This window comes from Alnus glutinosa, chromosome 8 (assembly GCF_958979055.1).
Source record: "Alnus glutinosa chromosome 8, dhAlnGlut1.1, whole genome shotgun sequence".
Taxonomy (NCBI): domain Eukaryota; kingdom Viridiplantae; phylum Streptophyta; class Magnoliopsida; order Fagales; family Betulaceae; genus Alnus; species Alnus glutinosa.
In genome coordinates, this window is record NC_084893.1 from 2,912,347 (window position 1) to 3,053,004 (window position 140,658).

The 140,658-nt window shown below is 35.4% G+C and overlaps 14 protein-coding genes, 3 non-coding genes and 1 pseudogene across 26 annotated transcripts; 9 read left to right on the forward strand and 9 right to left on the reverse strand.

The window, feature by feature from the left end:
- Nucleotides 1-7,129: 7,129 nt before the first annotated feature.
- LOC133875881 (NAC domain-containing protein 100-like) lies at nt 7,130-8,890 on the reverse strand. The gene is made up of 3 exons (XM_062314143.1): nt 8,430-8,890; nt 8,034-8,311; nt 7,130-7,905 (listed from the first exon to the last, which is right to left on the reverse strand). Exons 1-3 carry the CDS (start codon nt 8,614-8,616, stop codon nt 7,297-7,299), a joined length of 1,074 nt encoding a protein of 357 aa, XP_062170127.1. The 5' UTR covers nt 8,617-8,890; the 3' UTR covers nt 7,130-7,296.
- An 11,072-nt stretch (nt 8,891-19,962) lies between these two features.
- On the forward strand, nt 19,963-21,747 carry LOC133875434 (pentatricopeptide repeat-containing protein At1g59720, chloroplastic/mitochondrial-like). The gene has a single exon (XM_062313569.1). The coding sequence runs from the start codon at nt 20,016-20,018 to the stop codon at nt 21,579-21,581; it is 1,566 nt and encodes a 521-aa protein (XP_062169553.1). The 5' UTR covers nt 19,963-20,015; the 3' UTR covers nt 21,582-21,747.
- Nucleotides 21,663-25,680, reverse strand: LOC133875436 (2-hydroxy-palmitic acid dioxygenase mpo1). The gene is made up of 4 exons (XM_062313570.1): nt 25,105-25,680; nt 22,171-22,233; nt 22,017-22,088; nt 21,663-21,926 (listed from the first exon to the last, which is right to left on the reverse strand). Exons 1-4 carry the CDS (start codon nt 25,453-25,455, stop codon nt 21,810-21,812), a joined length of 603 nt encoding a protein of 200 aa, XP_062169554.1. The 5' UTR covers nt 25,456-25,680; the 3' UTR covers nt 21,663-21,809.
- A 3,470-nt stretch (nt 25,681-29,150) lies between these two features.
- Nucleotides 29,151-30,593, forward strand: LOC133875776 (photosynthetic NDH subunit of subcomplex B 4, chloroplastic). Its single transcript, XM_062314009.1, has 6 exons — nt 29,151-29,335; nt 29,417-29,461; nt 29,535-29,694; nt 30,006-30,061; nt 30,146-30,217; nt 30,290-30,593. The coding sequence occupies exons 1-6, from the start codon at nt 29,240-29,242 to the stop codon at nt 30,416-30,418; spliced, it is 558 nt and encodes a 185-aa protein (XP_062169993.1). The 5' UTR covers nt 29,151-29,239; the 3' UTR covers nt 30,419-30,593.
- Nucleotides 30,594-33,883: 3,290 nt separating this feature from the next.
- Nucleotides 33,884-39,642, forward strand: LOC133875261 (agamous-like MADS-box protein AGL65). 5 transcript variants are annotated; one of them, XM_062313327.1, is made up of 12 exons: nt 33,884-34,119; nt 34,823-35,008; nt 35,232-35,291; nt 35,393-35,411; nt 35,537-35,601; nt 35,695-35,710; nt 35,806-35,867; nt 36,820-36,916; nt 37,870-37,917; nt 38,033-38,154; nt 38,308-38,691; nt 39,055-39,642. In XM_062313327.1, the coding sequence occupies exons 1-12, from the start codon at nt 34,109-34,111 to the stop codon at nt 39,086-39,088; spliced, it is 1,104 nt and encodes a 367-aa protein (XP_062169311.1). In that variant the 5' UTR covers nt 33,884-34,108; the 3' UTR covers nt 39,089-39,642. The 5 variants fall into 5 exon arrangements, with proteins under 5 accessions (XP_062169311.1, XP_062169313.1, XP_062169310.1 ...); XM_062313329.1 differs by having other exon boundaries at nt 33,886-34,119; nt 34,816-35,008; nt 38,027-38,154; XM_062313326.1 differs by having other exon boundaries at nt 33,886-34,119; nt 38,027-38,154.
- On the reverse strand, nt 39,444-41,297 carry LOC133875262 (chlorophyll a-b binding protein P4, chloroplastic). The gene is made up of 3 exons (XM_062313331.1): nt 41,018-41,297; nt 40,040-40,455; nt 39,444-39,769 (listed from the first exon to the last, which is right to left on the reverse strand). The coding sequence occupies exons 1-3, from the start codon at nt 41,221-41,223 to the stop codon at nt 39,633-39,635; spliced, it is 759 nt and encodes a 252-aa protein (XP_062169315.1). The 5' UTR covers nt 41,224-41,297; the 3' UTR covers nt 39,444-39,632.
- A 1,393-nt stretch (nt 41,298-42,690) lies between these two features.
- LOC133875562 (expansin-A1-like) lies at nt 42,691-44,779 on the reverse strand. Its single transcript, XM_062313732.1, has 4 exons — nt 44,633-44,779; nt 44,379-44,515; nt 43,984-44,296; nt 42,691-43,604 (listed from the first exon to the last, which is right to left on the reverse strand). Exons 2-4 carry the CDS (start codon nt 44,506-44,508, stop codon nt 43,298-43,300), a joined length of 750 nt encoding a protein of 249 aa, XP_062169716.1. The 5' UTR covers nt 44,509-44,515; nt 44,633-44,779; the 3' UTR covers nt 42,691-43,297.
- Nucleotides 44,780-53,856: 9,077 nt separating this feature from the next.
- Nucleotides 53,857-53,926, forward strand: LOC133876605 (small nucleolar RNA Z267). Its single transcript, XR_009901593.1, has one exon. It is a non-coding gene; the product is annotated as a small nucleolar RNA Z267 (small nucleolar RNA).
- Nucleotides 53,927-54,352: 426 nt separating this feature from the next.
- Nucleotides 54,353-54,438, forward strand: LOC133876609 (small nucleolar RNA R44/J54/Z268 family). Its single transcript, XR_009901597.1, has one exon. It is a non-coding gene; the product is annotated as a small nucleolar RNA R44/J54/Z268 family (small nucleolar RNA).
- Nucleotides 54,439-55,096: 658 nt separating this feature from the next.
- LOC133876611 (small nucleolar RNA R44/J54/Z268 family) lies at nt 55,097-55,178 on the forward strand. The gene has a single exon (XR_009901598.1). It is a non-coding gene; the product is annotated as a small nucleolar RNA R44/J54/Z268 family (small nucleolar RNA).
- A 4,395-nt stretch (nt 55,179-59,573) lies between these two features.
- LOC133876402 (isochorismate synthase 2, chloroplastic-like) lies at nt 59,574-68,493 on the forward strand. Of its 3 annotated transcripts, XR_009901529.1 has the most exons (17): nt 59,574-59,729; nt 59,866-60,054; nt 61,769-62,016; nt 62,370-62,487; nt 62,589-62,705; nt 62,795-62,941; nt 63,109-63,183; nt 63,269-63,337; nt 64,041-64,159; nt 64,307-64,364; nt 64,944-65,054; nt 65,278-65,362; nt 65,992-66,089; nt 66,412-66,504; nt 66,611-66,684; nt 66,814-67,042; nt 68,102-68,493. XR_009901529.1 is itself a non-coding variant. In XM_062314680.1 (16 exons), exons 1-15 carry the CDS (start codon nt 59,607-59,609, stop codon nt 66,665-66,667), a joined length of 1,707 nt encoding a protein of 568 aa, XP_062170664.1. In that variant the 5' UTR covers nt 59,574-59,606; the 3' UTR covers nt 66,668-66,684; nt 68,102-68,493. The 3 variants fall into 3 exon arrangements, 2 of the variants coding, with proteins under 2 accessions (XP_062170664.1, XP_062170665.1); XM_062314680.1 differs by lacking the exon at nt 66,814-67,042; XM_062314681.1 differs by lacking the exon at nt 66,814-67,042 and having other exon boundaries at nt 65,995-66,089.
- Nucleotides 67,786-71,312, reverse strand: LOC133876403 (pectate lyase-like; annotated as a pseudogene).
- A 1,609-nt stretch (nt 71,313-72,921) lies between these two features.
- Nucleotides 72,922-74,703, reverse strand: LOC133875995 (thioredoxin-like 1-2, chloroplastic). Of its 2 annotated transcripts, XM_062314291.1 has the most exons (4): nt 74,174-74,694; nt 73,895-74,077; nt 73,596-73,760; nt 72,922-73,492 (listed from the first exon to the last, which is right to left on the reverse strand). In XM_062314291.1, the coding sequence occupies exons 1-4, from the start codon at nt 74,420-74,422 to the stop codon at nt 73,247-73,249; spliced, it is 843 nt and encodes a 280-aa protein (XP_062170275.1). In that variant the 5' UTR covers nt 74,423-74,694; the 3' UTR covers nt 72,922-73,246. The 2 variants fall into 2 exon arrangements, with proteins under 2 accessions (XP_062170275.1, XP_062170276.1); XM_062314292.1 differs by lacking the exon at nt 73,596-73,760 and having other exon boundaries at nt 74,174-74,703.
- Nucleotides 74,704-84,978: 10,275 nt separating this feature from the next.
- Nucleotides 84,979-91,979, reverse strand: LOC133875594 (uncharacterized). The gene is made up of 4 exons (XM_062313769.1): nt 91,724-91,979; nt 90,734-90,972; nt 89,125-89,273; nt 84,979-85,402 (listed from the first exon to the last, which is right to left on the reverse strand). The coding sequence occupies exons 1-4, from the start codon at nt 91,900-91,902 to the stop codon at nt 85,154-85,156; spliced, it is 816 nt and encodes a 271-aa protein (XP_062169753.1). The 5' UTR covers nt 91,903-91,979; the 3' UTR covers nt 84,979-85,153.
- Nucleotides 91,980-101,844: 9,865 nt separating this feature from the next.
- LOC133875629 (probable calcium-binding protein CML47) lies at nt 101,845-103,737 on the reverse strand. Its single transcript, XM_062313825.1, has one exon. The coding sequence runs from the start codon at nt 103,535-103,537 to the stop codon at nt 102,884-102,886; it is 654 nt and encodes a 217-aa protein (XP_062169809.1). The 5' UTR covers nt 103,538-103,737; the 3' UTR covers nt 101,845-102,883.
- A 9,727-nt stretch (nt 103,738-113,464) lies between these two features.
- Nucleotides 113,465-118,501, forward strand: LOC133874608 (uncharacterized). 2 transcript variants are annotated; one of them, XR_009901332.1, is made up of 5 exons: nt 113,465-113,951; nt 115,747-115,785; nt 117,616-117,787; nt 117,959-118,043; nt 118,145-118,208. XR_009901332.1 is itself a non-coding variant. In XM_062312471.1 (4 exons), exons 1-4 carry the CDS (start codon nt 113,550-113,552, stop codon nt 118,225-118,227), a joined length of 609 nt encoding a protein of 202 aa, XP_062168455.1. In that variant the 5' UTR covers nt 113,465-113,549; the 3' UTR covers nt 118,228-118,501. The 2 variants fall into 2 exon arrangements, 1 of the variants encoding a protein (XP_062168455.1); XM_062312471.1 differs by lacking the exon at nt 117,616-117,787 and having other exon boundaries at nt 118,145-118,501.
- A 4,552-nt stretch (nt 118,502-123,053) lies between these two features.
- Nucleotides 123,054-126,354, reverse strand: LOC133875113 (cyclic dof factor 3). Of its 2 annotated transcripts, none has more exons than XM_062313117.1 (2): nt 126,012-126,354; nt 123,054-124,771 (listed from the first exon to the last, which is right to left on the reverse strand). In XM_062313117.1, exons 1-2 carry the CDS (start codon nt 126,267-126,269, stop codon nt 123,518-123,520), a joined length of 1,512 nt encoding a protein of 503 aa, XP_062169101.1. In that variant the 5' UTR covers nt 126,270-126,354; the 3' UTR covers nt 123,054-123,517. The 2 variants fall into 2 exon arrangements, with proteins under 2 accessions (XP_062169101.1, XP_062169102.1); XM_062313118.1 differs by having other exon boundaries at nt 125,923-126,063.
- A 12,121-nt stretch (nt 126,355-138,475) lies between these two features.
- Nucleotides 138,476-139,477, forward strand: LOC133874622 (uncharacterized). The gene is made up of 3 exons (XM_062312491.1): nt 138,476-138,765; nt 138,849-138,907; nt 139,019-139,477. The coding sequence occupies exons 1-3, from the start codon at nt 138,669-138,671 to the stop codon at nt 139,160-139,162; spliced, it is 300 nt and encodes a 99-aa protein (XP_062168475.1). The 5' UTR covers nt 138,476-138,668; the 3' UTR covers nt 139,163-139,477.
- The last annotated feature ends 1,181 nt before the right edge of the window (nt 139,478-140,658 follow it).

Consider the following 140,658-nt stretch of genomic DNA (forward strand, 5'->3'; position numbering starts at 1 on the left):
GGAAAATAATTGGGAATCTATATGGAAAGGTAGGCATTTTTTTTTTTTGACATGTCCACACAATAAGAAGAGATGAGATTCGAACTAGTGACCTCTGCTTCATGAGCCATGGTCTTCAACCGATTAAACTACCCTTTGAGAACCTCTAAAGGCATGTTAGGTAAGGATTTACGACAATATGTTATCTAAATTGTTAGACAACTTATATGAAATCTACGTGTTCGAATATGTGGTTGAACATTTTAAAACTGCATATCCAATATAGGTTGTCAATTTGAACAACAAATATGACACTGTCTATATAAGAGACACCTGCCTGAATAAATTTCAAACAACCTATCCCACAACTCCAAGATATATTAGATGAAACCTATATGTGAGACCCACGTACATAAATCACATCTCATATATCTTGATAGTAGATAATTGTAAAATAAGAATTGTCCATCAATCACTTCCCAAAATTTATTTAGACATAGGTTGGTAGGTTTGAAGTAATTGTTCTCTCTCTCTCTCCGTGTGAAAGGTTCTAGAGACAGGGAGAGAACTTTGAAGCTTGTTTTGCCGGGGGGGTCGAAGGCTTCACGTCTCCCCCTCCTGGTGCTGGTCTTTCCCTAGCCTTCACGGGCTAGGGTGGTTTTTTGTCATCCCACTAGTCTCCAGTGGTGGATGTCTTGTTCTCCCAACCTTAGGGTTGTAGAGCTGTGGTCCCTCTCGGACTTTGATCCGGTGATGCTGGTATTTTCTTATGTTGTTTTGTTTTTGTTGTTGTTGGTGCAAACATGAAGATTCCCAAGCTCTGGCCTGTGGGTATGGCGGATGTCGGTGGGTATTCGGTGAAGGTGTGCTTTTTTTCTATATCTGTAGCCTTGGCTGGGTGTTCGTCGACATGAGCTTTTCTTTCGTGGTCGCCGGCCTCTTCTAGTTTCGGTCGTCACTCGACGGAACTGTGTGGTTCTTTCCTGCGCGGCGCTTGGCCAGCACGCGCCGGGGAGTGTCCTCCCTGGGTTAGCGCGTGAGGGTCACAGTTTGCTTTTTCGGCTTCGTTTCGTGTCGATCTGGTCTTCTGGAGGTCGTTCGATGGCGGGAAGGGTTCCCAGAGTCTGTGCGTGCTCAACATGCCCTGAGCTCCGGTCGCAGTTCTCATGGTGTTGGTTTTTTGGTTTTTTTTTTTCCTGTTTGAATTTGTAAATTCTTGTATCTTTGCTCATAGTCTACTTTTTTGTAGCTGTTTTAAGCCAGGATTTTCCTGACTTAGTGGATGAAGTTTCTTCAACTTTATTCACTACCTTGGCCTACAGGCACTGTTGTAGCCTTCTGGCGGTGGTTCTCAGTTTCTTTGCTCCTGTATTGGTTCTAAGGCTTTTGCCTCCTTGTAATCTCCTTTGGGATTTCGTTTCATCAATAAAGGTTCCGGAGCTTTGTTCAAAAAAAAATTTATTTAGACATAAAGAACCTTCGGTTCCTCAGCAACCTGTGATGCTGTTAGTTTGGAGTATTTTTTTGTCTTCCTTCCACACGAGCAGATATAGATGGATAAAGGGCCCACTCTACGTCAAGAACACGTGGCGCGCCGTGGATGGTGAGAAGGTCGCATTAAGGGGACCATATCATGACGACAGAGAAACCCGAACCGCGTGATGAGTAGCGCGGGAATTGGGGTGGACCCCACCGGCTTACGTGTGGACCGTTAAAAAGCAGCCTAACCCCCTCTCCTGGGTCTGACCTCATCGTTGCGGAACACACCGCGCCAGACAATCTCGTTAGAGGTCAGGTGGGGGTGGGCCTCCATCACGTAGGTTTCGGGATACCAAATTACATAAAACACCCTATGCATTTTTCGATTTTCCCCCATTTTTCAAAAGAAAAATGCTGCCCACTATCCACTTTTTTTTTTCCTCCTAAAGAAAAGGCAGATTTCTTTCTTTTTTTTTCTTTTTTTTTTTTTATAAAAAAATTCAAAACTGCTTTATATTTATGTCACATTAATCGGTTCTTATTATTATTTTTAAAATACAAAAGATAAAAATGCTTTATCAAACACTCCCGTTATTATACATTCGAGTAAAACTTGGGAACACTTTTTTTCCGAATAAAAAAGTTTTTGTGGGGACCACTCATTGCAATGGTTTTCACTTCCATTTATTGCGAGGAAAAATTGATTTTTTTACGACTCTTTTGTACAACTTTCACACAATTAAGACACATTAATATGACTCATGCATATGATACAAGAGTCATACCAATATATCTTGGTTGTGTGAAAGTCTTTTTGTTTTGAAAGGCGATTGTGTGAAAGTTGTATAAAAGAAGTTGTACAAGAATCACCAAACTTTTTTTATAGGGATGAAAAGTTTCCAAGCATTACTCTTTGAATTATGTTGTCCTTCTCCCATTATACTATGCTGAAGTGGCATGCTCAATTAATTTTTGGATTTGCTTTTATTTTTACTTAAGATTGATTGAAAGACAAATTGAGTATGTCATGTCAGCGAAGTATACTGAAAAAATGACAGTTGAATACAAAATAGCATTTCTCTTCCGAAAAGTCTTCAAGGGGTAACTCAATCGGCTGGGGACCACGTCTCATGAAGCGAATGTCACTAGTTCGAATTCCTCCCCCCCTCGTGTAGACATGTCAAAAAAAAAAAAAAAAATCTCTTCCAAAAAGATAAAATATGATATAATTTTTATGGGACCCACCTGCCCTAACAAGTTAATAGGTTGCTTGAAAACTGTTTAAATTGGTGGATCCCATAAAAATTATCTTATATTTAACAATTCAAATAGCAAAATTGTTCAAAATCTCTATCTTCTATTTCCTAACTGCTAGAATGTCTAGGTTCGTTTCAATCAAATTGATCATGGTTCAATCTTCTATTTCAGAAACATCAGATAATTATATGCTCATATAGAGTTTCAGGGGTAATCTAAGTGGATTATTATAATTTTAATGATTTGTATTATAACTTTTAATATAAATCTCTTACGAGACAACGTGACATTTATTCATTTGTTATTAAAATGTAGACGGTTACATGTTATTTGAAATTAAACTTATTACGCTCACAAATTGAAGAGTTTGTCCATGTGGAACTTATTTTATGTTTGCAACTAAAATGTAAGCTGTCGTGTGACAATCCACGTGAAACTGATTTTTATAAAATGTAAATTATCACGTAAATTTGTAAGGAATCATAAAAAATTGGTTTATTAATTTGGTTTAAATTTATTAATAAAAAATATTAAAACTAATATATTTAATTAAAAAAAAAAAGGTGGCTGCCGGAGGGGGTGGCTCGCGGCCACCCCAGCCTAAGGGTGGCCATGCGACCACCCTAGATTTTTCCAAGGGTGGCCGAGCGGCCACCTCAGGTCCTGCACGGCCACCCCGATAAAACCTAGGGTGGCTGCGCGGCCACCCCCTCCACCTAAGGGGGTGGCTGCGCGGCCACTCCCTCCACCTAAGGGGGTGGCAGCCACCCCTTTTGGCAGCACCCACTTTTCCTTTTTTTTTTTTTTTTTGGTTTAAGTTAAGGGCATTTAGGTCATTTTTTAAATTGAGTGAGGGTATTAAAGTATTTTCACGAGTTAGGTTGACAGAAATAAAAAAAAATAAAAAAAACATGTAATTGTGGTAGTTGAATGCTCTTTTTTGGTCTAATTGGTAGTTCATGATAGCATCGCACATTTTTTAGTAGTTCATGGAGGCATAACGCATTTTTTAGTAGTTCATAAGAAGAAAATGCAATTATCCCTATTTTTAATTATTATTTATATGTTGAGCTTTTTCCTCTTAAGAATTGTTTTTAGGCAGAAAAAGAAGAAGGTATATACTCCTATTTGACTATAATCCCAAATCAATAAAGATAAATCATTCCTCAACGACTATAACCAAGTTGAATGGCCAGTGGCCACACTCTTATGGGTTGTATATTTAATAAAATAAAAAATTAATCAGAATATTTTCATGGTCAATACATTTTTGTTATGGCATGAAATCCCTCCGAGACAGTTTCACTTTGTGATCATTTTCTGTCAGGAAAACACTAGATACACAAACCAAGTAGCAAGAATCATGTATCAATTGAGTGATGACTCGGACAACCGATCTTATGGTATTAACCAAGCAAGTCGAACATGACAGGCAATATAGTCAGCACATTTTGAGTTTTATAATTATAGTATGAGAAATGCTTAGAAACTATATTTTTATTCTACAATTATCTCACAATGTTGACAGTTCAAACTAATTATTGAATCAACTCATGTTAAAAACAATTAAATAAAATTTAAAAGTCGATTGGAACCATCACAATAATATTATAGGATAAAAATATAATATACAAGTTTATTCTTTAAAGTATGGGTTGGGATTTACAATTCCAAGTTTATTTTTAATTAAAGTAAATGTGATTGGATATTTTTAGACGTTTAAAACTCCTCCTTGAAGTTTTCTCACCGATATTTAAAATACATAATCGGGGCCCACCACTACTTGTATTATAGTATCGAATTCACACTCCATACATTTGAGTAAATGTGAGTAGATACTATAAACGTTAAAGCTACTTTTTCAAGGTTTTTTTTTTTTTTTTTTTTTTTTTTTTAAATTTTAATTTTTTAATGACTGTTGCCTTTTAAGATTAATACAATTAGCACGTGTGATCACTTAATCAAATTTATCTAACTCTATTTTTATTGGACAAAGCTTTTTTTACAAAGGTTGAAATTGACAAGTGTTAAAAATATATAATTTAAAGATTTTCCTCCAATTTAGTAGGGGAAAATTTTCATCCATTTTTAAAAGCGCGTCTACTTGTGATAATTAAGATGATAAGAACTCAAACTTAGTGACAAAACTAAATAGGAGCCGATGGGCCCCTGTCAGCCCCTATCTCTAAAAAAAAATAGAATTTTTAGTTCTGTCATTACTTAAACTCGTGGGTTTTCTTAAAAGAATCCCGTAAACGTAATAAAATGTGTTCGATTTAAGTTAAGAGGTAGAATTCATAATAAGAAAGAGAATATTAATATGATATTTTGACCAAAGAGAATATACTAAACCCCTTAATAAGAAGGTAAAAACTGTTGCTTAGTTCGGGGGACTGGGTTTTGGTTGATTTGGGTAGCTTTGGTTGGTGGATTACTCCAAAGGGAGAGGATAATGTGGGGAAGTTTTTATATTATAAATTTGCTATCAAAAAGGATAATTCCAACAGAATTAGTAAACGACAAAATGCTCCATTTTCATATAGTTGTGGACTATGTCGTGCAGGACTCAAATTGTCCAAGCATGACAGAATCGATCATGTGCCAGAAACAAAGCCACGACATGGTCGTAATAAAAAATATAAACAAGAGATCTTAGGAGATATTATACCTATTTAGGATATTTTCACATCACCCTCTACAGCTTATGAATCGAAATGAATGAGTGAATGGGCGAATTGAAAGTGAATGAATGAACCAACCAACCAACGGGAGGGATCGAGATTCTCTGTTATTAAGTCGTTTGAATAAATAGAAATTTTGATAGATCCTTGTTTGAAACAGAACATGTAACACTCCAGTTTTATATTGAGAAGAGATGAATAGCTCATATAGAGTGAGTGGTTTATAAAGATATTCATGGGTGATAAGTCCTACATTGCCTAGTTATTAAGTAAAATTAGGCTTTATAATGAATTATAGGGAAACTCCAAATTGACTAGTTATTTTGGGGTGATAGCGCAGATGTGACTAACGCTTTTCCCTGGATCGTTACATAATACCATTTTCTAGGGTGTCTAAATTTCTGAACAGCCTAATAACAGAAAATCTTTGTCCCAATAAAGAAACGAGAAAGGGAGAATAAAAGAAAAAGTGAAATTTCGTTATTTAGAAAACAATGAGGCATAATTGTGCAGCATTTTCTTCATGTATATTGCTTACATGATAAAATAAAATAAAATAAAAATGAAGTTGACGAACATTGTTTTAATTCGTTTAATTTTATTCTGTAATTGTTTGTTCAGGCACAATCTACTATTCAACAAGGCCTCCATGATTCTTAGAATTTAGCTCCACATTGAACACATTCGACTAGAAAAAGCATCAAAAAGTTTATTGGTATGAAAGTCAACCACTTTCTTTATACAAATCACCATTCCTTTTTCCCCAAACTATTTGGCAAGCATGCATTATATTAATGATGGAAAACATTTGGACACTCCAATATCTTACAAATTCACAATCAAATTTAATTGTTTAGTAACTGATGTAGTAAGTGCCACCTAAATATACAAACTGTCGTACAGTCCTCGTGATACTGTCACATTACTCATAATCAAATTTAATTATTTATCGACGGTCGTGATAAACGTTACGTAAATTGACACGTTAGTTTGTAAAAATCTTGTAGGGAAAAAAATGATAACATCGGTGACAACACTCATTAGTGATACACATTTTTCTTTGTTGGAAATGTTTTGGTGGGTGTGGTAAATATTGAGTGCTTGCGTGTGACAAATGAACTTGAGAAGGATATAGAAATTCATGAACTATGGAGAGTAATACAAAAACGTGAAACTCGACTTTGAAAATGGGCTTACAAGAAAGAACGTTTAAAAGCTTATATACTCGTAATTAAGATTACACTTAAACCGTATGTATGTGTTACTCACTCAATATAATAAGACAAAGAGACATCATAGGTTTTGGTCGTAGCTTGCACATGGAACTGAAATGTGAATAAATACAGAAGCATTTATTAATGTTTGTATGCCATGGCAGTGTGCCCGCACGAGGGTGAGAGAAATTGTCAATGGCATATTCAGTTGAGTCCCCACAGGCTGGGATTAAAAAAATCCAGAATTAATTATTAAAAAAAAAAAAAAAAAAAAATCTGAGAATGAAACTCAGGGCCTCAGTGATGCAAGCACTTAACATCTACAGAACTGAAGGTATGGTCATTAATTTTATTTTCTTGACTTTTTAGTAGATTATACAAAATAAGATCACTTCTCCACCAACTGAATCTCATTTCTCCTATTGACCGTACCATTTTGTATCCAAGCAAATTGACTGAAAAATATTTATGCCAGAACAAGAACAACCTCAGCAAATGAAAAATGAAAGCACTTAAAAAGAGCACAAAATATGTTACAGTGCATATATGACATATGCTTCAGTATCATTCATTTGTCTTTGGATACAGAAAATCTATACACAAATCCACACCATGAATTCAAAACAATAATAGTTACTTAAGCTGCTCTTTCTCTTGTTCTTCTTCTATTGCTGATACTTGTGATTTCAATAACCCCAAAAATTGCCAAGGTCTACTGGCCCAGCTGAGGTGGATGGGGCCTCCTGATGATCAAATGATTGCCTGCCCATTTCAAGATTTGACATGACCGAAGAGATCTCGGTGTTCATGTCAGTAGTCAGAGCTGTTTCCTGTGAGACACTAAGCATCTCCCTCTCTGTTTTGAAACTCTGCCTCAGGTTTGATCCTTGATTTCCAAGTAAGGCCCTAAGAACAGAGTGGTCTGGCATTGTAGCAGAGCCTGGGAACTGTAGATTTCCCGAAAGTGGAGCAGTTTGAGCAGAGTAGAAGGAACTTGAAAGTGGGATTCTTGAAAGAATGTCGGAGGGATTCGAAGAACATCCATAAAGAGAATTGTTGAAGGAATCAACCATCCCTTCTTGGTTTCTTTGAGCATACATGGGATTGGAGAAGCAGGGCACGTAAGTTGACTCAGCAACAGGTCTGGTCTTGCCAATATAAGGAGAAGAATCCATCAATGGTGGAAGATCAGGACCCAATTCATCCCCAATAGAACCCAATCTCACTATCCCAGAGAGATGGATTTTCTTCCCACCAGAAGTCTTTTGAAACACCCTACAAATCACCCATTCATTCTGCAATTCAAGAACAAAAACCCATCAGCTTCAAGTAAAACAGAGGACAAACAGGCGGAAGCAGAGGGGAAAAAAGAAGAAGAGTAAAAACAGGAGAGACAGAAGAAAACAGAGCAGATGAGTTATACCTTTGCAGTTTTGGGGAGGTTGTGGACTGAGAATTTACCCTCTAATCTGTATTCGTGCATGACCCAGTTGCTTTTCTCTCCTTTAGGGGCTCTACCCTTGTAGAAAACAAGTGTTTTCTTCATCCCAACCAGGGATTTTCCTCTATATATCTCCTTATCTTTCCCTGTGGCTTTCCAATAACCAGCTTCAGTAGCCCTGTTAGTCCTCAAACCAGTTGGGTATTTTCTGTCCCTCACACAGAAGAAGTACCACTCTTTCTCTCCCATTTTCGCTTTCCCTTCATCCAGAAAACGAACGAAAATTGATTAATATAAATGACCAAGTTCCAAACCATTCAACCTACAAAAGAGCAACAGAGAGATATAAATAAGAAAAACCCATTTTCAGAAACTTACATGGCAATTCCCAAGGCTCAGACTTGTTCAAATCCACATCTCCAATAGCTCTAGCAGAGAAGCTGGTATCAGTAACTTTCTTGTACAAATACTGACTTATAAGCTCTTCATCGGTTGGATGGAATCGGAATCCCGGTGGCAATTGCATCTGTTCCTCTTCCCTGTAAAGCTCTGAAACGTTTTCCATTTCCTGATAACTTCAAAAATCCTGTTACCTTGTTATCTGAAATCTCTGTTTCAGACCCAGAAATTGATAAACAAGCTGTGATATCCAAAACTCCGCCTCAGGACACCTTACAGAGAAAAACAAAAACCAGAAACAATATATTGTTAAGAGAGAAAAAGGTTTGGAATTTGGAAAGAAAAGGTGGGCATAGAGAGGAAAAGAAGGGACGCCATGGAACTAAAAAGGTTGTAACTTAGAAAGATGAAGATGTTAATTTAAAAAGCAGTAAGAGGAACACAAAGGCCCTAAATACTGGTGTTTGGAGAGAAAGAAACGTGGTATTTAACGCAACCTGGTAGGTTGTTTTAGCCCTCTCTTTTCTTTTAACTTTTTCTGTAATAATAATTATCTATTCTTCTTAATTTTGACTAAAGACAATTCATCTAAATACCAGGCATGTAGTATTTCAGAATAAAATCAATTTTATATTCTTAATGTGGTAAATAAAGTGATCTAAATTCAAGTATCTTTCAATTTAAATTGTTTATTGCCTTTTCAAGTGGCTAAACATTTTTCTTGAAGATGAGAATGCCAACTAGGCTCTAATTTTACAAGATTATTTGTTGAGAGCTTTTACCAGAATTTTCCAACGTGCGTCATTATTATAAAAACTAATGAAAATGTTTGATTATTATAACTTTTATTATAAGTCCCTTACAAATTCATATTTCATGACAATGAGTGTCACGTAGGCTGTTACATGATAATTTACATTTTAGTTATCAACGTGATAAGTACCACGTCCGTTTGTAAATGTTATAAATGTCATGGATATTGTCATGTCACAGTTCACATTTTAATGATTGGCGTGGTGTAAAAAACTTATAGTAAAAGTTATAACTAGGATGAAAATTTGTGTTTGTGAGTCGAATTCGAGTCGTTTCGAAGTATGAGTATAAGACTATATAGATCATCCCTAATTTGACCCATTTAATTAAACAAGCCAGACCCTTCGGCCTTCAACCTTAAGTTCCCTAATCCAATAATTTCGTGTTGGGTTCATGTCTGATTTGCGGCTCGTGTAAAAAAATTGTCAACCAAAATATCGCGTATAGGATTCAAGTCATGTTGATACATAGTTATAAAGCTATATAGGTTAATCATAACCCAATCTATTAATTAAACGGATCAGACCCATAAATCATAACTTGATAATTGTAGATTGAATTAATATCAAGCTCACGGACGTGTAAAAAATTATCAACCCTAATTAAAATACCCTTTGTAGCGGTCAAAGACAAAAAGTTGAAAGAAACTCCAAATTTAATCCCATTTAGGCATTTATGCTGTTAAAACAAATGCTTTCCCAACAAAAATCTTCTTTGTCCATATGAATGTACAGCTGTGTGAATGAATAGAAGAAGGCATAAAAGCCCACTCTCTCTCCCTTTCCGAAAATTAGTTAAAATTTCACTTTATTCAACCCGAAATGACTGATATGACCCCCCACACTTTTCCTTCCAATTGAAGTGAGAGAAAGAGAGATCTTTGAAAATGGTTTGGAAGACTTTGTACAGATATTATTTTTTTCATGCAATTTGTATGAGAAGTGACACTTTGCAGGAAAAGGCACAGCCGAGTAGGAAGTCCATTTCTTAGGTTGAACTACAACATAGGGGATAGAAATTTAAATAAATAAATAAAACAATATACGATCTCTATCTTGGTCTAAACTTTTATACTATATAAACATTGAATGATTAGTATTCTTTAAAAAAATTTGTTAAAAGGCCTTAACTGATTTGGCTTTAACTCTTAACCCTTAGGATTGTAATATTTCATCGTGCTTTTGAATCCGACGTTCACGATGGCCCGATGAGCGATGGTAATCATTTCTTTTTTGACTACTCGATCCACTTACTTATTAATATTCAATGACTTAACAGTATACCTATATAATAACACCAAGACATTTAATCCAGTTTATAAATCGCCTTCTCCGTGATTCAAATTTGAAACGCGGTGTTTGCTTTGATATCGATTGTTAAAGACCTAACCATTAATTAAAAACCCTAATTAAGCGGAAGAAAATCAACGCACTTGTTTTAATCACGGAACGCAATTTTCCATTGCAACTCTTGTGATCTAAATGCATCCAAATCTTGTGGGGTGCCTGTCTGCAATAATGAGAAATTGTTTATTCTCAAAATCATATGTGCATGCATATGTCAGTTTATAGCTCTAGATGTACATGTCACATAATAATTCCATTCATAGTACATAAGTCTGTCCCAACAATGTGTTTCTTAAGGTATATAGAAAGGGGGCAAAAGATGGAAGAGAGAATATAATTATATTATATATTAACATCATACAAAAAATAATCATGCATATAGTAGTGGGGAATTAATTATATAACGGATATAACCTGATGACGAGGGATAGAACTACGTTGGAGCTTGGGGGCAGTGGTTCGTAAAATGTTTTTAAAAAAATTATACAAATTTTCTCAAAATTAACTTTTTACCCCCCATATGGTTTTTTTTTTTGTCGTCTTCCCCAACCTAAAATTATAGTTCCGTGTCTCCAAAGAGTAGCTCAATTGGCAGGGACCACGCTTCATGAAACGGAGGTCACTAGTTCGAATCCTCCATCCCCTTTTGTGTGTACATGTCAAAAAAAAAAAAAAAAAAAAAAATTATAGCTCCATACCTATTGAAGACTGTGTTGTATGTATAATTACTATAATACAATGTAACACGATATAATATAGTAGTATAGGCCAATATTATTAATTACCATCCCTTCAAATTCAATGTGGTAAAGTACACGCTAACTTAATTGTGAAAATGAGAGCACCAATCAAGTCCGGAAGGATATGTTTTGAGTAAACACATCACAGGCTATATATATATAATTGACAAAAATAAATAAGGAGAGAATGTAGGACCCTATGTATGTTGTATACGTGTCCAGATTTTTGTGTGTTTTTATTATTGAGGTATATAATAGCTACACAAGTTTTGTTAAGAGTATTATAGCTTTTACAATAAGTTTTCTTACAAACTGACATAACAGTCTATAATTAGTGAAATAATTAAGAGTGTTATAATTGACAGTCTAAATTAATAAGTCAGATTTTTTGCTTCATCATCTCATCATTAATTATAAGCTATCATGTCAATTTGGATCGTGAAACATATGAATGTATAGATATTCTTTTGTAATTCTCCATATGTATAATTTTTCATATGAAGTTATTATATGACCTACTTACACAATAATCCTTTCGTAGGATGCGGAAACTCCTTGCTCGGAGCAGGTGAGTTTCACAATCTCACTCTTTTGGGCTATTTGAATTTTTCGTAAAATTTGCGCAATTAAACCCGACACTGTTAGGCTGTTTGAATTTTGGTAAAATTTGCAGAGTCGAAAGGAAAAGGGTGGCGGATGTTAATTGGTAAGAAAAGCACCAAACCATATATTGAACTTAGTGGCCACCAATTTATGTCTATCAACGACAGCACCCTAGCTTCCTCTTGAATATCCTATGTGCTCCTCTAAGTCCAAATCAAACCAAGCACAAACGTAGAATGCCTTATACAAGGGGTATATGCTTTCTTTTGATCACTAGCATATGCCTTCGGATTATCAACTATCAGATATACATACTAATTACCACACATATTTATACACGTACTTCCATTTGATCCATATATACTTTGAAATCTAATCTTTAATTTGCTCTATCTTATTCTTTTTCAATGACTTTTAAACCCAAGTTGCCTTTCAAATTAAGTTTTTACTCCGGATTGGTTTGAAAAAGAATGTTAGAATATTATTCGTACCGTACTAGACTTATTTGTATTACTTAATTATTTTATGCTTGTAGTATTGTAATTGAGTAATGTTATACACCACACTTTTTATCTTACTTTGTTGATGTGACACTGTCAATCGGCCATTGATTATTATTATTATTATTATTTTTGGAAAAAATCAAATTTAGTTCCTAGGGTTTTCATGTAATTTTAATTTAGCTTATAAGTTTTCAATTTTGACAATTAGGTCCTTAGGTTTTCATATGATTTCAAATAGGTCCCTCCTTTAACTTAGCGCCCAATTAATTATTAAAAAAATTGTGTCAGACTAATCAATTATTGTCATATGACTCGTTTGGCACATCATGTGCCAACTATATGTACCACATGACATAATTACTTTAATTTATAAATATACTTTAAATAAAGATTAAAATCAATTTTATTTACTCTTTTTTTTTTTGGCCAGCCAAATTTGTCACATGGCATGTATAATTTCCGTATGATATGTCAAATGAGAGCCATGTAACATTAATTTATTAATTTTATGTGGCATATCGTTAAATAATTGGACAATAAATTGACGAAGTGTCTTATTTGAAATAAAACAAAAACCTTATAAAGAACTAATTGTTGAATTTTTTTTTACTAAACTAATTGTTGAAATTGAAAACCTAAAGGTTGATTGAAAGTGCACGTCAATAAAGTTTAATAAACGTGTAGTTTATAGTATTTTTCTTTGTAATATATTAGGTTGTGGGTCATACGATTTAACGATGTTAATTAATTTTTTATATTATATAATTTCTTTCTTTTTTTTCTCCTATTTTTCTCCCGATCTCAAATACACACATAATATATAGGAGTGCAAATCCAAGTATATATGGACAGAATCGAAGTAACAAAATCAAAGCCACAATAAATTAAACCCAACTTCGCTCATCAATTTCTCAGCCATCGTTATAATCTCAATGTTTGATTTATTTAGATTTAATTAACATTATTGTTAGACAAATTACACAGCGAAAATATAAATTTACAGTACCTCTCATGCATCGTGGAGTAACGTTTAACGGTTACTCACAGGTTAATTGCCAACTATGGGCGCCCATTTATCTAATCCCCGTTACCATGTGTTGGACAGCGATCATGAAGATGCTTAAAGATTGACGGTGGGTCCAATTTCAATTGAAATTAGTTCGTTAGGATTAGAACACGTGTCTCTTATGTTCCGTTGTGAAATACTAGCTCAATTCTAATGAATTCAATTTCAACTAGAACTAGATTCAAGCCAAACCCATCAAACAAAAGGATTTACTATCACCCTGACTCTCTTTCTCTATCTTCTTTTTTCTATTCGAAAAGGCAGAAGGAGCGATCAGAATGGCTACTTTACATTGACGTGATCATGGTAGACCTTGCTCGTTGGGCAATTGTACATGAAGGTTTTAGATTGTAAAAAATCGCAAACTCTCTCTCAAGTCCAATAAAGTAATAACTTTACTATTTAGCCTCACCGAAAACACCAGACGACCCTGAGTAAGTGAGTATCTTACCAAACTGACCCAAAGTCTTTCTTAGCGTGCATTTAGGATTGCGATTTTGTAAACAATAAGTGCGATTTTAAACCAAATCGCAGAACATAAATCGTTTGAAAACTGCATTTTTAAAACTTGCGATTTGAAAAAACAGAAAATCGCAGGTAAGATATTTTTTTTGAAAACGCAAAATTTTAAAAGCTAATTTACGATTTTAAATGCTAAACTGCTATTTTGCCAAACGCTTAATTGTTTTTTTTTTTTTTAAAATCTTACATTTTAAAATTATGATTTTAAATTACATTTTTTTAAATTATAAATCCAAACGGAACTTAGACCGACCTAAATAAGCTCCCTAGATTGATGTCTTACAAACCCTTTTTTTTCTTTGTGTCTACATTCATTTGATGATAATTTTTCATGGTCCTTTTCCTTGTATCTAGATGCAGAAACTTGCTACAATTAAAATGAACCAAACGAATCTTTCCATTTCCGGAAATAAATCGTAAACAGTGGGCGAGAGTCATCATTGCATGTCTGAGGAATTTCATTTGTCTGAGTAACCTCGCCATCGGACGGCTCAGATTGAGTTGAATAGTCAACTTCCATATCTGCCAGACTGCCACGAAATCGTGGGGAAATTTGATTTGACAGTGCCGCCACTGTATCCCGTAGCCACTTGGCAGATTTCTAATAGGCCATTTTGATTGGAATGACCAAACTTTGGTTAATTTAATCAACCCAAAGGTTTGACCCTTAAACACGTGTGACTCTAAGCTGATTGTATGTGGGCCCTGTTTCATTTGTTCCGACATATGATATGAGCATGCGATGGACAGAGACACGTGGAGCAATGCAGTTGGTCAGAAAGTCCAAAAGTAATAGAATTAGGCAGATCATTGTGGAAAATCAGTTAACTTTTTAATTGGGATGATTTTGTTATTTTCCTTTTGATTTGTGGTGGGCAATGTGACACAATTTCTTCTTTTTGACTTGAATGTAAGCATTTCAATCTTCATTTTAATAGCTGCGGCGGGTATTACTGTTCTGGTCCGTAACACATCAGTCACTAAATAATTAAATTTAATTATTTTATAATAGATGTAATAATATTACGTGAAATAATGTACACAACATTTTGGTAAGAGACTTTGTCTTTGCAAATTCTTTTGTTTGTTGGAAAGATTGGGTGGTAAATAGTGATAGTGTAAATTGAAAATGTAAATCGAATTTATTAATTTATTGATGAATAATTAGAGATTCTGGATTGGACTCTCAATATAATAATGTTTATAACTAAGAAAGAAACGAACAGTCATGTTTCATGTACTCCACAAAAAAAATAAAAAAAATCTATACTTTCCTTAAAGATTAAGTTGAAATAATTTATTTATTTTTATTTTCCATCTTAATGTGACTTGATATAGACAATTTTAATAATTTATGAATATGACATACACTAGAGAGGGAGGTTGCAACTAACTAGTTAAGGATAAAGGATATTCCTAATGTAAGCAAGATTTAAATGTATCTTCGTTTTTTGGCTTATTCTAATTATCACAAGTTAAATCAGTATTTATCTCAAAAAATTTTAAAATAATAATTTATTTAATTATTTAATTAATATGCTAACATTTTCTTTCAAATACACGCTCAGACTCTACTTGAATAAGTGAGACCCAACATGTGAAATATTTAATTGAAATTATCGGTTAATTATGGCCAGATATAAGGTTTGAGCTGATTAGAACATTTGCTATGATATCATGTTATATTACCAATTGTTCTAAAAATTAAAGCTTATAAAAAATTAATTAATTTAATCATTTAATTAAATATTATAATGTCCTACTCAATTAATAAAATGGAGGGAACACATGGTGATTTTAGAGCTAGAAAATTTCCCGCGTCTTTCGCAGATGACTTAGGAATAGAATATATATATATATATATATATATATATATCCTTTACTCTTTATATCGTTTTCTGTAGTGTTAATCCATCTGTATGTTATAAATTAAACAAACAAGCATCATTAACCCCCCTATAACAAGAAAAATAATTATTTGCAAAACACTGAATCTAATCCTTTTTTTTTTTTTTTTTTTTTTTTTTACTTTTTTAGTCGAAAAAAAAAAAAAAAAACTTTCAACCACCGTCCACCCAGGCACCGCCACCGCCGCCACCGCTCCACGCCGAAAACTACCGCACAGCCACCCTCGAGGTCTAGGGTAGCCGCGAGGCCACCCCCAGTGGCCGCATGGCCGGTTGGCAACCACCCCCAATTCCGGTGTGGGGCTGTGACAGCGGCCAGTGGCCGAGATGGTTTTTTGTTTTAAAACTAAAATAGTGAAAGAGAAAGTTTTGATCCAGTGTTTTGCTATATTTTGTTAAGATTTATTTTTCTTATTTAATGATGACGTGTCAATCTCTCATTGAAGGGCAAAAACTAACAAATTTTTGCTACTGTCTGATTGAAGTTATTCCCGTTATCTTATATGATGAAACCTATCAACACGATTCACTCTTAAAAAAATGATAATATATATAATTTGGTAGATGTTGTTTCTTTTTGGGAATCATGAGCCATGCACATACGTTTGGGGATCTGGTAACATTTAGACCTAAAAATCTGGTTGTACGTCATCTTAAAATATTAATTAATTTTTTTATTTTTTATTTATTTAAGCTTTTGGGATAAAATTTGAATGAACATTATACAAGAACAAAAATTTTACGTTCGAGCCTTGATTTTATAGTTTATCCCACAAGTGAATGTTAAATCATGACTTATTCTAAAAGTTTAAGTTGATCTAAAATGATGAATTTAATCATTTAATTAATCAAATACTTTAACACGGCATCCCTCTTTCCCCTCTTCCATGAAAAAAAAAAAAAAAAAAAAAATTCATTTTTATACATCACCTATTAGAGGAGAGATATTTAAACCAGCAATTCTAAAACATTATCAATTAATTTAATATCTAAACATCTAAAAACAAAATAGTAGTTGTGGCAGCTGGAGACAAATGCCTACAGCCAGCGACTCAGCCATCACTATAAAAAATGTACCAAAATGCTTTTCAATTGAAGGGAAAACAAATTACCATAAGAGCTTGAATGAACAAAGTGTTTAATTATTGAATGATTTGAAACAAAATGGCAGGCCACCACGTAAGAGTGGGTACAAATTTCCCTATTAAAATTATATAAACTCAAGTGGGAGCAGTTCAATCTACCATATGGCAGCTTATATCTTCAAATTGTTCCCACTGTAAAAAGTGAAAATAGGAGTTAGATTTGTTAAGATATTACTTTAGTTATTTTTTATTAGCTTAAACTTATAGGATAAGTAGAAATTTAACATGATATCAGAATTCAGGTCTTAATTTTGAACTTTAACTCTACAGTTTAACACCTCATTTTCATTTACACTAAACCTCCATCAACTACCACCGTTTACACATTGCTCCCACAAACCGCCGCTTATTACACTTAACCCCCTCTAACTACCGATTGTTGACTAAAAAAAAATTTCATATCATTACGAGCAATATTTGTTTTTGAGTGCATTTAGCTAGAAAATAGATGAATACTGTATTCTTTGAGGGAATTTATTTGCTCTATTCAATTGTCTTTATGTGTGGGTTATTGTGCTCCTGCAATATATCTTTCTTTCTTCTTTTTTTTTTGCATTATATTTTATATCTAACTTAACTTTATGCTGCATATAGATCCACAGAAGGTGTCTTGATGCCATCATCATTTGACAATTCAGCTCTACTAATTGAAACAAGACGCCATTTTTTTTTTATTATTATTATTTTAAAGCGAGAGAAAGAAGTAGTAACATAGCACAATACAAATTAAAAATAGGGATATCTTTCTCATTGTTGATCCCGATGGAAATGCGAGTTTGGTAAGAGACGGAAATGCAGTCAGGGTATTGTTTGGAGGCGGTCCATTTCGATGCGGTCTGAATTTTAGTAGTACGAAAATTTGTCCAATGTGGCTGCTACCATTTGTTTTAAAGTTGATAGTTTTTGGTCACATGCAATTTTAGTCACATTCAAACAGCTGAGACCATTTTCAGAACAACTTATGTGTTGGTTGGGGAAGGTAACTGTATGAAAGAGACTGCAAACGTACATAAGATCATAGAATAACAACATTCTTGATTCTCATGCATTTTTTGTAACATGTCCAAAATCATTAGATTTGGAATCATACACCAAGCTATGACCTAACATTAATGGTCCCCTCCCTCCTTCCACCCTCTCTCTCTCTCTCTTTCCTTTGACATAAGAAACCTTCATGTATGGAATTAGAAACACCCAAGTGTTTTTTGTTTTCAAAAAAGACATTTTTTTCAAAACCATTGTCAAAGAACTCAAAACACGAAAAAGTTATTTAAGAAACCTTTCTGCTTTCGCATCTTTTTCTCGGAATATTTTGACAAAACATGATCTTAACTTTTATAGGTGTAATGGGTAACTTAAATAACATTGTTCAGCATAGTTAAAAGATTATAAAGATCCTATGAATTTTTAAAATTTAAAGAGTTTCCTCAATTTTATTTAAATTTTCGAGAAACATCATACTTTTACACTTATTTTATATTAGTTGGCATGACGTGTTTTAAGTGACTTATTAAAAATTTACGTGGCATGCTACTCTGGTCATGTTAGTCACTTTAAGAAAGAAAAAAAAAAAAATACTTAAAACACATTACGTCAACCCGTATAAAATAGTTGAGCGTAAAGACTAAGGGCAGTATTACTCTGTTTTCAAACTTCAAACAGACGGCCATTGATTCGTAGGACCATTTATCAAGGTAGGGCTAACCCAATTAGGCTGTTCCAGCCCAAGCTTTTGGCAAGCTGAGCCAACCTAACTTGATTACGTTGAATCATGCATATGAGCCCAAAATCTAGTTTGGGCTTTCTTATTATTCTTTGCTTCAACTTTGAAGCTCTAGGTAAATTAGAACTGAATTAGAACTGAAAAAGACAGGGTGATGGAATAATTCATTCATCAACACAAAAAATAACAAGTGTTGATGTGACGGTCACGATCAACTTTTATTTTTTTTTTGTTTCTATTTATTTATTTATTAATAATGATTGATCTAAGAATTAGTTGTAACTACTATATGAATAATTGCAGGATAAAAATGTAATTTCTATTATTATTTTTTTCTTTCCGTAAATGTGTTTTCAACGGCCAAAGCAAACCGCTCAACAATTCCAAGGGAGGAGTTTAAATGGTAACAAGCTACAACTTTCTTACAAATTTATGTGGCAATTCATATTTTATTAAGAGAAAAATGTAATGCCAACCCTTGTGGTTGCACAGATTTGCAATAAGCTGCTAAGGTTTAAAAGGTGACTTAAAACTCTGTGTTAAACACAAATGACAAATAATTATTCAATTCAAATTTTCGTTTGAAATTTTGACAAAAACCGTCGTTGAACTGCCCCTAAGGCCTTGGGGTGTTTTGGTTACCCCATTTGACCAACTTGGGGTGGTCAAAACCACCTCCTAGAATTTTTTATTTTTATGATAGGAAACACATGTCATATTATTATTAGTGTTGACGTGACATTTTGACAGTTTTTTTGTCAAAATTTCAAACAGAAGTTGAGACTGGAGAGTTATTTGTGATTTATGCTTATCATAGAGAGTTTTAAATCACTTTTTAAACCTTATAGAGCTTATTGCAAATTGATGGAACTACATGGATTGATTTTGCATTTTTTTTCATTTTATGAAAATGAACGTCAAGTAGATTATTACGTGGCGATCTACATTTTAGTATCTGACGTGATAAGTACCATGCAAACTATCACATCAATTTGTAAACGTGGTAAGTGTCATGCAACCTGTACCATGACTAATTTGGTAAACAACTCAACTTGGAGTAAAAGCTATAATATCTATATGCATAAATGTCACAGTTCAATGCTAAAGGCTAAAATCCCATATGATATAGCCAATTGCACAGGGATGCTGAGGCCATTTAGACCTATTTGAAATTGGAACCCGGTAAAGTTAGTTATCATGACCGTTAGATACCTTACCCGCCTGAAATCGATACAGTTATGTCCTCCATGGGCTTTCTCAAAGCTCAACCTCTCTTCTTTGTCTAACAAATCAGCGACTACAACTGTAAGCCCAAATGGCGCTGCTTTTAGAAAGGAGCAAGGAGTCATGTCCCTTTTCAAGCAGTGTTCCACCATGAAAGATTTGAAGCAAGTCCATGCCCATATAATCCGAACTGGCTTTAATCAGAACCTCTATGTCGTTGGCAAGATCATCGTGTTTTGTGCGGTTTCGGAGAGCGGAGATATGGATTATGCGGTTTCGGTTTTCGATGAAATTGAAAACCCAGATGGGTTTCTTTGGAATACCATGATTAGGGGGTTTGGGAAGACTAGTCAGCCAGAGAAGGCTTTTGAGTTCTATAAGAGAATGCAAGAGAGAGGAGAGGTGGCAGACAATTTCACTTTCTCTTTCTTGCTCAAGTTTTGTGGGAAATTGGGGTCAGTTATGTTGGGGAATCAGATACATTGCGATACTGTGAAACATGGCCTGGAATCTCATGTCTTTGTGAGGAACACACTGATTCATATGTATGGCTTGTTTAAGGATATCGAAACTGCACGCCGACTGTTTGAAGAAATACCCAGCCGGGCCAGCCCAGCTTTAGTAACTTGGAACACTATCATTGATTGTCATGTCTATTGTGGGAAGTGCAAGGAAGCACTTGACCTGTTCTTGAGGATGCTGCAGAGCGGCGTAGAGCCTGATGAGGCTACATTGGTTGTGACCCTCTCAGCGTGTTCTGCTTTGGGTGCATTAGATTTCGGGAGGTGGGTTCATTCCTGCATTAATCATTCTAGCCTTGGCGACACTGTTTCGGTGTCTAATTCGCTAATTGACATGTATGCAAAGTGTGGAGCTGTTGACGAAGCATGTGCGATCTTCAATGAGATGAAAGGGAAGAACATAGTATCATGGAACACAATGATTCTAGGTCTTGCAGCACATGGCCGTACAGATGAGGCATTGGTAATTTTCACAAAAATGTTGGAAGAAAAGCTTGAGACACCAAATGATGTTACTTTCTTGGGAGTTTTGTCTGCTTGCAGCCATGGAGGGCTGGTAGATGACGGAAGAAGATATTTTGATGTTATGAGCAAAAACTACCACATCCAACCAACAATGAAACATTACGGGTGCATGGTGGATATATTGGGACGAGCCGGGCTTGTGGAGGAGGCTTACCAGTTGATAAGAAGCATGCCAATGGCATGCAATGCCATTGTGTGCAGGACATTGTTGGCTGCATGTCGGGTGCATGGATATGTTGAAATTGGGGAGAAGGTGAGAAGCCATCTATTGGAGTTAGAACCAGATCATAGCAGTGATTATGTTCTCCTCGCAAACATGTATGCTAGTGCAGGTCAATGGAACGAAATGACAAGAGTGAGAAAAGCAATGCAGGACAGGGGAGTTCAGAAACCAGAGCCTGGTAATAGCTTCATTGGCATTCATTCCACTATGAGGTTAAGGATGGAGGTCGATGAGGTTTACAAACACAAGAATACTGCATGTACCACTTGATTTCAATAATACAGGAAAGATGCGGTTTTCTTTGTATCGTCCATTTGGCATAACATTAGATTCTTTGTAGTTCGACATACATTCAAGGGGAAATAAGGTCCTGAGCTCTATTAAGAAGTGTGCAGAAAGTTATCTACAAATTTAAATGGAAGCTGCATATTTGTTACATTATTTCAATTACATTTCGGTACAAACCAATTCTCTGGCTCTTCCATGAAATGTTCAGGCTTAGGAAATTTTCTTTTGTTTCTTGCTCTGCCATTCTTTTATCTCTGCATCTATCTTTGCTTTCACACTTGCATGGAACCCTGAATACGGTTCATATCCACAAAATGTCAGAAGAACCTGCAAATCAAGAAGGACAGCATATTCAAGTCATTTAGAAAATGATAAAAGAAAAATTCTCAAATTTAATTGAGGATTAGAAACAGCTACCTCAAGCAATACAAAGAAAGGAGCCATTAGGAAGGCTTGAAGGAGGTTGTCCAGAAGAGCTGGTGCTCGTTTCTGCAAACAATGATATTTAAGTGAAATGTTCAACATGCTAGGAATAGACAATCAATAAATCATGCCCGAGAAGAGTAATCACCTCAAACACCCCATGGCCAATGAACTGTCCAGTCCAACATAACAACTGAGCTGCTAGTACAACCTGAATAATTGATGTTATAGACAGTTAAAATTCAATAGGTCTGACAACATGAGGAATTGCCAAAACGCAAGGAATTTAACTACAACAGTCCTATATGGGTGAATTTTCGTAGGAATCTTTCTCATTACCAATCAATTAGCAACAAATTACCAACCAATCCTGCTACTAAAAAGAAAGAAAGAAAGAAAGAAAGAAAACAATTTCCACAACCTGACCTGATCAGTTCTCGATCTAGAAACTTAAGTGACCTCAAGTGAATGCCTAAAATAGGTTGTTCAATGCATTGGGCTCTATTCCCACGGGGAAAAAGAAAGGGGAGGGAAAACAGCAGGGCCACAAGAAGGCACTAGAAGATTCATCCATGCGTTTCTTGCTTTATAAGAGAACAAATAACATGAGTTTTAGTCACAATTCAAGTTAAGTTTTCGAAAGAATTTTGTCAGAACAGTTTCCCTTGTGACTGAAAAGGATGTTTTGCTGAACCCCAGTCACCAAGTCTGAAGGATGGAAGCAGGGCAGAGGCAGAACGGACTAAGACCGCGTCAAATTTCTTGAATAATCCAACTGTGCAGAAGGTATTTGGCACTAACCAACTGCAATTCAGACATGGTGACATATCAAATGAATTTAATGAAGCTTCCATACACTTCTCTTAATTGGAAAGAGGTAAAAAGAATTACATGCTCGATCAATCTTTTGTTTCGAAGTTCAAGTGTTGACTGAGAATCCTTCTTTTATGTGTCTCTTCTTGAGACGCAAATATTATTTCAGTGTGCCATGGTTTTTTCTTTCTTCATTAAAGCTTTTTTTCCTTAATATTTACCATATGCTCCCAAGTCTGATCTTCAAAGTCATGAATTGACCATCTAACATTCACCAATGTCAAAAGTATTTAGCTATTACATACCGAACATAGAAAAGAGACCTAGACAGACCTCACGATGTGATGACAGTACCCCTAACTGGTTGCCATTACTTTTTCTTGAACTAGGCATGGGGCAAAATAACTCCAGAGAATATCAAATGCATAGGGGTAAAATACCAATAACTTCAACAACAACAAAAATCCCTACCGGGTCAAGCAACTCAAGATTAATCACTTGTTTATTGATACCAAATCTAGTGGATAACACAGCACCACACATTTTTCAGTAAAAGAAATCATGTTTTAAACTGTTTCTCAATAAATAGGTCATGAGCAAGATTCAGAGTCACTTCAAACATTTATCCGATGATTTAACTAATATGCTTGTGTTTTAAACTGTTTCTCAATAAATAGGTCAAGCTATTTTATAATTCGGACTAATAGAACACCCTTACACCCGAAGTCCTTTGCTATATAATTTCCACCATGCTCATCTTGGTGAGCATGCATTGATATATATAGGTTTACAGTATGTTAGGTTAACTACAACTCTATCTCTTTACATTTGAATTTCTCTTGTCTCTTTATCACTGCATGCTGGATCTTATCTTTCTATTACAGCATACGGTTACATTGTATTGTAGTTCTAGTACAACTCTAAGTTATCTCTCTATCACTAGAGTTCCGGATGGGATGATTATCTCTAGGATGTGAGTCTTTAGGTGATAAGTTAGGTGCGTTAATACGGACCACAACCTCCAACAAAACAGCAATATTCTAGTATTCAGGATTGCAACACTAAAGAATGGGTAAGTCAAGTGTGGCACCAGCCAAATAAAGCAACAAATAGTACCTAAAATTTTCCCTGATTTATATCATTTCTATGTTTTAATAAAAGATACCTATTACAGATCCCTATGAGCACAGAACCAAGCATATTATCTAGCACAAGACTTACCTATCAAAAAAATTATCTAGCACAAGACTCGGAAACTTGCTTATGAAACACATCAGACATTAATGTGCAGCTATACAACAGAAATGAGATCGATGGTCAATATAAATATATGGCGTATGCTATAAGCCTAAGCAAGCTTAACTACGATGTCCTACATTCTACAGACACGAAGGAGCATTTGGGTGGGAAAGGAAAGAAAACGAAAAACAAAAGATCACCAAATGTAAGGGCATAACATTTCTACTGACAGAAAGTAAATGAGGACTGTAATTCTTGGCTTGCAGCTTGGGGAAGAGAGGGGAAAGGGGGGGGGGGGGGGGGGTGGGTGGAGTGGAGAGGGGTTAAGTTTGACATCTTGTGCAAACTTGAGAGCCATCACCAAACCCAATCCTGATGAGTTTCAGGATTCTGCATCAGGATAGTTTCGAGATTGTCCCGTGTCCATGTAGATCATAGATAAGGGCAATCACAACTAATGCTTTGCAAACAATAAGCAAGATCCCGATCCATATTAGAACAGTTCATTCCCACAATAAATAGTTTCTGAAAGCTAAAAACTGAAAGACAAAGCATTTGTTGACCAGCTTCAAACAAAGAGACGATTTCAAAGCATTATTGGGTCCTTCTGCAAGAATTTAAAGCAAAGGCCAGAGTAAAATCACAAGTTGCGGGAGAATTGAATACTCAGAATGACCAGCAGACACCTAAATGTCTTCTTAGCCAAAGACAGCCCCAAGCACATGAAATAATAGACAGATAAAAATGACAAAACAAAGACTACATTGAAAACAAACATAACAAAAAAATACCAACAGAATCCACCTGAAGTTAATTGTGCTAAGTTCGGATACTTATAAAACCAGGCAAATTGAAAATTTCAGATTCTGTTACTATCATATTCTATGTTATTCTGGTTCCTCATCTAGCCAAGCAATTGCCTCCAAAAACGAACTTTACCACCCATAAATCTAAGTCGTTTTATTTTCCCGCATTTTCTCAGCAAGCGAACAGAAAATAAAGTCAATCAATGGATAATAAAAACCATTACCTTCCACGCCAGAGAAAACCCAAGGCGACTGGCAAGGAAACTAGCTCCAACCCAACAGGCAAAACACAACAAAGCAGCCAAAGCCCCTGCTTTCTTATCAAAAGCCACATAGAACAAGGCATAGATCAGAGCCAACAAGAACCCAAAATTAAAAACCAGGAACCCAGATTGGAAAAGCCCAATCTGAGGGGAGGGCGTGTAGAGAGCAGGCGTAAAGTACAAAAGAACCAGGGCGGTGAAGAAGATTGGCCACACAAAGATTATGTGTATCAAAACATTGATTGGGTTGCTGTGGTATGCCCCATAGAAGGCAAAATGCCTCTCAAGATCAAACAACCCCGTTCTGCTCATTAAATCTTTCTCGGAAAACAGGGTGGCTTTGGGCTATGAACAAAAATTTTCTGGGAAAGTTTGTGAGGAAAGAAAAAACGAAAGAAAGAAGATATAAAAAGGAGGATAAGAAGATGGATTTGCTGAAAAACCAGAGCCTAGAGCACGTTGGAAGTTCCCTTTGCTTTTGACGACCATTTCTTATTTTTCTTTGTTTTTTTACAAGTTACGTTTTCCAGAATCTCCACTAAGCTACACTAACGTGCACCCATATGTGCAGATTTTTAACCTGCGCATACCATTCAGTTCGTTGACACCGAGGTCCAATGTCCTACATCCTCGTCAACACAAAATTTGTACGATGGCAAAAAAAAATAAAATAAAATACAAAATTTGTACGAGACTTTTTGTCACATTTACTAAAATAATTGAATGGTTGATGGCAGACGACGTCGGATTTTGTTTTTTATGGAGCCCTTTGAATTTTGCTAAACTGATGTGACATTTACGTACCAAATGATCCAAATCTGTGGAAAAAATAAATGCACAACTATAAAGAATTGCCCTTGATTTAACGATTGTCAAAGAATAGTCCAATCACCCATAAGGGGATATTTCAACCAATTCTTTCTTGGGGAATCACTGAACCATCACTGAATAACATTATTAATAGGCTCAGTAAAATAATTTTTTTTAATTATTTTGATGGGTTAATTTGTTGAAATAGTTTAAAATAAGTCTTTAACGGTCTTGTTAATTTTGTGAAAAAAATTTGGTGAGTGAAAAGTACTCACTAACAATAATGTGTGTTAAAAAATATTCTCGATAATTAGTAAATGGGCAAGACAATTTACTTCAACCCATTGACCAACTTTAATCCTAAGAAAGAGCTCCGCCATGTGATCCACCGGGTGGCAAAGCTCAAGCCCATGCAGAGTAGCTTGCAAAAAGTCATGGGAAAATTAAGGCTCCAAGATACCAGAAGACGTGAAGACTCACGATTTGGATACGTAAAGATCCACATTCTGAATACATGAAGACCCACGTCCTGGAGACGTGAGGACCCACGTTCCAGAGACATGAAGATCTACGATAAGGTATGAAGATCCACGACCCCGAGATTGTAGGGATCCCGAAAAGCTCGGGATCACTTTTTTGAAACCGATTCAAGTCTTCACTATAAATACACACAAGCACTCAAGTATTCTCTAGTTAAAATTATTGTTATTAAGCATTCATACACATTTTCTCAGATGACCAATTTAAGCATCGAAGTGAGACTAGCCGGCACCCAGCAAGCTCATTTATTAATCTTTGTTGTTTTACAGGGAGAAGGAATAACTTTTTAGAAGCTTGTGCCATTGTACCGGAAATTATCTTAACAGTGTGCACTATTCACTCACTAAAACAATAATAAAAAATAAAATTATTAAAATTTTCTCTTTTCCTTCTTTTTTTTTTTTAAAAAAAAAAAATTCTCTCTCACGCATCATATACAACCTCTGTTTTGAAAAAAGATTATTTAAATAAAATAGTGATTATAAATAGCTAAAATAATGAGGTTACTGGGTATGCCTTAAAAAAATTGATGGGATGATTCAGTCACCCAAACAGGCCAATGAGGTTGGAGAAATAGGTTTTCTCATTATTTGGAAGAATAATACTTAAAAATTACATTTTTATCTTACAATATTGATGTGATGGTTTTAATCAATGCCATGTGTTCTAAAATATATAATATGTCATAGGGCATAAAATAGTAGTGCCCTGTACTTTATGTTGGACAATTTGAGGGAACATGTAATGCTTTTATAGATTTATAATTGGTGTTGTTTGTCTTGAACATGTAATATTATGAACATAGAAGATATTTATATTAAATAGAAAAATCAGTATAATGAAGAGATATCATATCATTCAAAAAAAAAAAAAGAAAAAAAAAAAAAAGAGAAGTTTCTCCTCAAAAGAGTCCCCTCCAAACAATGTCATCATTGCCGGGGGAGGGAGGTCCAAGCCTCCTTCCCCCTGGCTCTAGGTTGTCTCCTTAGTCTAAGAGGACTAAGGTAAATTTATTGTTCTTCCTTGGGTTTTCCCTATAGAGGTAAAGTCTTCCAGCCACTAGGATTGTGGAGTTTTATCCCACCGGACTAGATTCGGTAGTGGTAGTTAGTCTCCTAGTCCTTTTAGGACTATGGAGTGTTGTGTTTTTTAGTTTTTGTGTTCTTTGTGGTTTTATGGCAGGAATGATCTTTTCAAATGTGCCAAAAGGAAGTGACCATGTCTCCGATTGTGTCGACGGTGTGAGATCTGGCTGAGTGCAAATTTGCTCCCATCTTGAAGCTAGATCTATTCTGATCTGCCGTCTTCTGCTAGACACGTGTCCCTTAGCTGTGTTCGACGTCACTTTCTGGTTCAGGTTCCACATTCTATGGCCATGGTGTTTCTCGGTGCTCGGCGCGTGGCCAGCATGCGTTGGTTTATTTGCTTTTATTTCATTGCGCGTGACGGTCACGCATTGTCTATTTTGTTGTATTGGGTGATGGCTGGTGCTTGGTGGTGCATGTTTTGCTATAGGGTGCTTAAGGAGATGGTTGTTTTCCCAAAAGTGGACTTGTGGGGGTGTTTCCTGTTTTGTTATTTATTTGTGTTGTAGTTTGGTTATATGGTAGTTTGCTTTGTTTTGATTAGCTTAGTTATTGGTTTTCGCCCAGAATGCGTGACCAACTCCTTGTTCAAGCAAATGTTTATGTCAACGCAGGGGCACCATTCTATTTGGCTTGGTTTCTTTAGTTAACAACTGTCTGTGGGCTCATCTTGGATATACACCTATATGGTGGTTAATTACACCAATTTGGTGATTTCTTATGTAACTCTGGGCTATTAATGAAAGTCTAACTTTCTTTTCAAAAAAAAAAAAAAAATGAGAAAGAGAGAAGAAGAGATATCATGGATTCTATGGATCCATTTTTCAGATCCAAATTAGGTAGACCCGATTTGATATTTTCTAGAACCGAATCGATCCTTACCACTAACTGACTAACCAAATTTCATCCTCTTCATGAACAGAGAATATCGGTTGTCCCAAAGGCCCGTAAAATCTGCAAAAGATTTGCTTTCCTTAGGACAACGTTTTGGAATATTGTACGACTAAAAGTAGGGGTAATTTTGTGAGGTTTCGATTGTTTTGAGAAATAGTTACAAAACTATATAAGTTAATCTTAACTTGATTTATTTAATTAAATGAGTCGGATTCTTTAGCTCTAATTCGTTAATTTCGTGTTGGGTTTATATCGAGTTTGTGAGTCGTGTCCAAAATTACAAGTCCTAAATATCGGATTCCGGGTTCGAGGCATAGGTATGAGATATAGGTCAAATGTAACATAACACATTTTTAATTAAACAAGTTAAAACCCTAAACTTACTAATTTCGTGTTGTGTTATCGGATCGTGTTAAAAATTGTCGGCTCTAACTCTAACCCCAGCTTAAAGACAAAAAAGAAGAAGAAGAAAATAGGTATTTTTTGTTTCCGAAAACAGAAACACTTGGAGAAACGTGACCTAAACCAATTCAATGTATATATCAAAGGTAGACATAAAGGGCAGTCTAATTCCAATTGCATGAAAGAAATATATGAAGAAAAAAAAATCAAAACATTATGGTGCGTATCCCCCATTATCCAATTGGCTTGCTTGTGTATAATGAAAGGGTGGATGCAAATGGTTCCCTTATCCAGTACTCTCCCTCCCACGCCACCAAAATCCAAAATACCAACAAAAACTCCCACATTTCAACCTGCTCAAAAACATGGCTGAAGCTGTCATGGGCTTCACCATTATCAAACCTCAAATTCACAGCTCTCTTCAAACTACAAAATTGGTCACAAACCCATGTTCAAGATTGGTAAATCTTCCATCCATTTCAATGATATTCAAGTTTTCAAAAGCTGGAAGCTGAGTATATATATATCCCTTGCTTTTGCAGCTTAGACAGTATTCAAGTTCTGGACTTTTCAATGGGTGGCTGCAGGTAAGCCGTTGATGAATTTCACCAGTGTATTTTACTGGACTTTTCAATGAGTTTCTGTTGTTTTTTACCATAGCTTGAAGGGGGGAAGAGGAGAAGATCCTCTCTGTGTAAAGCATCTGCTCTCCCTGATTGGCCTCTGATGGCAGTTCTTGTTCAGCATATGGAAGGCCAGAAAGATCTTGTAACCTACAAATCTGTTGTGCATCTCAGTGATCAAGCCATAAAGAACGTCTGTAAGTCTTATATTATTGGTTTTCTTTTTAAGAAATGTTGTTAGTAGACTGTTATACGACTGTCATACGATTGAGAGAACGTATAGTAGTAGTTAAAATTAGTCTTTGATTTTTCTTTTTACAAGCCTTTGTTGATCTATAGAGGCTAATTTTCACTGTATAAGAGTCGTATAGCAATTTACTAAATATTATTACTCTTTTTCTGTTCTCTTTTCTTCCATTTGTCATGATGCTTGGAATTTGAAATATAACAACTAATTAAATTTATTTATTTATTAATCTTGTTTTGGTTTCCCACTTCACTGTTGTAGATGTTTTTTATATCTTTTTCACTTGTTGGGGATGCATGTTCTTTGGCTCCATGAAGGTAAGCATAAGCATGTCCCATTCATCCACTCCTTTGATTGAAACTTTCATTGGTTCAAAGCTTAATTATATTTAGCATGTTTAGGATCCTTACTACGATTCAGAGCAGTATAGAAAAGATGGAGGAGATGGCACCGGAAATTGGATATATGAGAAGGTAATTTAAGACTAATTTACTGATAAAATATTAATTAAATTATTAGATTAAGTATTCTTATGGATAATGCAGCAAGAGGACATTGAAGAAAGGGCAAGAGCTGAGTTATGGCGTGAGGAGCTGATCGAGGAGATAGAGCAGAAGGTTGGAGGGCTGCGTGAGTTGGAGGAAGCTGGCAAGCAAGAGGAGCTTGTCAAGTGATTCTCTCTGTGTATTCATGCTTAATTTCAACCTATTGATGCTTTTTTACGTGTCATTCATAAAAAAGCACAAAGTGTATGTATTATCTAAAAAGAAAAAGAAAAGAAACAAGTAATTATTTCTTCTATTCTAAAATACTCATCAAAGTAAAATAAACTTTTGTTCATGAGATTAAGGCCATGTTTGGATGTGGACTGAAGTAAGATCCGTTTTCAAAATTTAAAAAACCCATGTACTTGTGATGTTATGGGCCGCCGAACTCATTTCTCATATGGGTTTCATTTTCCAAACCCAACTCGTAGATATTTTCTTTGGGCTTTTCAAATGAATTCGATCCGTAAGTCAGATTCGGTTGGTTTTCGCCTTTCGGCCCTCATAATCATGCCCAGCCCGCATGCTTTTTACCTACGTGCATTCAGACCAAATAATTGGTGCAATAAATACCCAACTTAGATTTGGCTTAGGTGCTGTAGTTTTTTTAATAGTCAAGATCTAGTTTTAAGTGTTTTATAAGAAAGAAAGAAAGAAAGAAATGAAGTTTTTTATTTTTTGAAAATATATGATAATCTTTACTGAAAAAACTTTAATCATCTATGGGCAAAAATTTCCTAGATATAATACCACAGATACAATTTGAAATTTCTTCAACCCATACCCTATCTATTACACACAAAATCGCCTTTTTGACTATGGTATAAGTTGTTGTATTCACATCCCGCTTAACATGTTCAATTCTCTAAGATCGTAGTTGCCCCAACTCGAGTTTGATACTTTGATGACATCTACAATATGACCAAAGCTGCTCCAATCATTACATGTCGCTTTAATCGCATTGACAATCTGTAAAGCATCTCCATCTAGGATTATATCATGAAAGTCCATCTCTTTCCTTGTTTCCACAGCATGTAGAGCTGCTAACGCTTCAGCCACCTTTGGTGTAACTAGAAAATTATTGGTAGTGCTCCACGTAGCTAAGACAACTCCATCGTGATCCCTAACAATAAGCCCAGATCCAATCTGCCGATGTTTCTTATCCACAACTTCATTCCAATTAACTTTAGACAACCTGTGAGAGGTGGCTGCCATAAAGTGGGGGAAATTGTATGGATACGGCTTCGTACTATCAAACCTATCCCAGCAACTCTTCTAAAGTCTTCAATGGAGGTACTCGCTTTCCTGAATCCTTGTTGAGGATGAGTAAATTCCCCTACATGCACCACCCCATTCCGACGAAACCAAATTTTTCGCGCCATAACAGCCGCAAGCTCCAGGTCTAGAACATCACAGCGTCCCATAAGTTTCTCAAAGCTAGATATTGATAAAAGTTGAACCCCTATACGTACCTTTTTGGACTGCATTGCCTTACATCTTGGGCGAATGAGCAACTCAATAAGATATGCTTTACAGTTTCGTATAGGAGAAAATGAAGTTAAATCTCTCAAACTTAGTGGTTTTTTATTTATTTATTTATTTTTTTTTTTTTTTTTTTTTTTATAAGTACATCAGAAACTATTACAATGAAAATTTAAAAGAACAAAAAACAGGAGGGCTTGGGCAACCCAAATTTAAACTAAGAATGAAAGTACGCGGGGGCAATGCTTCCGAAGATGCGGACCCTTTGGCTCGAGGCACTGATGCCACAAAGCCGGGGTCACCATTAAAGGTGATATCACAAGTGTATTGAGTCACAAGGACCCAAACACAAAAACAGGGGTAAACTGGGGGAGATGGATATAACAAATAAGCCCAAAAAAACAACAAAGAAATAAACACATAAACAGTATCAGCAGCCGTCTGGCAGGAGGAGGAGCAGTAACAGGAGACCATCGGTGGAAGCCGGGGACGCCGGAGAACCCGTTGGTGAGGAGCGTGTCATGTAAAAATCGAAGTAGGAGAGTAGATCTAGATTTAAAAATTTCAATCATAAAACTTTCCAAAAGTTACATAGAACACGGTGAGGGGCGAAGGAAAAAACCGTATACATACGCTGTGTGGTGATAAACCGGAAAACATGTAAAGAATTGAAAGGATAGTGGGATAAATGGAGCTTTTGCCTTATCTCCAGTGGCATAAAACATTGAAAAAGATAGAGGGATAGATGGAGTTTATACCTTATCTCCAGCGGCTTTAAACACCAGAAAAAAGAAGGATGACTAACAAAAGGTGAGAAGGGTGGACGGTGGGCAGGGAGGATGAAAAGATGAGGTATGGAACAATGATGGGTGATCGAGAGAGAAGCACAAAGCTTCCCTCCCATGGAGACTGTAACCAAGGACACCAGAGAATTCTAGAGAGAAGGTAGAGAGAATTCTAGAGAGAAGCTAATTCCTTTTACAACCTTAAACTTAGTGGTTTTTACCCATTACTTACACCGCCCACACAATTTTTACCCATATATAATTGATGCACTAAACTCCAAATAATGGCTGCTGTTAATACCAATAATTGAAAGGCAATCAAAATTTGGACGAGTGTGAATTAAGTGGAAAAAAAAAAAAAAGAAAGAAAAAAGAAAAGAAAAGAAAATTCATTAGGAGTTTGATTCCCATCAATTTAAATTTCACAATTTTGAATATATATATATATATATTTTATAAATTTCCAGTAATCAATTCTTAATAAGAGTCAAAGACAAGTCAGTTGAGTTTTCTACTTTAAACGGCGATTAGCAAAAATCTACGAAATAGTAGGAATACTTCTCTCTCATGCGACTCAGGTGATAAAACAATGGTAAAATAGCGATCAAAGTTGATAGACGGTCGTCTTTCTTTCAATTATATGCGCCATTGTTGAGGTTTTGGCTTGGGCATTTGAGGATGTGACATGTGTTCTAAAACAAAACACACAGAATGTAAAATTGATTGTGTGCCACCATTTCTTACAGAGAACTCTCCACCTTTATTTTATTGTTTTTATTGATCAGTTGGTTGATGTGTTCACCAAAAGCACACCCGCCTAGACGTGAGAGAAAAATGCTTCAATTGAAACCGGTAGAAAGCCGAATCTTCATTATAACCACCAATAGCAATAATAAGCTAAGGCTTCTTAATTTCCTTGAACCCTAAAGAGAAAATTGCATGTAGTAATTTCTAATGAGTGTCAAACTCTTGGATAGAAGTATTATTGTAACTTAAAAAGAATACAATGTAACAATGACCACTATAAACGTCTAAGAAAAAACAAATGATAATTGACAATGAAGAGAATAATTTTGCTATATATATATTAAATTGATATAAAATGTGATTATCACACATACTTTTGAGACAGGCATATATTAAAATTATTTGTTCTAACTCAAAATTTTGTCCGTTCATAAATTAATCTGTAACAAAAATCAACTTCTCGAAGGGTTTTTTTTTTTTTTTTTTTGGGGGGGGGGTGCGCAAAAAGAGAGAAAACACAAAATAAATATAGAAAATAGGTAAAATAACGAACTTTGAACAAAATGGAGAGAGACTCTAAGGTCGTATATGGATTGGACTCCTAGAGAGAAGCAAAGCATTCTCGGTGGAGAATCTGTTCACAATCTTTACCCCAAAATTGAAACATATTCACCGCCAATTCCTCTTTTTCGGACACACTCACACTCTCTCTCTCTCTCTCTTCAGACTAAAACAAAAACCATTTCTCGTTGGTTGGTTCCGCTCATTTCACCCACCGAAATCACAGCTTGACCTGTCGTGTATAATGTATATATTGTAAGCTTTAGGAATATCCAAATCTCTCTCTCTCTCTCTCTCTCTGCTATATCTTTTGCCTACTCTTTCTCTCTTTCTTTTTCCTTTCTGGGTATTTCATTTTCTGTCATTTTCTTGTTGATTTTGCCATCTGGGTATAACTCTTTTTGGGTATTTTTAGTGTTCCGTATCTTACTTTCTAGGCTCCAAAAGCAAAAGGATTTCAGTTTGTTTTCTCCTGAGGGTCGGTTTTTCCATGTGTGTACGTACTGTACCAATTTGCGTTTTTTTTTTTCTTCCCTTCTTTCTTGCTTTTAAGGTTCACTCATTTGTATTGGAGTTGTTGATTTTACAATAAGTGGTGATACGTTCTTTTAGAAACAGAGGAAATTCAATTAAGGGTGCGAGTAAAATTGGATTATTTTTCATGTCCAAAGCTTTAAACGTTGGCAGCTTTTAAATTTTCTTGATTTCTTGAGAACTGGGTGTTTGAATTTCTTTTTTTTGGCCTTTTACCATATTGGTATCTAGTGGTGGCGGTGCCTGAATGAAAGCTTCAGTTTGGAAAAGTGAATTGATATTGCGTAATTAAAGTGAGTCGATATGGACTTCATAACAAAAAGGATGTGTTTTTGGCTAAATTGAAATGTTATTGGACATGAGGAATTTGGGGGGCAGTCGGCGGATAATGGAAGTATAAAGGGATTTGCTTGTTAGATTGCAGGATGGGAAGGGTGAAGCTCAAGATAAAGAGGTTAGAGAGCACTGGCAACCGACAGGTGACTTATTCGAAAAGGAGACATGGGATTTTGAAGAAAGCTAGGGAATTAGCGATACTATGCGACATAGATCTTGTTCTTCTCATGTTTTCTCCAACTGGGAAGCCAACGTTATATCAAGGAGAGCACAGGTATGCAAGTGGATATCCTCTGTTATAAGAGCATTGCTGTATTTACCATGTTGTGCCCTCTTCCAAATACACACTCAAGCTTAGAGAGATGTATATTTGCACTAAAACATTATAAGAGGCTGTCTTCGTGCATCTAGATTTTCGGGAGTTGCTATTTCCAGGCTAAAATGGGGTTTGATATGTTGCATATATAATACTCTGAAGCATTTCTTTGCCATCTCAGAAATTTTGAAGAGGTTATTGCAAAGTTTGCACAATTAACACCACAGGAAAGGGCAAAAAGGTGTAACACAAATTACCCTAAACTTTCAACCCTTTTTATTCACTTTCTTGGTTTAATTTTGATGCATTACAGCTAATTGATCTTTTATTTCGATGGAACAGGAAATTGGAGAGCCTTGAAGTATGACTGTTGTTCCTCATCCTTTCAAATATATTATTTATTTCTGTTTCTTCTGTTTGTGTCACACGAAAGTTGAGCAATTTTTATTCAGTACATGTGTTTTGACATTCTGTTTGATAATATAGGCACTGAAGAAAACCTTCAAGAAGTTGGACCATGATGTAAATATAGAAGATTTTATGGGTTCAAGGTATTAACGTATTTATCAAATATATAAATTTCTATTGAGTAGAACCTCTTGAACTGAACTAAGTTTGCACCCACTTTTCTCTTTTTCTTGCAGCACTCAAAAAGTCGAGGTACAAATTGTTTACCAGAGTCATTGTAATTCATGATGATTTGAGCTTCTGTTTTTAGTCAATAAAATGTTTTGTGGTTAAATAACAATTTGCAGGAATTGAGTAGTCAATTAAGGTTACTGCAAACTCAACTTACAGGAGTACAGAAGAGACTGAGGTGCACCTTTTGGGATTTTGGTTGTTAAAAGTTTTGCTTTTTTCTTTTTGCTATTCTGGATCATATTGCTAGCCTTGGACAGATATGCAACGAGAGCAGAATATATTTGCACTTTGTAATTTGAAATATTCTACTTAATTCGTTATAATCTTTTAGGCACTTTGGTGCTAAGGTTTAAAAATTGAAGGTCTACATTTTCAGTTCAAACTGTCCTTTCTATTTGGTATCATTGCTCCAGTTGAGGGCTACACACACAAGTTGTCTTTTTCTTGAATCTGGCATTTGTCCTCCGCTACATTTTTGTTTAACTTTTTTCTGCAGTCCTGCAATATTTATTGACCATACATTCATTCATATATAATCCTTTTGACTTATGCTGTTTCATGTTTAGCCTTACACTTCCTGTGTTCAAAACAAATTATCCTAATGATTCCTAGATGCATATTGTGGTTGGTTAGCTTTTGAAGTGTGTTGTGTTATCAATTGACGTCTAATTTGGAATAATATGAAATTAGCTTAATTATCTTGTAGCAGTTTAGAACTGGGGTCGTATACTTTGTACTGTAGCACATTTTTTCAAGGGAATTGATGGTGCATTTAGGGGCTCTTTGAGCATCGACAGAAGCAGAATTACCTGGTTCATTCCTCTCATATTATATGTTCCATCATCTATTTTGAAACTGTTGTTCTTGTGCCTTGGTATATGCGTAAACTTCAAACTCTCATACAGTTGGCAATCATTTCCTAGCAAAGTTCAACTCCTGATGGTTCTCCTTGTGGTCAGATGTCCTGTTTTCTCCCTGGAGAATGGATTGCAAGAATTTGTTGCTTTATTAGAACTATCCTCTAGTTTCTTACTGTTATCTCTTTGGTTTGACCCATTTCTTCTTTAATATCATTTATGTACATCATTTACATTTAATAATCTTAAATTATCTTTCCATTACTTCAGCTATTGGAATGATCCGGATAAAGTCAGCAATGTAGAACAACTTAGGCAGATGGAAGACTTGCTAAGAGAATCAGTTAACCGAATACATCTACACAAGGTATGATAATTGTTCATGCTAATATGACAAAGTCTGACATATTTACCCAGGATTACTTCTGTACTTTAGATTAGATGATTTATAAATGAATAAAGAACTCAGAAAATAAAATCTAACTATTTAAATACTGTGTATGGATTTGTATACCATCTAACTGAACGATATAATCAACATTTTTGTGGTTCTTTTTCTTTTACTATTCAGTCAGATAGAACACTTTCTTCAGTCTCAGAAGTGTAGTGAGTGTGACAGCATCCTGACTTAACCAAGGACACTTTACACTTGTCAAGAGTAGAGGTGCGCACCAGTGTTGTCAAATGCAAAAGGCAACCTCAAGGTCTCGAGTCCTTATATCGCCTGAGTTACGAGGCGCTAAAAAGGCACTTGCCCGACTGACATAAGACACCTATTTCTAGACATTGTATACATATTAAGAACTCAAGTTATAAACTAATGTAATAAAGTCTAATCTAATTCAATTGTTTGCTCAAAAACTGATATTATTTGTAACTTATAAATGTTTTACAAAATGAAATGAAAATAAGATTGTCTTTTGTTACCTATTTTTGTTAAAAAAAAATAAAAAAATTGAAAGCAAAACTATTTTTAAGCCTAAAACGAAGAAAATTGGGCTATGATGTGCATGTTTAGAGAAAAAAAAAATACCATTTAAAAGTTAAATAGAAAAAAAAAAAATTGCAAGTGGGAGAGAGCGATTACCATAGAGATTGACTCAGTACAATTGAAAAAAAGAAAAAGAAAAAGCCCCAGAGAGAGAGAGAGAGAGACTTCAGTGGCACCTTGGCCTGCCCGAGTGCCTAGGTGAGTGCTCTGCTCGTCTTTGACAACAGCAGTTGACACGGCTAGTTTATCAACCCCTTAAACAATACTTATGTGTAATTGACTAACGAATAGTAATCACTATACTTATGATAGTTCTTTTCTCTTGGCAGGAAAATTTTGGAAAACACCAAAGAACATCACTAGAATGCACTACCCAGGTAATTAAAGCTTCAGCTGGTTTAGATCTCTCTCTCTCTCTCTCTCTCTCTCTCTCTCTCTCTCTCTTAGACGTTGAGAAATCTTTCAAAGACTTATTTTGCCTTATAGTTTCAGAATGGGATTCCTTTGCCTATGATAATGAGCGGTGTCCAAGAAGCCCAATCCCTATCATGGCTTCCAAACAATGGCAATCAACATATGATAGTACCCAATGAGCCAAACTTCTTGCCACATCGGTGAGTTTACTGCTAATCATAATGCAGCAGTGTCTTCAATCTAGGAGTGTGTATTTGTCTCGATGAAAATGATTCTCTATTTTTATCAATATTTATTAGCTATAACTGTTGAGAGTAATTTTAAGTTTCATACTCTTTTTTTTCCCCTGGCAGAGAAGTGGGGTGCTACTCAGATGTCTTACTTCCAGGTTATTCTGGTTATTTTGACACTGGCAAACATACGGAGGTTGGCAATATGGTGCAAGTTGCTAATATGGGTTCAGGAGGTGGCACCTTGGATGAGTTAACTAGAACTGCATGTTTAAGTGTACAACTTGGTGAGCAATATGTATACCCTCTGTATGGCAGTTCAAATTTGCCAGACGATAAGAAATTGAAGCCTGAGATGGAGATGCACTTGCAAGCAAATCCTGTGGATTATCAAGTTAATAGCAACTTTGAACTGTCTAGATCACTGTATGAAAATGGGCATCATAATTGGTTTTCTCCATCTGGGCCTTGTGGCATTGCCATGTACAATCAGAATGCCTACCAGTGGTGAGCATTTGTTTAACTATTTCACTATTTTTTTCTCCAATTCTAAAGAAATTACTGAGTAACTCTATTACTTAAAAACTATTCCTCGGCCAAAAATTTCCATTGAATGGATTGAAAATTGAAATGATCATTTGTTTTTTTATTATATTATTATCATCACTTTACCATATCTTGAATGGGTTCAGCTTAAATTAATTGTATGATATTTTCGTTGTTCGTTGTGTAATATGAAAGAACAAGCAAATAGACAAATGCTCATTGATCATCCTGTCAGTGTTCCCATCTCTTCTGCTAATTTGTTGTCACTAGTTTTCAGGTAACTGAGTCTGTCTTCCTGTTCTAAATTTTTATTCTCTCTTGCAGTACTAATCAAATTGACTCTCACGGGTCACATTAATCTTCATCGCAATGACAAGAATGGTAGCCTAAAGAAACGCTGCGGTGCCTCGCATTGGAACATTAGACTGTCCATTTGTTTAAACAGAGTTACACCCAAATTCTAGATTTGATTTAGAGATGAAATAAGAGCAATGTAAAAGCTGTACAGGTGCGGATTTTATCATTTTTTTGGCTGCCCAATATCATAGCTGTGTATATTTTGTACCTCATAAGACAGGGTCTCTGGTTCCTAAGTAAATAAAATCTCTGTTTTCTTAACAAATGTGTAACAGGGATGGTTTCTGATATTAGTTTTCAATCATTCAAGCCGTAAACTAAACTGTTGTAGATAATGCAAGCAATTACACATGGAATTTGAACATCAAAGAGTAGTAGGTGACCTCAATTTCTTACTTAAGATATTAAAATCTTAGTGCTTTTAATACCATTTTAGTTCCCCTGTACATGGATACCTTTTAACATTGATGCCAGCCTCACTCAAAACCCACGCCCCCATGGTTACAGAATAAACGAAACATGTTCTCAAATCATCTCCAATGGACTTAGTAGCCCCGCAGTGTCTGGACAATGGTGTTGTGCCATGGGTCAGAGATGTGCTGCAACAGATTGTCGAATGGTCCTTTTCCAGTCACGTTGTGTTGAACAATAAATCCCAAGAATGCCAACATCGCCAATCTCCCTGCAAGCATTCAAAAAATGATTAGGCTTGTTCTAAACAAATTTCTGGATCCAGATTCCCATCAATTGTTTGCCCGAACTGCTAATATTTTTTATTCGGGCAGAAAATATGAGTCCTTACAGACCCACTAACCCAACATCGGGCAAGTAGGTTTTCCATAACTTCTCTCACATTTACTGTCCGAATTGCTAAGCGATAAGGACAGCACAATTGCTAGGGATCTCTATCCCAAATTTATGAGCTGAGTCAAGCAGTTTTCCAATGTTTTACCATTTGCAAGTTCCTTCTCCTTGGCCTCTTCAGTGGGTGCAAAGTTAAGTGGGTTGAAAATGCCACCTGGGTATCCCACCTGGTTTGGGGGCAGGCTGTATTGCTTGAAGATGGGGTCTTGGTTCACACTCCCTGGGTTCTTTATGTCTTGCCACCTTCTGATCTCGACGTAATGGAACAGAATGAACTCAATCACGAAGAGGGTGGAAGATGATGCAAAGTACTCAGCTTTCCCAGCATCATACCATTTTGGGGCATTGAGAATCCCAATCTGTGTGAAAACTTCTGGTAGCAGCATTCCTACAACACCCAACATAGCCCATCGACCATTCACAAGCTCGGCCTGAACATACCATCTCAGGTTCTCAGGGTCCTCAGCAAGTCCCAGAGGATCAAACCCATTATCACCAGGAAGACTGAAAAATATGAACGAGTTTCAGCTCAAGGCTAAGTCTATTTAATACATAAGCAACTTCTTTTTTGGTTCACACTTTAGTTGCAAGCAACTTTCAAGACATTTTATCCCAGAAAAATGTTAGCCTAACCATTTGTTGACTAGTGTCAGTAAGTCATAAAAGAGTTTTAAGTAGAACTAGTAATTTTTTACACGACTTGCGAATTCGATACGAACTCAACACAAAATTAAAGGATTATAATTGATAAGTCTGATCAGTTTAATTAAATGGGTCGGGATAGAAGACTTATGTAATCTTATATCCATGCTTTGACATGACATAAACCTAAAATGACAAATAATTTTTGACATGATCCGTGACAAGCAAAATTAGAAGGTTAAGGTTGAGAAGTTTGACTCGTTTAATTAAATGGATTGGATTAAGATTGACCTATATAGTTTTATACTCATATCTTGACACAATCCAAACTCGACATGGAACTTGAATTGTCACTCCTAATTGTAAGTCTAGCATTATTCAAAACGACGGAAAACATAAGGTTTTCTTGAGTATAGAAGAGTACCTGCCATCAAGGTAACCCGGTGAGGACAACCCGGGTAACCATTCACCTTTCTTGGCCTCAACTTTGAAAGAAGCAGAGGATGAGGAAGCCATTGGTTTCATGGACAACTCCCTATTCAATTTACCAGAAGACCCAGAAAGGAACCTGGATTTCGAGGTGCACGGCCGGAAAATGGCGGCCGAAGCTTGCGTTGTGACGGTGGCCATCTTTTCCGACCTGAATCAACGGAAGAAACTAGAAAGAAGAGTAAGCTTAGTTGAAGCGTAATGTTTTGTGCATGGCTTTGTATTTTGATTTCAAGGGTATGTTTGTGGTTCTAGTTGCTCGTTAGAAGTTGACGGTTGGTTTGCTTGATTTTTAGGATCCGACGGTTGAGATGCGTTTTTGAGTTATGGATTAGCCAATCGGAAGAATTGGACCTTATCCTTTTATCTTGGTGCCATATCCATATATCTATTTCTTTGTTCTGATTGGTTGAATCAATGATACCGTGGGGTCTTTTTTCTTGCCCCGAAACAAGATTTTGAGCGTTACACCTTCCAATCACTGCATGACATGTGGATGAATTGCATCACATCTTAGCTGAAGATATATCTATAGAGGCACAAATTTTTCTTTAAATTTGATCTATTTAGCTGATATTTATATTTTATGGGGCACAATTGTTAAAATGCACGTGAAAATTAAAAATGTATGTGAGAATTACATGTATTTTGAATATATATCAATTTAATGAATTGAATTAGAGAAAATTTTCTAACTCAGTTCGGAGGAAAAAATTTATCGTTTTTCAAATTTAGTTTATTTTTTTTAAAAAAATAATAATAAAATAAAATTATTCAAGATAAGCTTATGATTTCAAATGAAAGGTTATGGTTTAAAGGTCATATATGTAGTTGGGAATTGCATAGAGATAAGCTATCAAATACATAGAAATGTTCTCTTATTCTCGTAATCTTAATTACATACTTCTTGACCGTGAAAATTACCATTAAATTTAAAATTTAATAGTGATTTTCACTAGCACGTTAAAGAGTCTGCATTTGAGAGTATGAGAGTTATAATGTGTGTAAGTAAGTTTGAAACATTTTTCAATATATAATATTGATTTGGCAGAGTATTCCCTCACTTTTGTGTTCGAATTCTTCCTTAATTAGTAAGATCTAATACATAAAATATTTAATTGAAAATAAAAAGTGAATGACGTAGAACAATGTTTGAACTTAAAACTTTTGTTCTAATATTATGTTAAATCACCACTTATCTTAAAAGTGTAAATGGATATAAAATTGTGAATGTAGTCGCTTGAGGTAGATCGAATATTCTAACAGGTGTGAGGTCGAGGGAAAAGCCATGGAACAAATGGGCCACTACAGCCCGCAGCCCACAAGTCAGTGATGTGTGGCTTGCCTTGAATGTCATATGTCTACTAGAGAAATTTTTTGTTGCAGATATCATGATAAGGTTTAAACTCATGGCTTAATCACTGCAACTTAGCCTTAGGTCAATGCAAATTTGCAATTGTCCACCATGAAGTATTGGAGTAACCCCATAAATATATGCAGTGGGTTGAAATGGCTTAAATGCATCTTATAAATTTATTTTCACAAATACAAGTTCATTGAAAAGGAGGAGAGGCAGAGAGATTTTGTATAGGTGGATGAAGCACAACATTAAAACAAAACTTGTTCAGATTTTATTCAACATAGTATTACAGCATCTCAATTACCACATCACTCAACTATAACCAAAACACCTTCAACATATATAAGCTGATTAGTACATTGGCTTCATGCATAAGCAAAAAAAAAAAAAAAAAAATGCTTCTCAATGATATAAAAACTAACCAGTGGCGGGTGGTAAATGCCCACCACTGCCAATTCTCTGTCTCTGCCTCTATCAAAACAGGGCAGAACAGAGTCCCCCATAACTCAAATCTGAATGGTAAAGGGCCATCTTAAAATAAGCCCACATCCAAAACTAACTTACACACCAAAGACGACTCTAAACGTTTCACTTTTCTTTGATACTACTGCTATAATAACTAGCTTGACTTAATATTTTTCCCCCCTTCTTCTAAAGCACAAGGATCTTCTCCATTTCCATTTCATTGTCAAAATTTAAAATTTGTATATCTAACGGTATATACGATGTCGATGTTAACGGACGTTGCATCATTATCATATATACAATTAAATACACAAACTTTAAGTCATGAACACGAAACGAATGCTATAAAAGATCCTAGTCCGCTTTTAAATGGGGCTTCCTTTAAGTTCATCAGGGGAATTGTAGGCCGCTAAAGGTCTGGCCGAAGGACCAGCCGGCAGGGGCAACCTTGTAAGAAACGACAGTGCGGCCATCACCTGTGGTGACCTTGAATGAGAGGCTTTGTCCATTGAGGTAAGTGTTGCTTTGCCAGTTCTGACCCCAGTTTCTGGACATGGTTTGCCAACCGGTTCTCGACCCTTTGATTGAAACAGCATGAACATCACCAGAACCTCCAACGTTGGTGATTAGGACAAGGTTGAAGTAAGAATGGCCGTTGATGGTGAATCTGATGCCCCCTCTCTTTCGGCATGGGACCCTACATTATTATTTCAAATCAAAGAATCAAAGACTTTAGCTTTTAGGAAGAAAAGGTTAAAGGGAGGAGTATGATCCAAGTAGATAAAAAGAAGGATGCTTTGTTTTATGCAGAACATATACCCAAAAGTCAAATACATATTTTACTTTTTTAGTAAATAACAAACCAAACAAAGCAGTTGTAATTAAAATAAGGATTCCTTGGTCAGAAAGCTGACAGAAAGTTAACAGTAAGTGGTTCTAGTAAATGCTTCCGTAAGCACGTAGAAGAGCCGTGCAGCTGATGATAAGCTGGTTTTCACATGCAGAATGCTTTATTTTATTTTAAGCAATGACCCTGATGGACTTAGAAAAGATGTTCATTCTCGAACAGTAATTACCGTCTGTAAGACACAGGAACAATCCCAGCTTTGTACTGAGCAATATGTTGGAAGACAGGCTGAGAGAGGTCAAAATGGTGCTGGGGAGGGTTGCACCAGCCCCCTGCATTGTTGGGGAGAGCATTGTTTGGCGGGCAGAAGTTGGTGGCAGTGACCACAACAGAGCCGGGCAGGCACCACCTACGGTCATTAACACACCTAACCTCGAAACAAGCCCCACAGCTCAATCCATTGTTGAACAGTGCCGTGCTCAAAGCTGCTGTGTTAGTCCCATACCCTTGGCTGTAAAGGTTTCCATACCCACAAGCCCCACCTGCAAAATAGTCATCAATATGTTGTGTATAAACCGAATGATGCGACTGTGAAAATCAGTCTGAGTATAAATCGATACTTACCCATTGTACCAGAGGCATCACCACCTCCATAGAAAGTGGCATGGGCATCAGTCCAACCCCCACCATAAGCATTAGCAGAGGAGCTCATGAAAGAGAGAAATCCCAACAAGAGAAGTCCAAGAAGGGCCATTTTTTACCTGCAGATATATACCATGCATGCATGTTGAAGAACACCACCAACTCGGAACATTTCAAAATGAAAAGAAAAAGTTATAACATGAATACATGATGATGAACCAAACCACGGCACAAACCTTTTGAGAGAGAAAGTGGGCTGTGAGTTGTGAGGAAAAAGGGAGGGGTTGAGGAGGGGATAAATAGATGGTGGGAGGAGCAGCAAAGCAGTGCACTTCCTCGGGCAATGTCATATCACCTGCCACTATTTGACGGGTGGGGACCTTAACCCGCCAAGTGCTATCGGCTTTTGTCCGTGGAAACAAAGGCCGAAACAGGGGCACGTTTCTTCAAACCACGTAGTTTCAACTTTCCTGTGTTGGTTGGTGTTGCTACGCAAATTTCATTTCATTTTTATCCAAAATTCAACGAGGGTCAAACTGCCAAGCCCATAACGGTTTCCAGTTACTCCATTTATTATTTTTTTATTATTATCTCAACAAAAATTATTTATATATATACTTGTTCGTACTAGTCAGCTGGAAATCAATCTAATAAAATATATGTATTCTAAAAGTATGTAAGAAAGACACTTTTTTTTTTTTTTTTTTTATTAATAATAACATGTGCTTTTCATATGCGGTTAATTGGCTAAGAAACACTTGTCACTTTATTAAACTGCTTTGTAACTAATATTTATTACAAACTAATTTGTAGTTAATTTCTGTTCTTAATATCTTATTATATTATATTTTTTTGTCATTAGGTTACTACAACTGTTATTATAATTTGGTAATTGATGAGGCACGGATTATGTCAGCCACTAAAATGTAAATTGATATGTGACAATTTACTTGATACTTATTACCATTACAAATTGATGCTAGTTCACATGCACACTTGTTGTATTAGCCACTAAAATAAATACTACGTACCACTACGCTTATGCCACGTACATTTAAAATCCGACATAACAATCCACGTAGTATTTTCCACCTCAACTACTAAAATATCAGCAATATTGTCACATTAGCAAGATAGAATAAAAATAAAATAAGAATATAATTTCTAACCTGCACTACTCTCTAAAAAAAGCATGATGGTCATGTTATAATTCTTAGCTCCCTTCACCTAAGTTACTATTTTTTCTATAAATAAGGTCATTAATTTGTAACACAAATATACTCATCAAGTAATTAATAAGACCAAAACTTAGCCCAATATGGCACTTCCTAGAATCCCAAAGATAAATTGGCCTAAGTTTCTAAGGCCGAACCATCCCAGAATCCCGAAAATATATTTGCGTAGGTTTTTGAAACATAAAACACTCAAAATTATTTTCACATTTACATCACATCAGAATATTTTTACAAACAAAAAGCTATCATCCTTCAAAAAGCATTAACAATCGAGGCTATGTTTGGTAAAACCATTTCTTTATTCATTTTGTTTTATCTTTTTCAAAACAAAAATATTAACAAACAACCCAAAACACAAAATATTCCAAACCAATTTTACTTTTATGTCACATCACAATATATATATATTTTCTTTAAAAAAAAAAAAAACCCTTTAAAAAGCCATTTTCTCTTTAAGTTCATTTTTTTTCTTCATATTATTATAAATTTCTACAGTATATGTTATCCAAATATTGTTTGCTGTTTGGCTTTACTGTAAAATAAAAAATAAAAATAAAAAATCCCAATCTAAATGCATGCATGACAAGGCCGGCTTGGGTCTAAAAGCATGCATGTTGAAACCGACCAATTTGTAAATAAATATAATGTTACGACTTTCATGTTGTGAACAACTTTATTAATTAGCAGCTGTGACGACCTATTTATTATGCTACAGAAATCCCAAAGCCTTGTCATTCAATGTTACCTGTTAGGCTGATTAATTCCCCCCCTCCAACCCAAGAGAGACACAGAGAGAGAGAGAGAGAGAGAGAGAGGTGCCAAATCGATCTGCCGATGCACATGGGTGATGTATGTTAACAGGTTGTTACATTGGAAGAACCGGCCAAGAACGACAGCTCAATCTCATTCATTACTATTCATTTATTGCCAATTTCTTCTCTTCTAAAACCAAAAACCTTCTTCTTGCAAAGCTGCATCCCACGTGAAAACTCATGATTAATCTAACAAAAACATTGACATAACAATTTGCATGTGTTTGTGTGTCAAGTCAGGAGTAGAAAGTAATATAAATTAATTGTAATTCGGTCTATTTAATTAAACGGGTTAATTAAACCCATTCAATTCTAACCATATAATCTCATAAGATATTCGTATTAAGATTGTGAACCGTGTTAAAAATTGTTATCCTTAATATTTTTTTTTCCCCTCATATTTTATATATAGTTCATACGTACCTCCAAGTACTTGAGCTTTTTTATCTTTCTCGTTGCATATATATATAGGCCTCGCTCTAATGTGCTTTGAAATTGTGTATTTGTAATGTACTTGTTGTAATTTTAGCATTTCTGATATATATATATATATATATGCTCTTCGAGGATGCTTACTTATACAGCAATTTCATTTCGATCAGTTTTTTGTTTCTTTTATTGTACAAGTCATACGGCTATGTTTGTTAGTGTTTTTATTTTAAAAAGAAAAATATATTATCAAACTTCATCTTTTAGTTCAAAATTATCATTCCCTGATGAAATATTGATAAATTTCATTGAGCCTTACTCTTTCACAGAAGGCATTTTAAGGGAATAAGTTTGCTCAAGACTTATAAAGCATACAACCCAGACATACTTGACAACGTGGGACTTTTAACATGCCCTCTCACGTATGCATGACACTATTGTCCAAACATGTGTACAATGAAAGGGAATGTCCAATATTATCCAAGACCATGAAGCTCTGATATTATGATAAAGTCCATTGACCCTTATTTTTTTACAAAAAGCACTTTAAAGAAAAATATTTGCTTAAGGCTTATAAAACTCACAATCCAAACATACCTTAAGAATACGAGAGTCTTAATAAATATAACTATCTAATTAGCCATATAACCAAGGTAAAAGTTCAAATTGGTGTTACTTTATATATATATATTTTAGAAAAAGGAATACCAATATGAAAGCAAAAGCTAAAGCTAGCTAGCATCATAGCATGCATGCATGCACTACCAACAAATTCAAAAGATGCTTGTATAAAAGCAACATCACGCACGCATGCGCACTAGCTAGCTACAAATTGGCCTCCTGTCACCTCGTTCACACGTACACATGCAGCTAATCCCCACCCACCTTTTTGAATTAAAACCCGTAAATTTAATTATTTAACAACTAACATGAAAAGTGTTATTTTGAGATTTATATTAGTCTGTCTTAAAATATTTATAGTAAAATTTATTGCATTCCTAACAACACTTAGTCCAAACTTTAATCTCGTAGTTGATAAACTAGAATGAGTGTATTAGACATCGATCCAAAAACAATGTTCATCTAGAACCGACAATTTTTTACATGGGATTATCGAATTAGAATTGATCGAAGCCAAGAATCTTAGAATTGACTACGATTCAAATTGGACACGCAAACACTAACACCCTTTGTTTAATGGATTGGACGTGTGGTTGGCGCTGGCTCCATCTCCATAGATTCTCCTGTTTATTTCTTCAAAATATCACATTGAAAAGAGAGAGAGAGAGAGAGTGAAAGTGATAGGTTGAAACGGGGTGCAGAAGCTGCCATTTAGCTTACGAAAGCTAGCGGCTGCGACGGTTGGCTCTTTTCTGGGTCCTTGAAAGTTGCTTTGTCTTTGTGTTTCCTTGAATCGTTGGTTCTTTTTCTCTCACGGATTCACCTCTTAAGCTTAAGACGGTTCAACCACCAGTAAAAGCCAAAAAAACCTGAAAGCAGCCTCTAAACGGACGTGTAATAACAGCCGGCCTTTCTATTACTTCTTTCGGTGTGATCGTTTTCTGATGCTTTTCTTTTAAAAAAAAAATGTATTTATATATATATATATATAATATAAATTAATTTCGGTCGGCTCAGAGGGCTCAGAGCAGTCACTGCAATGGAATGATAAATGCCACGTACAAAATGAAGAAGACAAGTAAAGATCGATCAGAGCAGTCTCTGATCTTTCTAGGGAGTAGGGAGTGATACTATGAGGGTAATTAGTTATATATTCTCGAGTGTGTGAGAGTTCGTAAGCTTGAATATGAAAAGGGAAAGGGTAGTTTAATTACTTTAGAATTTTTGATAATAATGAAGATTTTCATATTCATGCATGGCGAACTCAAGACAAATTAATAACGTATAGATGACAATTATTAAATAATTAAGTATATGTTGTTTAGCCCAATTTCAATTAAAATGTTTCAATTTCATATGTTGTTTGATTCGACACGTGAGAAAAAGTGTTAAAAATATTAATTGAATTGACATTTTTTTTATCAATTTAAACTTTAGATATAAATATTAATTTAACCATATAAAAAATTAATTAAAATTCAACTACAACGAAATTGGTCCCTGCCGCCTTGCTCTTTTTCGGCTGTGGAAAAATGAAAAAGCAAGCAAAACTTAATCTTTTGACTTTACAAACTTCAAAACTTTTTCTTTTTCTTTTTTTCATTTTTGTTTTCTTTCTTTAGATGGTATATAATGAGATTAGTTTCCATGGTTTGGAATATTGAGTCATTTCGGTAAGCATGCATGGCTAATTAAGGTCAAGTATAGCGGCAGGCCAGGGTGCTTTATTTAAATGCTTATCTTAGGAATTATTATTATATTAATTAAATAATTAAATATACTTTTTTTTTTTTAAGATAAGTATTTATTTAACATGCTACCAAAGCAAATATCTTGAGTTTGAACTCAATTTTCTAGAATTCACCATCATTTTAATGAAATATTATACATTAATAAATTTCACTTATTAAAAGAGTGTTTTAATAATAATTAAAAAATAATGATAAAAACTACATTTTTATTCCACCGCCCATCCTTAAATTGAAGTGATGCCCAGATTGTATTTTTTTTTTTTTTTTATTCCAACCCATTTAAGATGAGTAGGATTATTTAATAAAGAGAGAAATAGAAAAAGAAAATCAATTTTCCTCTAATGCTCCGTTTGTTTCGGCGTAAAATGATTTCGGCATTTTTTGGTGTTTGGTAGGGACGAAAATAATAGTCAACCAGAAAATTATTTCTGTTTGACCAAAAATGCTTAGTAAATTTAGGAAAATGATTTACGCTTTTTCCGAAGACGCCAGACGTATTCGACCCCTTTTAAACGATACAGTCTACCTTCACTTCAAGCAGTCGACCATCACCGAAATCTTGCCGGTACCGAAATTCGACAGCATCCGGGCAATGTCGCAGGAATCCAATCAGCCCAGATTCCGACGACCGTATTCTGGCCATCTGGCCGGACAGATCAAGCCAGAACAGGCGGCCGGCCGGATCTGGCCCGAAAATTCCTGCCATAACGGTTCGCCAGTTGGCCAGAACGGCCGGATTTCGGCGATTCTGGCAGATTCCGGCCAGTATGCTAGAATCCAGCAGTTTTGGCTGGAATCCAGTAATTTTTGCATGGAATCCAGCCAACCCAGATTCCAACGAAACTGTTCAAATTCCGGCCTTTATCTTGGATTCTAGCTATAGTAGCCGGAATGGCAGAATTCGGTAAAAGTGGCTGAAATCCTATCTGTCAGTGACAGAATCTCGTCTTCAGTAACTTTTATATTATTTTTCATTAATATTTGTATGTTTTGAATAAAAATTAATTTTTATAAGTTAATATGATTGAATAAAAATATTAAAAATATTTGTGATTTTCCGTACGCACTAAACACCAAAAAATACTTTTGGCGAAAAATATTTTTTCGAACAATAACTTTCCTAAAATCATTTTACGACAAAAATTATTTTACGTCGAAACAAACGTAGCATAATTTACATCTAGAAGAAGGAAAAAGGTGATGAGACATATTACATATATATATATATATATATATATATATATATATATATATATATATATATATATATATATATATATATATATATATATATATATATATATATATATCAATCTCTTTCCGGCTTTACGACCAACTTGTGTTTGGGTTCTGAGGCTTAGAATTTTCAAAGATTACTTGATAGAAACAACTACCAGACTCACAAAGTACTGTCGTTAAAGAAAATCCAAATCTTCAGATAATGTCAATCTGGGATATTGGCTTTTCCTTGTTGAATCGTACAGTCATCTTGATCATCTACATACTTCTATTTCTATACTATTACAATCGATAAAGATTACACGTACTCTATATTTATCCAGGAATATTACAATTAATGTTAATGTATTTAATAATATCTAAACGATTTCTCAATATCATATTTACAATAGGACATGTTAGACATACGTTCTTTGATTATATTTTATCAATTTTCATACGATCAAGTTTCAAATTTATTATTGAACTTGTGAGACTCGATGTACATAGGTCCTACAAATCTTATATTAAATTTAAAAATGAGATGCGTAAGAAATACCGGGTAAGGAATGGATTTGCATGTATCATTTCTCTTTACAATATTATTTGTGTTGGAGAAATGTTTGCTTACCTTATCTACCGAGCATGCTCTATAAAATAGGATTTTTTTGTTAAAGTATTGATTAAAAGATTAATTTTACATTTTTCTATTAGCTTAAACTTTTGGGATAAGCGGTAATTTAACATGGTATCAGAGTCAAAGGTCCTGAATTCGAACCTTGATTCGTCATTTACTTCCATTTCAATTAAATATTTCACGTGTTGGAACACGTGAGTTAAAGTGTTGATTAAATAATTAAATTTACCTCTTTTAATAAGCTTAAACTTTTAAAATAAGTGGTGATTTAACCTTGTATAATACAATATTATGGCCGGATCACCACAATTTCTTACTACGTTTTCCTATCTATCTTTACTTTCACTGTTTTATATTTTATTTTAGAAAAAAATGGAAAATCAATCCCAAAAATTTGGTTAATTTGTAAAAAGATCAATGTGGTATGTACATTGTACACACAGTCAATCATAGGGGCGTGAAGAATTGTGTTGTTCCAAGATGACGGTTTCAGATAGATAGGTCATAGGTCAGAGGCCAGTGAGGACCAAATACATTAAAGCAATGGAAGTAAAGTTCAACTGGAATCAAGCTCAAGCTCAGCCATGAATCGATGACCCAGTCATAATCAAGCTTCAATTCAGTCAAATCTAATTCTCCTTTATCCCCGTAAATTAAGCATCATGAGATGGAGATTTAAAAATAGTATGCACGCATCAACCTCTTTAATTAGGGCAACGACCATGCATCTTCCCAATGTTGCTGTTGTTGTTGTTGTTGGTTTTTTGTTTTTTTTTTTTTTTTTTTTTTTTTTTTTTTTTTTTTTATGAGAATGAAATACAAGAGAATTAACAAATTCAAGAAAAATGAAGAAAAAAAATAATAATAAAAAAAAAAGGTGAAAATGCTTCCAAAAATGCAATTAAATATATGTACGAGAATGATACCAAACATATTTTTTTTCAACATAACGTACATTATTCATCTTAAGTTTTACTGCTGGATTAAAATCTTAAAAAATTCAACCCCAATTTAGACAATACAATTTTACAATTCCACTTTCTTTTTGGTTTATCAGGAAGAATGCAACTCATAAGCAATTAATGAAAATGCATGCGATTTTTAAAAATATAATTAAGCGTTTGATAAACCTATATATAATTCGGCCTTTAAAGTCGTGTCGCTTCTAAAACACATCCCATTGTTTACGGTTTGAAAATATGATTTTTTTTGTTCTTTCTCATTTTTCAATTGCCATTCTTTTTCAAATGGAAACACGCGTTGACCTCCGATATCATGGGACCAAATGAGTTCTAAGTTGTGTAAGTAACTCAAACAAAGTTTTTGTAATTTTGCATTTTATTTTTATTTTCACCTATCATGATTAATTTCCTATTTCAATGTTGTACCATTACGTTTGAGTAATTAGAGAATTTAACTCAAATCATAAATAATATAATCTCAATTTCATATGTTTATCTTATAGTATGTATATACATTCACACACACACCACACAAATATATGTACATACACAAACTCACTTGTATACACACAAATGCACTTATATTTATATTCAGACTCCCGGTTACAATAATTCAACTTATATCTATTATATTACAAAGAACATATATATATATATATTTTAAAGTTCTTAACATGTTCTCATTACAAAGTTAAAAATAATTAAAAAAAAAATTATATGAGTTTATACGAGCTTAAAATTTTTGTTCAAGCTTTTTTCATTTAATAAACGAACCGAGCCCAAACATGTTTATCAGTAACCCTAGTCACTTACGGCCCTAATTACGTTTACTTCTCTTGCTATTTGTGGACTAAAAAAGAGAACCCAAAGACACCATATCCAGGCCTTTATCAATGAAACCATGCGTTGGTTGTTGAATGGGCCGGTTTGCCATATCCAGTAGGACTGGACAAAGATCCCATCACATATGAATAATAGAAGATTATGGGCTAAAAGAAAAGGCAAGAAAGATTTGATAAAGGTCCTTTTTTTTTTTCTTTTTTTATTTTTATTTTAATTGGGCTTTAATAAAGTTGATAATTTTTTACATAACTTGAAAATTTGACAGAGTTTAAAAGGTTAAAGTTTAGGGTAAAAGAATTCAGGTCAAAACGAATTGACCTCATTAGACATAATTAACAAACAAGTTAAATTCACGTCAAACCACTGAATATATAGTTAATATGCATAATTGTATAATTAAATTATAAATTATAGTTATAGATATTCATTATCAAATCGATTTTGTAATGAAATAATTATAATTCTTATAATTTTAATATAGGCCGCAAGTAATAGTGTGACCCTTTTTTATGACCCAAAATGGTTAAAGGAGCTTGAGCCCTAAGTAATGGCTGAGAGTTTGGGCCCTAATAAGAAAGGGCCAGAAGCTTCCAGAACCGAGTCGAACGTCCCACGTGTCACCTGAGCCCATGAGTTTTCACGTGCCAAGATCAAAATACGGCGCCGTGTCAGTCTTTGGCTTTCATTTTGCTCGAAATCAACGGTTCTGATTTCGTATTGCCTCCGTTTTGCCCTACTTGCTGCGTCTCTCGCTCTATATAAACACCATAAACCCAAGCCCAAACCCTAACCCTAGTTCATTTTCATCACCAAGGAGAAGTGTCCAGTGGCCGTCAATCGAGTTTGATTTCTCAAGCCTTAGATTAAACTTTCAATTTCATTGCTTGCAATTTATTTGTCATGATTGTCTTTTTTGTGGTTTTATATGACGGATTCCGTGAAGAAATATGCCTCTGCCGGTGATGGGTTTAAATATACTACGAGAGATTAGTCTCTGTGAAATTAATTTAATCTGAGGCTTTGGCTTTTGTATTGTCATACTTTTACACTTGTTTGGCTGCCTAGAAAGTTTGGTAAAGGACTTATTATTTGTCATTTCCCAACTTCTTTTCAGCAACGAAGCAGAGTGTTAATGAACAATAATTCTCTAGAGCTCAAAGATTAGTTTTTTATTGAGCACATTGGTCTAATAATCTCAGCAAGTGGTCAAATTCTCTATATGCTCGGAAGATTGTTTTTTGTTCATTATTTCTTTTTTTGTTCCATAGAGTTGCTTTTTTAGGCACCGTAGTAATTAGGGTTTATGATATATTGGTGTTTTTTGCTTGAATGTATGATCTTAATTGTACGCATACGCATGTATGGGTCTCTTATTTTTATGCTCTGGAAATCATATTCCTTTGAAAGCATATGGGCTACTCTGATCGTATGAAATTAGAACTACTGACACTGCAAGTGATGATAAAACAGACAGGGACATCAGCACTCCTTTGGAGAATGTTGACTTGTCTTTTGGGAATCTCTCTGATGCAGTGTATGCTAGTGTGCCTTTTTGTCTTCATCTCTGTTCTTAATTCTTTTTTCCCTTTTCTTGTATGTGTTTGTTTTTGTATATTATAATTGGCCAAATAATATTATGTGAATCCACATGTAACTTCTCTGTTCTCTATTTTCAGGTCTGTATATATTGTATCGTATGCATAATTGTTTGCTTGCTTGTTCTCTTTAAATTCCAAGCAAGCAAATGTATAATCCATATGTAATTGCTTGCTTGCTTGTTCTCTATTATCTATTATCTGTTTTCAAGGTGATTTTTTTTTCCTGGTATTTTCTTTGCTCTTTTCATTTATAAGTCTATCATAGCTGCACAAAAAAAGGATTGGTATCCATTATTTAACAGGTCCTACTTAGTATTGAATATGTGCATGAGCATCCACTTGATAGAATTTGTATTCTTGTGCACTTATATGTACATGAGATATGCAGGTCCTTTCTTATGTGCCTCTGATGATTCTTATATTGCTCTAGAATTACCATGAGATTACCTTTGAGTTGTGCTTAAATTACTCTGGAACCTCATTTATGGTTTATAACTTCCTTACCTTCTTCTACTTCGATTAGTGTTGATAGATGGACAGAATTTTCATTATTTTCAAATTCGCATTTTCAACGAAATCTGCCACAAAATGATTTTAGCAGGTGACGATAAAACAGACAGGGACATCAGATTTAGAATGTGATGATTTTTGTCTTTGGGAATCTCTCTGATGCTACAACCATAATCTTTTTGATTCATATAACTATATAAGTATGCTACCAACATTTTACTGTTTTGCCAATGATGCATTCAAATGCACGCATTATCAGATATAAGTATGATGATATGTGTTTGTCACTTGATTCATTACCTATCAAAATATGTGTTTGTCACTACCTCTGAGGCAAAACTTACTCTTGAAGATGAAATGCTTGTTGCTTTTGTTTTTATGTTTACTTCTCTTGGTTTTATTTTAATTGTCATTCAAAGTTGGAAAAGGGGGATTACTTCTCTTGCTATTTGTGCACTAAAAAACATGCGTTTCTATCCAGGCCTTTCTATGAAACCATGCGTTTGTTTGTTGAATTGTCCGGTTTGCCATATCCTGGTAGACAAACATCCCAACGCATATGAATAATCGAAGATTATGTGCTAAGGAGAAGACAATAAAGATTTTATTAGTTTGTTTTCTTAAACTGTGTTGGAACAGGGCTCACAATGACTGGTACAACTTGAGAATTTGACATTAAACAGAGGGTTAGAGTTCGGTTTAATAAGGTTCAGGTCAAAATGGGTTGACGAGACTACAATATGCTTGTCACTTGAAGAGGTTCTTTCTAAAGATCAAATAAAATCTTGGACTAGCAAACGGTTTTAGTGGAAAATGAAAGTTTTGAGCTACTTACAGACCGAATAATGATAATGTAAAATAGCTTGACAAATTGCCTCGTAGCCTGATGATTGTTACAAAAGAACGGAGATTTGAAATGGTGCTTTTGTAGAAGCCTAAGGACAAAATTGGGCTCCAGAAGCATCTCATGTGATAAGCTTCTTCTAGATGGTATATGAAGGCTTGCAAGCAATTGTACATCTTTTCGTGCCTAACATCTTACTGGAATAAATGCTATTTGTTTGTCAAAATAAAATAAAATAATTAATAATATGAATAAAAATTCACTTTTTGGGTTGAAATTTAACTCATATTTCATTTTTATGAAAAAAGTTTGAAATTAGTGTGTTTAATGGTTATATATGAATCTAATACTGACATATAATTTATTAATAAAAAGAAGCTTTTGAAATGACAATCCCCGATTAAGGTTTTTTTATCCTATAGTCTGACCATAATCAACGGAAAATGACCAAAATACCCATTAAAAAAAAAAGGGAAAAAAAGAAAATAAAAAAAGATCATGGTTCTTAGATGACCCACGGCAAGCACCTAACATTAGTTCTTAGAACAAAGAACAAAGAACCAAACTGAAATAAAAATGAAAAATGTGAGGGTGATGAATGAATGGTAGAGGAAGAGACGTAGGAGAATCTGCTCAGACCATGTGGTTGATGTCCTTCAAAATCTTAAATCTTTTTAACACCAAATCTGATGAATCAATGACATCCTAATCTTTTTAACACCAAATATAACGAATCAATGACATTTCAATCTTTTTAACATCACATAAAATGAATCAATGACACTGAGCGGTGGCCCTCTTTTTTTCTTTTTTCTTGTAAAAAAAATAAAAATAAAAAATTATTTAAAGGTAATTGATAATACCAACAAATGCGCTTAGAAAGGGAAAGCGTAAATTGAACAAAACCAAAAGTGTTTACAACATTAATAACAAAAGCAGAGGCATCGTTTAGGTTGATTAAGTTTTATTTGTAGCATTCTGTCTGCAATAGTCTAAGTCGGTTGTTGGCTCGGTTTGGGTATACACCTTTATGGTGGTGGCTTATGTGCACCTCTATGGTGGTTTTTATGTACGCATTTTATGATGGCTGAATTTGTACCCTTCTCTTGATTAATGAAAATTGACCTTTTCTTCAAAAAAAAAATTAATAACAAAAAAAAGGTCAAAACAAAAAAACTAGCCAAAAAAAGAAACATAAAGAATAACAAATTATGGGAAAAATTTAAAAGATAGTAAATAAAAATACGAAACAGTATCATCAACAGATGGGGTGGCATACACTGGGGCGGAAAGATTACACGCGGGCGACGATGGCTATAAGGTAATGGATACAACCATAGAAGATTGGAGGAAGGCAGAGGAAATAATCAAGTGCGATTGAGGGCTGCTCATGTTCCGGCGCGTGTTGGCCGGACAAAGATGCAGCAGACGATGGATTGAAGCGGAGAGGCCTAGGAACTCGGTGGAAATGCGCGTGTGACGATGGAGCTTCTTGAAGGTGATAGATCTAATTTTGAAATAATCAAAACTAAAAACTTCAAAAAATAGTCGGATTCGAGGCATGGAGGATGAGAATACCGCCATGCTGGACCATTTAAAGTGTTGGAGAAGCCAAGAAAGCTTGTGAACTGAGCTTTGAATAGAGCTTCTGAAGATGCGGATAAAGCCTCCAAAGAGGCAAAAAAAACTTCGAAAAAAGTGAGAATAAGTAGGAAAATGAGAAAGGGGGTAGTAGGGGGAGAGAGGTACAAAACCCCCTCCTCCCCTTGCAGCCGAGTGTTAAAAAGGGTGTGGGGGGGGGGGGGGGGGGGGAGAGAGAGAGAAAAGAGAACTTCCTCCCAAATTATTAGTTAAAAAAACACGAGCCAATTCATTCCTACATCTCCCTGGATTATTTAACTAATTAGGATGGAACCATTTTCAACTTTACTAAAAGAAAGAGACGAAAAGGAGAAATATTTAAATTTCGAAAGGAACTTTAAAAACTTGCTCAACAAATTTGTAATACCCCGGTCCTATATTGGGAAGAGATGAATAGCTCACATAAACTGAGTGGTTTATAAAGATATTTATGAGTGCTATGTCTCACATTGTCTTTATTGCCAGGTGAAACTGGGCTTTATTAGAGATTCTAGGAAAGCTCCAAGTTGAGTAATCATTTTGGGGTGATAGCGCAGATGTGGCTAGCGATTTTCTCTAGGTCGTTACAAATGGTATTAAAGCTATATATTAACGCCAGATCATATGGTACTAGAGCACCGCATGATATACCCCTGACAAGGATGTTAGGAGTTTGTAACATCCAGGTCGCATATTAGGACATGCCATGAGGTGCTCCAGTACCACATGACCTGACGTTACTAGGTGGTTCTGATACCATTTATAACGACCCACCTCAACGACATAATATTGTTCGCTTTTGGTTCCATCGAACCAAACTTGCCAGAAGGTCACCCATCTCGGTACCACTCTCGTAGAAGCACGCTTAATTGCAGAGTTCTGATAAGTTCATGATCATCATGACTTTAAAATGTGTTATGTCAAGAAGGGTACGAATATACATATAAGCATATCCTCATTCCCATACCCAAGCGATGTGAGACATCACAATCATCCTCTCTTGGGACCTAGCGTCACCGCTAGTGACCCTCATGGGATTACCCTATTCTTGGCATCCCAGCGAGTGCCCACTAATTACTCTCATGGGCTTGTGCACGCTCCCCCAATCTCAAGTTGGATTATGGCTCTGATATCATTTGTAACGACCTAAAAAAAACCCTAGCTACATCTGCGTTATCACCTCAGAAGGACTAGTTAATTTAAAACTTTCTTAGAATCCCATATAAAACCTGGTTTCACTTAATAACCAGGCAATATGAGACTTAACACTTACGACTATCTTTATAAACCACCCACAATATGTAAGCTACTTATCTTTCCAATATGAAATCGGAATGTTACAAAACTACATTGATTTCTCAACGAAAAGATGTCCCAAGTCCAACTGGGTCCCATGTCATCTAAGATCCAGAAGGTCTTATCCAAATGTAAAATTACTTATTTAGACAATTACTTATTTAGATGTCTACTTTGTATCGGTACCAAATTGATTTTGGGGAATTAAGAGTATGTTAAAGCTTTTTGGAGTTAGGGCGGTAAGCGAGCAAAGTTACTCTTGAACATGACCAGGCTCAGTTCGAATTAGTTTGATTTGAGATTGGTTCGTTTATTAAATGAATAGTGCTTGAACAAAAAATTCAAGTTTGTATAAATTTAAGGTTTGTATGAACTTAGCTCGATTCGACCGGTATAATGGTATATGCTCGCATAAATGTTGTAGAAGTGTAAGAGGAAACCAAATTATTGTTATCATCTCAAGGATCAATAATTTGGTACAACTCCAAACCAAATGCCTTTTGGATTGAATTGTGTACGCACTACTATACTTTACCTGTTGAAAATACTTGATTGACATGCCATGGTGTAAGAAGCTAATTGAATTTTGACCATGGAATTGTATAAGAAGCTGAGACCAAGTGATAAATCTGCGACGTGGAAAGCTATCATTGGCTGGGCTTATTAGGCGGTGGCGATGTGAAAGATAGCGAAGAATAATATTTTCACCGCTTTGGGTAGCACGTGCATGCCACGTACAATGATTTGTTTTTATGAATTAAGGTGCATTATATTATATGACAGCCGTTCATTCTTTGGAATTGCAAGCTTCTCTATCTATCTATCTCTCTCTTCATGGCCTCTGCTGGTGCTTCGGGGTGCTTCCTTGCTCGTTTCATCGACCCAGAATCGGCAAAATGCAGCATCTCTGCCGCCCCACCATTTTCCATTAGGCAATCCATTCATTTCTTCCATCAGGTAATTAAGCCACTCCCCGGCCCCTACATCGTACATGCAATCCATTCAATTTATATATATATATTTCATCTTAAAAACTCAGCTTTGACAGACAAATGTGTGTGTATATATATTATATATATGTTGTTGAGAGCAGAAATATCAATTGTGTTCACTTTCCATGAATGGGTGCGAAGGAGACCCGAGAAACCCCGTAGGAAACATTGAAACGCGGGCTTTTCCGGCAGTTCCATCGCCTGCATTGGCTATGGAGAGGCTCAACTCCGCCATTTCTCAGTTGAAATCCGAGCCACCACCATTTACATCTGGAATTATTCGTCTCGAGGTTAGCTTAGCTCTACAACTCATGGGCTGTCTCTAGCTAGCTAACTGCGTATGTGTGTGAAAATGCAAGTCTTTCTTATCTGTACTGTGGGGGGTTCATGCCACGTGGCAATCTTCCATTGAACGGCGTCCTACGAAAGTATTTTTCCTTATCCTGCGCTAAATAGAACGACCCAATAGCATGGCGGTTCTGCAAATAAAATTATCCCCAAATAAAAAAAGAAATGATAGACGGTGAGTTTAATTTTTTTAGAATAACTTTGTAATTTCTCGTCAAAAGCATTAGAGTAGCCGAGTAGGAGAGTGTTAGAAAATTGATTAAGTAATTACTTTTTATAATTATAATTTTTTTTTTATTAATTTATCGTAATACAATAACAGGGAAAAAAAAAATTGAATGATTGTTTTTTTATTAATTTAAAATTTTGAAACAAGTAATAATTAATGGACATAAATTTTTTATACACCGGTTTGTTAAAAAATTTATACAACTCACATGTAGGAGTGACATGTGTCTTTTAAACACATGAGAAACACATGCTATTAAAACAAGATATGTTTTTCTCAGCTGCAAAGTGACACATGTCAATCTTATATGTGGATTGTATAAAATTTCCTATAAATCGGTTTGTAGAAAATTTATGTCCATAATTTATTAACTACGATTTTAACTTTATCCATTTTAATATTATTGCCAATTTAAAAATAAAGAAATATTATTTAGTAAACTGCCATACATTTATGATGACGACAATAAAAATTAGCTATTAATTATTTATTTATTTTTTAATATAAATGTTAATCCAATGACTAATTTTTACTGCAACACAAATAACATTTTATTAAATAGCATTATTTTTTTAAAAATATCATACAGCAGACTTAGAAAAGTGGAACGGTCATTTTGTTTAATACTATAACTTAGCCCATGATAAATGATTTAGTAATAAATTTTAGGAATATTTGTTTTAGTTTTTTTTTTTTTTTTTTTTTTTTTTTTTTTTTTTTTTTTTTTTTTTACCCCCTCTCTTGCGCCATAAATAGGGATTGCCGTGGTAGAACTATTTTCCCGACTATAAACATGCAAACCCCAACTCTAATGAATTGTTACTGATAGAGTAGATTTTTTTTTATTTAATTTTTTATTTTTAAAGGTCTAGGTGTAGTGCTGAAAATTTTATTAAAAAATTATTAGCTTCTCACGGGTTATTAAATTTAGTTCATGAGATTTGGATTTAGTCTCTGAATTTTCAATTTCGAAAATAAAGTTATTAAATTTTTGTTTGATTTCAAATAAATTTATTCACATACTTATTATCGGACCAATTAATTAATATCAGGTGGCTCTTAATTTGAAATATAATATGCCAATTGTACATGCTATGTGACACAATTGATTAATCACCTCTCTCTTTTCTTTTCTTTTTTTAAAGAAAAAAATTGTTTTTAACTCTTTTATTTAAGATAAATCAAATTGTGTCATGTGCAATTAACACATGGCATGATAATTAATCGGTTTGACTTGGAATACTGTTGACAAAAAAACATATTTAAAAAAATATTAAAATATATAATTATAAATATTGAAAACTTAAAAGAGTAAAAAATTGAAATGCAGTGAAACATAGGACTAAATTTGAATTTCCTGGAATAAAAACATAGAAGAGCCGAAGGAAATAGAAAGAGAGGCAAAGCTAATGTTGTTGTTAGTGAAGGTGCCAATCCAGCAGCCGGTTGAAGCAATTGATTGGCTCCACGCCCAACACAACCTCCTCCTTCCTCGCTGCTTCTTCTCCGGTCGAACCGGCTGTTCCGACCTTTTGAGTTTCACAAATGGCAATGCCAATGGCAATGGCATCTCAATGGGTGCACACAATTTGGTCAGCGTAGCTGGTGTGGGCTCCGCGGTCTTGTTCCACAGTATTCATCCCTTCTCATATAGCGATTGGAAATCCATTAAGAGGTAAAGTAAAAAGTAATCTCGTTTTCTTCTTCTAACTTCTCTCTTTTGTTTTGTTTTTTGTTTTTTTGAATAATGTTATTGCATTGAAAAAGCTTTCTCCTTTCACCTTTGATTTGAGGACACACAGCAAATGTGACAAGTATGATTTGATAGTATTAGAATATTGATTATATGATTAAGTTTAGTTTTTCCCATCAGCTTAAGCTTGAACAACTGATAATTATCACAAGGGAACCTTAAAGATGAGACTTTATATAAGTAGTATTTTTTTTTTTTTTTTGGGGGTGTTTCTTCATTTTGGAAGCCTGTGTGTTAAATGGGGAATCCTGATTTTCTGTATTCCCTATTTGAAGGTTCCTCTCAAAGAAGTGCCCTTTAATCCGTGCTTATGGGGCTATACGTTTCGATGCGAGGTCTAGCATATCATCAGAATGGGAGGGTTTTGGATCCTTTTACTTCATGGTTCCTCAGGTAGAGAAGTTGTGTTATTTTCACCATGTAGTCAGTAGCCTTAGGTCATGTTTCTTGTTAGTTAGTATTAATACCATATGCTGCTAGATACTGAATGACAGGTTGAGCTTGATGAGCTTGAAGGAAGCTCAATGCTTGCCGCAACTGTTGCATGGGACAAATCCCTTTCATGGACATGGGGAATGGCTATTGATGCACTTCAGGCTACCATGTGCCAGGTTCATATATTGGGCTTTGCATGATGAGTAGATATTGGACAGTTTATCTTTTATTCCATATCATGTTTATACATTCATTGATGATGCAGGTTTCTTCCACTGTTGTAAAGCTGCGAAAAGAGGTTCCAAGAACATTCATAATAAGCAATAATCACATCCCCAGTAAGACATATTGGGATCTTGCTGTAAACAGAGCCTTGCAGCTGATTGACAGAAGCAACTCTGCACTGATTAAGGTGTTATATAATCTCTCTGCTGTGCTTCGCTTTAGTCTTATTGTTTTTGAATATTCAGTTTCTTAACTTGTGAAAATTAATTTGCTACCACATTCACCCCCTACTTGCCTCCTTTTTGGTTTCTCTCTCTTCAGTATTAACGGGTCAATCTTGTCTTGGAAATTAAGGTTGTACTAGCACGGAGCAGCAGAGTGGTAACTACTACAGATATTGACCCTATAACATGGTTAGCTTGTTTACAGGTACTGTTTTCTGGTCTTAGTTCAATAATGAATGGATAATTGTAGTAACAAGTTAAGATTAGCATATATGTGGTAAAATTTGCAGGTTGAAGGAGAAAATGCTTATCAGTTTTGTCTGCAGCCGCCTAATGCCCCAGCATTTATTGGAAACACGGTAACTGGGTTGCATTACTTATCACACATTAACTTAGTTTATGCTTCTTTTGCACTTGATTTTCTGTGATTATCCATACTGTGTTGCACCAATTTGAAAATCTTGCTGATGAAATAGATTTTGTATGGTTTCCTATGATCTTATTCGAAAGTCGCATGAGTGAACTTTAAGACAGGATGCTGACAGGCAGCAAAGTTCCTCGGGAGGCATTTTTGTTACTCTCTTTCCCTTTATCCTGTTTATCACCCACTAAAAATGGGATACGTACATATTATCTATGCCTACTGTGTCTGGCAAGGCATTCACTTGTCTGTTTAGATCACTAAAGAAGTACTCTTTGTGAAATTATTTCCTTCATTTTACTTAACCAAAAAAGGAACCTTTTTTTTTATTATAAAATTTACATTTTCCTGTTCAGCTACATTGCTTGTGCCCATTACTTGGTGATACTTACTATCATTTTCACTTTCAAAGCCATTGGATTTGATATTCAGCATTTGATTTCATTTCCTACGCTGCTTTTGATGTTCAATATCACATTTCATTATATATAAAAAGGCAAGAATCTAATTAGAAAATTCAGTTTATATTTTTTCCATTTAGTACATTTCAAACTAAAGCTACAGAAAAATTAAATACAGCAGTAAATATTTCTCCCCTGGCCCTCCTATTTTAGTTTGACTTATATCAACTTTGTGAATAGCCAGAGCAACTATTTCATAGAAAATGTCTTAGCATTAGTAGCGAGGCTTTGGCTGGAACCCGTGGTAGAGGTGGATCAACGACTCTAGATCTTCAAGTAGAACTTGATTTACTTTCCAGGTTATTATTTTTATCACTGTAAACTTAATAGTTGTTGATTTATGAGGATGTTTATACCATTACTAATGATGCAAGTAATTTCAATTATTTGTGAGTCACTGACATCCAACTTGTATCATGTCACTTGTCCCTGTATTGACTTTGCAGTCCGAAGGATCACCTTGAGTTTACTATAGTGCGAGAAAGCATAAGAAAAAAATTAGAGGCAAGTTTACTTTTGTTCCTGTTAGAGATATTTCTCTTTGTGTATTCTATGGTAGTTGTGGCCTTCCAACTTCACTGCTAGAGAGAGGGAGAGAGAGAGAGAGTACTGGTTTTTTCCTCTGACAGAGTAAAATGTCTAGAATCCTCAGTGATGGAGTAAAAGAGCTCATTGCATAATGTAGACCTCCCGATAAAACGCTAATGGTCCATTGTAATGATCAATGTGTTATAGTAATTAAGTCTGTCAATTGTCTATGTTGAGAGACATGCCTTATTCATGACAATGGACCATTACAGTTCATGTATGAACGCTTTTCTCTTGCGTCCCAGTTACTGCTTTGAGTTGTCTAAGTCTCCACCATTAGTATTCTCTTCTGTATAGGGCATGTTTCAAATAATGCTATCATGCTACTAGCCTTCTCATTTTGGCCTTGAAGCCTACAACATCCATATAAGCAGTTTGCTATATGATATGGCATTAGCTGCTGACCCAGCACCCTCGTACTGGGCATATGTTATATATAGACTATCAAAATTATTTTGGCATCTTCAATTCTGTTGACTCAGTTCTGCTTTGCAGGCTGTATGTAATGGGGTAGTGGTAGAACCAAAGAAAGCGATACGGAAACTCCCAAGAGTCCAGCATTTATATGCTCGATTGGCAGGCAGATTAAGAAGTGAAGATGATGAGGTAAAAACCATACAATGCGGTGTCCAAAATAATAAGTTGCCTTCTATCAAGTAGAAGTTTGATTTCTTATTCGGATTCAATTTTTACATTTTTCATCCTTCTGGTTTACACCCCCCTAAACCCAAAATTACATGACTTTGCAGTTGCTTTTCTTCCAAAAAGTTTGAAATGTTGATTGTTAATTTACAAATATAGTTGTAATATTTATATCTTTCTTTTCCAGTTTGACATCTTGGCTTCTCTTCATCCAAGTCCAGCTGTTTGTGGATTTCCAACAGAAGAGGCACGGCTTTTTATTGCAGAAGCTGGTAGATGCTATATGACTGTACATGTCCTTTTTTTTTTTTTTTTGCAGCACTGTACTAGCTTTCTTTATTTTTTCTTAGGTTCTTTTAGATAATAGATTCTATGATGTTTTTGGTCTTTAATTTGTACTCAATTGATTAATTGTATTAGTTTTAGAGAAGAAAATTTAATCTTGACAGTTAAGGTTAAACGTGCGGAAGAAATAAAGATGTCAAAAATGTATGTGCCCTCTATAAAGAACCAAGGAAGTGTACTATGTACGGAATAAGCAGGATATGCTACTGGTACTGATAAATGATGGGGTGAAAGGGGAGGTTGTGGTTATGCTATTTGTGGTGAATCTGGTGGTGGTGGCCGTAAATAAAGGTTGTCATAGTGGCGTTGGTTGTGGTAGTGGTGATGGAGGTAGTGTTGGAAGAATTTGTAGAGCTAGGACTAGATTCTGAATTTGGAGCTCTAGTATAGGTTCCAATTTGTCATACAGAGTTGTGGCTTTAATTCAGTACCACTGTCATAGGCCTAGGTACCCCCCCCCCACCATTTTTTTTTATCTTCCTCAACTAAGATATATATATATATTTGGTTTCCATCAATGTCTATAAAATTGTAAATTTTTACGTGTCTTGTTTAGAAGTATTTGATCGAGGAATGTATGCTGGGCCTGTTGGTTGGTTTAGCGGAGGAGAGAGCGAGTTTGCTGTTGGCATCAGGTCTGCATTAGTGGAAAAGGTGAGCTAAGTAAATTCGTTTATTGTCTGCTACCTCTCCTTTTGATCTAGTAAAACTGCCTTCAGAACTTATGATATCGTAAATCAATTGAGAAGTGGTTCACCCACATTTTACTGATGCCTCAGAACTAAGTCCAAAGTTATCAATGGTAAACCTTAAGTAGTAGTAAGAGCAATTAATTTGTTTTGTATATTGTAGGAATATATTGTAGGAATATCTTGTAATTGTCCATACCATTTTGTACTCATGCTCTTGACAATATTTTTTTTTTTTGTAAATTCGCTTGACAATATTTAGTTCTGACCAATTTGGAGGATCCTAGGGTCTTGGTGCATTGATCTATGCTGGAACAGGAATAGTGGAAGGAAGCAATCCATCTTTGGAGTGGGATGAATTGGAACTCAAGATATCTCAGGTATGTTTCTCCATGCACGTGTATATGGGAGGGAGGGTGGGTGGGTATGGATGTGTACGGATGGTTGTGTGAACTCTGTTTTAATGTGTTCTGATCTGTTCTGTAGTTCACCAAGTTGCTTAAACTTGAACGAACTGCCTCTGCACCAAAAGTTATAACTTGAGGAGTATAAACTGAAAGGTTAGTGGTTCTGACAGTCTTATTTTGCACATGCTATTATTTCTTTCTACTTCTTTCGATGAAATCCATAGTTCACATGTTCCAAACTAGTATTAAGAACCTGTTACCCTGGTTTTTCAATTTTTCCAGATTGGTGGTCACCAGTAGTGAACATTAGGTGTTATCTTGTGTTCTGATTTGCTTGAAAAAAAAAGGTCAAGTTGCTGGAGAAGTTATAATAAACAGAAGCAAACAGGATTTGTAAGTAATCTGAATATCAAGGGGAAAAGGGGTTTCAACTTGCTCGATTCTGTCATCAAGGATGTTTTGAGATATAACCTCAATAATATCATGCAGCACTCAGAGAATCACCAGTCATGTAAATACTTTTTCCAAATCGTTGGTTCCATAGTTTGATAATCCCTTCAGTACATCTATTTTCATTTAGTGCTTTGAATGTGTTAAACATCTACATGGCTTATGTTCAAATATCAGGAAAGTTATTAAAATTCTTTGGGACATTACACATATTCCTTCAAACTACCACCTGATTATCAATGTCCTCTCCAAATTATCAATTACTTCAATGTCTCCCCCTCCTCCCCCCAAATTACCAAAAATTGTCAATATTCTCACTAATGACAAAAATACCCTTAATAAAAATTAAATTAAATTAAATAAATTTGGGTGGCCGGACCACCCCCAGGTGGTTCGGGTGGTCGAACTACCCCCCATGGGATGGATCAACCACCCCAAACAACGGTCAGTTTCGGGGGTGGTTTTCGAACCACCTTTTAAAAAAAAAAAATTGAGTTTTTTGTTTTTATTTTATTTTATTTTTTCTCCGAATTTATAGGGATATTTTTGTCTTATAAAAAATTTTATGATCATTTTTATCTTTTTATTGGCCTTGGGGGCATTGACATTTTTAGTAGTTTGAGAGAAATTTACGTAATCGATAGTTTACCCGTGCGGGGGTGGTAATTTGTGGGGAGTAGTATGTGTACTTTTTCCAAATTCTTTGAATATTGTAAGTTATTCAAATACAAAGAGATGCCTTAAGCAATGTCGGAATGGAAAAACCATTGTATCGCATACAATGTCTGTATATGGATGTTGTGAATAAAATGAAACTCACAAGAGAATAGGTTATATAAGAGTATTACTGAACTATCTTTGTTATTTAACTTCAACAAAAAAGTAGTTCTACCTAATAGGCATCTTTACATTTATCTTCCCCCTTATACCAATTCCATTATTTTTTGTTTTCTCGTCTCTCACCCAAAATAGAAACAACAAACACAATAAGAGTGATTATGCTATGTCCATTTGCTCTTAGTTCTGCTGCTACAACCTCTGCTTTAACTGTAGGGTTCAGTTTGAACTCCCTATAAATATACATGCATATGTATCTTAACATGGCTTATGCTCAATGCAGTTAAGAGCACCTGCAAAGCGTGTGAGCCTTCTCACGAACTTCCCTGGCTTTGCTGTGATCACTTTCTCCTTGTCCATCTTTCTAATATGCGTTCCAGATTGGACAAAGAAGGCTCCATTCATCAACAAATCCTCCTCTGACTTCAATTCCATGTCCTCCACTCACTCTCAGGTGCATAGTCCCTCTTCGTCACCTAGACCACCCACACGTGAAATACGTTATTATTTCTAAATATAAAATATCAAATGTATGCAAGTGAATGTATGTGGATTAATTGATTCTTTCATTCCTTTTGGGTTATTGTATGTGAATAATTTGATGATTTATGATTGACACTTAAGAGGCTTCTGTTAGAGAATTTGAAATTGGAAAAGAGAAATGTTGAATTTGTATTTTTTAACTTTGCATCTTGTGCCTATGATTGTAGTATGCCTACCTCCTTAGAAGCTGCAATGGGAACCGGTTACCCTGGCTAAGAATGGTAGGATCTTGGCTACCACCAATGGCATACATGAGCCAATGAGTGTAGTCGTTGGTGTCAACATGGACAAACCCATATCGGCACCTTGGCATCCTTTAATTTGCACCAATCCCTGACCGAAGTGATTGAAAGCAAGAGTTATCTGCATGAGTTTATCACCCTCGAATATATTGCTTGCACCAAACAACTTCACCTGCATGCATGCATACGGCCATACATGCTTATTACCTTTCATAAATCATTGAGAAAAATATATTTCATTGAAGCTTGAATTACGATCGATCTACGGTCTACCTCATTATGTTTGGTGAAGTAGCAATTGGAGATGGTGATGGCCATGGATCCTTGCATGACATCAATTAGTCCATCTTGGCAATTTGACATTGAAATATGATCGATCCAAATATTCGAGCATCTAAAAATAGAGATTCCATCAGCATCACTCTTCGTGCGAAGGCCATAGTGATCAAGTGCGTCTCTAATTAGGCTACTGGTCTCTTTCTTTATATCATGGATGTGGAGGTCATGGATCATCACATTTTTCACAAATTGAAGGGTTCTTTGAGCAGCATTGCAAATGTGCACACTAGCCCCACGTCCATCGATGGTTTTGTCACTTATCACCAATAGCTCTTCGTTTAGCCTAATCGCCATTTTGTGTGAAAATATGATCCAGAGTGGCTTGGGATGGATCACGACATGGTGCAAGGTTCCTGGTTTAGGGTTCACTATGTCATATACTGTCCGATGCATCCTTGACCACATAGATTTTCCCAGCCTTGCCTCCGGTTGTCCCAAGACTGAAGCCTGACACAATTGGCTAGCCTCTTGCGGTGCTTACCCCAGTATTTGTAGCATCTCCAGCATCGATCAATTGGGTTTGTAGCCTTACACAGATTGATGTGTCTGCCTAAACTTCTCCTTGTGCTATTGCCTCCTTCCATGGCCCTGCATGGAAGTTACAGTTGAAAAAAAAAAAAAAACATTAACGACCCAACCATACAATTCATGGTAAACCAATCTCTCACTCAGATAATGCAACACATACATTCAAGACATACATAAACAAGACCTGCTGTCATCACCAAGTATCTCCTACAGGTGCCCATATTGTTGCAGATCCCATGAACTCAATCACAAGTCATGCCCATGCTGCATGATCCTATGAACCACACTGCAAGTCATTCCCTTACTTCAAGCCATACTGCATATCCCATGGTTCACGATACTGCAGGGAAATGAACACCTCCCTCTGTAATTAACAGTCTATTATTTTACTCATGTACATTTCTGTATATAAGGGTGTTGCACACCTCTGCAGAACATTAAGCAAAACCGAAAACCTTCATACTGTTTAGATTTCTTTCAATTCCCAGAAAACCATTTAGTTTTACTTTCCATGCAAACATCTACTATGTCATATAATGCTCCATGCATGAAGCAGTTGTCATTAAACTGAAATTTAATGGTCTTACTCGTGGACTTGCTCGTTAAAATGACCGGTGACGTCCTCAGGATTTCAGTGGTAGGCTTTGAGGGCGTCCTCCTAGCTTCTTCCGCCTGCTGCTGCCACGCCTCATCGAAATTGGCAATGTGAGCCCTCAGGGTTGGAAACATTGCAACCAAAGCACAGAAAACCAGCAATCCAAGCTTCATACCTTCCATTGCCGTCTCTTCAACTTAAACCCTTGGTGTCAAGTTTAGCTTGTTTTCAATATATGCAACGAGGAAGTTGGATGGTTCTTCGACTAAAAGTTTCAAAAGGATTATGCAAGGGTATGATTAAGTACTAGAGCCAGAAATCTAGAGGAAGAAAAGAAAGAAAATGAGACGTAGGGAGGGAAGGGAGGAGAGCCACCCAAAGCAATCAAGTTTTTGGATTATGATCGTCTACAATTATTTGTCCGAATTTGAGAGAATTCGGACAGGTGATTGTAAGAGACTACTTATGGGACCCACGTGACCAAATAAAAATTGAGCTGCCCAACCATTTATTCTGTCAGGTGAGTCCCATAAATAGTCTCTCACAATCACATGCCCGATTTCTCAGAAATTCGGGCAAATAATTGTAGATTCCTAAATATTAAACTTTACAAACAAAGAACAAAGATTTTTCCTAAACTGGGTTGAAAAAATTTCTTTATATAAAGTTTATTAAACTAACGTCTGTCCTAGAAGCACATGATTCTCACGCTACTAACTCTTGCCAAAAAAGATTCACAGTTCACACTAAAAGAAAAATATCCACGTGGAACAAACAACCTTTAGTTTTTTCTATGGAAAAATGATTGTTGCACAACTTTCTTACAACTCTAACAACTTTTTTTTTTTTTTTTAAATGATTAACCATTGGATCTGTTTTCCTACATGTGGGCCCCAAATATCCAATGGTTGATCTTAAAAAAAGTTATACAAAAGATGTGAAAGAAACATTATTACTATTTTCTATTAGAAACAAAAACATTAACAAACAACTTAAAACACAAAACAGTTATAAAAGAAAATTAACTTCTATATGGACCTAGTACAAACCCGGTCTTTTGTGCCCTCTAATTAGAGAATGACACCTTAGCTAGGGTAGAAAACAAAAACTGAAAAACATTATAAAATCACAAGATTATTTGCCCAACTCGACACCTTGTCCTAAAAAGATATATATATAGATAAAGAAACTAGTACTCTATCCATTGCATTTATGCTTGTGATGATCTGAATGCTGAGTTTCCTAAAAGAACAACTTGTCTTCTGAAACAGTAGAGCAAAATGATTGGGGGGTTGAAACCACTTGCATGTCCAACATGAAATCATATTATATGTGGAGCCCAGGTTGGTGAGAGTCAGAATCATCCACGTCGGTGCCACTCTAGAAGCCATGTTTCGAGACCCACTTTTCTTCAAGGGGAAAATGAGTGTTCATCACCTGTGGACCATGGTGTGTTTTTTTTTATTGGGCTCGTGGACATTGTGGTGCCCTGGTTATCTGCTTTAATTTCCATTAACATTAGTTTTATTAGCTAGCCGCACATGGCTAAACTATATCTGTTTGTCCCAGATTATTAGTTAATGAAACAGGAGCCAATTCATGGCTACATCTCCCTAAGATTATTAAACTAATTAAGATGGGAACCATTTTCAACTTCATTAAAGGAAAGCGAGGAAAATGAGAAATATTTAAAAACTTGGCTCAACAAACTGCATTGATTTCTCAACTGAGAGATGTACCAACTCCAGCTAGGTCCCATGTCATCTAAAATATCCAAAAAGAACTTATCCAAAATGTAAAATTACTTATTTAGACGTCTACTTTGTACTGGTACCAAATTGATTTTGGAGTACAACTATATATATATATATATATATGTCTAAAATGGTCACTAGATGTAAGCGTGCATTCACTCATGACATATAGGACATGGTTGATGAATCATTTTATAACCAAGGTATTTGGTTATGGGTTGCTGTCAAAAGAGGAAGTGGAAGAGAGAAGTACTGTTTTGTGGGGATAAAAGAGACGGAGATGAGAGAGATAGAGAGAGAAGAAAAAAAGTGGAAGTACAACAAATAATATTTTAATGATATGAAAAAAGATTAAAGATTTTTTTTTTTTTTTTTAACAGATTGCATGTGCTACCATATATTGATGAAAGAAGTCCGAAGGCAATACAGAGAGTAGTGATCCAAGACTCCATACACTTTAAGCCAGAATAAACTGACTTGAAACAGCTGTCCAAACAATACTCAAGTATTACATGAACACCGTTTGAGCCACTCTTTACATTTAAGCACACTCTAACACAGAAAAAATGGCCGATCTAGCTACCAAGCCAACAAATAATCCAGTAGCATTTGGGTATTACAGAAAACACCCAAACAACAGAGTCACTGTCGGAAGGAATTCCGTCGCCGGAACAGATTGCGTACAAAAGTAAAAAGCAGTTTAATTCTCAAAATATATAAAATCTATAAATATATATATATTGGCTATATGCTACTGGTGCTTAATATCCGAAGGATCAAGAATTTGGTACAAGTGCAAACCAAATGCCTTTTGGATTGAATTGTGTACACACTGCTTTACCTGTTCAAAATACTTGACTTTGTCATGGTCTAATGTCTATGAAGCTACTTGAATTTTGACCACAGAATGGTATATGAGGCTGAGATTAGTGATAAATCTGCGACGTTGAAAACTGTCGTCGGCTGGCCTTATTAGGCGGTGGTGAAGTGAAAGATACCGAAGAATAAAATACTCAAGGGTGAGAAATGCATTTGGGTAAACGAAACATATGGTTGAGATTACAATCATTGTTGAATAATTCCAAATAATATGAAAGACAAGTTTTTATGAATTAAGCTTGCATTATATTATATGATATCAAACATTACATGAGAACACCATTTTCTACCAGAAATAAGACAAAATATTGATCAAGCTGGATCTGCATAAACTTCTATAGCAGATCACAGTATCCAATGGACCAATCCAATAACAGATCAACCAAACAGGCAGGGGCTCAATTCAAAAAACCCAGAAGCCCCGCTTTATGGAAAACCCAATAATTATATATATACAGCTAAAAAGCAGAAGCAGCAATTCAAAAATATGGAGCTGCTTTGCTCCATAACTTATGTTTCTAATGAGCTTTGTTTTGTACTTGATATCTTCAACAAAGCATCTCCTCTTTGAGTTCCATCTTATTGCCTGCTTTGCTCAAGACACCAGAAAAATCTATGCTTTCCATAACCAAATCCTCCACACTTTCTTCCCTGGAGGATGGAAATGGTGAATGTATTGAAATTTCGTGGATTGATGCCAAACTCATTAGCTCGGATTCATCTAGGCCTTTTGCAGGACCAAGACTAGATCGCTCAGTCCCATACTTTGCCAATGCATCTTTGAATTTCTTGATCTGTAATACAAGAATTTGGACTGTCTTAGCATTTGAAATACAAATAACCCATTTAAAGCTATGAGAAGTCGAGCAATAAAAAGTTGATTTACTGAAATCTTACAGTTGCATTGGTGCAGCTGAAACTAGATAGACGACCCTCTGGACCTCTATAGAACCTAAAGAATGGTAGAACATGAATGTGGAGACTGTGACACATAGTTTTGAGCTCCTCATAGTTAACTTTAAGAAAAATTGCATTGGGGTTCAGTTCAGCCAGCTGACAGATCTGACAAAAAAAAAATCCCAATATAATGCTTTATAATCAAATTAGATGTATATAAATTTGTGAAGGGCTTATTCTGGGAAAAAGTGTTTGATAAATTTCTATCTAGAATAATACGCTTCAAAAATCAAATATACCTTAGGATGGAGAGTTTTGCAACCTCCACAACCAGGCGAGTAGAAGTCAACTATGACCAATCTATCACCAGCATAAATCAAGGAATCCACAAGTTCTTGCGCCGAATGAATCTCCACCATGTTGGGTTTTAGAGTCTTCTCCCACCATCTCCGAGCTCGGCTCACACAGAATGATGCTTGTGCCTGAAATCAGATATTGAGCATTAGTTCCCAAAATGCAGCAAGGAACGGCAAATTCCTTCCAAAATATAAAACAGTAAAAGCAAAGTATTCACATACCCGAACAGAGAAATTGCTGTGGGATTTGGGACTCCAGTCTCCTGTCTGCGTTTGATCTGCAAAAAGTAGGGGCTTTCCCATAAAATCGACACTTAAAACGGGTAAAGCTCTTGATTTTGAGTTTCTAGACTGTGAAGAACCAAAAGAGGGACAAAACCCACAAACCCCTCTGGATTTCGAGCCAAGAACAGTTTCATTCATGTTCAACCCATAAAAGGAAAGACAGCTCTTCATTGAACAAGTCATCATAATAATGTAAATCAGGTGCCTTTTGCGGGCTTACAGCATGAAACAAGCAGAACCCACTTCACGTTTTGGATCAAACACCAATTTTTGGAGACAAGAGTAGTTGGGGTATGAAAAAGTTCAGGCAAAAAAAGCCTTGAAGACCCTCGAAACCCAAGACCCACTTGTAATTTTCAACCAAACGCGCGCGATTTGAACAGAAAATTCGCACTTTCGAAGGTTTTGTTTTTGTTCTTTCAAAGCTTCGAAGTAAGGGAAGGAAGGAAGCAATGGGGTTAAAAAGAAAAAGAGAAAGGGGTGGGGTGGGGTGGGGTGGGGTTGGTGGGGGATCTTTTTGATTTGGATTTTAGTTTATCCAAGTTGTTAATCAAATTTATTTATTTTTTAATTTGTTTTGGATAATGAAAAACCGTATTTAGATTAGATTAGAGCAGTGTATGATATGTAAAGTTGACTGATCCGTCTACTTCTGTGTTACTGTGTAGACTGTAGAGGATCGAGTTGGCCATGTTTCCTTGATTTTCTCTGCGTTTGGCAGTTGGCAACGTTGTCCCATGAAACCGCTAAACCGCGCAGTTGACTGTGTTTTGCCTCTCCAGCTCTCCAACATGTGGATAAAGGGCCCCCTTCTTAGCGCAAAAAAACAAAAGAGTAGCGCTTAAAGCCACACAATTAGTCTTCTATTTTTATTTTTATTCTTATTTTTTTTTAATTTTACAATTATTTTATAATACTAATGTAATCTTATATATAAAAATTTATTCGAGAGTTAATTGGGATTGTGCGGGATAAAAATATAGTAGGTAACATTACTTTTTTTTTTTTTTTGGTAACAAATTCTGATTCAAGGACCGATTGATACCGCCACTGCACTAGCATAGTGAGATAGTGGTAGAAAAAGAGTGAGGTATCTTATGTTGCTCAAAAAGAAAATTGTGTTTTTGTTTTTCGTTTTTTGTTAAGCAAGATTGCATTTGGACCCACGATTTTAAATGCGTAATTTTAAACAAAATTGTGAATTTGTCTTCGTTTAAAAGCGTATTTAAAGTCAAGAATTTTTAAATAGTAGGCAAGGGTTGTGTTTTTCAAAAGAGTAAGTGTTGGTACAGTTTCCGGTATGGTGTGAATCTGCAAGTTCTTCTTATGTTCTTCACGCTTTTCAATAATTCTACAAAACAACAAAAACTAGGGACCCTTCCGGGGATCCCGCTCCGATGCCTAAATTAGCTTCTATGATAAAATAATACTATGTGCATAAAAACTGAGTCTTAGTTTATACATAGGCTATGGGCCTATTTATAGGAATAGAGGTAGAGTCAAACCTGGATTAGGACTCATGCTCCTTGTTGATCTAGAACTGCCGTCAGAGTTCTAATTGGACTCTAACCCTTTATTAGAATTCTAATCTGATATCTTTATTAGACTTCTGATCTGATCATTCTTCTTATTCGATTGGACCATGAGTCTTATCCCAATTTTACCAGGGATATGACTGATTTCTCTAGAGTAGTTGCTAAATGTCTATCTCCTTATTGGATCGGGTTGAGTGAAACTTATCCCTAACAGTTTCCCCCCAATTCCCTTATCCGAAGCTTGCTTGAATAATGAGAATTCTATGTCTAAGGAAACCCGAGCTTTGTCTCATTCTGAAAACCTGCTAACCTGCAAAACCTGAGGGTTAAATCTTACCCCCTATTACCTTATTGTTTTTCCTTTGGGTTTTCTCCCTAACTCCTGAAAAACCTGCAAAACCCGAGGTTAAATCCGACCCCCCCGGCTCTCTTTATTTCTCTCTCTCGGCAAGGATTGATCTGAGAATGCTTTCTTCTTGCTCTCGGCTATGACTAATCCGAGAGTTTTCTTCTTGCTCTCGGCTAGGACTGATCCGAGAGTTTTCTTCTTGTTCTCGGCTAGGACTGATCCGAGAGTTCTCTTCTTGTATTCGGCTAGGACTGATCCAAGAGTTTTCTTCTTGCTCTCGGCTAGGACTGATCCGACAATTTTCTTCTTGTTCTCGGCTAGGACTGATCTGAGAGTTCTCTTCTTGTACTCGGCTAGGACTGATCCGAGAGGCTTTCTTCTTGCTTCCGGCTAGGACTGATCCGAGAGGCTTTCTTCTTGCTTCCGGCTAGGACTGATCCGAGAGGCTTTTGCCTGCAAAAGAAGCGACATCAACGAGTTCCCGGTCCTTAGACCGAGAACACTCCGATGCTTAAGTCAGTTCTATTCTTTTATTCTGAAAATACTTATTTCCAAAATCTGGGGAATTTTCTGTCTTTTATTATAAATAGTCAGAGTTAAAAATAAAAGTCTAGTTCTTTGCAAACATAAATGCTAAAAATAAAAGTCTAGCCTGAAATTCCCGAGAGTCTTTTCTATGGGATCACGGGCAGATTCTGTTTTTGCCTCGGCTCTCTATGTCGTGGGCTTCTGCTTCCTCGGTCTTCTCTTCTTTCTATGTCATCTCGGGGATCATTCTCTTGATGCCTCTCGTCTAGCTGAGGATGGTCTCGGGGATAGTAATCCCGTGGCTGCTGATCTCGGGACTGATAGTCTCGATGATTGCGAGGCCTATTATTTTTTGGCTGGTTCCGTTGCTCTCCCAAGAACCGAACCAGCTTGCCATTCTTTATGAATTCTTCTATTAACAACCTTAGGGTTGCGCGCCCCTCGGTGTAATGACCTGCTTGTTTATGAAAATTACAATACTTACCTGCATTCCTGTAAGGAGGATTACCTGGTATCTTTTGTGGTTTCCAAAACGTCGGGTCTTTTTTTTATCTCCATAAAGACTTCTGATATCTCGGCATTGAGAGGTGTAAAATTGTAATCTTTGAACTTCTTTACCTACCTCTGCTCTTCCCCATCAGCTTTCCTGAATTCTTTCCTTTTCTTTTATGGGGTTGTCTCTCGGGGTAGCCTAGAACTGGCCATAGACTTCAGCGTCTCTTCCGGATTGATGAATACCTTATCCATGAGGTCCTGCAAGGTACTCGGTTGCTTCCGGACCAACTTCTTCATCAAAGGCTCCTCGGGTGAAATTCCTTGATAAATGGCAACAAAGACCATATCCTCGGTCGGATCTTCGACCATTACCTTCTCTCGGTTAAACCGAGCCATGAACTCCTTAAGACTTTCGTTGCTTTGCTGGTGCAATGATAGCAAATATCCCGAAGGCTTCTTCCTTGTTCGGAAAGCTAGAAATTCTGTTAGGAATATTTTGGACAACTCCTTGAACTGATCTACGGAATTCGGGGGCAGCTTCCTGAACCAGTCTCGAGCATTCCCCGAAAGAGTAAGGGGGAAGGCCCGACACGCTACTTCATCGGGTGTCCCGTAAAGGTCTAGATGAGCTCGAAAATTCTCTAGGTAATCCAAGGGATCTCCGTCTCCTGCATAATTTAGAATTTGGGGTACCTTAAACTTCTCGGGAAGCCGATAGTTTGCCACCCGTCTGGTGAAGGGTGAGTCTGTACCCATTAGAAGCTTGTCCACCACTACGGATCTGCTTTTGTCCTTTCTTTCCATCTCCATGTACGTGCACCTTCTTTCCAGTTCGACAATAACTCTACTCAGATCTCCTTGGCGGTCATCCTCCCTCCGAGGATTAGTGTTGCTGTTGTGATCTTCTTCCTCACGCTCATCCCTGTTCATCTCGGGATTGGGTTGTTCCGGCCTCCTGCGCAGCAACTCGGCATTCCGCTGTGTTAAGGATTCAATCTGGGCTTCCAACGCTACTATGCGATCTTGATCTCCACCCCCCGAGGGAGGGTTCGGTGGAGGCTGCGGATTATTCTGAATAACTGGCTCCATTCGGACTATGGGCTCTCGGTTGGTCTGGCTTTCGGAACGTGTGTTCACTACCATGCTAGATCTTCTTTTTCTTTTATGAGGAACGACTAATCGGTTCCCACAGACGGCGTCAAACTGTTGGTACAGTTTCCGGTATGGTGTGAATCTGCACGTTCTTCTGATGTTCTTCACACTTTTCAATAATTATGCAAAACAATAAAAACTAGGGACCCTTCCGGGGATCCCGCTCCGATGCCTAAATTAGCTTCTGTGATAAAATAATACTCTGTGCATAAAAACTGAGTCTTAGTTTATACCTAGGTATGGGCCTATTTATAGGCATAGAGGTAGAGTCAAACTTGGATTATGACTCCTGCTCCTTGTTGATCTAGAACTGCCGTCAGAGTTCTAATTGGACTCTGACCCTTTATTAGAATTCTAATATGATATCTTTATTAGACTTCTGATCTGATCATTCTTCTTATTCGATTGGACCATGAGTCCTATCCCAATTCTACCAGGGATATGACTGCTTTCTCTAGAGTAGTTGCTAAATGTCTATCTCCTTATTGGATCAGGTTGAGTGAAACTTATCCCCAACAGTAAGGATCCATTTAGGTTTGCGATTTTAAAAAATGCGATTTTAAATCACGATTTTAAAATGTGCGATTTGAAAAAAATGATTTTTAAAAACGCAGTTAAGCGTTTGGTAAAATCGCAGTTTAGCATTTAAAATTACAAATTAGCCTTTAAAATTATGCGTTTTCAAAAAAGCAACATCTTGCTTGCGATTTGAAAAAACAGATTTTCTGCTTTTTCAAATCGCAATTTTTAAAACCGCAGTTCCCAAACTATTTATGTTATGCGATTTGATTTAAAATCGTACTGATTATTTACAAAATCGCAATTCCAAAAGAACCCTAATGCTATATACTTTATTGTTATCATATAATTGTTCAACAATGCTGATATAATATTTGATTAATTATTATTACATAATAATAAAAAAGATTCAATGGTGTATTTGGAATGTCACGTCAATATTGTTTGGATAATTATAAAATATAATATAATATACAATATTTTAAAAAAAAAAAAATTCATGATTTTAAAAACCAAACCTCTAAAGCTTATATCCATTTTTAAAAATCAAATTTTTATTAACTACATTTTAAAATCACTATTTTTTCAAACCAATCAACCGGATATTAAAAGGTGTTTTGCTTTACTTACTAAAATATTCTCAAAGGATGACTTGATTATGTCAATTTTACCCACAAGCTGTAAAATGTTACTAGGAGCTACCAGTTTAATTACTTTATGAACTAAACGGATATTTAGGGATGCGTGATAACAATAATAAAAAAAAAATATTAAAGTTAAGACATAAAGAATAATAAAATGATTTTTTTTTAATTCTCGATGAAAAATGATCCCTACACTCATTTCTCACAACAGCCCCACAACAAGCTGACGTAGCTGGTAATATTTTATTACTTTTTTATAAAAAGAAAAGAAAAGAAAACAAAAAAATAATAAAATATTACCAGCCATGTCAGCTTGTTGTAGAGCTGTTATGAGAAATGAGTATGAATCATTTCTCATTCTTGATTAATTTAGTTCTTTCGAGAGAAAAAAACAAATGAGCCACGAAAAGCTTTGTGCTTGGTGCCGGATTAGAGTTCACTTAATGACAAATCTTGAACGAATCTCAGCATCTTACAAATCCAAACATAAGATAAGATAGAAAACAAAACTAATTAGGTGGCCTCTTTAATAAGATGAATATTGTAACTTCTCACGTCGCCCGAGAATGAAAATGTTACGTGCATCTAGAGTTTAGGTGTAATTCAGTAGTTGTTAGATATTAGGTTTGTTATAAAGGATTATCAGCTAGATTATTCAATTTATTACTTTACTAGTTGTTCAATTCATTAGTTGTTTTATTAGTTTATTATTGTTGTTTGGGTAGAAATATGTTTTATGTTTAATTATCTTTTTATGTTGTTATTTGGGTAGGATCATGTTTATCTCTTTTATGTTTATCTTTTAAGAGTCTTGTTGATAGTATGTTAGGTTATTAAGTTAGGAGTCAAATGAAAGTTCTATTTCATATGAAACTCTATTTTGTATTGTATTTTGTTCTTTTAAATACTATTTTGTTATTGAATAAAAGTAATCAATCAAATAAATTATAAAACTTTGTGTTTGTGAGTTCAGAGTTCCTCTAATTGCCCAACCATTGAAGTCTAGGAATCTTTGAAAATCCTACCATATCTATCATTTTTGTTGAATGAATTCTCATCCTATGTTGTAAGCACGTAACAAAGAATGATGATGTGCTTATATTCATATTCACACATTTCTTGATATAACGCATTTTAAAGTCATGATGGTCATGAATCTATTAGAACTCTGAAGTTGAGTGTACTTCTGCAAGAGTAGTATCTGTACCAGGATAGAAAACCACTTGGAAAGTCTAATTCGGAGGAACCAATAACGTGCAATATTGCGTTGTTAGGGTGAATCGTTATAAATATGACTACAATTTATAGTTTTTTTTTATAAGTTTTTATAAATTAACGTGACAATTAACTGTTACAAATTGGCTTGATAGTCTTTGTGTTACCCATTTTTTAAAAATTGACTATTACGGAATTTTGTGAAAAAATTATAGTAAAAAATATAATATTTCAAGCAATTTTCTAATAAGATAATTCTGATATTTTATTTATTAAAGTTTAGTAGTTTGTACACTGCTAATCAAATTTTAAGATGTTTCCAGACTTTTGGTGTTACTCAATTACGTCTCTTAGCTATGCCCTTATTTTTAGGATAAAGAGATCATTCAGTTGGAACTGAATTAGGATAAAGAAGATATTGGAAAAACGAGAGAAAAATGGGAAAACGAATATTTAAAGTGAAGATAATGCCCTTTGTTGGTACAGTTTTTGGTATGGTGATGTGTTGCCTTGTGATTCGTTGCCTTCCTCGTCTCCACTCCGATGCTTAAGTCAGTTCAAACTATTTATTTTCTGGAGAGTATCAATAATCTCAGAGCTTAAAGAATCTGCCTGTCAAAAATACCTGGCGTAGTGGTCTTATTTATAAGCTCATAGTTCACAGTTATAGAACTACTATAACACTTGAAGCATAATCTGATTAGGAGTCTGAGTCCTAGATTACATAGTCTTTAATCTTATCTTCATAGAATTCAAATTGGGTAGTAGAGTCAAAGCTGGGTAGGACATTACCTCTTCGTCTGACGTCATATTATTAGGTACCTTATCCAATATTTGATGGGATAAGAGTCTTATCTTGATATACTCAGGATATGCGCCTTTTTAGAAATAACGAATGGTCTTGTACTTAGGTCTGATTTGACCGGACCGACCCGATGGGCTCAACCCTTGATACTACCTTAGGCCCACATGTCTTTGGAGTTGATTATTTCTCCGACACCCTTTTTTAAATAATCAAAAAAAGAGATATCGTAAGAAGATATTAAATATACCCATCTTTCAAAAATTAATCCAGTTTTTTTCACCCCCACATAGTAGTTTTCGGAGTAATGTGTCATAGAGTTATGTAAGTTGTCAGAACTTCAAGCCCTTTTCAGGTTCTTTTATAATTATTTTTATGGGGATTGGCAGATGATGAAGTGATGATAGAGTAAGCACTGAGCAGAGGTAGCCCACTGGTTTTGAGTTTTTTTTTTTGTGGCTCGGAATGGGATAGATCGCCCAAGGTTTTGAAAAAGCCAAAGGCTAAAAGCCATCTCTCCTACAACCAACAGGCAACAAGTCCACAAATACATGGTTGGAGGAAAAGGAATCAATTTGTTTGTCATTTTCTTTTCACATAATCACATAAGAGTAAAGATTTTTTAAACGTGCTAATTCTTGTAAGAGGGCAGCCACCATCACCTACTCGGTAGCGTCCGAACACCTATCCGAACAGTCGAGTCGAGACACATTCAATTGGAAGAGTTGAATCTAAGAGCATCGGTATTTTTTTTTTAATTTTTAATTTTTTACTTTTATGAATAAGAGTATTCATATTTGACCCTTTAAAGCACTCACAATAATTTATGTAAATTTTTATCTAATCAAAACCCACTTTTGATAACTCAGAAGATCTCTTCTAGATCGCCCCAGGTTTTGGAAAAACCAAAAGGTAAAAGCCATCTCTTCTAGAACAAGTCCACAAAATATGATTGGAGGAATTAATTTGTTGTCATTTTCCTTTCTTTTCACATAATCGCATGAAAGTAAAGATTTTTTGAACATGCTAATTCATGTAAAATGGCAGCCATCATCACCTACTTGGTGTTCGAACACTTGTCCAAACAGTTGAGACACATTTGATTGGGGGAGTTGAATCTAAGAGCATCCACATTTCTTCTCTTCTTTTTTTTTTTCTTTTTTTTTTTTTTTTTTTTTTTATTATTTTTATTATTTTTATTTTTATTATTATTATTTATTTTTTGAAGGAGAGTATCCACATTTGACCCTTTAGAGCACTCACAATAATTTATGTAAATTTTTATGCAAAATAGCTCACAAAAACTCACTTTTGCTAACTTTTAGCTAACCACCTTTAAAGACTTTACTCAAACAACTTATCTAAACTAATTCTCAATTTTATTAAAATAATAGATTTTATTCATTTTAATTAAAAACTCATCTCTAAAAAAAAAAAAAACCAAATAAAACTCTAACCTCTAGCAACATAATCAACGCCCTATTCTCTCCATCATCACCAACACAATATCACCGAACAACTATAACAAGAAACCAAATAATAATCATGAATCACAGGATTTATATTTAAGAACAATGGTCTTTTTCTTTTTTTTTTAATGATCGAAGAAGCTATGAGCCAAATATTAATCCAAACTGAAAAACTCTGCCTACAAAAAAAAAAAAAAAAGAGTTGTATTTTGCTTGATGAAATAAATTAACAGTACATTGACTTTATATATAGGAGATGAAACCCTCCATTTTCAATTACAGTACATTCTATTTTTTTTACTATCTGTTTTTCAAAAGTTTATTTTATTTTATTTTTATTTTTAATACGGACATTTTTTTTACGGTCATATTTTACAATGGTCGTTTCGTTAAAACGATCATTTCTAACGCAATAATTTTTTTAACGATAATTTTTCTAACTGTCATTAAAGTTCACTACTATTCTGCATCCTACTATAGAAAAAATTGCAATTCTTAAACTGTTTATACTGTAGTGACCAAGTTTAAATAATATCATCAATGAAATTGAAAAAAGTTATAAATGCCAATACATTTTTTTTTTTTGGTGAAAAGTAAAAAATAACTACTAATTAATTATAATCACAAGCAATCGTGAAAAAAAAAAAAAAAAAAAGAACAAGAACAAGAACAAGAACAGTGATATAGATCACTGTAGATCACTTATAATTAATTATAATCGCAAGTAATCGTGAAAAAGAAAAAAAAAAAAGAAAAAGAAAAAGAACAAGAACAGTGATATAGCTCACTGTAGACTACTAATTAATTATAATCACAAGCAGTCGTGAAAAAAGAAAAAAAGAAAAAAAAAGAAAAAGAACAAGAACAGTGGTATAGATCACTGTAGATCACTTATCTCTTATTTGATTAATTTCTCTCTCCAAACTCTACTTTGCTTTTTAATTATTCTTTATTTAAGCCTAAAGGAAAGAACAAAAAAATAAAGCATTCTCCAAAACAAAGAATGAGATGTTAAGATTTTTTTTTGTAAGAGCATCCACATCATATGCTTTAAAGAGGCATCTTCTTCAAATTTTAATTAAATCCACCCTCCATCCAATGTTTCTCCATCATTCATTTTTTTTTTTTTTCTAATTAAAAGGGCCGAAGATTGGACGGCCAATGTAATTACCCCCTTGAACGTGACTATCGGACTTTCCACCCGCTGTGAAATGCTCGATTTGAACCATAGCTACTGTCTTGGAAGACGAGTCCGTCAAAATAATTTTTTAGTAGTAGCATATAGTTTGCGGACTATTACCGCAAGCGAGTTTTAACCTGTGACCACTAAGAAGAAAGGAAAGAAGAATCGAACCTTATCTCCTACTGATTTACCAACTTGACTACCACCTTGGCGGTTTCCATCATTCATTTTAAAGGACATGCTACAGTAATCGTTCATATATCCTAGACGAAAGCTTCCTCTCATCTCTTTTCAATGTATTCACTTTTCATGATGTCCCATTCCGTGGGACTCGTTCTCCAAAATAAAGTGAGAATAAAAAAAATAAAAAAAAAATGAGTCATTTTCCAAAGTAAAAAATGAGATATAAAATGTTTTTCAAAATAGAAAAAAATAGGATTATTCTTCAAAATTTGAATAAAACTTTGAAGGGTCTACCGTGGATGCTCTAAAAGTGGTTCTTCAAAATATATTAAGTAATAGTATAGTTGTTTTTCAAAATTTGAAAAAAATTTAAAAGGATCCACGTGGATGCTAAGTTCTTCATTTTTTTTTTTAAATAAAAAATAAGAAACTATACTTTTTTAAGCTCTATTTATTTATATTTTTAATAGATTTATTTTTGTTTATTAAAATCAACACGCGTCGCTATCTTATTAGTACTGACGTGGCACCTAACGAAACCTGTCAAAATTTTTAACGGAATTTGACTTTAGGGAGCAAATTGTAAATTAAGCCAACCACAAGAATCTATAAATTAATTTTGATATCAGATAGAGTAATTTATAATTTAGGCTAACCTCATGGACGAATGATGCAATTTTTCCTTCTCTTTATTCGTATAGCTAAATATTTTTGTTATTACACTTGAATGCATCTTGAATTGGAAAAAAAAGAAAGAAAAAAAAAAGAGAGCAGTACAATTGTTAACAAAACTCAGAGGTGACATTGCATCAAGACCTCTAGCATAATTAGCACTTGTTATTGCTATGAAAATGACTCAGCGAGAGAACCCTCAGATGAAGAAACAGCCAAAGCTGCTGCTGCCTCCAATTCTTGCAATGTCAATAGACTTGTTGAGTGACAAAATTTTGTATTTGAAGGAGTCTCAATGGCTTCTGACTCTGCTAGTCTAAGGGAAAACTCGGTTTTAGTTGCCTCTACAGTTTTGTCGATAAATATTGATCTTGGCATATAGTCCTTCATGCCGCATATAAATTCCAAATGGCCCCTTGCCTGAACAGAAAATAGATGGCATACTCATCAGTAGAGGTGGCTAATAATGGAAAAGGAAAAAAAAAAGAAATTGTAATCAAACATAAAACTATTTAACATAGAAAAAGCGTTTGGACAACGCTATCAGGCTAACCCATCATTTTTTTCTCTTGTTTAGCACAGAGTGGCTAAATTTGCTTAGTCGCCGGAAAAAAAAACCTAAATTTAGACCAGCCAAGATACTATCCTGCGCCACTTTTTGAAGAAATACTTGCTGCACTGCTTGTGACTAGGTTTATTCTGCCATTCTCACCATGCTGATAAGCTACTACACCTGGCCAATCACCTATAAATGATGCAACCTGAATCACACCAGTCTATGGAAGTCATTGCTTTCTTCCAAGATTCTCAATCCTCTCCCAGTTTCTTCATCTACCTTAATTAATCTCACATATATGAATGATTTCATATTCTACACAAATGGCCGATTGTGTTGAATAACTGTCAACTCAATTATTTGTTAAATTCACATATTCTGTCAAACAATTAATTAAGGATAAATTACACTTTGTCCTCATAAACTACAGTTCAGTGTTATTATCCCCACAAACTTCAACTCATTACAATTAGACCCTATTTCCAAGCTTCGATTTTAGATTATCCCCTCCATAAAAAAATAAGCGTAAATTTGGACAGAAAAATGTGGCACGTGTATGTCACCTGCATCAAGTTGTTAAATGACCCAACTACTTAGAGAGAGTTCTGGATGAGAAGTAGGGAATTCTGGTCATTGGATCACGTCATGGATTGATTTAAACACCAAATTAGATCCACCACAAAATCAAAATCTGGGAATGGTGGTAGAGGAGGAGGAGATGAAAGGAGTGGTGGTGGGGAGAGTGTTAAACAAAACCAATTACTGCCAATTATTTAAGAGCATCCTCATCAAGCTCTTCAAAGTTTTCTCCAAATTTAGCTCAAATAATGTACTTTTTTAATTTTATCCATTACTTTTAAAGTTACTCTTACATCAAACTCTCTAAATTTTTCTCTATTTTAATTATATATTCTTTTTTTATCAGTTTTGAGAATAACTACTTTACCTGTATCTCAAGAACTCAAAGTTTCTACAAACATCAACACAATACCGTAACACATACACAATCGGAAGAAAGAAGAACAAACAGAAAATCAGTTTCAAAGGGGGTTCGGCCAATCAGTGAATTTTACCCAATAATTTCACATCCAAAAACACCCAATCATTTATCAGAACCATCATCACCGAAGCAGGGGAAAAATTCAACAAATACCCATAACCCACCGAATGCCATTCAACCGGAAAATCAACCAACATCAAAGATAATTCCAACAAATCACAAATCAAAATAAACCTATAACAATTTGAACAAGAATTCATCAGAAATTACCTAGCGAATTTTTGTTCAAAGCTAGGGAAAAATCACGGGAAAATCGCACTCCTTGCTCACCTGAAATCGCCTCTGGAAGTCGCCGGATTTCCGGCCAGAATCGCCGGAAATCAGCTCCGGCCTACGATCCACCGGAAGCCGCGCCTCTGCTCTCCGGAAATCGGGTCTGGGTCGTTGGAGGGTCGGGTTTCTGCTGACGGGTTCCGGTTCTGGGTCCTCTCCTCCGTCGGTTTCTCGAGCAACGACCACCGGAAATCGGACCTCCGGTGGTCTTCTCCCGGTTTCACTCTCAGATCCGGTCTCTCCCTCTCACGATCTCTCTCTCTCTCTCAGTCGGCTTCTCTCTCTTCTCGGGTCTCTCGGTGTCTCTCAGAAAAGAGAGAAGAAAGAAAAACAGAAATCCTCAGAAAATGAAACGGAACAAGAAAAGGAAAGGAAAGAGGCGCTGAGGAAGAAAGGGGAGAAGCGGGAAAGAAAAAAAAAATTATTAAAAAACAAATGGCGTGAAGAAATCTGGAGCCAAATTTGGAGATGGATTCTGACATAACTTATTTTGGTGAAAGGATGAAGAGCTTGATGCAGAGGTGGTTTTCTGAAATTTCACCAAAATTTGGTTAAACCTTTGAAATGCCGAGTTTGATGAGGATGCTCTAACACTGGATGACCCATCCAACCACAAAATTAGAAGCACCGTTAAGGGCCTAAATGTAGCTAGGTTATGTAGTTGAACCTCTGTAGTAACAACGATTTCCAAGTTCGTTTCTTCTCTCAAATAAATAACTCATTTCCTTGCTGTTACGACTGGGTTAGACTACAAAGCATTAGACTGATTATGAGTGAGGATCGCTCTCTCCATATCCACCCAGCAAACCAAGCAATTTCAACCTCACATCATTGTTAAAACTCATTGGAATTCAAAGATGAGAGGATTCAAAACCTTTAAAACCTGAAGAACCATTGCTAGAACCTTCATACTCGCCATATTTTTCAACATTCCATGGGATATTACCACCCAAATAATGATCACCAAAGCCAAATCCATCAGGGCCCAACTCAAATCCCCTCATCTTAGTATCATCCCTCTGTTCATCACCGATATGCATTCCAGGAAAAAGCCTTTAGACAAACCCATGTCATCCACCAGCTTCCCATTGATGCCCAAATAATGGGTTCTGGGTGTTTGATGCTTATCCTCCTCAAATGGTGATGTGTGGAGATGGAGAGGGTGTTAAACAAACCATGAAAATTATAAGCTTCAAAACTTATCCAACTACAAAATCCCCAAACAAATGTATTTCTTATGCAAGAAAGCATCTGCCATGTATGAGGGACAAGACATAAAAGAGGTGTACGACAAGGTACAAATAGGTGGCGGTGGTGGCTATAGCGGTTGGGAGTTCTTAGAAGTGCGGTGAATTGATTTTGAATGCTTGGGGCTAATTAAAATTTAAAGAAGCATAGAAGGAGAAAGATAAGTAATCTATGCACGTGTTTGGGAGTTCCAAGTGTTTTTTTTTTTTTTTTGGTGGGGGGAACCCTGCTCTAGGGAAATTTTTATCATTTCAAAATCCATAGATGCACGTGCTACTCTTGTGAAGCATTTTCCGTTCAAATTAAGGCATGTTTGCTTACGGAAAGGGTAAACTGAAACCAAAATTTCGAAATAGGACCCAAGTTATAATCAATTAAAGTTCGTGGGAGTAAGTGACACATGGGTGGTAGATTGTGGGGGTAAAGTATTTTACACTAGATTGCATCACACACCGACTATTTACAAGGTGAAAATGCTTTTCCAGTTATCAGTTTCATTCTATACTTGTCCTATTAATTATTTCCCAATATTTACATACTTATCTGAACAACATTGAAGTTCAAGCAATTCTAATTTTGAATAATCTTAAGTCTCAAATTAATCAATGAAAAATTAGAGAACAAATCGTGAAAATCGTGAAAAGTTCCTCCATTTTTCCCTTTGTTATGCCTCCTCAAAATAGTGCTACATTAGTAGTCACTATATATACTATATATGCAAACAATATCCTCACCAGACAAGATAAATAGATAAAAACCTCTAATCAGATGTCAAAAGATCAAATAGAATCCAAACTACGTTTATCAACATCACGTGTTTTGCTTTTACCTGTTCTTTTGACTCATCACTGGCTATGTTTACTAGGGTTCTTTTTTCCAATGATGGTGTGACCATGTGTTATATTTAGAACAGATATAAATAAAAGATACTGACATGAGAACAAATGCAATAAAGAGAAATAAAAAGGATAAAATATATATAATTGGAGAAGTCATTAACATTACCAGTCGATATTCAGGAGCCCTCACAGGAAGTTTCAGGTAAGCCATGTTCCTGACCTCATAGTCCCATAAAAAAGATGTGTGGTGGATCCACCGGTGTTTAGTAATGGATTGAGCATTTCCACCAAACTTGCGGTTACCAAAAACATAATCTGAAATCAGATGAGAAAAAATTATACATTTACAGCTTCCTTACTCTTCCATATGAATTCCTTAGGTCATATATAAAACCTAAAGGAAAAATATGAAGTAAGCGTCATAGAGCAGTTTCATCAACAAGAATTATAAAATTGTGAACAAAAAAGAAAAAGAAAAGAAAAGAAAGAGATATCATGGATATCACTATAGTTAAGAAATCGGTATATACAATGTAGTTACTACATTTTAATCACACTATATTTGTTAAAATCAGCGAATAAAAGTTTTTTTTCTTTTGAAGTTAGAAGTATGGCATTTTAAATCCTGGACTCATGAAAATTATCGAGTGTGGCGATGCATCCAGTCCTTAAATCGTAGGACCTTAGAAAACTGGTGGATTGTCATATCCTTCAGATTCCCTCACAAGGTTCTAGAAAAAATTAGGTGAAATGCCTCACTAATCAAAATCTATTATGAACTGCAAATGATTTAAGAAGTATAAAGGAATGTCCTATTTCCACACCCATGTTGCCCATTCAAATATGCATTTTAACATATCTAGGAAGAATTAACACTGGAAATTTTGACTTTTACTCATTACACCTATTTTATCCAATTGCTCAGATTTCAAATTGACATAAGAAGGTATCACAGCAGCAGGTGGATTAGTGGTAAATGCACTCATTTTCCTAGCCACTCAATTCTGGGTTCAAATCCCGCTACACATATATTATAATGAGGTGGTACCTAACACTATAGGGACCATAAATGCCTTGCTTATGGATCATTGGGAAGTACATTAACATGTCCTTTTCAGGGATGCCTTCTTGCAGCCCCAGGTAGGGGGTGTCACCATCACCTCCTATGCTATTTCTTGCATTAGAAAATAATATTAGTAATAATAATTCAAGTAACAAAGTTCATTGTGAGATTCTGAACTTGAGCCCCATTCAAGGCAAGTGTTGTTTCGTCTTATAAGTAGGAAGTTATCTTAAATATAACTTTGACATATGCACACATGTGCACACACAAACACATTACATCCACATCCACCTTAAAACACAGATATATTAGTTATTCATATTACTAGCCCGTTTCAAAATGGGATTGGGATATTCATACACTGTCAAGGACTACTTGCGGAATAATTGGGATAAGTGTCATGGTAGTCAGCATAACAACAATTTCTTTGGTATCTGACACCATACCAAAGAAAACCCTTAAGTCAGAACATTCTGGCTACTATTGTCCATGACCTAAAAAGGTATATAAGCTAGACCCTCTATGAATAAACAGTAGTCCATATCCATGAAAAGAAGCTTAAATCAATTGCAATTCAAAACATCATAAAGAAGCTTAAATCAATTGCAGTTCCATATCTATAAGATCATCAGAATCAAAGAAGAATAAAATTTGAAAATATCCAATTGAAACATCATACACTATTGCTAAGTGAAGGTTTCAATGCAAGTACCATTTTCACGAAGGTGGAAATCCCCAGTTCCTTGGAAAACTTTGTTGTACAAAAGGCTGCTCCAACACATAATAGGTTTAGGATATGGTTGTAAGCCAGCAACAGCATCTTTGTTGCATATGAAAGTGACAAATACTGTGCCGGGATCAACAACTACAGTACCTCCACCGGTAAACCTTCTAATGACTGGAATCTGATCACATAACACAGATTCAATTTCGAGAAGTTCTGCAGGCTTCCTAAGAAAAATATTCATGGAATCCTCTATGAGTCAGTCATGTCCAATGTAAAAGAACATATTGAACCACAACCCCAAGAGAAGAACATGCCCATGGAACTTTGGGAGTGCAGACACACTATATAACAAGAAAATGGTCCTCACATGCACGACAAAATTAGAAAAATGTGACAATTGAAGTTAATCATATAATTATTTTTTTTTTGATAAGTAAAGTTAATCATATAATTCAAAGGCATATAAAGATTGAATGCACCCTGATCAAGCAATCATTAACATGCTGAGCAGTAATATTTCTTTCTAGCTAGTCATTCAAAAACCCAATGGGTCAGGTCAGCTCTTTCAAATTTTTGTCGTTCACCTGTTCTGATGTATCTAAGATCAAACACTCCATAACCTCCTCGTTTATCATATTCTTATCCACTTTATTCACTACTTGTGCCTACGTATCAGAGTCGCTATGCCAACTCACAAAGGTAGGTTTGTGATTTGTGAACCCAATTCTAAAACTTTCCAAGCAAAGTGAACAAACATAGAGTTCAAACATCGTTGAACTTGAATTAGTCCATTTGGGTTTCTGCAACAACAATTCAGTCCACCTAATTCCTTAATTTTTATTTCAATATATGGTCTTTCAGCTAATAACTTATATCAAATTACTCGACTTTGACAATTTAACAAGCAGAAAAATACATAGAAATAAAATCCCATTTGAAAGTGACTAAAAAAGTATGTGATGTTTCTTTATTTACCCTGAGACGCCCATGACAATAGCGGGTTGATCGGTTCCATCGTTCATGATGCACCAATTCTCCGACGACGTGCGGAGCAGCCGCTCCTCCAAATGCAATTGCTGCAGGATAGGCAGTCCTTTGAACTTGACAAGATTCATCAGAGGAAGCCCGAGTTTATGGGCCGGAGGCACAGCCATGGCGAAGCCAGTATCAGGCCAGACCCTTCTAGTTCTTGCAAAATGAGTAGACTGCCAACTGCCAAGTATATGAGGGCGACAGTTTGAGCCCGAAACTTACCCTAATTCGCAAATCGCACCGATTTTTTTCGAAGATTTATTTTATGCTCAATATTTTATTTTATTTAATAGTGTATATAATATATTGATTAAATGACCACATTTATACTATTAAATATGTCAAATTAATTTGAACCATAAAATATTAGATAAATACACACTCAAATACAATCTAATAATACTGTGTTTTGATTTTTTTTTTTTTCTTTTTTCTTCTTTTTTTTCATTGAATTATTTGGTGACCAAACAGAAAATTGGGGTTTTCCCCATTGAAATTTATGATTAAATTGGTGCTTCACTGCTACATGATTCTCTGGTACTCTGTGATTACATGGGCTAAGCTCTAATTAGTGTGATTCTCACATGATTATTGATCTAAATTCACATAATTCTAGCAAAACTGATTTTTTCTTCTTCCTTTTTTTAATGGATTAATCCAATTTTCGAATGTCATATTGTTGTTAGTTGTTGGGGATAAATCCCACTCAACCCGATCCAAAGAGGAGATTCAAAAGTCAAATAAGGTCCAAACAGATAAGAATAATGATCAGATAAGAATAATGATCATATTAGAAGTCTAAGAAGATATCAGATTGGAAGTCTAAGAAGATATCCAATTAGAAGTCTAGTAAAGGATTAAAGTCCAATTAGAACTCTGACAGAAGTTCTAGATCAACAAGGAGCAGGAGTCCTAATCTAGGTTTGACTCTACCTCTATGCCTATAAATAGGCTCATACCCCAGGTATAAACTAAGATTCAATTTTATGCATAGAGCATTATTTTCTCACGGAAGCTAACTTAGGCATCGGAGCGGGACCCCCGGAAGGGTCCCTAGGTTTTGTTATTTTGCAGAGTTATTGAGAAGCGTGAAGAACATCAAAGGAACGTGCAGATTCACACCATACCGAAAACTGTACCAACAGTTTGGCGCCGTCTGTGGGAAACGATTATTCGTTCCTCATAAAAGAAAAAGAAGATCCAGCATGGTGATGAACACACGTTCCGAAAGCCAGACCAATCGACAGCCCGTGGCCCCACAGGAGCCGGTTATTCAGAATAATTTGCAGCCTCCACCGAACCCTCCCCCGGGGGGTGGAGATCAAGATCGCATAGCAGCGTTGGAAGCCCAGATTGAATCCTTAACACAGCGGAATGCCGAGTTGCTGCGAAGGAGGCCGGAACAGCCTAATCCCGAGATGAACAGGGATGAGCGTGAGGAAGAAGATCACAACAGCAACATTAATCCTCGGAGGGAGGATGACCACCAAGGAGATCTGAGCAGAGTTATTGCCGAGCTGGAGAGAAGGTGCACGTACATGGAGATGGAAAGAAAGGACAAAAGCAGATCCGTAATGGTGGACAAGCTCCTAATGGGTACAGACTCACCCTTCACCAGACGGGTGGCAGACTATCAGCTTCCCGATAAGTTTAAGGTACCCCAAATTCTAAGTTATGCAGGAGACAGAGATCCCTTGGATCACCTAGAGAATTTCAAAGCTCATCTAGACCTTCACGGGACACCCGATGAAGTAGCATGTCGGGCCTTCCCTCTTACTCTTTCGGGGAATGCCCGAGACTGGTTCAGGAAGCTGCCCCCGAATTCCGTTGATCAGTTCAAGGAATTGTCCAAGATATTCCTAACGGAGTTCTTGGCTTTCCGGACAAGGAAGAAGCCTTCGAGATATTTGCTATCATTGCACCAGCAGGGCAACGAGAGTCTTAAGGAGTTTATGGCTCGGTTCAACCGAGAGAAGGCTACGGTCGAAGATCCGACCGAGGATATGATCTTTGCTGCCATTTATCAGGGAATTTCACCCGAGGAGCCTTTGATGAAAAAGTTGATTCGGAAGCAACCGAGTACCTTGCAGGGCCTCATGGATAAGGTAGAAGAATTCATTAATCAGGAAGAGACGCTGAAGTCTATGGCCAGTTCTAGACTACCCCAAGAGACAGCCCCAGAAAAGAAAAGGAAAGAATTCAGGAAAGCTGATCGGGAAGAGCAGAGGCAGGTAAAGAAGTTCAAAGATTACAACTTTACACCTCTCAATGCCGAGATATCAGAAGTCCTCATGGAGATCAAGAGAGATCCGGCGTTTCGGGAACCGCAAAAGATACCAGGTAATCCTCCTTATAGGAATGCAGGGAAGTATTGTGATTTCCATAAACAAGCAGGTCATTACACCAAGGGGTGCGTAACCCTAAGGTTGTTAATAGAAGAATTCATAAAGAATGGCAAGCTAGTTCGGTTCTTGGGAGAGCGACGGAACCATCCAGGAAATAACAGGCCTCGGAATCATCAAGACTATCAGCCCCGAGATCAACAGCCACGGGATTACTATCCCCGAGACCGTCCTCAGCTAGACGAGAGGCATCAAGAGAATGCTCCCCGAGATGACATAGAGAGAAGAGAGACCGAAGAAGCAGAAGCCCACAGCATAGAGAGCCGAGGCAACAGCAGTATCTGCCCATGATCCCATAAAAAGGACTCTCGGGAATTTCAGGCTTGCTTTTATTTTTTAGTATTTATATTTGCAAAGAACTAGACTTTTATTTTTAATTCAGACTAGACAGAAAATTCCCCAGATTTTGGGAATAAGTATTTTCAGAATAAATGAATAAAGCTGACTTAAGCATCGGAGTGTTCCCGGTCTAGGGACCGGGAACCCGTTGATGTCGCTTCTTTTGCAGGCAAAAACTCTCGGATCAGTCCTAGCCGAGAGTCTCGGATCAGTCCTAGCCGAGTGCAAGAAGAAATCTCTCGGATCAGTCCTAGCCGAGAGTCTCGGATCAGTCCTAGCCGAGTATAAGAAGAAACTTCTCGGACCAGTCCTAGCCGAGAAGGAGGCTCTCGGATCAGTCCTAGCCGAGAGCAAGAAAAAACTTCTCGGATCAGTCCTAGCCGAGAAGGAGCCTCTCGGATCAGTCCTAGCCGAGAGCAAGAAGAAACTTCTCGGACCAGTCCTAGCCGAGAAGGACCCTCTCGGATGAGAGCAAGAAAAAAACTTCTCGGATCAGTCCTAGCCGAGAAGGAGCCTCTCGGATCAGTCCTAGCTGAGAGCAAAAAAAAAAAAAAAAAAACTTATCGGATCAGTCCTAGCCGAGAAGGAGCCTCTCGGATCAGTCTTAGCCGAGAGCAAGAAGAAACTTCTCGGATCAGTCCTAGCCGAGAGCAAGAAGAAACTTCTCGGATCAGTCCTAGCCGAGAAGGAGCCTCTCGGATCAATCCTAGCCGAGAGCAAGAAGAAAAACTCTCGGATCAGTCCTAGCCGAGAGTCTCGGATCAGTCCTAGCCGAGACCAAGAAGAAAACTCTCGGATCAGTCCTAGCCGAGAGTCCCAGATCAGTCCTAGCCGAGAGCAAGAAAAAACTTCTCGGATCAGTCCTAGCCGAGAAGGAGCCTCTCGGATCAGTCCTAGCCGAGAGAAAGAAGAAAACTCTCGGATCAGTCCTAGCCGAGAGCAAGAAGAAAGGGGGGTCGGATTTAACCCTCGGTTTTTGCAGGTTTTTCAGGATTTAGCCATTCCAAGAGACAGGGAGAAAACCCTAAGGAAAACACAAGAAAGTAATGGGGGGTAAGATTTAACCCTCAGGTTTTGCAGGTTAGCAGGTTTTTAGAAGGAGACAAAGATCGGGTTTCCTTAGACATGGAATTCTCATTATTCAAGCAAGCTTCGAATAAGGGAATTGGGGGGTAACTGTTGGGGATAAATCCCACTCAACCCGATCCAAAGAGGAGATTCAAAAGTCAAATAAGGTCCAAACAGATAAGAATAATGATCATATCAGAAGTCTAAGAAGATATCAGATTGGAAGTCTAAGAAGATATCCAATTAGAAGTCTAGTAAAGGATTAAAGTCCAATTAGAACTCTGACAGCAGTTCTAGATCAACAAGGAGCAGGAGTCCTAATCCAGGTTTGACTCTACCTCTATGCCTATAAATAGGCTCATACCCCAGGTATAAACTAAGGCTCAATTTTATGCATAGAGCATTATTTTCTCACAGAAGCTAACTTAGGCATCGGAGCGGGACCCCCGGAAGGGTCCCTAGGTTTTGTTATTTTGCAGAGTTATTGAGAAGCGTGAAGAACATCAAAGGAACGTGCAGATTCACACCATACCGAAAACTGTACCAACATTAGTTTTCATATTTTGCTCCACAAATATGGAAGTGAATCGGAAAAATGTCAATATTGTTCTTCCTTTTTTTTTTTTTTTTTTTTTTTTTTTGTGGGGGAGGGGGGGTGGGGAGGGGGGGGGGGGGGGTGGTTCACTCATATGTGTTTTGCTTGGATTTGTTGGTAGGAGACTGAAAAAGCTAGTAAATCAAGGAAGGTTGTGGGTGGTGTTGGGTTTTGGTGCAGAGAGTGTTCTGGAGAGACATGGTGGGACCAGCAAGGCCTCAATTCATTCTCTTCGAATCCTCCATAGTCCAACTCAGCTTCGGCCTTGGCGGTTGGGGTGCCACTCTCGCTGACATCTACGCTCGCAAAGTACACTCTTTTTGTTTTGTGTGTGGGCATGGTTTGATTACGTGCTGGTTTATTAGCCCTGTGACGCAGCGTAGCTCCAAAAACAACAGAACTGGAACTTATTTGATTTAAACTGATCAAACAGAGAGATTGATAAACCAAGAAGAATAATAATTAGATAAAATCAATCACAATAGAATCACAATGGAGTCACACCATTGTTTTGAGAAGTCTCATCTCCAGGGCTGTAAAAACAATACTTTTATTCAACTACTGATTCTCGTCCAAAGAGTACTTCAAATAGGAATCAGTAAACCCTAAACAACTTGCCAACCGACTTGCTTATTTGGGCAACAATCCTATTATGGAAAAACATCACAAAGATTCTGAAATATCAAAGCATGAATCAAACTAATAAGGCTGGAAAATAAAAATAACTAATATTATAATATTCTTCATAAGTCGGTGTTGTTGGCCCCTCCATCACCCTGTGAATAACAATATGTTTAATTTTGAATTACGGATAACATGCCCCTTAATGTTGTGAACTTAGTTGCTCCATTTTGAAGCTCATCTTTTCCTGTATATTGGTAATAAAGAAACCCATTTTGGTCGAGGAACGGCTATGAGGAGTAGAGGACATTGATTTTAGTTTTGTTAAGAATTTGGGTTTGGTGGGTGTTTGGTAATTTTTTTTTTTTTTTTTTTTTTTTCGAACTTTTGGCCAAAAGGGGTTCGTGTAATTTGAGTACTTGTGTTTGGATAGGGCTCATTCCAGTCGAATTTGATGCAAGAAGTCATATTTTTGGCTGTTTCTTTCATGCTTTGCACTTTACATATTTTTCTCTCATACATAGGCCTGAATTTTTGCAAATTTAAGTTGTACTCCAATGCCTAATGTTTCTTAGATCTGGATTTGTCGCTTTCCTAATGACAGATTCTGATACTTATGTAGTTATTGAGGAGATGCAATCATGATATATGGTGTTGGTGTTTATCTTTGTTGTTTGGATGAGCTAGTTTGTGTTCATCTTGGTTTATTCACTCTCTTTTTGCTCAATTGTGCTTGCATTTTTTTATTTTTTTTTCATAAAGCAATGTTATACCTTGACAAGCCTTTATTTGATTTTCTATATTCTTGATGGACTATAAGGCTGCATTTGGGATTAATGCCAAATTCTATGTTTTCCTTTGGGTTAAGGAATTTAACAATTCATCGCAAGCACTAGGCCCACTACATTTTCCTTGGGATGTAAATGAACACTATCACAGGCAACTTAATTGAAGATCAAAAGAACGTCTACATTTGCCTCATGATGAAGATGAAACTTCCCAAGGGAAGATGAACCAAAGCAAAAAATTAATCGAAGATCAAAGCAACGTTGCAATGCATTTTGTTGTGTTTCGGCATTGTTTTGTGCTCTCTTTTTTTTTCTTGTAATTTCTCTTTTGTAATATTTTACCTCCTTGCGAATGCAGCTTTGTCATTGTTAATTTATTTCTCTTTGTAGTAAATTTTACTTTGAACATCAAACTCCATTTTCATTGAGGACTGTATAGACCACCCCAGGATATAGACATGTTTTAGGTTGTATTGACCTGATTACTTGAGATTGGATATGCAAGAATGAGATGCTTGGTAAATCTTTATTCTTCTATCGATCCTTAAGGTTTGAGTTTTATGCAAGTCTAAACAGCAACTTATTATGGTACCAATGGATGTGCGGTAATAAAATCTAGTGATATTTATTTTGTTCTCCCTCTTTTCGCCAATAAAGTTGTAAAAAATTGTAATTAGTGGAATTTCAATTCCTAATGTGATAGATCATCATTTGTTCTGAAAACATAAAATGATACCTATAAAATATTAAATTTAATACATAATCATTATTCTAATAATATTGATCCCGTAGAAAACATATGGGTAAGTAAAATTACATGCTAACTCAATTCTTGGAGCCTACAAGTTTGCAGCAAGAGGCCATATTGTCTTTACTCTTTGTTCATTGGAGACTGCAAAATCAACCTCAAAACCACATTTACCTTCAGCTATCTCTGTTAATTATGAGATGGAATTTCATTTGCAATACCAAATGTTTATGGTATACTCCACGTTTTTCTTGAACAGCCTCATCAACCAAAGATTACCATGCTAAATCATAAATTTCACCACCAAATCATGAGGAACAAGGAGCATCATAACTTCTTTTTTTTTTTTTGATAATGAAAATCATAACTAATTTAACATATTAGTTTATTACAACAAACAAGGATAAGCAATAGTAGTTGATAAAAAAAAATAATATTAACAATACTGACCAATTTCCTAAAATTGTTCCTAAAATTCTACAATAACTAATCTATCTCCAGCATGACTTAGAGTTAGAGCACCCAAAAATTCTTGTGTAGAATTCAACCATATTTGTTGCATTCTCTTCCCACCATTTTGGTTTGTCAGTTTCAGCCACAGCCCGACAGCTGCTTGAACCTGTGTCAATATATATATATAGTTCTACGGTAGGAAATCTAACAAATATTTAAACTTCAAAATAATGTCAAAGGAATCGTGAATTTTTTTCTGCCCTGCTTATACTTCATGCCAAACTTGAGTAATTCACAAACTGGCAGATACCAAAGGATCTAGTAAAAAAAGGGAAGCAAACATGCTTGTAATAGGGTTTATAAATTGAAAAAATATGGAGTTTTAAATGTGATAGAAGCAAAGAGAAATTAGAAGCGGATGCAATTGAAAATGTATGTGAATGCGAGGCCTACAGTTCATTCCATCATGAAGATCTGTCACAATTAACTAGTTTGTGGGCTAATGACCTAAATCTATCAACGTGGCCTTCAATCATCACTACACAAACACACACAATCACTTATTTTAGGCTATATATAACATGCTAATCGTCTTAACCGAGTAGAGCTCATGCCTAGTAATTCAAAGCCATTCCGAACATATCAAGAGCACTCTTCATCCAAAGAAAAGGTAAAGCAAAGGGTACAAAGCTAACAAAAACAAAAAACACAGAAAAATACACAAAGTCCATACAGAGATGTCTTCACTAATGTTAGAGAACTCTTCGTTTGCTTTCTTTGTAGTCCTTGTGCCTGAAACAAATAACTTCAGACAAAAAAAAAAATCTTTGCTGTCTGATAAGAAAACCGCAAAAAAAAAAAAAAAAAAAAAGACCCCAAAAAGAAAAGACCTTTTTTTTTTTTTTCAATCGATTTTTGTCATTTGAATCGCATGGTTCCTAAAAACGCTCTGTCCCGAGTCTAAGAGCGCATGCATGCAAACAATAGATAGATAATAGCCACCCCCACCAACCCCTGCCCCTGCTAAAATGGGCTAATGGGAGGGGAGGTGGGTGACCTGACCCAAGTCACCTACTACTAGTTAATGAGTAATTTGATCAATTTTAAAAGATTTGATAAAAAGCTGAACCTCGTATATCTGTATAGTATATATATTTTTTTTTCCACTAATAAATAAAACTAAAAACAGAGAGGCTTGCTTATTGATCAGAATAAATAAGCCAGAAGCTTCTTTTAAATCTCTCTCATGCATGCCGGGTGCCGGGTTCAACTGGCTTATCTTATTTATTTGGCGTGATTACTTGCTTTTTTTCCTTGACAGTGAGCGAATATATTAAAAGAAAACACATATATAAATTATAAAAGAAAACAAGTCACTATAAATTATTCATAAAAATAAAAAAATAAAAAAAATAAAAAATAAAATAAAATAAAAAATAAAATTAAGTTTTTGTGCTACTGCACTACTTGCTTCACTTCCAGTATTTCTCTTTCTCTTATAATTCTCTTTCTCTTATATGTTTTGCTGAGTTTTGTTCCATGGTGTGCATATATATGTTTTACCATTTTGTTTACTTTTAGTCTGAGATTCAGCATTTTTTTTTTTTTTTTTGTATTGTTGAAATGGGTTTGTTGCGAAATTTTCTAATAAATCAATGTGTATGTAAGAACAGATTTTTTTATTTCTATTTTTTTTTTTTTTCTAATTGATTGAAAAAAGAGTTATAGGAGAGGATCCTTTCCATTCCTCGTCAAGAGGAAATTGATGATTCTAAAAATGAAAAGTAAAATGCTCTACTTCCCAAATTTTTATTCTCAAATGATGTGTCATCATCCCATGAGATAATCCCAAAATGATAGATCACATAAGATTGTGATACATCGTTTGGAAACCAAATTTTAGAAAAATATTTTGGGATGTGTAGCTAGGAGTGAGCAAAAACCCGTGGACCTGCCCCAATCTGCATCCCCCGCCCCGCCTCGCCCCTAAAAACACTAATTTTAGTTTTTTTTATGGGTACGGGTTGGATTTTAACCAACCCGTGCAGGGCGGGGTGCAGGTTTAAGTTATTTTTTTCCCTGGATCCCTGCCCCACCTAGCCCAACCCAACCCCGCGTGAATAACAAAAAAAAAAATTAAAAATCCTTAACTCTAATATACTTAACCTCCTGCGGCCCTCCCTCCCCCCTCATTTTTCTTTTCTTTTCTTTTCTTCGTCTTCTAGAGACTTCTTCAATTTTCTCCAAACTTGTGCTCCTAGCAAGGGTCTGGTCTTCAGAGGTGATAGAGAACTGTTGATTTCTTAGCAGCTTCTCCATCCATTTCTGTGTTTGTCTAAGGATGGCCTTAGAATGTAACAGCAAGATACACCACTGGACACCACTATTCGAAATCCATGGAGGAAGAAGTCTACGCTCTAGGGTTGCTTTTAAGGCAAGTCTGTGAAGTAGGGAGTCCATTCTCATGTTTAGTTTAGTGTTTGATTGCTGCGAAAATCGTTGATTTGTTTCATTGTTTGTGATTTATCTATGATTTGTTTGGTTCTTGAGAAAATTTGCATTTGGTTTCTCATTCTCATGTTTCTAGATCTAGGCCTTCTTTGGAACCCACCACGCCCCGCATCACCTAGCACCGCACGAATTCTCCCTTTTTCGTGCAGTTCGCAGGTACACCCCACGCAGGGGTGCGGGACGGGGTCAAAAAAGGAGGAAAATCGCCACCCCCCCTCCCCCCGCCGGGGCCCCATGCTTATCCCTATGTGTAGCACCTCTTAAATGAAAATGGGTTGGGCTCTTTAACAACAAACCTAAAATAAATTAAAACAATGCAGAAATAACTACAAATAGTAGGAAATATATCAAACAAGTGACTCGGTCTTCTCAAAGGGCCACACAAGGCGATTACAGAAGTAAAAAGAACATAAATTAAGACAAACCTATCTGAACTCCCACTTGGAACCAGCAACAACCACCGAAATGAGGATGAAGCTAAAAATGCACTGTCATAGTCCACATCAGGGACTACAGAAAAGAGATGAACCGGCCCAAATTTTAGTTACGAAAGTCTCCACAATAAGAACAAAACAATTAAAAATTGTGAGACAGTAACCCACAAAACAAACATGCATCAGATTACAATAGTAGTTTCAAAAAAAAGAAAACAAAAAAATACAATAAAAATTAAAAAAAAGCAATAAAAATGTCCATAAAGCAACAACTTAAACAGAGAACGAGGCAGAGGAAAACTAGCCTAGGAGCTTCTGGCAGCAGCTCGGAGAACACCCGACGACGCGTGTAATTCACGCGCTTAAGCGTAGGATCGACGAACAAGCGTGTGGTGCCTGGACCAAGACGATGGACACATCAGTGGAAAGTTGGGAGGCTGAAGAAGATGGTGGTGTGACGCGTCTGAGCAAAAGATGAACGGATGGTAACAGATTTGACTTCGAGAGTACCAAATTTGAGAATCACTGTAGATCCATGAACGACATGTATTTTGGAGGAGGAAACCGGCCCAAGGGTGGTGACCAGACAGAGTGAAATGGTCGGGGAAGGAAGAACAAAGGCATCGCTACTCATGGTTGAAAAAGAAGGCAAAAGAAGAAGACCGGTTACGAAGAGGAGATGGGAAACGACTGCTCTAAGCAAAGAGAAAATGGGGAGAAGGGAGAAAGCAAGGTCTCTCCCTTCTCCCCCGGTAAGAACCGCACAGAGGTGGAAAGAAACCCTCACAGAGGAGGTGGTTACATGCATAAGAATAAAAAACTTCTCTCAGGAGAGAGAAGAGAGTGTCGACTATGATTAAGACATGTAAGAAGAGAAATTATTTTCAGAACAATTGTCCAAATGAAATTAGGCTAGATTTTTGTTTTCAGAAACTGATTTAGGAAAGAGTTTACCAAACGCTTCTTTAGCCCAAAAAAAAAAAAAAAAAAAAAAACAGAAAATTGATTTTTTTTTTTTTGTAATTATTTTTGTTCTCGAAAACAGTTCTCATAAACAAATACAACACAACAAGACGGGTAGTTTGGGCTGCATGAGGACTGAGGAGAGAAAGAAACTGAAAAAAATAAAAATAAAAATAAGAATTCAGCAGAAGCTGTGCTCCACAAGTTGAACAAATTCTTTGAAATCTATCCGTCCATCTCCATTGTCATCAAAGACTTTGATCATCCTTTGGCATTCCACTACTTCCAAAGGACGTTCCATGAGGCCCAATGAGCATAGCACTTTTCCCAACTCCCCTGCATCGATGAACCCATCTCTGTTCTGATCGAACATTTCAAAAGCTTCTTCCAGTTCTTCTGGGCTTGGCTGATCCTCCTCGAACAGGCTTGCAATCTCATGAGTCTCTTCATAGTTTTCATCATCTGGGTCACATAGTTTCTCCATTACCGTTTTCACTTCTCCCACAGAAAGCTTGTAATCGTCTACATTTTCACAAAGAAGCAGCTTCTGGGTTGAGTATGCAGCAGCATCTTTCCGCACCATTTTCTCTTCTTCTCTCTTCTTATCATCCACATTTTCATCACTACAATTACAAAGTTTCTGGCATGGAGCTTCTCGATACGTGGCCCAAATCTTCCATGCATGGTGAAGAAGGCATATGAACATGTGAAGTATACACCGAAAACTTGAGTAAAAGTCTCTGAGTACAATGGCCCAGTTAAGTATGTTAAGAAATAAGAGAATGCCAGCAAGTGTAATGGTTCTGGCAGATTTATCTTCCCCTGTTTTCTCCATTTTAGATGGGGGTTATTGAGACGGTATTTGATGATCAAGGAGATCCCAAAACACACGAGAAACAATTCAATCAACTCTTGGTTTCAGAACTCTTTTTGGTATAGATCGAGCTATACTAACACGACTATCTGTCCTTTCTTTTTCCTCTGTTTCGTCTAAATAAGGTGCTATAAAGCCTTTTGGAAAGGTTGGCGAAATTTAGTGTGAGTTTCCACAGAATAATTTGGGACGAAACTTAATGCCAACGCCCCCACAGTTTCCTAGTAATGTTGCTGTTTACAATTATTTATTAAATGTGTGAAAAGTATTAAATTATCGGGATAATTGCATCGTTGGTCCCTGTGATATACCATAATTATTTTTCACTCCCTATGGTTTAAAAAGTTCATGGAAGGTCCTCGTGATATGCAATAATTACAAATCGATCACTGGCGTCAAATTCTGTTAAAATTTTTAACAGATTCCGTCAAATGTCACGTCAGCGCCACGTGTCGCCAATAAGATGGCGACACGTGTCTACCGTAATAAAAAAATTCAAAAAAAAAAAAAAGCTGAAGGGTTGGCCCAGCCACCCCTTTGGGGGTGGCCTGGCCGCCCCCAGCCACCCCCAAGGCCCAGGGGGTGGCCGCGCGCCACCCCAAGCGGCCTCTGGGGGTGGCCATCGGGCCACCCCTAGAAGATCTAGGAGTGGCCGCGTGCCACCCCCGGCGGCCTCTGGGGGTGGCGCGCGGCCACCCCCATGGGCTGGAGGGGTGGCCAGGCCACCCCCTTTCCCCATTTTTGTTTTTTTTGTTTTTTTTTTTTTTAAAAAAAAAAAAAATAAGTATTTTTTATTTATTTTTTAATAAATTAGCGCCACGTGTCACCAATAAGATGACGACATGTGGCGCTGACGTTGTATTTGACGGAATTTGTTAAAAATTTTAACAGAATTTGACGCCAGTGATCGATTTGTAATTATTGCATATCAGAAGGACCTCCCATGAACTTTTTAAACCATAGGGAGTGAAAAATAATTATGGTATACCACAGGGACCAACGGTGTAATTATCCCTAAATTATCAACTATTTCAAAAGCTTAATCTTACAAAAAAAAAATTATATAACTGCCATATCAGCATTGTGAGATCATTGACAAAAACAATGTTCGAACTCAGTATTAAATTACCACTTGTTCCAAAGGTCTTGAGTTCGAACTTTGACTCTGTCATTTACTTTTCATTTCAATTAAATATTTTACATGTCGAGCGTAAGGAGAAGTGTTAAAGTATTGATAAAGTGATTAAATTTACTTCTTCCTATAAGCTTAAGCTGGTAATTTAATACTCGATCAGTACATTTGCTCTAATACCATGTTAAATTATACGTTATTCCAAAAGTTTGAATTTATAAAAAATGATTGACTTAATCTAACAATCACCCCTTATCCAAAAAAAAAATATAGCATAGTTAACTCGTGAAAACTCATTTCACACCAAAGTCATCTGTACAAATTAAATTCTCCGATCAAACCAAGTACAAGTGCTCCAACAAGATACAACCAAACTGCAGAATCAGCTTCTTCAACCAAAACACTCATTTCACGCTAGGTAGGTATTCTTTAAAAAAAGTTGCATTATTGCTCGTTTAGAAAATTAAGTGAATAAGGTAGGTAGCTAGTCATGGCAACTTCCAGGTTATGCCAAAGGAAAAATGCTGCACGACTTTTGACTAACGTACAAAAGTAGGGTTCGTGAAGTCGTTGGAAACTTAATTGGGAGCGTGGAATTAATCGTGGATCGATCGATCGATCAATGGTGAAATTGCAGAGAAATTTCGGATTGGGTGTGGATGCATGAATGTAGAGGGAAAACTTGTGCTCTACGGTAAAGCAACAGGATAATGATCCTTTAAACGGTTTTCAAACGTGATACAAGCTTATCCAAACGTCTTCACGTAAGCAACCCCAGCATAAATAAATTGTGATTCACGTAATAAAGCAGCCCCACCATAATAATAATAATAATAATAAAAGTGACTAAGGAAATGTTTGGGTAATTCATTTATTTTTATTATATTTTTAAAGTGTCGGTTACCATCTAACCGGCCAGCATCATGTTTTTTTTTTTTTTCCGCACAAGGCACGGGAGAGTCTGAGTTTCCCAGAATACGACACAGTATATATTTAAATTCACAATCACAGACCTGACCTGACCTGCTGGCTGCTACAGGCAAGATGTGCTATTCAATTGGGGTTTATTGTTATAATAATACGCCCATTCTGACGTGACATCTTTTGAACCCATATCACCCAACATATACTCTGCCATTCAAATTATTTATTAAAAAATAAGAAGAAGGAGAAGATTAAGAGCATATTTCCGATTAAGGATATCAAACTTTCATCCATTTTGAAATAAACTATTTGAACTTCAAAATGTTTTAATTAAGGGCATTCATTTTTTAGAAAGTCTCAATTAGGGATCATCCGTTAGGCTTTTCTGTTAAATCCTATCAAAATATCTAAAATATTCATGTGTTTATTTTTTTTTAAGAAAAATTTCAAAAATTCAGGCATAAGTATTTTTGTAAATTTTAGAGTCTCTAGTGGCTTTGGTAGTTTCATCATTAATAATTGGGATATAATCGCAATTCTTTTTACAGACTCAAATGGCGTCCCGCACTCTTCGTTCCAAACTCAACGTTTGTCCCTTACCGTTAGGGGTGTAAACGAGCTGAGCTACTCGTGAGCTTACTCAAGATCGGCTCGAATAAACTCGACTCATGCTCGAATCGATTATTAAATGAGCTACTCGTGAACACAAAAATCAAACTCGATTATTAAACGATGCAAACACGTATAAACTCGACTCGACTCGACTAAAGCTCGTGAACCCGCTCGTATAAGGATCGACTCGTTTATTAAGGCTCGACTCGTATATATATATTAATTTGTTAATATATAACTTATTTTTATAATATAATATATTAATAAACAATATACTATATATAAGCATAAATTAAGTAATAAATTCATACTAATACAATGATTGAATGTCTAGATGATAAATTGATTCATATAATCCCAGATTAAGTAATTAGGATTAAAATTACCAATTTGTTAATTATAATCACAAATTACGTATTATCATTACAATTTAGATCACGTGCTCATATAATCTAAAATTGTTCCATATAATCATTAGATATGATTATATGACCTAAGTATTATCATTAAATACATATGATCATATGATTATATAATAATTATCATTGTTAATGTTATTAACTCAATATATGATAGTTAATATTTATATTGACTATTGTTACAATTTTCTATCATTAAATACTTAAGAATCATTATATCACATTTTATGATTCAAAATCAAATGATAATACTTTTTTGTTCGAGATCATATGATACGATCATTAGTTATATATTAAGTATGTAATTATATACATTTCGTATCTAGATTATGAGTAGGTATATAAATTATGAATTGTTTGTATCATAATTTATAAATGTATAATTAGAAAATTAGTTATAGGTTTGAGTTCATACAATCACATTATAATATTCATATAATTACAAATTAAGTTATGAATATTAAACAATTAAGTAGGTGCTAAAAGCAACCTAATCAAGTATAATTCAAGTAATTGGATCACTTGGGAAGAGAAAAAAAAAATGTATTTTAAAATTAAAAGTCTAAGTTCATAAGAAGATTAAATACAAATTTAATGAATTATTGATTTCAAATATTATTTGATATTAAATTGAAATCTCATAATTATAAAGGATCTTGGTAATTGAAAATATGGAAATAGGATTGACCAAATACACCTAATAAACAAAGATTTTATTATTTCAAATTTTTCATTAAAGATTTTACAATCAAACTTTCCTTAATTATCTAAAAGAATCTTCTTCTTCTTCTTTTTTTTTTTTTTTGAAAATTCTATTTTCCATAGTTACATGATCTCATTCGCTCTTGATTTTTTTAAATCGCAAGACAAAATCAAAAGGAAAATAATATATTTTTTTTGAACGAAACAATCTAAGTTTAATTTCACTAAAATCTCATTAAATTTCACTCAAAGCTCTCTCAAAATTCTCCTATAATCAGCTAGCCCTTAGTTTTCCCAAATTCTTCCCTCCAAAAGTCACACACGTTGCATAAAAAATTTGAAAAATTATTCTTAATTTCTTTAAAAAATTTCATTAATTAAAGACTTAAACCTAAAACCCCATTATTTCATTGCATTGAACACATTCCTTAAATTTGATTTAACAAAAATAAATACGATATATTATTGATTTCAAATATTTGATGATATTAAATTGAAATCTTATAATTATAAAGGATATGGGCAAATGCAAATATGGTAATTGTATTGACCAAATTCACCTAATAAAAAAATTAATTATTTTTAAAATTTTCACTAAAATCTCTCTCAAGATTTTTTTTTATTTTTTGGCCCTCCCTTAATTTTGAAAAAATCCCCCCCCCCCCCCCCCCCCCCCATCTAAAAGTCACAAACCATTTAAAAATTAAACTAAAATTAAAATTTTGAAAATTTATTTCAAAAATTACATTAATTAAAAATCTAAAACCTAAAAGACAAATCTACCTAATAAAAAAACAACTCACCACCGACAGATCCCCACCTTTATAGCTTTACAAGCCCACTAGCTCAACTTTAAACATTTACACAAAACTGTGCGTTTAACAAAAGCCTTCTATTAATTACATATATTTCAATATGCTTCTTAGATACGCTAGTCCAACTGTTGAACACAACGGCACATTTCTCCATCTGATCGCACTGCTCGAGGTTGGCTTTCACACGTCTCAATACTTCACATCACGCACGCCTAACGTCTAATTTCATAAGTCTCTCCAAATTATCTTTTCTTTGCAACCTGCCGAATACTCCATTTCCTCCTTCTTCGCCTTTCTTCCTCTACCTCTTACAAAATATCAAGCAAAGGTCTTGGTCTCAGTCGTTCCGTGGGCCGCCATCTTCGGGTAATGTTCCGGCGTTGGGTATAACGTGGTTGGGAGAGATTCAAGGGGCTAAAGGGGCAATGCTAGGCGTGTCGCTGGCCATTGCAGTAGTCTCCGACAAGAGAGCACGTCGGAGAAGCCATCACACACAGTTCCCGACCTTTGGGCGGTGAACTCGTACCGTTTGGGTGCCAGCCGTTTCTGTTGCTTAAACCGAGCCGAGTCGAGCCAATTACCCGAGCTCATGCTCGTCTAATAGGTGAGCTCGAGCTCAATTTCGCACAAGGTTTAACCCTTGGCGAGCCGATCTCGATCACAGTTCCTTGGCTCGTCCCAAGCTCGAGCTCGAGATCGAATAAAACTTGAACGAGCCGATCTCGAACAAGTACTACTCGCTCAAGATCGGCTCGTTTACACCCCTACTTACCGTTGAGTTTGCGAGGGTGTGTTAAAGATATAGCTTACATCAGTAATGACAAGCATCTCAATAAAGACAATGAAGAGTCATTCATTGTTGAAGATAATAATAATTAGACAGATGCAGAGTTCTCATGATACATTTAATACAAAAAGTTTGAAAATGTATAATGAGATAGGAGGTAAATAGTTGTAACCATTCATAATTGTATAACAAGTAGAATGGTTGTGTAGTTGCTATAAATATGAATACAATGATCCCACAATATTTATGGGGAGAAATATATAGTTCTCAAATCTTACACACCTAAATCTTATAAATTTTATTCTTCTTTTTTTCCTAAAAAAAATAAACGGTATTTTTAGAATTTTGATAGGTTTTAAGGAAAATCTTAATGGAGGACCTCTAATTAAGACTTTCCGAAAAATTGATACTCTAAAATGAGATGTTTTGAAGTTTAGGTACTTTCTTTTAAAAATCGTGAAAGTTTAATACCCTTAAGTAAAGTTCTAAAAAAAAAAAAAAAAAAACTTAAACAATATTTTTATTGTGAATATAAGATTAATTTTGTTAAAATATTTATTAAATTTGTATTTTTTTTAATCAATTTATATTTTAAGATAACTAATAATTTAACCCACTATTATAGCAATGGTGACCTAGGGATGTAAATAAACCAGTCTGTTTGACAACCCGCTTAGTTTAGCTCGATCCAAACTCGAGCTCGGTACTGTAGAAACTCGTTCGTTACTGTAGAAACCTGCTCGATTAGTAAGTGATACATACCTGACTCGCTGACAAAACTTGATAGGAGATCGCGAGCTCAACTCGTTTAAAGCTTGACCGGATCGCTCGCCCGGTTCATTAGTCAGACTCGTTAACTCGTTCATAAATCTTATATATTACTAAAAATAAGTTTTATAAATTTAAGAATATATACTAGTAATTAAGTAATATATGTTATATATGTTACTTAATATTTATATGTGTGTGTATTAGTTAACATACCAACTAGTTAGTTCATAAACTAACATATTATATAGTTTATTAACATATACTAAGTAAATGTAATTAATTATATGTTACTCGATATTTTTTTGTATATTATATATATATAGTAGTTAACTATAGTCTATAGGTCATTTTTTGATTAATATATATACACACTAAATAAACATATAGTATACTAGCTAAGTAAATATTGTATTACATATTAATTATAATACTTTAATAATAGTATTTAGAATGTTAAACTAACATATTAAGTTATTAATAGTTAGTATGGAGGTTGTTCACAAACTTAGGTTTGAACTCCGCTTTAATTACACATTGAAAAATTTAATAACCTACCTCGAGCTCTAGTTAAGCCAAGCTTGTTGAGTAACCTGGCTCGGATCAACTCAACTCGAATGTCATTCTCAACGAGCTCGAGCTTGAGTTCAAGCTCGCCCGAATTTTAAATGAGCCGAGCTTGAACACGCAGCTCGGCTCGAATTCGAGCTCAACTATTTAAGCTCGACTCATAAACGAGCTAGCCTTCAAATCTTAAAACTCGACTCAGCTCGGCTCGATTACATCCCTATGACCAATGGTACTTATCCCAAAAATTTGATCACATTTCTTTTCTTAATATTTAACAAGGAAGCAATTTTTGTAATGTCATCATCAGTTAAGTAATGTTTATTGCACAACTTTTACACAACTCTAACAACTTTTTTTTTTTTAAGATTAAGTGATTAACCATTGAATCTTTAGGGCCCACATGTAGGAAAACAAATCTAATGGTTGATCAGTTGATCGTAAAAAAAAAAAAGAAAAAAAAAAAGAAGAAAAAGGTAAAGTTGTGTAAGCGTTGTGCAATAAACATTACTCTCGTCAGTTTGAACAGAAAAAATATGGAAAATGTTAAATTTACAACACTAACACAACAACCCCTCACATGAGGGTGGACCCCACACACCGGGGCCCACCCTCATGTGAGGGGTTGTTGTGTGGTTGTTGTGATGGTGTTGTGTATGAATCAAATCCCAAAAAATATTACTATATAAAAAAAATACTAAAATAAAAAATATTTAACATTTAGAGATCAAATTAGGTATAAAAGTTGAGCTAAAAATGTGGAATATCACATCGTGATTATAAAATAAAAATATGGTATATGTCATTTATCATGTTATGCTAAAATTTTGAGCAGTTGATTAATCCACATTTTCATCACTACAATTACAAAGTTTCATCACTAAAACGTTAGCTCGTTCATATATCTTATATATTACTAAAAATAAGTTATATAAATTTAAGAATATATACTAGTAATTAAGTAATATATGTTATATATGTTACTTAATATTTATATATTTATGTATTAGTTAACATACTAACTAGTTAGTTCATAAACTAACATATTATCTAGTTTATTAACATATACTAAGTAAATGTAATTAATTATATGTTACTCGATATTTTTTGGTATATATATATATATATAGTAGTTAACTATAGTCTATAGGTCATTTTTTGATTTATATATATATATATAGACACACACACACTAAATAAGCATGTAGTATACTAGCTAAGTAAATATTCTATTAATTATTAATTATAATACTTTGATGATAGTATTTAGTATGTTAAACTAACATATTAAGTTATTAATAGTTAGTATGGACGTTGTTCACAAACTTAGGCTTGAACTCCACTTTGATTACACATTGAAAAATTTAATAGCCTACCTCGAGCTCTAGTTGAGCCAAGCTTGTCAAGTAATCTAGCTTGGATCAACTCAGCTCGAATGTCACTTTCAACGAGCTCGAGCTTGAGCTTGAGTTCGAACTTGCCCGAGTTTTAAATGAGCCAAGCTTGAACACGCATTTTATAGCTCGGCTTAAATTAGAGTTTAACTATTTAAGCTCGACTAATAAACGAGTTAGTCTTGAAATATTAAAACTCGACTCGGCTCAGCTTGATTACATTCCTACGGCCAATGATACTTATCCCAAAAATTTGATAACATTTCTTTTCTTAATATTTAGCAAGGAAGCAATTTTTGTAATAGTATCATCATCAATTAAGTAATGTTTCTTACACAACTTTAACAACTTTTTTTTTAAGATCAAGTGATCAACCATTGAATATTTAGGGCCCACATGTAGAAAAACAAATCTAATGATTGATCAGTTGATCAGTTGATCATTAAAAAAAAAAAAAAAAAAAAAAGATTAATCGGCCCATCAAGATATTTAAATCTCAACCACAGAGGACCTAAAATTTATTTTGATTTAACAATAAATTTTAGCATAAGATAAATTGTTCAAATTAAAGTCCCGTGAGTATTAACACTATGGGCTATATTTATAATTTTTCTAAAAGATTTCAATCTTTCCGCTAAAGTTATCAATTAAGCTTGCTGTCTAGTGTACGCAGTTTATCTTTAAATTAGGTTAGCAAAATTCTTTTAACTCGATCTACAAAATTAATACTTACTTTTAGAATACTTGATTTTTATATGTATTTTTTAAAATGCATGTATATGTTTTAAATACATATGTCAATTTATATAAAAATTGGTTAATTACATATATCTCATCTAACCACTATCATTTTTGCAATTCTCAAAATATTTCAATTTTAACAATATTCTCTCCCAATTTTCTATTGGGATTGCAATGTCCCCTTCAGCAACCCAAAATGACAAATCTTATATATATATATATATATAAATATATATAAATTGTGTTTTAAGCATAAAAATATATATATAAATATTTTACAAACTGGGTTGTAGGAGTTCATATAACCCGACATCTAAAAAATGACACGTTTCCTTTAAGGAGGTGAAAAATACATATTTTCTTATTAATGTTATTAAAAAAATATGTAAGAATCACATGCATGCTAAATGATACTTGTTACTTTTTGATATGTTGTAAGAAATTTGTGAAACAAAAGTTACTTAAAAAGTTTTTGGAAATTCATGCAAATCAGCCTCTAAAAGCGACACTTTTCCTTTGAGCAATTAAAAAAACATGTGCTTCTCACATTCAATGGATATTGAACACATGTCAATAATATAAATTTTTGTAAACAAATTTCGGATCAGGATCCTCCAAATTATTTGTTCGAATTTGAGAAAATTCGAGTAAGTGATTGTGAAAGACTATTTATGGGACCTACCTGACCAAATAAGTGATTTGGCAGCCCAATTTTTATTTGGTCAGGTGAATTTCATAAGTGGTTTCTTACAATCACCTGCCCGGATTATTTCAAATTCGAACAAAACCCAATTTTTATTTGGTCAGAGACTCAGATGAGTTTCATAAGTGGTCTATTATAATTATTTGTCTGAATTATTTCTAATTCGGATAAATAATTTGAAAGAATTCTAATTCAAAATTTCTTACAAACTAATTTGTAAAAATTTTATGTGTCTAAAAATACATTACATCAGCCTAAGTGAAATGTCTAATAAATGAGTGGAAGTGTGAAGAGTAGCATATATGTTAATAGAATGATCAAACTAAACCAATCCACTTCTATCTTTCACAAAATGAACACTGCCCTCTAAGATTCTGTGGCCTCACCTCTCACTCATCCGTCAACCAACATGAGGCCAACCAAAGAACCAAAGAGAAGCCGAAGCCGAGGCCGTAGCTCCCCATCCTCACCTATCGGAGACCGGACCAGAACCTCCCTTTCCTCCCCTTCCTCACCGGGGTCGAGCCCAAGTAGACCCGCACTCACTCCCTCTATTTCTCTCCTGGACCGCGAGCTCGTTACCGAAGAGGCTGCCACTCTCTTCGAAGACCTTCGAATCTCCTCCGACGCCAACCCTAGGAGTTTCCCGTACAGCGTAAAGCAGCAGTGCTGGGAAAAGGCCGAGAAGGTCCGAGGCCGAGACCCAGAGCGCTGGCGCCGAGACGCGATCGGCAATCTCTTGTTTCGGAAGCTCGTGGGTTGCCCGGGATGTCTCTGTCATGATTACGATCACATTGTGCCTTACTCCAAGGTACTCAAATTTCTTTTGTTTTTTTAATGCGTTTTTGTTTGTTTTAGTTCGTGGTTGGAATTTTGTGAAGTGGGTTTGCTTTTGTTCTCTCAATTGACGGTCTGCTTAGGGTGCATTTGCTATATACATGTCCAAATTTCATACTTTTGTCGTAATTTTTTCGTGGGTATTGTTCCTTTGCTTTGTACTCCTAGCCTGCATTCCATTTCAGAGATTCTAAGAGACCTTGAATTAAATTTTAAACCTCTGCATATCTCTTTTGCTACACCATTAGTGAGCTTGACGGGCAAGTAATATAATGCCAAGTTAGATTGTAACACCCCTGTCCCACATTGAAAAAATGAATAGCCCAAATGGAGTGACTGAATGATAAAGGAGTTCATATGGGTGTTAAGTCTCACATTGGTTCTTTATTAAGTGAGAATGAACTTTATAAGTGATTTTAGGGAGCTCCAATGGTAACTTGACTAGTCCTTTGAAGTGATAGCGTTTTTTCCTTGGGTTGTTGCATAGATGGTGTTGGAGTATAGACTTGTTAGTTTGAGCGTTAGTAGTGATTAGTTCCGCATCATACAAGATAGTAGCCACAATGCAGGCTTGAGCTTTTGGGTTGGTGGTGGTCCAGCATATTATATCAAGGACTCACTTAGGAGACTTCCCTAAGTGTTCATCTCCCCAAAGACAGTGACTTTGATGGCTAAGATGGATTCTGCTACTGGTGCCTGGTCTGGACCTTAATCTTTGAGAGTCCAAAACATATTCCAGAAAACTTGTTGGGTTTCAAGAGAGAAAGGTGGGGTAAGAGCATGTATCTCTTGTAGGGATTGATATGATGGGCGATTGTCACTGTCAGACACCGGTATTTGCTGGCTGAATAACCAGTTTTTAATATGGTTAGGAAGAAAATCGCTTTTCAAGCTTCTCTTGAGCAAGGGGCCTGATTGGAAGAAGGGTGTGTGCCCCACACTTTGGATGATTATGATCCGTTGTGTTGAAATTCTTAGAAATATTTGATATTTATATTTTGAGGAAGTTGGGCTGCTTTGAAAGAGGATGAGAACAAATTAAAAGCTGAATAAATATAAAGGCAAACTTAGGCATGGAGAGACTAGAGAAGATGCTGAAGCCAAAAGCATACAATGGAAAGGGGGATATGGGGATACAATATTCTTTCACTAGATTTCTAATGCCAAAAGGAGATTGGATTCGTGTTGACTATAATGATGGAGGGTGTAATATTCAAAGAGGACCGTGTACTGTAAACTATCTAATTATCTTGCCTAGAGAAGGTTTTATGGTTAAAACTTACCAAAAAGAAAAATGTAGTTATCTTTCTTAAGAGAAGAACTTTTGTTGGAGGGCCTTTCAAGGATGAAGACATAAAATATGCATATCTGTGCTAAAAAAATATTTCATTATCAGAGGAAATTTTACCCCATACAATGAGGGAAAAAAAAGGTCAATTGATAGTAGCAAATAAACTATAGTATAACAAAATTTCTTCCTTGAGAAAGAATTTTGTTGTACTATAGTATGACCATAGTTTCTATCAATTCAATATTACTTGGTAGTTCTACATTTTGATTTTAATTATAGATTAGAAAGAGTATGCTAATTGTCTAAACTTTGTTCATGATTCCGGTTTTCAGTTTGACCCATTCTGTTTATGTCTTTGTTCGGAAGGGTTCTTTGGGGCAATTTATAATGAAGCTACTTTTTCTATACCGTTTATTTTTTCTTTTCTTTTCCTCAGAACTGCTGCCTGATGCTTGATTTGACTATTTTCAAATTTCAGGGAGGACAAAGCACACTTGAAAATTGTCAGGTTTTGCAGGTACGTGACTTGTCTCCTTTTAGCATCTATGACAATCAAATTTATATGGAATCTTTCTTTTCTGTGCTTCAATATTGTGTAATTTTTTTCACATTCTGCAAATTTGGGCATTTCATTTTCGCATGTTTGTGTTGTAGAAATGTTGCATTAGAATATTATTCCGTTACTCTGATGGAGCATGCTAGCTAAGTTTCTTTATGTATTCAAGCATTAGGAAAACTGAGTTGAGGATGTACATGGAAATCCTTCCATTAACATAAACCTAACACAATCCAAAAACAGTGGTTAAAAAGAACTCAGAGCCATTAACCTAATGATGTTATTTGAACAAATTGTCAATCTTTTCACGGTAGCCCACCTCTCCATTGACCAATCTTCTCTTTTCCATCTTGGTGATCATCATCTGAAGAAAGTTCTAAAATAGAAGCAACCAATTCTATAAGCCAAGGTGATTGCAAAAGCTCAATGTGTTCAGCCTGCGCCTTGGATTTGAGGTTCCTCCCATCTACAAAGCAATGAACTTAAAATAGAAGATGCAAAAAACCAAAATTATTGTTTGATAAAAAGGAATATCAACCAAATCAGCAAGGGTAGTTAGCAGATATTAACTAATCTGGTGCATACTTTATCATATTTCTTAAGGATTTTTATAACTGCAATTGCAGTCATTGAAACATATTCAAGTAGCATCCATCTTTCTAGTGCATGGCTTGTTGATCATTCTTGAAACAATGACTCTAGTGCAATAAACATCTATGCATCCCGGTAGCAACATGAAGATGGAGATGCCGGACTCTTGATGCCCCAATGCAGATATGTATCATTGCTCCCTAGGATTCCAAATCTAGTCAGTCATGCCCATTAAGCAATTAAAAGGATCTAATAGACTGAATGTAATATAACCCTCCTCGATTAATCAACTGTGGACACATGGACTACCAAACAAATTTAAAAGAAGAAAAAGAAAAAGAAAAAAGGAAGTCACTATCAAAGTATGTGAAAGAAGAAAAAATCAATTAACCTGGATGCCATTGGCTGATTTAAGAAAAAAAAAATTTCAATTCATAAGGAGACAAAAAAACCTGGATACTATAACAATATTAACACCTTTTGAGTACTTTGAATGTTCAATCACAGTTGCCTCTGTTTAAAAGACCATAGTTCTCGTGGCTCAACCAACATTTTTCGGATGATAAACCAAGATGAACTAGAAAAGAAAAGGAAAATTGAAGATCGATCAATGGAGGTGGACTACTGTGAAAAACTTGATGTGTGTGTGTGTGTGGGGGGGGGGGGGGGGAGGTGGATGGTAATAGATTGACACATGACAATATCTTAACCTTAGATCTTGACTTAGAAGTTGTATACTTCATGTGTACATGGGGACGCATTACACTTTTAATGATATCTCGATTACAAAAAAAGAAAAAGAAAAAGAGAAAAGATCTTGACCTAGAAGTACATGTTTATACTCGAACCTAATAATTAGAGTGAACATTCAGAAAAATAGTTTCAAACCTAGAGTCATTTTATGAGAGTTTTTAAGCATCATTAGTTCAAGCCAAACAAATCTTCTTTTCTGACCTTTACTCAAGCCACTGTTCTGGCTAATTTTGTAAACTTCTTCTAGCAATTTTTTCATTAATCCAACTGTTGTACTAGATGTTCGAATCTTTTCCTTTGACATACCAAAAAGGCAGTTGCCGTTTGGCCGCGGGGGGTTTACCAGATTATGCATTTGAATTTTAAATAATTTTGAAGGTATATGGGGAAATCTAATTTTTGTTGAGTACTTGTACACTAATAACTTTGTGCCATTGAAATTAAAAGGTAGTTTTTGTAAAGCTAGATGGACAGTTGACTCCCTTATATCTGGAGAGCTTCAAAAGGGTTGACAATGCTTACCCTATTGATCAAACCAATTTGGAAATTCACCATCTGGCACAAGGAGTCCTTTGTGCGTGCATGTGCGTATGTTTGTTGGCAAGGATTTTCTTATTAGGTAGTAAACATTTTTTCATAGTTTGTTCTTTCAAATGTCTTTCAATTTATTTTTGCACTGATGTCCACTTTGAACGCATATAAGTATTTGGTGCAATTTATTAGCCCAGAGGGTGTTTTCTTATTTGCTTTACTTATTCAAGTCAGTCAACTTTCTCCTCTCAAATTGCAGACAACTGTTAATCGATCAAAGGGAAATCGGACTGGGATGTCAAGAGCTGAGCTCATTCAGAAAAGTTCATATTGCCGGGTTGCAGGTACAACCAAGCCCTATAGACCCCATAGGTTTCTCTTAGTTAATGGATCTACTAGAATTACTAATTGAAAAATCCTGAATGTATTATCCAATTAATTGCAGGTCGTGACATGGATCTTCTCGAACTGTCTGCCTACGGCAATGTCCGTCGTGGGCAAGACTCTGGGGGATGTAGAATCCAATAGATATACTGGCCGTGGTAACCTCTTGCGAAGTTGAGTAGGATATTAGTATGTATACACTAACATTTGCATTAAACTGCACAACATGTGCTTGATTACCTTCTGTTGGTCATATCAAGTATTTGAGAGACCTGCATAGGCTTTCTCTTCCCATCGCCCAAAAAATGTTTGTGTTAGGTTCGGTGTCTTCATTAAATGTACACTGAACAGATGGTGTCAAAGGCAATCCAGTTTCATGACAAGTGCTTATTTGACTGCTAGAAATTTTCTGGTGCCATTTGTTTTAGTGCTTGTTGTTTGCTGTTTAGTGAGATAATCAAAGCAATCCTCTTAGAGAGATGATGACTAAAGCAATGCTCAGTATAATTTTGTGAATATACTCCGTATATGAATGTTGGCTTAATAAAGCTGCAAAAGAACTTTGGTTTCACAATCGTTGTTTCTCATAATCTCTAAGCTTGTTAAGGACCATTGGTTTCTGTCAGGGTAAGATTTCAAGTTAATGAGAAACATAGGTTTACAAGACCCTAAAGTTAATATTAATAATAATAATAATAATCTTTTGATTCTCTGGTCGATGCTTTTTACACTTCTACTCTAACCCCTTCATTTAATATATGGATTTGAAGGGGTTTTCTTCCCCAAGAAGGCAAGAATGAAACAGCAGGCTCCATTTGTTAAATTTTTTTTTTTGTTGTCTTTTGTTTTCTCTTCTCAAAGTTCAAACAAAAGCATTTACAACCAATCTAAACACAAAAAATGGTTTTACTTTTATGTCCCATCTGAACACTTTTTAAACAAATCAACAAAGCCTAATATTTTTATTATTATTTTTTTATTGTATTGTATGTGAAACACGACATGCAAATTGTAAATAATTGACTTATCTTCTTAAAGTTGGAGTAGATATGAGTCTCCACTGTCGGAAGGAGAGAATTAACAAACAAGAAAACAGAAGAAGTTGGAACTGTTTCTTTTCTTCTATCTTTCATTTTCTCTTTCTCTTTTTGCTAGAGCTTTTTGTGGCAAAGTAGCTTCAAGTCCACGGCTTCTTTTCTAAGATGCTCTTCATCTTTTCTTTGTGACTTTTCTTCTTCTTTTCTTTTCCTTTCCTTTCCTTTCTCTCTGATTCACCGCGATTTCTCATTGGAGGCTGTACTGGGTGCCGTACACGTGTCCCAACTAAGTCATACATCCAGAAGACCTGTTTATGCAGAATTCTTAGATCAAACCAACTGTGATATCAAATCGTAGGTTTGCCTTTTTGACTTGTTCCAACTTTAAGCACTAACATGTTACAAGCCCACCGGAAAAAAGGACACTTTTTCTTTCTTTAACCACCTTCATTGAAGTAATTTCTTCCTACCCAATTTGAAAGAAAATATTTTCATTAAAATTCCTTTCAATTCAAAACCAATGCTTCAAAACAAACAAAAGGTTTTAAGAAAAGAAAAAAAAAAAAAAGAAAAAGTTTTTTGATCTATTATGATGGTTGAGATCAGTGATTGGCAGGGCATGGCAACTCCAACTAGCGACAGGATGAAAAAGTGACTGGAAAATAATGTGCTTATGATCCACCATTTTCAGTCTTTCTTCTTTTTCTTTATGATCTACCACTTGCCTATAATTTGAATAACATTAAAATAAAAATAAAAGAAAAGAAAAAAGAAAAAAAGCACTAGACCAACGGGATAAGTTATAGTGGGAGTTTGACTCTTGAGTCCCCAATGATGCTCAACGGAGTCGGCTTTAATTAGTGGCCATGTTTTTTGCAAGTGCCTCAGTAATAGAAAAATAAATAAATAAATAAATAAAAATAAAACATATTTCTTCCCAGTGCTTCTCACCCAGACCACCTTTTAATTAAATAATGAAGGCCAGGGAAAAAGTTGTAAACTAAAGGGATCATGTCCAAAGCACATCTTAAGCTGGATATATATATGGACCATAATACTGACTCTGTAATTAATACGTTTAACAATATTAAAACGTGCGGTTTAAAACAATAACGATGTCAAAATATCTACCTTATCTGTTATGAGAAAATATAGCAAACGGTACACGTTTTTCAAATGGTACGCTTTTTGCTATTTTATTAAAAACTCGCATTTTTACCGAAGAAATTGGGAGATTAAAAACATTTTTTTTTTTTTTTTATAAAAAAAAAAAAAAAAAAAAAACCATAATCAGAAGTAACAAGAAAAGTAGTCTCAATTTGTTGACAGAAAGCAGTGTGATTGGCATTCCAAAAAAAAGTGCGGATTGGTTTTGGTGAGGGTCCAATGAAATCGATGGGAAATGGGGGCATATTTTAGGCTTTTTACGATGCTGGAATATGCTTTTCTGGAACCAATTAGCCATAAATGAGTTTTATTAATACTATGAAAAGCACAACATAGACAATATTGTGACATTTTAGGACAAAACGTTGCTCTACGTTAGCCACAATTAAATTTAATTATTTAATAATTAAAAGGTTTAAACAATTAATAATATAATATATATGGAAAAAGTATGCATATTTTTATCAAATTATCACTTTATTGTCAATGTACCTTCTAAACTATCAATTGTGTTACTATTCCTCTCTAAACTATAAAAAACTTATAATGTCTCCTTAAAGCTAACAAAAAGACAAAAATAACCCTAAAAAAGTTTTAATAAGACAAATATATCTTTATAAATTTGAAAAAAAAAATACTAAAACTTAGAAACAACAATTTATTTTTATTTTTTTAAAAAAAAAAATTGAAAGATTGAAAAAAAAAAAAAAAAAACTAGAAAATGAAAATTCAAGGGGTGGCCAAAACTGAAAATTATATAAAACAAAATCCACATTGAGGTTGTGAAATAATTTCTTGTCATGTTGAATGATACAAATCATTAAGTTCATTCACAAGCAGATTATCAAACCAAATGGCTAGAAATTGATGATGAAGATGATGATGCATACTTGACCTATGGCCTTAATCTAGCAAGGCATATGGATGAAAAGCAATGGGCAATTGCTTTCACACCATAAAGAAAAGAGCATAAAGAAAAGAAAGCAAAAGCAAGAGAGAATGCCAAAAGGGTTTATGAGCATTAGCATTTGGGTCCCATAACAACTCATTTTACACATAAAATGTGGCCTGTATTTGCTTGTAGCAGAAAAATATCTGACTCCTGACTATTTTAGTGACACTTACCTGTTTATTGATGCATCCACCAAGTGTTATAAATAAAGTTTGATGGATACATCTGGAGAGTAATCCAAATATCCATGAAATTCTTTGTCAAAAGAGAAAGAAGCCATTCCGCGTTCTTGTCACTACTAAGAGGAGCTGACCTCTCTATCTAACTCCACAACTTGATATTCCATTAGTATGATTTAACTGGAATGCGTTTTTTAAACGTACGATTTTATTTGTTATTTTACCAAATGTTTAATTACATTTTTAAAAATCGCATTTTGAAATAGCTATTTTTTTTAAGTGACGGTCACTAATTAGTGAAATGATTAATAAAAAAAAAAATAGGATTTATCAATTTACTTAGTTATTGACTAACTTGTTAACCATCACATAAGTTTGTAATAAAAACTGTAATACTTCAAGCATTTTCTTTCTACTAATATAGTAAAGTGTCGAGCCTAAATAAAAAAGTGTTTTGATTTATTTCTCTTCCCTATAACCTAATAGAAATGGACCATAAATTAAAGTTGCATAGGGTAAGAGATATATGGCCAATTATGTCGGCCCTATTCCTAGTTGAAACTTGAAACATCATAGAAATAAATTATTGGTGGGATCTTGGGGTCTTTCAACTAATGTAATTTGATTTTGCTGTTGGACCCATGAGAGTAGTTCTCTTTATTTATTTATTTTTTTTTTGAAGGGAAAGTGAAAAGATTTCAGTAAGGAGAATAAAACAAGGGGAAAGAGGGAGGGAGAGCAGGGAAAATATCGGGGAAGTTTGTTCCAGCATTTCACCTTTTTGTGCAAGTTGCTTCGGTCCTTGAGCTTGAAAAGGAGAGAAGCTTGGCTCTTTTTGAACCTAATTCAAGTTTATCCTCAGAAAGGACTTCAGTTTTGTTGTTTTTGTCACCGTCTTTACTTTGGCCCCCCCCCCCCCCCCCCCCCCTCCACCCCACCAAGGCCCCTGTGTATTTATGTCTTGTATACACTGCATAGCTGTATGGAATCTTTTGCATTATCCAAGCATATATATATATATATATATATATATATATAATAGCATGTACAAGAATAGTCTTCAGTCCTTTCAACTTCTTCTGATGTTTGTGATTCATTTCTTGAATCTCACTAGCTTTTCTTTTTCCCATTCCAGGGGGAAAGTAGACACTCCTTTTTGGAATTTTTAGTCACTCTGTAATACAAGAATAACAATGATCTTCTTTTGTTTTGATTGAATTCTATTAATAGTCTCATCGACAAAAGCAAGCAAAAGTTAAAACCAAAGAAAAAAATTAATTATTTGTGTTAAACCACTAATTATCTCAAAAGCTTAAACTAATAAAAAAAATAGTAAATTTAATCAATATTTTGTTACCTTCCACTACTGTTATGCCAGAAATAAAAGGTTCCACACGGGCTCCCGTTATGCGGCGTGGTGGCAAGACTGATAGGAGATTGGCTCCGTGTGTAGACTGGGTAAAATTTGTTTCTTTCTCACTTTCCTTTTCTGGATTGTAGGCTTTCCCTTTCTGAATTGTAAGCTTTCCATAAACTATTGTTCGTTGGATTGAAGAATGTATTACAACTCCTAAGTTCTCCGTATCGACACATAAAATATTTAATTGAAATAGAAGATAAATGACGGAAACAAAATTTAAACTCATAACATTTGCTCTGATATCATACGAAATCATCAATTATCCAAAAAGATAAAGCTAAATGGTGAATTTAACCATTTAGTTAATATTCTAACAATCGAGTAGTATGAAAATTTTAGCCCCATACATTTGGATTTATATACATCTAAAGGTCTTTCTCCAACTCTTTCTCGTTATCTCACATATTTATAAACATGTACATGTACACGAACAGAGCAAACTAAGTACATCAAAAGGCACCTGCTCATTACCGTTAAAAGAAGACAAAATTAGTTCCTACTTAATTGCCTAGCTTTGTGAGAAAACCCCCTTCAATTCCTGGAATTTGTCTGCAATGAGGCTGATGAACCAAAGTGAACAATGCTGGATGGCTGTCAGTGCTTCAAACTCACTCCAAACTAAGTTGAATCCAACGTCATGCTTTTTACCTGAATGGAAATTACATCATAAACTACCACTTCACGAGCTCTCGTGAAAGTTGAGGGATCTAGACAAGGCTGCGGGGTTTGCCAGCAACACTGCGGAGGTTTCAGCTATGCGATTCTTCTCATCACTCTTTGATTGAAAGGCCTTAAACATTCCTCCCCCACAGAGGGATTCATTCTTGATCCCCAGCGTTGCCCAAATAGAACTCTTTGCAGCTTCACTTGGGTCATCAATCCTCAAAGTTTTTGGAACCAAAACACATCCGTTTTTCTGTTTTGGCGGCTCCTCTTTCTCCAAATTGTATGGTTTAAGCATGTCTCCATCTCTTGAGTGCTTCCCCAATGTTGGAGAATGTGGACCCGAGCTTGGAGGCTTTTGGTTTGGAGAAGATTGTGGAGACGGCCAAGGAATGTTCCAAGTGCCTGGGACACCACAGTTCCAATAAGCTGTCGGATAGAATGACATAGGAAACCCAGGAGGGCAGAGAGCTGGTGGGGGTACTGCAGAATTCCATGGATAAGGCCAAGGAACACCAGGGAGACATGGAATTTGAGGAGGGAAGCCATTAATGCTTTGCGCAAATGGTTCTTGAGGGCAATGCTTCCCTCTCTCCATTGAATTTGAAACTATGATAGAAGATCCGCTTGAGCAATCCTCAACATTTTCTCCACCTTTACCAGGAACTGGAATTCTTTGATCCTCAAAGCTATGAAATCCATTCCGGGCACCATTCAAAACCTTCTTGTCTGCAAGACTTAAAACAGAAGCCATGGAATCACATATGGGTGCATCTAATCCAAAGCTGAGGACTCTGCCATTGCTTTTCATTGTGGGGTAGTGAGTTCCATTTGGAGCGTCAAATCTAGCCACTTGGAGAGCATCAGAGGTGGTGATTTGGCGATAATGTGAGGCAGAGTTCTTGTTCTTACGGCGTCCAGCCCCGACTGGTACATTCCTCATGGTACCACCTGCAGTCCAGTATCTTTGGCAGGCTTTACAGAAATGACGCGGCTGATGGACATTGTAGTTATTATAGTAACAGAATTTCGTGTCCATGCTGTTGCAGCGAGGGCATGGAAGAATTTTATCAGGCTTCTTCAGGGTTTTCTCTTGTGAGTTGGTTGTATCACTCTGTTCTTTCTCTGCTTTTGCTTTCTCTTCCTCTATAGAGGGGGTATTAGGATTCACATTAGCATCAGGCCTTTCAAAATCTGTAGGCTCTTCTGTATTCGGAGGTGGATCATCGTCTTCCTTTGTAGTCCCAGTGCCTTTTGCTGCTGGTCGATCCTGCAAATTGAACATAGTTTTTCTTCTAATAAGTAACTAGGTACAAGTACTTAGAATAAACTTCTATTCAGACATGAGCCTAATCAGCATGATAGCACCAACATCAGAGGACAAACAACAAAAGACAGTAAAATAACTTTAGGGTTCATAAAAGTAGGTTTCTTCTTTTATCTATTAAAACGGGTTTGTCATAACTCTCTTGTTCTATCTGTATAATTCTTTGACACAATCATAGAAATATTAAAACTAAGCAATTTCATTGAGACTTTTAGAAATTTAGAGAAGCCAGTTGCCCTGTTGCGTGGGATTAAAGTCTGGTGGGAAGATTCTATAAAATCAAACAAAACAAAAGCCAATTCATGTTAGCAATACCCAATTAGATAAAGAAAGACTTTTGTTCTTCTTGTTTTTGGAAGGGAGTGGGGGTCAGAAACGAAAGTTGAATTAGGAAAATAACAGATTCAGAAACTCAACAGGAAGAACTTTCAATATGCCAACGGTAAAAATTGCTTGGTAATAATAAAAATTAAATATTTATAACAAACCCAATTCTCAACAGGGTTTGTAGAATTATGTGAATTGGAACAAGATTGATTGATGGGAAATGGAATTTACGGTTCTTTACAAAATAAATTCATATTATCCAGAAACTGGTTTAAAACTCAGTTCTTAAAGGACATACTAATCAATAGAAATTTGAGTAATATCAAGACCAGGTAATAAATTTTTTAAAAGATTTTTTTAAAAAATAGTAAGTAATCATGGGTAAAAACTATACTCCCATTGACTTAATGAGAATTGAGGCAGAAAGTAAAAACTTTAGAATCTTACGCTAGAAATTTGTTAGCTTTTCAAAAAAAAAAGAAAGAAAAAAAAAGAGTAAACTCAACCAAGCTCAATTCAGTGGGAATTTAGCTTTTCCTAGGCCCGTTTTACATTTTATCAGCATCAAAACACTAAATATAATCCCAAAAAAGAAAGGAAAAAAACACCAAAATCAAATCAAAACAGAATAAATTTCTGTAATAGTGAAAGAAACCTTAAAAAGGAAAATCTCAAAATCCCAATTAACACTCAAACCCAAAAAAAATAAAAAATAAAAATCCAGAGTAACTGTACCAAAAAAAGTGGAAAAAGTAAAAACGACCCACCAGCTCTTTTAACATTCTAACAAATGGGTCGTCCTCAAATTTCCAAACAACGCACTGTAAAACCCTCTCACTCACTGTATGGACTGTACCTTCTCTGTTTCTTCTTCTTCTTCTTCTTCCTCCTCCTCTGCTCCTCTTACTCTGCCATACTTTTCCTTCACCGAAGCGCTCACCCAGAAGTCGTCTCCGGAGACTGTCGGAGTATCTCCGTCGGAAGGCAAGGAGATTTTCTTGCCGAAGAGCCTGATGGCGGGGTCTTTATTTTCTTGCATTTTCTGGACAACCAAACAGGGGAAGAAATAAAAACGCGCGAGGTTGTTCTTTGGGGTCGGGGACTCCGTTGGCATTGGACGTACGTGTCTACGATTTTGATCCGTTTAAACGAGAGGTGGATGCCACGTCAACCTTAGAGTTTGATTCTCGGCCACAAGTTCTTGTGGCCTCAAGATTTTCTTTTCTTCTTTTCCATTCTTTTATTCTCTCGCGTTGCACACAGGGTTGGTGCACCAAGTCATGTCCTTTTCCCTCTTTTTTATTTTTTATTGATAACTATACGAGATTTATTACCAATTTATCATTTTTTATTAAACTTTTTGTTTTTTTTTCTTTTAGAGAAATGATCATTTAACATAAGAGTAATATTATATTGTCACATTTTTAGTTTATAATTACCTACGATGTTAATATGATAGTTTTAACTAATTTCTGAATTAATTTTTAAATTGTTTGAGATTATCACATTAACATTGTAAAATAGTCGTGCAATAAAAATATAATATATAACTTACTCTGAACATAATGAAAAATGCTAGAATTACAACAAGTGCACTATAAGTACACAACTCTAAGGCACATTAAGAGGGACTCTCGTATGTGGGCCCTACCCCAATGTGCCTGTGCCTTGAAGTTGTGCACTTGTTGTATATGTATCATGGCCCTTCTTTTGATTAGTCTAAAATACAAATTACTCTCTCTGATATTAAAATTAATTTAAAAATCTCTACAGTTGGTTTAATTTACTAATCGCTCCCTGAAATCAAATTCTGTTTAAAATTTTGATAGATTCCGTTATAAGTCATGTCAGCGCTAATAAGATAGCGACATGTATCGATCTTAATAAAAAAAATAAATTTATTAAAAATATAAATAAATAAAACTTAAAAAATCATATATATTTTTTTAAAGAAGATGAAAATAAAAGAAGGGTGGCAGCCAGTTGTGAAGCCATCCCTTTGGGGGGGGGGGGGGGCACAAGGCCACCCCCAAAGGCATCTAGGGGTGGCCACGCGCCACCCCCTTTCTATTTTTAATAAAAAAAATAAAATAATAATTTTTTTAAGTTTTATTTATTTATATTTTTTTATTATGATCGATACGTGTTACTATTTTATTGGTGTTGACGTGACCCCTAACGAAACCTGCCAAATTTTTTTAACAGAATTTGACTTTAGAGAGCGATTTTTAAATTAAGCTAACCACATGGATCTCTAAATTAATTTTAATATCAGAGGGAACGATTTGTAATTTAAGCTAATCACAAGGATCAATGGTGCAATTTTATCATAAAATTATTACCAAACAAGCTTATTCGCCTTTCTTTTACAAAAATTTCAAATATTATATCACATCAACCAAGTCTTTTTCCTATTCAAACAAAAAAACACAACGAAACTCTTTACCAAAACACATTAAGTAATTTTAGACATCATACACATGTTTCTTTTGTATCACTCTAATAATTATGTGGTTTTTAAAATTATCATTTGATCAAAATTTAATAATAATTAATCATAAATTTAATAATAATTTTAAAAGTTACATCATTATTAAAAAAATACTGCAGAGGCATGACGGCTGGAACTACTCCAAACACATTGGTTGCAGCTATGGACGTGGCATGGTTGGATTGGTGGAAGTTTTTCATTATCTTGTTGCACGGGGACTTGGGGCACCGAGTTGTGTTTTAGTCAGCATTAATGAGTACGGGAATTTGGCTGCTTCTATGGACGTGGCAGTGTGGAATTGGTGGAAGCATTGATAGAAAGGTCCTGAGATGTTCTTTAATGGCCGCTAAGGGTCTTAGCCTGTGACTCGTGTCATGTTTTCCATGACTTTGAATATGGACCAGGCCTCACAACAACTTTTGACATTGAATTTTACATTGGAATATTGACTGCCCCCCCCCCACCCCCCCTTACCTTTTTTTTTATTTTTTTTTATTTTTTATTTTTATATATATATATATATATATATATATATATATAACTCAAAGAGAAATCATTTCATTATTTACATTGAATTTTACAGCACTAAACAATTTACATGGTGCCACATCAGTTAAAAAAAAAAAAAAAAAAAAATTCATCTCTTATTTATCTCATTTTTAAATCTACCTTTAAAAATTTGGTTGTATAAAAATGGGTAGGAGATGGTTCGGGAATAGATGTCTAACATGTTCACTTAGAAGATCTTATTCCCTTCTAGATGAGGATCTAAAATTTCTGCTCCGTTTGTTTTGTCGTAAAATATTTTTCCTATTTTCAGTATTGGGTACAATCAAAAAGTTGTGGTTAAACCGAAAACATTTTCGATTGACCATAAAACCTTATTTAATTTTTGTAAAATGGTTTTCTTTTTTTAAAAATCGTAAACAATTTTTCGAGTTTGAGTTTTTCTTCTCAAATTGCGAGAGTTCGTCAAACCATTGCCGAAGGTTATCGTAAGTTGCTTGCCTTTTTCCACCGTTGCTCATTTTCCGTACAAGCAACCAAACGGCGAAAAATATTTTCAAAGAAAAAATAATTTCGTTGAAAATATTTTTCGACGAAAAACATTTTATTTCGAATCAAATAGAGCCTCATCGTCCCAATTGCATGTAATTTAGATAATTCCGATAGAAAATGAGAGAGGACATGTATGGAGCCCAACTCGAATAGTTTGGAGAGTGGCTCATCTTTGTTCGGACAACTCACACACCTAATATTTGAAACCGTTTCTAAAATAAGTACATAAAAAAGAACACCTAAAATATGGTGTTTTGAACCACGCTCAACAGTAAAAACATGGAATTTTATCCTTGTCTAGTACTGTTTTTTTTACCTCATCTCATACAGTAATGTTGTTGAGTTACATATAGGTGCCTGGAATATTCACATTCATAGATTGGATTGGAAATTTTCACTCTTAAATGATAAATATACTAAAATAATAATAAATATCTAATTAGTTTTGTTAACTATCAATTGACTTTTGAATTATTTTTATGTTTATATATCACTCACAAAACCTTTAAAATTATTTTTATCTTTATATCACATAGAAAATAGTGAATAATATTTTATTTTAATTTATGATTTTCTACTTTTCTCAACGTTAACTTTTATATTGGCAACAGTGCCATATTTGTGCAGAGCTAGGCCGGATGCTCTTTTTTTGCCGTATGAAAGTCGTATGTACGGCTTGGATCGAAATTTTTCATATCTTTTGAGATTCACCCTATAATACGAGGTCAAAAAGCAAAAAGGCATAACATCTTTTTATATAAATAAAAAAAAAAAAAAAAAAAACACTTTTTAAATACAATTAACAAACAAAGCTACTATCCTTGACTTAGATACGTTTTACTAGGGTTTTTTCATGACCCTTGAAGTTTAAAGTGGCTTAAACATATCTTGCTTATGTTATAAAGTACAAAAGCATTATTATTATTATTATTATTGTTATTATTAATAATGGAAGAATTACTTAGGTCACCAATTTGTTAGAATGCTTGAAGACCACCACTCAGAAGAATTATTTATTAAACGTAATTAAATTAGCTTTTTTCGTTCATGTTTCTACCTAATTTTTGGTTTCTTGAACGTATACATCCTTATTTTAATATTTGGGAAATTGTTCAAAAAGTTTTTGAGTTTTGCCTGTTTGACATATAATTTTAGTCAAGTGACAAATATGTCCTTCTCTTAGAATTTTCACCGGTGTTTTATCAAAAACTTGTCATACGTCATTTTGTCTACGTCAGACCAAGTAATAGCGTGATGCACGTATCTAGAATTTTAGATAAACACCAACCTGCCATGTAAGCAAATACGCTATTTGTCGCTAAGTGGTAGCTTAATTGGTTGGGACTACTTCTCATGAAGTGGAAGTCATTAGTTCGAATTCTCCTTCCTCCTCTTATGTGGACATGTCAAAAAAAAAAAAAAAAAAAAAAGCTATTTTCATCTTTTTATTTTTTTTAAAAAAAAAGAAAAAAAAATGTGGAGATCTACCCCACTGATAGGGGTGTAAATTTGGGCAATTGTAATCAGTAATCAGGTATCAACTAGTAATTGAAAAATTGAGAAACCAGTTTGATACTCGATTGAAAATAACCGGTAATCGACTCTACCAAAACGGTTATTAATTTTAATAATTATATATACCTGGTTATAACCGGTAACCAGTTATAAAAGATTATAAAATAAAAATAAAAAATTAGTAAATTAACTTTAAGGTTATACTTTTACACATCTGATTCCCGTTCTTTATATATATATATATATATATATATATATATATATTAATGGGTCCCATATTTGGAACTTAGTTACTGAATTCATCTAAATCTAGTTGACTAGGAATCTAGCATTATCCAAAAACCACCAAAAATAAAAAGTAATGTACGAATTCCCAAAATTACAAAGCCCATCATATTGGGTCAAAATAGACTGCAATGTTTTTTCAAAATGGCTAAAAGCTTTTCAACGAAGCTCACAAAATAGGCTCAATAGTCAAAATAAGTCCAAAAATTCAATTTTTTAAAAAAATTTAGTTACCTGGTCAGAATAAACAGGTACCAACAGGTGACCGCCGATTATTAAAAAAATTTTCACCCTATAAAAAGAGATAATGGAGGGTGGCTCAACCCCATAAAATGACAAAAGGGGTAAATCCACAATTGCCCAACTCATAAAGCGGGTGGTGGGGATGGATCTCCACCCTTGCCCACTTATGAGGGGGTGGAGAACCATCCCCACAAAAAGAGTAGTGGGGTGAAGATCCACTCTAACATCAGGGAGAGTGTGGAGCTCTTCAGCCCCACCCTTAAGTGGGATGAATCTCCACCCTCACCATCTTTATGTGAGATGAGTGTGAGGTGAGCGGAGGTGGAGCCACCCTCCACCGCCTTTCTCTATGGGGTGGATCTCTCTCTCTCTCTCTCTCTCTCTCTCTTTATGTTTTTAATTTTGGGGCATAATTACCTATGTGGTAACTTGATGTGTATCTAAATACACACGTTTGGTCTGACTTGGACAATATAATAGGTGTCAAGTTTTTCGCTAAAGACTAGACTTAAAATTTGACGAAGTGGCTTATTTTTCACTCGAGCGGAATTTAAGACTTGAATTGTCAAAATTAAAAATCCGGGTTCTATATGCAAAATTCATGAACTTTTGGGACAATTACCCTTAATTTTTACTCATGATACTTTAGTACCAATGTTAAGTTATGTCATCAAAGTGAATTGATGTAAACCTTCACTCTGATAAGATATGTATAACGAAATTCAAGATAGAGACATAATAACAGTAATATATACAAAGTTTAATTGATTTGTCCCTTTTGATGTCTTTTTCAAGCATATTTCATGAAAAAAAAAAAAAAAAAAAGAAAAAGAAAAGGGTATTGGCTAAGTGCATTTGAAACAAGTTGCAAATCCTATTTAGAAAGTAATTAATTAGCAATTGATAAAGCTTCATGATTAAAATTCAAAGAAAAAGAAAGAAGAGATCAAAGGGCAGCAAGGAAATTTTTCATAGTGGACCTAGTGGTCGGAGCCACGGAGGCTTCTTGTCACCATCATCATCTCCATACATTTTCTAACTGGGACCGACCCATATAAGACAAAAGGTAGAAAGAAAAGCTTTCTCAGCTTCTTCATCTGGTCCCTAGAAAGCAAACACGTGTCCCAGAGAGGGACACGTGTAGGGCATCTGCTAACCTTCATTTTCCAAAAATTCTCTCGAAGTATGACACATAATCCCATAACCTAGACATTTTTTTTAAGGCATGGAGAAGATATACTAATGAATTGGTGATTATCTTTTTGAGCCTTTCGGTGTAAAAGGGTCAACTGATTTGGTCTTAGTTTAATCCCATAGATTATGGTAAGGATTTAAAAATGTGTCACACGTCTAATTCATAGGTTACTTTCTGATTAAAGATTACTTTATTAATTAAGGAAAGCCAGTGGGCGGTTAGCGGGTTAAGAACATGCTTAAAAAAATTGATTAAACAAAATTATGATTTGGACAGGTTAAACTAATTGGTTTTGAATGGATTAGGATGAATTTTTGGCAAATATTGGAAACTCATAAGGATAAAGAGGATAGGCTAATGGGTGGTTAATACGTTCTAACAAGTCATGCTTTATGTCGATTGTAAAAGGAATAACATTCTTTCCATTTTTTAAATGAAATGAAGATAATTCATTTTATAATCAAAATTTTATTTTATTATATCTAATAATAGACATGGTAAAAATACAGTGTATATAGTGCAACGTTATTTAAATTTTTTATAACGTCACAAAAAATATGTACCTTAGATATTTGAAATCTAATTCGACCTATTATAAAATGAATCATCTCCACAATTTTTTAAACCAAGGAAATAAGTACCTTGTAATGGTATTATGAGCGGGGTTCACAACACGCAGGAAACCAAGTTAAAATAGGTATTATGATATATATATATAAAATGTTAGAAATCATATTTTTATTTCATCGTTATCTTACTCTGTTGATGTGACAGTGTCAATTAAAGAGTTAATTGGCACTGTCACATCAGCATAATGGGATAATAGTAGGATAAAAGTATAGTTTCTAACATATTTCGCTTAATATTTTCTTTTAGTTATGTCATTTTTATTTTATTCTATTTTTTTGTGGGTTTGAATTGTTTTAGGCTTGATGTGTCATATATTTTTGATGGGCTATAAACTAGCCTAATACTATTGCAAATTTACACCAAATTGGCAAATTAGATTGTATGATTTTTTTATTTTTTATTTTTTTTTAATTTAGCCTATTAAATTGACATGTGTTTAAAATATATGTAAATTTTATATTTTTAATAACATATGTGATTCAAAATCAGTTTAATAAATTAAATTAAAAAAATTATTTCAACTCGGTTTGAAGAAAACTTTATTCTATAAGGAATTGCATTTTCATTTTCGTTCTATTATATTGCGGTGAGCCCAAAGCGTAATTGCAATAGTCCAGACCAAGAAAGCCCATTAATCCATTAGGCCCAACCGTCATGCACCAGCTCTTCAGTCATATTACTACCACTTGGACCTCTAAAACCAAAAGCAAAACTCACACCTTCTATCATTTCTGCGCATGCTACTTTAAAATGCTCAAGTAAGTCCATTCAATTTCAATTGCAGGGTGTTTCTCTGCGTAAGAAGGTTAGAAATTGTATTTTTATTTTGACAACTTTTTTTTTTTTTTTTGTGTGTGTGCGCGCGCGCGCGCGCATTTCGAGTATATTTTTGCTAAGTTGACATGCTTCATCCATCCTTAATTAAAAAGGGAAAAAAAAAAATTACAAATAGTGGATAGAGCATGTCAATTCAACAGGGATGTACGCGAGATGAACGTTTGAATGCAAAGAAGTATTTTTCTTTTATTCTAGGGTTAAATAGAGTATTGGTATCTGTGGTTTAACTTCTTTATTTTTTGTCTTCTGTAGTTCATTTCGTATTACAGATGGTACTGTGCTATGGGAAAAGACAGAGATGATGTCTCCATCCAAAAACTAACGATACGGACATGTATTGACATGTGTCATATGCATTAAAAAAATAAAAAAAAAATAAAAGCTTTAAAAAAATTATATATATATATATATATATATATATATATATATAGAAAAAGAATCAAAATTAAAGGTGGCTCAGCCACCCCTTTAACCGGTCTGGGGGTGGCTGAACCACCCCCGTGGGCCATGGGGGTGGCAGACCCAAAGGCAAAAGAGCAAGAAAAAAATAAAAATAAAGGAGATCGAGTCCTTGGGGTGGCTGAACCACCTTCATAGGCGGATGGTTCGGCCACCCCTAAGGGCAAAAGAGCAAGAAAAAAAAAAAATTAAATGGGTTTGGCCCTTGGGGGTGGTTCGTGGTCCATGGTAGTGGTTTGGCCACTCCCAAGGGCAATAGAGCAAGAAAAAAAAAAAAGAAGAAAAAAGTAAGAGGGTTCGACCCTTGGAGGTGACCGGACCACCCCAAGGGCCATGGGGTGGTTCAGCCACCCCAAACCAGCCAAGGGGGTGGTTTAGCCACCCCTCTTCTCTGTTTTTTTTTTTTTTTTTTTTAAATAAATTTTTAAAAGCTTTTTATTTTCAATTTTTTTAATGCATATGACACGTGTCAACACTTAAGAGTAGACATGCGAACAATTGTTAGTTTTTGGACGGAAATTTGGACGAATGTACTATCTTTGTCTTTTCCCATAGTACAGGTACCATCTGCGATATGAAATGAACCACATGGGGCAAAAAATAAAGAAATTAAGCCACAGGTACTAAAAAGGTATTCAACCATTTCTTTTCTTATTATTTCATCGTATTGACGTGGCAAAGCAGCTTTTGTTAAAAAAATGTAATTAAAGACTGATTAACACTATCAGCTCTTATTCTTTTATTTTATTTTTAAAAAAGAGATCCACATAAAATAAGTGGGACGGCAGGAATAAAAGGGTGTACAACCTACTAAACCTAGGGTTGGGTAAAAATCCGCCCACCCGCCCCTCCCCGCCTCTAAATTCACAGATTTTGCCTTATAAATTGCGCGTGGGGGTCGTTTTATGTTAAAAAATTTCGGGGCGAGGCGAGTAGCGGGTTGGGGTTTTAAAAAACCCCAGAAACCCGCCCCGCTAAAATAAAAAAAGGAAAAAAATAAAATAAAACCCCCTAAGTAACCCTAGCGCCTCTTATTTTTTCATCTTGGCAATATTCATGGTTCCCATAAAATAAATATGCTATTACCTCATTCTTGGTCTTTGATTATTTGTGTTGAATAAATTTGTGGTCTCTTCATCTTCTTTGATTCTATGTGTTTTTGGTCTCTTCATCCAAACCCGTCTCGATTCACCCAACCTGTACCCTCCGCCCTGCACCACACAAATTCTCCATTTTTCACGCCATTCGTGGATGCAGTTTTCACCCACCGAGAGGTGCGGGGCGGGGCCAAAAAAGGCGAAAAACGGCCCCCCAGCCCCATGCTCATGAGCCTAGCATTTCCCTGTAAAATATTGATGATTGTGTTGTAGAATATCAAAGAGTGCCCCCCGTGGTGGTTGACAAGTGGATCCGCCTCCAAGTGATGAATATGGGAAAGATTCACAATGGTTGACAAGTGGATATGCGTCCAAGCGATGAATACGGGAAAGATTCACAATGGTTGACAAGTGGATATGCCTCCAAGCGATGAATACGGGAAAGATTGGCAATGGTTGACAAGTGGATATGCCTCCAACTCATCCAAGTGATGAATAGGGAAAGATTCACATTCAAATTATAACAATTAAAGTTTCTTATTGTAAATGGATGGTCCAAAATTAAGGAGGCAGAGGATATTTCAGTGTTTTATTTATTTATTAAAGATGAGAAGAGAGAAAAAAAGGATTACAACTTACAAGGAAGAGAAGTGCTACACCCCCCCCCCTTTTTTTTTTCTTCTTCTTCTTCTACTTTTTTCTAAAAGTCGATTGTTAAATGATGCGTCGAACATGAATGAGATCTACTATTTTAAAAAATATGTCATCATCTTATGGGATGATGGCACATCATTTGAAAACTACTTTTGGGATGAAAATTTAAGAAGTAGAATATTTTACTACAAGGAAATCCTTCCCACAGTCAATGGGAAGATCATGTGAAAGCGCTTCTGTAAACAAGGATTATGATTCTCTTAAATTATTTGTCTGAATTTTAGAGAATTCAGACAAATGATTGTGAGAGACCAGTTATGGGACCCACATGACCTGATTAGTGGTTGGACAACCCAATTTTTATTTGGTCAGGTGAGTTCCATAAGTGGTCTATCACAATCAACTACTCGAATTCTTTCAAATTCGGACAGATAATTTGAGAGGATCTTGATCCTGTAAACAAACGTTGAAAGTTGAATAGCTTTGAAGGGAAGTTAGCAAACCACGGGTATTCCGGAGATTAAACTGTTTATTCAAGTTATAATCTTAATGATTATGTGCATGATTTTTCAAAAGCTTAAGTTGGTAAGAAAATGTGTATTTAAATATTTAAATAACATTTTAACAATTATCCTCATTTGTGGGTTTAAACTTTCCTTTAATAAGTGATAGGAAAGTGTGAATTTAATAATGTAATTAATATCCTAACACTTCTCCTTACACATGAATTCAAACTTCCTCTTAATACGGAAACAAGTTCGATTTTAAGATCACTGCTGCTATGATACCATATTAAATCACAAATTATTTTAAAAGCTTAAACCGATAAAAAAATAGTGATTTTAATCATTTATTAATATTCTAAAGCCCAAACATACTCTAGTTACAGAAGTGTTAAAACAATATTTATGAGGTTTCCATGACATCATTTTTTAATTTCTTCTTTTTGGGTAACCTTTTTCAATTTTTTTCCAAATGCAAATGTTGATGTTGAGTGTGCAACATGCTCCATGTACTCACATAACTTACCCACATTTTCCACGGGTTGACTAGTACTTATACTTCAAAGCTATTATAATGAAGCAGGGAAAGTGGCAGAAAGTAATGGAGTATTTTCAAAATGAGGTTGTGGACCATTCTGTTTTGCTTTTGCTTAAGCTTTTTGTTACAATTTTTTAATTGTCGGCCCTCCCTTTAAGCCTGTTTTCATGGGCGAGTTCTGCTTGATACTTGTATCATTTGATATCATAGCCGATCGTTACGTCGCATGTTTAAATCACGAAAGGGACGACCCTGAGATAGAGTAAGCTGCCGTGGACGCTGGATTCGAAAGCGTAGTAGTTGTAACGATTTCAAGTGTTCAACATGACTTAAGTGCAATTTTAAGCATGTGTATATATATAAGCTCTTAGACACCCTTTCCTTACAGCCGGTTTTTAAGATTGAATTAATTCTACGTTAAGTATGTATCACTTTTGTCCTTATTCAACCATTTGCACGTTAAAGCTTTTGGGAAATATTTCTAAATCAAACAATTACACTGATAATCACGATGCATAAACTAACTATATTTCATGGAATGGGACCGCTTAAAAGCAAGCACTCAGAAGTCAGAAAGGAGCAGGGAAATTTCATCAATAGGTTGATTAATTTTAAGGTCAGCGGATCTTTTGGATTGATTAGAAAACAGATAGACAAAAGTCGATTTCCAGTGTGAAAACTTAAAGTTTAACTTCACAATTAAGCATGAAAAGGAAAACAAAAATGCCTTGTCAGACAGGAGTGTGACAACACACATGTTCCAAGCAATTTTACTGTTTCACACCATCATACCGACACTCCGGCCGCGTTAAAAGACAATAACAATTAAACGTTTGGTTATGCAATGAGAACATTACAAAACTTCAGTTGTCTGCTTTACTGTTTGGACTATTAAAGGTAGGGACTGTCACACACGGTAGAAGATAAAGCAGAGCACTATGCTAGTGGAGAAAGGTCTTATTGCTTGCACTATTATATGCAATCTTGAAAATTGAGAAGCCTTATATGTTGTAGGTACAACTTCCTTGATACGGAACTAAGAGTGCAAAGACTCATCATAATCTTGTCATCCTTTACTTGGATCTCTGGTCCCTTCCTAATTATTTTTCTTGTTCAATAGTTAGTGTTGTTGTTATGATTCTAAGGATTAAGGGTTTAACCATATCAGTATTTAACGGTCTTACGGTTTTTAGATTAATGGTTAGGCTCGATATAGAGGGGGTGATATATAGATCGGAATAAAATGTCTTACTATTATGTACGTGCCGATAGAGTGAGTTGCTGTAGAGATCGGATTCATAAGTGTGGTGGAATATCTGACAGTCAATGGTTAGGCCCTTAACATTTGCATTCCCTTACACTTATATTGATGTGTGGTGAGTTAGGATAGATTGGTAACACCCTTATCAGGGATGCCTTAAAAAAGAAGAAGAAAAAAAAGACGACAAAGGTCAAGGTATTATTAGCCTTAAAAATTGTCCATCAGAGATGATCATACCTGTATGGCAAATTTTAATACCACATTTGGTGGTAATATTTGTTTGATTATGAGTGCAAAAAGTATGGACAGCCCTTGCTTTTAGTGAGTTTCTTGGATTTGAGGCTTTCATGACCATATCAATTCATTGAATATCTTCAAAACCATGGATGAGCTCAGCCCAGACCATCGTCTGTTGTCATCCTCCACTAGCTAGCATAGCGTGTTCCATCTTCTCTCACCTTCTGAATATAAATTTTACGATGTCCCCCACTTAAAATCCCCGTGACCACAGTGAAGTGAGGCTTCCACATCTATGTATGGTTCACATTGAGAGAGAGAAAGAAAGTAAGAGAGGTCTGAAATAAGCCCCCACAAAATGTGGTGTTCCCATCACCTTTTTGACTTCAGAAATGTGGTCATTTTCATCCCCCCATATTCACAAACGTCCAGAAAAAAAACCACAAGTAAATGTATAAATTGAGTGCAAGCTTTATGAGAAAAAAACATTGGTAGAAGTTGTCACTTGGATGACTGTTATAGGAATGGCAAGCACTCTCTCTCCTCTACTCGTATTCTTATTGGTGTTCTCTCACCATATCTGCTTGAATGCTGTCCCAGTCACAAGTAAATCTTCAATAACTTCTAACTTGATCTTCATCATCATCTTCTTTTTCTTCTTCTTATGAAATCTTCTGTTGTATTTTCAGGAATTGGAAGCCTAAAGCATGGACCTCAAGTTCCTCAAGTTTCACAGATTACCCACATGGTAGTAACAAAGTTGTCCAAAATTTACTAAAAAAATTCTGACATCTCTATGCTATGGGCCAATAACTTTTATTCCAATGCACTAATGGATTTTTCTTATCTTCGCACGCAGGTAGCTGCAGGGGAAAAATGGGAGGAACAAACCCTTGCTGGAAGAATGGATGTTGAACTACATGATTACCCGGGAACAGGGGCCAATAACCGCCACACTCCTAAGCCGCCTGCACAATATGGGAGAGTCTGTAGTGATTGTTAGTTTCTCTAGGCAGTAGGTGTGTTCTTCATTATATTATATATTTTCTGGGATATATAGCTTAAGTAAAGAATCTGCTTCTTAATTACTCATTTGGGCAGATCAAGACCCAAGAGCTTTCTTTTCTTTTATGGGGGAGGGGTACAAAAGGTGAATTTGGATAGCAAATATGTAGAATGAGAGAAAGAGAGGAAAAAGTGCTACAGTAGAATTCAGTTATGTGAATGAGAGAGCCTTTAAGCAACTAGAGATCTGCTTAGCCATCTGTATGAAGTTGAACTTTCAACTATTAATTACCTACAAGCTTGATGCATGGTATACCAATTGTTATGTTATGTTATCATTGCCCATCAAAGGTATTATTGATCACTAAGCAGGAACAAGCAGCTTTGCTCTAAGTTGAGATTTGAGGCAGCAGCTGCAGATTCTAATCGTTGTTGGTGTGTTCTCAACGAAAATAAATGTTTTTTTTTTTTTTTCAGGAAGAAAACATTTTCCTTGTGTTAGGTTTTTCTTATAAACCTTTGTAGTGTATTGGAATTTCTAAGAAGCGAGGGATTTATTTATCATATTATCTTGGCTTGAAGATACGGAAATAAGAAAACAGGACAGAAGAAAAGAAGAAAAAACCAACAAAAAACTAAAGCAAGAAAGCCTTAAAGTTAGTAAAGAAGAAATTAAAGTGAATCAGGAAAGCAATCCTTTGTTTTAGTTTTGAAGCAATGAGGATGGGGCTGAACACATCCTTTGTGAGGTACGACCTCAAGCAAACCTTGGTTGCGGAAGCATTTGCACTTCCTTCAATCAAGCTGACCTTGAAACTTACAAACCTGTTTACTTCCATTGCATTTGCATAACTGTGATAAGAAGCTCCCATTTACAATTCTGTTCTGATTATCTATACATACAGCAAGCCTTCACCAAGTTTAGGTAAGGCAGAATTATCATTCAAAACATTTCTAAGTTTCACAGAATATTAGTTAAATGATCAAATTCACAATTTTCCATCAACTAAGCTTGAGACAACTGATGGTTTAACAGTCCTGATAGCGATTGTTTAAAGTAAGCTCATTCTCGGCTTGCAAATTATAGGAAGTTTGCTGCATAAGCTGAGAAAATTGTAAGGCACCGGCTTTAAAGGTTTTAAAAGCCCTACTCACTCTATAATTTAGTGTGTTTTTCCTTTCACAAAAAGAACCAAGCTCTACTCTTTCTGAGAACACTCTGCAGAAAGGACAGAGGAGGAGACTCTCCTCTTTAATAATTTTCTGAAGTATCTGTGAGTTGGTGCCAGCCCTGTACATGAAATGGTTTTGGACAAATGCCAAATTATTTTCAAAGCTGATTTTAGTTTCAGAATTATGAATGATAGGCTTCATTTGGTGTACTCATGAACTATGTTTGAGCTTGCTTCTCTTTCTGTAATCAGTTTCTTTTATGTTTCAGTATATGAATATCTCTTTTTTGAGGTAGAATATGCTCTCTTTCAGTAGCAATCA

Coding starts and splice junctions, on each gene's coding strand:
- LOC133875562 (XM_062313732.1), bottom strand. CDS start 44,508: ATGGCCCTTCTTGGACTTCTCTTGTTGGGATTTCTCTCTTTCATGAGC. Junction 44,297..44,378: donor TGATGCCTCTGGTACAATGG/GTAAGTATCGAT, acceptor ACTATTTTGCAG/GTGGGGCTTGTGGGTATGGA. Junction 43,605..43,983: donor GTTCCTGTGTCTTACAGACG/GTAATTACTGTT, acceptor ATAATAATGTAG/GGTCCCATGCCGAAAGAGAG.
- LOC133876402 (XM_062314680.1), top strand. CDS start 59,607: ATGGCCTCTGCTGGTGCTTCGGGGTGCTTCCTTGCTCGTTTCATCGAC. Junction 63,184..63,268: donor CATGGTTAGCTTGTTTACAG/GTACTGTTTTCT, acceptor TAAAATTTGCAG/GTTGAAGGAGAAAATGCTTA. Junction 63,338..64,040: donor CAGCATTTATTGGAAACACG/GTAACTGGGTTG, acceptor CTTTGTGAATAG/CCAGAGCAACTATTTCATAG.
- LOC133875594 (XM_062313769.1), bottom strand. CDS start 91,902: ATGGCTGTGCCTCCGGCCCATAAACTCGGGCTTCCTCTGATGAATCTT. Junction 90,973..91,723: donor ATTGTCATGGGCGTCTCAGG/GTAAATAAAGAA, acceptor TATTTTTCTTAG/GAAGCCTGCAGAACTTCTCG. Junction 85,403..89,124: donor GGGCTCCTGAATATCGACTG/GTAATGTTAATG, acceptor TTTTCTGTTCAG/GCAAGGGGCCATTTGGAATT.
- LOC133875261 (XM_062313326.1), top strand. Junction 35,868..36,819: donor GGAGTACAGAAGAGACTGAG/GTGCACCTTTTG, acceptor CCATTACTTCAG/CTATTGGAATGATCCGGATA. Junction 38,692..39,054: donor AATCAGAATGCCTACCAGTG/GTGAGCATTTGT, acceptor TCTCTCTTGCAG/TACTAATCAAATTGACTCTC.
- LOC133875436 (XM_062313570.1), bottom strand. CDS start 25,455: ATGAGCAGAACGGGGTTGTTTGATCTTGAGAGGCATTTTGCCTTCTAT. Junction 22,234..25,104: donor GGTTTTCTCTGGCGTGGAAG/GTAATGGTTTTT, acceptor TCAATTATTCAG/GTTGTACTAGCAGCTCAGTT. Junction 21,927..22,016: donor CTTTCTTTGTATTGCTTGAG/GTAGCTGTTTCT, acceptor CTTGATTTGCAG/GTTCTTCTGACATTTTGTGG.
- LOC133875881 (XM_062314143.1), bottom strand. CDS start 8,616: ATGGAAAACGTTTCAGAGCTTTACAGGGAAGAGGAACAGATGCAATTG. Junction 8,312..8,429: donor TGAGCCTTGGGAATTGCCAT/GTAAGTTTCTGA, acceptor TTCTGGATGAAG/GGAAAGCGAAAATGGGAGAG. Junction 7,906..8,033: donor ACCTCCCCAAAACTGCAAAG/GTATAACTCATC, acceptor CTTGAATTGCAG/AATGAATGGGTGATTTGTAG.
- LOC133875434 (XM_062313569.1), top strand. CDS start 20,016: ATGACCGTTAGATACCTTACCCGCCTGAAATCGATACAGTTATGTCCT.
- LOC133875113 (XM_062313117.1), bottom strand. CDS start 126,269: ATGCCAACGGAGTCCCCGACCCCAAAGAACAACCTCGCGCGTTTTTAT. Junction 124,772..126,011: donor AAGAAGAAGAAACAGAGAAG/GTACAGTCCATA, acceptor TTCAATTTGCAG/GATCGACCAGCAGCAAAAGG.
- LOC133875629 (XM_062313825.1), bottom strand. CDS start 103,537: ATGGAGAAAACAGGGGAAGATAAATCTGCCAGAACCATTACACTTGCT.
- LOC133875262 (XM_062313331.1), bottom strand. CDS start 41,223: ATGGCCACCGTCACAACGCAAGCTTCGGCCGCCATTTTCCGGCCGTGC. Junction 40,456..41,017: donor CCGGGTTACCTTGATGGCAG/GTACTCTTCTAT, acceptor CATATTTTTCAG/TCTTCCTGGTGATAATGGGT. Junction 39,770..40,039: donor GGAGAAGGAACTTGCAAATG/GTAAAACATTGG, acceptor GAATGCTTGCAG/GGAGATTGGCGATGTTGGCA.
- LOC133874622 (XM_062312491.1), top strand. CDS start 138,669: ATGACTGTTATAGGAATGGCAAGCACTCTCTCTCCTCTACTCGTATTC. Junction 138,766..138,848: donor GAATGCTGTCCCAGTCACAA/GTAAATCTTCAA, acceptor TTGTATTTTCAG/GAATTGGAAGCCTAAAGCAT. Junction 138,908..139,018: donor TTTCACAGATTACCCACATG/GTAGTAACAAAG, acceptor CTTCGCACGCAG/GTAGCTGCAGGGGAAAAATG.
- LOC133875995 (XM_062314291.1), bottom strand. CDS start 74,422: ATGATGACTTGTTCAATGAAGAGCTGTCTTTCCTTTTATGGGTTGAAC. Junction 74,078..74,173: donor ACAGCAATTTCTCTGTTCGG/GTATGTGAATAC, acceptor ATCTGATTTCAG/GCACAAGCATCATTCTGTGT. Junction 73,761..73,894: donor GCAAAACTCTCCATCCTAAG/GTATATTTGATT, acceptor TTTTTTTGTCAG/ATCTGTCAGCTGGCTGAACT.
- LOC133875776 (XM_062314009.1), top strand. CDS start 29,240: ATGGCTGAAGCTGTCATGGGCTTCACCATTATCAAACCTCAAATTCAC. Junction 29,462..29,534: donor TTTTCAATGGGTGGCTGCAG/GTAAGCCGTTGA, acceptor TTTTTACCATAG/CTTGAAGGGGGGAAGAGGAG. Junction 30,218..30,289: donor GAAATTGGATATATGAGAAG/GTAATTTAAGAC, acceptor TGGATAATGCAG/CAAGAGGACATTGAAGAAAG.
- LOC133874608 (XM_062312471.1), top strand. CDS start 113,550: ATGAGGCCAACCAAAGAACCAAAGAGAAGCCGAAGCCGAGGCCGTAGC. Junction 115,786..117,958: donor AAAATTGTCAGGTTTTGCAG/GTACGTGACTTG, acceptor CTCAAATTGCAG/ACAACTGTTAATCGATCAAA. Junction 118,044..118,144: donor TTCATATTGCCGGGTTGCAG/GTACAACCAAGC, acceptor AATTAATTGCAG/GTCGTGACATGGATCTTCTC.